Here is a 144179-nt window from a genome sequence, read left to right as displayed (position 1 = left end):
ACGAGTAACAGCTCTGCACCTTCGTCTTCTCACAGATAACATTAGTCCGGTTGAGTTATTCCACAGTTGGCAGACGGGCTCAGCCATGGCAGTGCCACAGAGTGTGCGTGCCTGCGTGCGTGTGTGTGTGTGTGTGTGTGTGTGTGTGTGTGTGTGCGTTTGTGTGTGTGTGTGTGTGTGCGCGTGTGTGCGTGTGATGGGGGGACAATCACAAAGAGAGCATCATTTGCATGAAGTCACTCTCCTTATTAAAGATGCTTCTCTTCCAAGGGAAATGATCTGTCTCAACAGATAAAGGACAATAAGTACATTTCACGTTGTATTGTCACAATTGACCCAAATGAGGAATATTTAAAGCTCATGAGACTAACCTCAGGACTGAGATGTACAAATGTGTCAGGTCCAATTAAGGCCTTCTGCGACTGTGTGTCTGAGAGTGTGAGAAACGTAACAGCGTTAATTTTCATATCTAGTTTTATATTTATTATTCCTGTCATTATATTTATGCATTGTTTGTGTAATGGTATATTAATATATGTGTTTTTGGCTGTGCAAATCAAAAGAAAAACACTGGCAGGTGATGAAAAAAAAAAAAAAAGGAAAGAAAAAGTCTGTGTTTTACCCATCCATGACAGGTACAGTGGCAAAAGTGTACACACTCCTGTTTAAAAAAAAAACATTTTATGAGGCGAAACCTATAATGTGACCCATATCATTTCATCTGAAAAACAAACAAGTCTGTTAGAGCTAATATTTATCAAATAATAAAATTCTCAATAACCTTGTTGCACAAGTTTGCACACCATTAAACTAACGCCTCGTTCAAGCACCTTTCAATTTCATCTCAGTATTTGCTTTTCTTGGGTTCCCAGTAGCTTTTAACCATCACAAAGCTGAGATTAAGCTCAGCTGTCCCGGTGGGGGTGTGCTGGCATTTGCTTATTTGCCTAAAAATGGAACTAAAGCCCTAATCGGCGGTCACAAAAGTTCAAAAGTATCTCAACTTATAAAGGTATCAGTCAGAACAAGAGCACAAACACAATTTTATCGAATTATTTGTATATCATGGTGCAATAAAGAAAGTCATCAACAACTGAAGTGAATATTGTGAAACAGTGTAGAAACTGCTCGGTGGGGCTGCAAAAAAGACCATGGCAGCAGCTGTAAGAGCTGTAGGACTGTCTGTCGAGTTCTACATGTAAACACAATCTCCTCCATGCTTTATTTCAGTGTTAATATTGTGGCAGGAACTCGTTTGTAAAAGTTGTCTTGAAAGATCCTTTTTTTCTGGATAAAAACAAGAAAAAAATCAATATGGAAGAACCAGAACTATGATGAGAAAGACTGAATTTTTCAGCAACAAATAAAAATGTGGAAATATTTAAGGGAAATGAAGTCCAGTCAAATCTAATTTTAGTGCTGTTGGAAGGTGGGACATGGTTGAAAAATGGCCAGCGTGACCTAGTCTTCTTGAACTGAACTGTTTACACTCAGGCGCTTTGCACCCATTCAAAAAGATGCCAACTCGGGAAATTAAGTGAAATAGTCAACAGTAATGATGTTCACACGATGACAAACTGAAGTTGCATTTCGATCAGTGTGCGGAGCAATAATACCTATCAAAACAAAACGTTTTGTGTAAATGAGACGACTGAAAGCAGAGTCGAATTAACGTGACTACAGCTTAGGTCTGCACAGTATATTCTAAACTCATGGCCCATATTATCATCACAAAGAACTGCACGGACTACAATGAATATCAACAAATTTGAATAATTAACATGGCGGTAAACTATTTGGTGTTGCTTGTTGGTTGGTGAGGTCATTAAGAAAATACCATTAAGTTGTTTTGTTGCAAAAGCAGCAAATGTGGACCGACGCAGGTTTTTGTTTGTGGGACAGAAATAATTAATTCATATTTTTTCCAGTGGCTGGATTGTTTATTTAAGTTTTATGCTTGAAAAAACCCAAATCAAAATACACTGATACTGTTTAGTTAAATATTTGCATACCCAGTGCATGTAATTTCATTATGACAACATTCACCAACATTATGAATTATTATTATCATTATGCAGTTGTGATCACAACTACAATAAATTTACAAAAGAGTGAAAGTGCTGTCAAAATTAACGCTGCTCCATTTGTGTAATCTAACTATAGTTGAGCTCACATATATCTGAAAGACATAAGCTTTTTCTTCCAAAAAAAACCCCACACAGGTCGGGTTAATCTCACACAATCATTGTCCTGGTAGAAAGAATAATGATCAATGAATATTGAATTTTTGGTAACAATTTCAACATTTTTGGCATAAAACCAACACTGTGCATCACCAGAAGAATACCATCCCCACAAGCAAACACAGTGGTGGCAGAATTATGCTGTGGGATTGATCAAGAGCGCCAAAGGTTTTGGGTCCATTTTAATGCCAAAGTCTTCAGGTGTAGGAGCAAAAGACAATGATGGGTTTGTGTGTTTCTACATCACAATGAGCTCAGCCACATGTCAAAATTGACAAAAGAAAATCGCCTCACCAGACAAAGTTAATGCTTTGGAATGGCCTACACAAAGTAATGGAACAATAATCTGGGCAAATATTACCAAGGCAATATGTATAATGCTTATCGACTCCCACCAAAGCAGATTGTAAGCTGAAATTGAATAAAAATGGTGCTTCAATAAAGCATTGGTTTAAGAGTGTGCACACTTATGCAAACTTATGCTGCTTTTTACATTTTCATTTACCCCAACTCCCGTACTAATGCATTACCTCGTCTTTATGATCGATTGTACAAAAGAAATGTCACATTAAAGGTGGGAAAGTTTTGATATGCTCTATTATGGTCTAATTATTTACATACTTAACAGTGGGATGCACACATATATGAGCCACTGCACTGAAAGAAAGACATTCCTCAAGCCATGCAATATGCCTGAATGCCCCATATTTCAGCTGATTCCCTTGTGCATTCAAAGGGAGCTGTCTTTCACGTGCCTCCTTTGCTCCATCTCTCCTGTGCTCCTCTGGTTCTCCAGTATCCCTAACAAAAGCATTCTTTCAACCCACACTATTGGGTTACCTGCAACACCTTGAACTCAGGGCGGGAGAGCGCGTGTCCGTCTCTGGAAATGAGCAGCTTGAAATTTTTAGGTTCGACGTGCCAGTGGAGCATAAGTAGCAGGTGTAATGCTCTGTTTGTCTGTGGGTCGAAATAAAACTGGTGAGAATGGTGAGAAGGATTTATGCTCATGCATGCAGGAAAATGAAGGAGAGAGTGGACACAGGCTGCTGAGGTCAATGCAGGTTTGCAGAAAAATCGTTATCATCCACCTTGTTATGGCCTTTCCTCAGTTACTTGTTCATTTAGAGTAGAGAACATCATGTGAATGTGTTAAGCGAGGTAGGCCTGGGATCAGTCCTATACAGACGTGGACACATTTGCTGACAGCCCTGGTAAAGACGTTTAAAGAGACTTCAAATAAATGTCTGCTTCGTTGGAGTTGCTGAATCTCAAACTGAAAGAAAAAAAAAAGAAAAAAATGAACTCGAGGGGCATTCATTGACTGGAGAGAAAAAAACATCTTATAATGGCAGTCTATTGTTGTTGTTGTTGTTGTGGTTAACAAAATTACAGGGAGCACACTAGCTGCTACACCTAACAATCCATTGAAAATGAATGTAAGAGAAGCATTTTTATAACGAGCACTTTTTAACGTGAATCTGAGTCACAAAGTGCTGCTAAGAAGTAATCCAGTGTTTTATGCTTCTTAGCCGTATAAATATGAAATGACAAAGAAATCAATGTCTTTGAGCCTCTGGCTGATATACCGGGCAGGAAAGCATACTTATCTTGCCACCCCTACAGGAAAAGGTGATGGTATAGTAGGTATAAAAAATACGTCCAGAGCTTTCTGATGGAAAGCAGCAAAGAGTGGCCAGTGGACACTATCTATGTGCCCATGGGTTTTTGTAACGAAAAAGCCTGTTCTATCTTATCACTTTTGTAGACACGTAGAGTCTACTCACCTGCATGGACGTTGAATTAGAACCAGATGATTTAGTTGGACGGAGAGGAAGCTTTTCAGCAACAAACGCTCTAAATGGGTTGGTTATGAAACCGAGAATGAGTAAATGAACAGTATGGTAGAAAGTCTCTGATGCTTTGGGCTTTTTTTTTGTTCTCTTACCAAGGACATCTTGTCAGGTTGCATGAGATTCATTTAAAATACCTAGAAATGTTATATTGAAAGCTAGTGGAGTCTAACAGAAAACTGAAAGTGGGATTTTATTGGATTTATTTGGATAACGATCTAAACCACACGACATCAGAAAACCTCCCATGGCCAACTCAGCCGCCAGACAATAATCCTGCTGAAAACCTGCGAACTAAGCTGGAGAGAAGATGAGCGAGAAGACCAGGACTCTGGATCATTCAGAGAGATTGTGCAAAGAGATCCCTCGCTCTAACCTTGTGAAATGTGGCAGGGAAGACTGAGTGCTGTCCTATTACCAAAAGGGAGTTGTACAAAATAGAGCCAGTATGGATGCCAATAACTGTACCGCCTGAGTGAAAAACTATTATTTTCTAACAAATTCCCATTCTCAGAGTGATTTTACTCTGCCTTGACAAAACACTCCATTTTTACCGTTTTCACATCTTTACCAGGGGTGAAAACAAATTTGCCTGTGTCGGCTAGTGCAGTGGAGAAAGAGGTGTGTTGTCGTGAGCGCCTTTATGGTTTTCAGTCATAAATAATCGTTTGATTCCTCCTGCTCGTTATCAGCTATATCAAGCGCTCTCACGGGCCTCCAGTGCTGTAAGTCTAAAGTTTCTGAGTGGTCAAAGGTTGTTCCGATATGGATTTATGATCTCCCACAGTCCACATTAAAACATGACTCAGGCTTTCTTTATGCTCCGAGCAGGCAGAGAGGCATGCAGCCAAAAGAATTTATATCCATAAATTCAGTCTCCAGCTCTTGCATAAATGATGAATTTCTTTCAGGGTCCGCCGGGAAAAACCTTCAGGCCAAACGGGGGGGAAAAATGTAATAAGAGCAGCAAAAATGATTTGTTGATATAATTTTGGCAGATATTGTAATTAATGTTTGATTTGTCATATTGTGACTGATGAAAAGCAATTCCTTGTGTTTTGAAGCCTTTTGGTGTTGTGTCGCTGGGAGAGGAATGCTGATTAGAGAGCTGTAGTTCGCATGCTGCTGATCATTACCGAGGATATTTGTTGGGGATGAAATATTGTGGGAGTGTGCAGTATTGACCGAGCAAAACAATGCACAAATAGAACTCTGCTCCGAGGGCAGAATATAGCAAAAACTCACTCCGAGACATGGGGGAAAATCATTGTATTTGAAGTATATACAATGAGGTATTCTAATCAGAGGAGAGAGGCCAAATGCAGAATCAATGAAACCATGGTAGGAAATATGACAGAAGAACTATGTGTTTCCTGGCGAGCGAGCTCTGTGACCAGATAACTTTATCATTTGCTAAAAAAAAAAAAAATACTGCTGTGGGAAATATACTGGGTCTCTCTCACAGGTAAGCAGGTTTTTGACCAAAGTTGCATTGTTTATTTAAGAAGAGACAGAAATTGTTTCAAAGCAAACGCAGTATCTCATCATTCGAGGCACAGATTCTGTTTGTCTGGCTTTACAATTTCCTATTTTCAAGGTAAAGATCCAAAAAAAAGACCTCGCATTCTGTCAAAAATACAGAGCCATGCAAATACATTCCTACCCCTGGAACGTTACTTTACATGTTGTCACTCTACAACCACAAACCTCAATGGTAGTTTGGTCAGCACTTAGGTCAGCTATGCTGTTTTTTTTAAAGTGCTTATAAATACAGTTGGCTTGGCAATGGTGCAACCACAATCTAAAACCTCTTATTGGGATTTTGAGTGATAGAGCAACACGAACCAGTGAATAATTCTAAACTAAAGCAAAAATGATACAGGTTTTCTTCTTTTTTTTAGATTAGTAGAAACGTGTAGTCGAACATTTGTATTTGGCATCTGCGAGTGAGTACATTGTAGAACCACTTTTCTCTCCAGTTGGTTTTCTGGGCTATCCCTCTACCAGCTTTAACATTTTACTCATTATTCTTTGCAAAAGAAGCCGAGCTCGTTTGGATTAGATGGAGATCATTTGTGAGCATCTGTTTTCAAGCCTTGTCACAGGTTTTGGATTAGATTTAGGTCTGAACTTTGACTAGGCCATTCTAACACACGCCTGTGCTTTGGTCTGAATCATTCTGTTCCAGCTTTGGCTTTTAGATTAGGGTCATTGTCCCACTGGAATCTGAACCTCTGAGCCAATGTCAAGTCCGCCTCTAACAAGGTTTCCCCCATGATTGCTGTGTATTTAGCTCCAACCCTTTCAGATAACCTCTGATCAGCGTCTTTGTCCTTGCTGAAGAAAAGCCTTCTCGTAGTACGACGCTCCCACCCCAATGTGTCCCCAGTTGGATGGTGTATTCTGGGTAATGTGAAGTGTGGATTTAGTAACCATGGCTTATAACAAACTGCAAATGTGACTATGGCATTCTGTAAACAGTGGCTGCTGATTGCCACTTTACAAGAAAAGACATATTTGTGGAGTGCAAAAATAATGGTGGAGAGATCCTCTTATCATAACTGTGGATCCCTGCAGCTACCCCACAGTTACAATGTGCATCCTTCTTCCACAGATTTTCTGCCACTTCAGCTGTTGGATTGAACAGTGCTCTGTGAGATGTTGTTTTACAGCCTAACCCTGCTTTACTTTGCTCCAAAACCTTATATTTGATTAGTCTGCTGTGGTCCCTGGTCTTCATGAAGCTGTTTCGTCACTAAAGCAATTAGTAAATGGACTAAACATATTTATCCTATATCTAGTAAAACCAACCCCTCAAAGCACTTTAATAAAAATTACTCAATTGCACGGCAAACACATAGTCTTACGCCAATCAGATACTACTACTAATGGTTAAACTTGGCATTGAATGCTTTGCCCAAGGACAATGGAAGAAGCTGGAATCAAACCCACAGTCTTCCAATTACAAGACAACCACTCTGCTCAGTGAGCTGCAGCTGCTGCTAGCTAATGCCCTCTGACAAACCTCTGAGGCATTCACTGAACAGCTGTATCTTTACTGAGATTGAGTTAGACAAGAAGACCCTATTTAATAATCAGATGACTTGTGAAGGCAGCTGGTTGCTCTGGATTTTCTTTAGTGCCATCAGAATAAATGGGGTTGATTAAAAATGCACGACTAATAAAGGGGGGGGGGGGGTAATTTATTTCTCCACTTTGCAGTTAATGTACCATATTAACTGCAAATGTGGAGGAACATTTGGGTTTTAATGGAACAAAAAAAGACAAAAAGACTCTCTGCTGCTATATATATATATATATATATATATATATATATATATATATATATATATATATATATATATATATATATATATATATATATATATATATATATAATATATTCTCAAATCATATCTCATAAGTCATAAGACTCATAAGTCATTTATTCACACAAAAAGAAATCAAGGCTGGACTGTTAAGTGGTAAAATGGTTAGCATGTTGTTTATATGGTGAATTTGCATGATCTCATCACTGTTGTATCGGTTCCCTCCAGTTTCCTTTCACAGAACAACAGCATTCATTTTGGGCTAATCGAGAGATTCTAAATTGATCTGCAGGAGTGAGTGTTGACTCTTTATTAAATTGGATGATGAACTGTCCAGCATGCACCAGGCCAGTTGATCACGGGGATGGGCTACAGGTCTCCTGTGAGCCTCAACAAAACCAAGCAGTATTAAAAAATGAGTGAATGTGCTTTAAAAGGAAATAACGAAGCCCTCAGCTATTTGCGTCACAGAGTATTCACAGATGATGAAATTGATTATATGAGCTAGCTGGTGGGACTTGGGCTGAGCCACGAAGGTTTCTCAGCAGCAATATGAATTTTACTCACATTTGGATGAAATAACACTCAGCTGCTCAATAATCCTTATGACTGTAAAGTTCTACAAATTCTCACAGCTCCTGTCCTTGAGCATATTTCCCAATTCTATGGCCTATTGCTCCTGTAGAGGCCTGCCGTCCAATTTCTTCAAGGATGATTGAGCCGTAGAGCCTTACATTGGATAAAATGACCCCCTGGGACAAGAGGAGTTTTCTCCTTTCTCTCTAGATGAATTTAAGGATCTAACATGTATTACCCTTAAGCTGGCACATTGAAGAAATGAGTTCCAGGCTGTTAAATCCAAACGATTAATGAAAATAGAATCAATGAAGAACAAAAGTACTCAAAGGGAAGCTGTCACAGTTTAAGGAAGAAAAGTTCTTCTGTCCTTTGTGCTGCACAACAAGATCTTTTTGTCAGTCTCCCTTTTGTGCAGAGCATGTCACCTGTAAAATTTATTTCAATACGGAGGCGTTAAAGCCTTGGTCGTATATCCCAGAGGGCACTAAAGGAAGGGACAAAAAAAAAACCTTCCTTACTTTTTGGTTCTTGTGAGAGTGGAAGCTGATAAAAGACCAGGATGAGTACATGAAAAAGAAGCTTTTTATATGTAAGAAACTCAACTATTCCCACAAAAGCACCCTAAAAGTGAAATATATAGTTGAAGGTTGGAGGAAAAATAAACTGAAAATCAAAGGGAGAAGCTTTAGCTGAAAAAAAGACAGATTTTCTTTACTGGGTAAAGTGTTATTATCTACTTGGCCACAGTAAATTTTTCATGCACTCATCAGCAGGATGACTTTCAACATTTTTTGGGTGTTTAATTAGTTGGTCTGTTTCCTGGTGCAACCTGATTTTTAAGTGTGTGCCATTAATGTTTAATAGGGCTGAAGTCAAGCTGATTCAAGGAGCCCTTTATTAGCATGCCTTAGCGACTTTAGTTAGCCCTGTTGGGACAGAAAATAGTGCCCGTGTTTCAATCATCTAGCTGTTGATTTATAAGGAAGTTGAGTTTCATTACTCCATCCATTCTTTTGCAGTGCACCAGCACCCTTGATTGGAAATCTTCCCCACAGCATGATGCTGCCACATGAGGGTTGATACAGTCTTTCTTAGTTTAATGGTGTCATGCATGTGCAGATTCCCTGTTATTTGGGTCATGTCAATAGCAAACAGGCTTACATGAGCAGTCGTATGATGTTTCAAGTGAACAAGTAATCAACTCACATCAAACAATATCCTCTACCGATCCAGGAGAGTGACAGGTTGGTCACTGACTCAGAATGCACCCAGGAATTGACAAAGACTCCTGGATTGGTGTTGAAACGTTTTCAGAAAAACTGAGCGAAAACCCAATTTAAAAGTGTCACCCCTTTCAACAAAATAAATAGCTAATTCTTTTGCACCATTCACAAAACAGATAAATCCTAAACTTGCAAAGATGAGTCTCTCTCTGAGCTGCTCTGGTCAATCACGAATCACAAATCAATCAAGAATCAAGCCAGCAATGTGGAACCAATTAAGTCATGGGGTAAAGCTCTGCAGTAGCAGTTCAGAGTGTTACATATAAAACAAGTGACGTAAAACTTGCGAGCTCAGTCAATGATGGCATGTGATACCCTTCAATTTTTGTTCGATTTTCAAACATGAGACACATAAACACTAATAAACAAAAACATGACCGACCAATGTCAAGTAATTTCATCTATCTCAAACTTGAGCCCGACTCGTTCAATGTCAGTGGCGAGAAATTATATGTGTCAATTACAAATCGTTGCGTTTACACCTTAAATCCCTTGGACAGCTAGCTGCCAATTTTGTCATCGCCAAATAACACTTTGATTTAGCATTTATATATTACCATTTACTTTTTACAAGTCAGTTTATATGAGCTGTGACAATGAGTCAGACATGCAACAGCAGTGGGTTGACTTTAGTCCTACCATGGTCCTTTTATCAAACACTTTCTGTTTTGTTGAAGAGTAATTGAAAAGGGTTTTTTGTTATACGCCTGAACAGACAGAGAACCCAAAATTCAGCCTGAAACGTTGTTGCGTTTCAAAAGGTTTATCAAAAAGTAGGCAATAGGCAACTCTGGGCAGTTGCTCTGTCCAGGCTCTCTCTGGCAACTCTGAGCAGGCATTCTGTGTTGGCTCTTGGCAGGATCCATGGCATGGCTGGTGACAGATTCCAAGGGCTTGATCAAATTTGTGGTCGTGAGAGGAGTCCAGATTACGTCCAGAAAACCTGAAGCCAAACTAGGTATCCAACAAGGGCAAGGCAAAAAAAACAAGAATCTGGTCAGAGATCTGGCAAGCTGGTGAAGAAGAACGCTGGACATTTCCTCAGATAGTTTTCAGTAATCTGGCACTGGCTGACCGTGGAATCCCAGTATATATTATCAACCTCCAGGTTGGAAAAATTTAACTGGAACGACCCCGAAATTCGTTATTACAAGTCAGAAAGTCGGTACAACAGGATGGTACGCGACTTCGGCATTCATGATGGTTGCTACTCGCAGCAACATTGAGTGAAACCTCATACTTTGTTTGTAGAAGCTCTCTATTATTTATGAAACATCTAGTCAGTCGTACAGGTACTACCTTTCGGTGTTCATCAGATGGGATGTTTCAGCTCTGTTTAGTTGCACAAAATACAACCGAGAACAGTCATTATAGTTGTTTTAACAACAGTGAGAGCATCCATGTTTTTTCCTACTGCTCCGACAAGATGGAAACAGGAACGTAAAAATGCGGAGATAGCGAAATCTGTGACTCGTTAGCTCCGATCTCCAGAGCAGAAGGAAAGCACCAAAATGTGCAAATAAAAGCCCCAACATTAACATGACATTAGTACTGATAAGTGAATTTGAATTACTGACTACCACTGTAGATTTGCCTTTGATTTCAAGATGATAGCACATATAGCAGTCAAATCTATCATTATACGTTTATAGAAAGAACAGGTAAAAGTATCCTCTAGCATACCTTACATTTTGTGAGTTATTTTCTTATCCATAAAGAGTGATCCCAGAGCTACTTTTGTTTACTTAACATCAGCAAAATCATTTCAAGCAGAAACTCAGTTGACAGCTTGACCTTTCTGGTTGTGTTTCTACTTGCCTTTGAGAAAATGTCTGCCATATAATAGTGCCTAAAGTCCTGTTTATACATTTATACATAAGCCAAATGAAATGATCTTGCATTCAAGACACGTTGTACATGGAGCCTGTGTGACATACCAGTTTTATGTTGCATTTGTAGATTTTCACCTGGTTTATTTCCCCTGATTCTGCACCCGTTCTGCTGCCCACACCTGGGAAATCACCCAAAGCTAACAACAGTTAAACGTATACGATTTACAGCGGCAGGTACAGCCATGCTCTTGCTTCTTTAGTTAGAAAACCTCAGCATACAGGGTCTTGCAAAAGTGTTGCTACCCCAAGAACTTTTATTAACGTTTTTTGCAATGTTGCAACTACAACGTTTGATGTATTTGAATATAAGTTCAAGTGGTAGACCAACACAAAGTAAAACATAGCTATAAAGTGGCAGCAAAATTATACAGAGTTCTGATGTTTTTTACATACAAAAATCTGAAAGGGTTGTGATGCATATGCTTCAGTCACATTCCCCCTGATCCCCCTGAATACAATCAAGCACAACCGACTGGCTTCTGAAGTCACCTAGTAAGTGAACAGCCTGCTTGTGTGTATTTTATTCTCAGTATACATCAAGCTGTTCTGTGAAGGCCTAGCAGTCAGAGAACGTTGTTAGAGAAAGATATGAAAACAGCATTATAAAGACCAAGAAACACAACAGAGAGGTCTGCAATAAAGCTGCGAAAATTGTAATAGTCAGGTTCAGTGAAATCAATGCTTCAAGCTTTAAACATATTATGGAGCTCTGTTGCACACAGAATTGGCAGGGCTTTCACACCTGATGCCCTTCGTGATGCAACTGGGATTCTAACCCAGGTTCTCCATATCAAGGACACTACACCATAGAGAGATATAAGGATTTGAGGCTAGAGGTTAGAGCTAGCTAAATACAGGATAATCCCACCAGAAAAAAACTTACAACAGAGCCTTCAAAAAACTTGAGCCTGGGGGAAGATTCAACTCTCAGCAGAAAGACGTGAAACTTACAGCTAGAAATACAACGGAAACATTTAGATTAAAAGATATTCATACATTATAATGGCCAAGTCATAGTCCAAACCTGAATCCAATGAAAGTCTGAGATAAGACATGGAAGTTCATAGAATTTAACTGAGCTTGAGCTATTTTATTCAAAGAAAGAAAGATAATTGCAATAGGCTCTCAGTTGTAACTGTTTTGTTTTGCAAAACATTGTGTAAACAAAGTTTGATTTTTCACTCCACCTTACTTTTATGCATTAATTTATGGTAATCTATCCCATAAATCCCAATAAAATACTTTGACGTTTGTGATTGTAACAAGTTTTCTATTGTTTTTATTCCTCTGCAGTCAATGGGGATATAGTGCCCCGGTGTTTTGGTTGGATCTGGCCAGGTTGTTGTTAAAAGTAGGAGGGCGAGGTCAAGTACTTTTTGTGTATCACTGCATTGTATCCTGCCCAAGACTCTCATACAATTTCCTCCATTTTAATTGTTTTGGGGGGTGGGGGTGGCAGAAGGAGGGCCTAGGGCAGGGTTTATGCAAGAACCACCTTTGGTTAAAATAACAAAACGTTCAGAAAACTTTGTGGGGTGTGAATACTTTTGCACTGCAAGGACACAGAAGAGCCATTCTAGAGGTACAAAAACATAAAGTAATTCTTGCCAGCTTAATAGATTTTCACGCACACGGAATAAACACAAAGTACACAGAGCAACAAAACTGCAAAAAAACTACAATGCATAAAATGTGTAGAAAGGAGATTTTATCCTGTCTAGATTCCTCCCAGTGGCATAATGACTGCAGTTTAAGTGAGTCCCAGAATTAAATAGAGTTTGACTTATTACAAAGAAGCAGTAAAAAGCATTTACAGTAACTGCACTTATTCTAATTTATAGTGCAAGCAACATCAGATCCCAAGCACCCCCAAATGGAAAGGATTACAACATTTTGCTCTTATATTGTTTCTGATGGCGGGAGTCCTTTCGACTAAAGTACCTGCGGCTCAATGCAATGGTCGTCTCCACCGCTGCATTAATGAAAACAGCATCAGTGCTGCACAAGATAAAAGATAAAAGGTATCAAACCCATCTTAATGAAGATAGAGAAGGCTCCATGGTGAAGGTCGTTAAAGGGCAGAGGAGGGGTGGACCAAGGCTTTACAGGAACGCATGGGCTGTTACATTAATGAGCTTTGACTGCCTTTAGCAACTTGATCCTTATGGCAGCTGAAATTTACCCCATGGGGTTCTATCTGATTCCATGGCAGCTGATTCTCTTTTTTTTTATGGAAGTTTGTTCTCGAAATCTGTGGCATTTATTGACCTCTTCTATGAAATATTGTGCTGTCAGTTCCCATCAGCCTGTCATGTTTGACGCAAGCGTAAAGACTAAAGCCCCGTTACCAGACAAAACTTGTTTGTCGGTCAGAAAAGAAAAGATCTGGGAGCAGACCCGATGATAGACGGAAGAGTTATCACAAACTGCTAAATCATAAATCTACTATGTTGTATTTTGTTGGCTGCAGAATCAGATCCTTTGCTCAATGCTCCATTCTTCACAAATCCGTCAACAATATATTCCTGATTGTGGCCAGAGAGGCAGCAAAAATCGCGCTCGTAGCCTTAAAATTTCAGCTTTCAAGTGTTGCAATTTGGGTTTTTTTCATGTGATTGAAGGCCTTGGACTCCCAATCATTGTTCATCACAACCATTGTTGACACAAACCTTCCACTTCAGAGCTGATTTAAACAGTGTTCGTTTGATGTTTTTACGCTGGGCTTTCTAAAAAAAGGTTGAATTTGGCATGAAAATGCGCAAGGGCAATGGAACACATTGATTTTCAAATGAGTTAACCTTTACACCAGATGTTTTCTGAAAATCAGAATAAGGTTTAACAGGCAAGTTGCTTCAAACAACAAGGAATTGGACTTTGGTTCCACTTTGTTCTCAGTGAAGATATTTGAAGTACAATGAACAAAAAAATTAAAGGGGTCTGTTACGTACGTCCCTTTGTGACAGGCTTCTTAATGTATTCCTACCAAATGAGCTGTAAGGGATTCCTGATTTGGGTCGCCCCCGTGTTTGAAGGAAATGCTATGCTCTATATGTGTGTGGTTGAATTCCAGCAACAAAAAGCAGGGGGTGGTGTTTTTAATAGAACTGTGTGTACTCTTCATATCTGCCCCCATTTAAATAAATTTGCACTTGAGGTATCTTCTGCTGGAGTACCGATATGAAATTAGTGCCCCACATTTCATCTTATTCCTAAGTTTAACTTCAACTAAATGCAAATTTGACCACCCGCTGAGAGGCTGAAATCTTGCTCCTGTACCAAACCAGTTCAAAGCTCTTACACAGCTACTAATTCCCTTTCTGTGTGGGTTTTCCATGTTTTGCCCTTAACTGGCTGGTGACTCCTAATTGCTCCGTGATGCACAGCGTGTATGTCCTATTATTTGTCTAAGCGTTGGCCCTGTGTAAGACTACAAACCTAAATAGGCTGCTATGTTTTTACTCTCAGAAACTTCAATGCAGTCCTGTTTTATTCTTTTGCTTCTTAATAAAATCCAGTTGACCCAGATACCTCCATAGGCCCCCTAATTAGTAAACAAAATCCACACGTGACATTTCATCTTTAACTGTTCTGTGCAGGTTAGCATTGGTTAACAAGCAGATGAATGAAGATCTAGGACCATAGCGCTGTTTGGTCCATTAAATGAAAATGTAAGGAATATGTCCAACCTGCTAAGACATGGACACGGCAGGCCGTGCAAGGAGAGCAGTTATCAGAGAAGCAACTAGGATGTCAATGGTAACTTTGTAAAATATGCAGAGATCGACCACTCAGGTTGTAGAAACTGTTAATGATGTGGTACAATTATTAGTTTGGATTCGGCAGATCGGGTCTTTACTTCAAAAAGCTAAGGCTGTTTCGTTGAAAAAACTGTGTGGCAAAAATACCAAGAAAAATACCTGGATGCTTTTCTTCAGCAAGGACAGGGAATCTGGTCAGATTAGATGGGCAGATGGATGAAGCTGAAAACAGGACAACCCCAAAGAAGAAACCCTGATAAGAGTTGAGATTAAGGCAGAATTTCACTTTTTGACTGCATGATAACCTTAAGCATACACCAAAAGCTAAACTAGAATGGTTAATGTTTCAGAGTTAGGTGCTTCAAACAATGATTTTAGATAATTTTCCAAAATCTACGCATATTCTACTCTAAGAAAATTCAGAAAAGAGAAGGTGTTTGCTGTTTATACATTTTTTATCATTATTAAAAAATGTTTAACTATAGTTAAAGCAGTTGCGTTTTGACCCTAATATTAGTTTTGCTTAAAAGGTTTATTGTAAAAGATGTGAAACTTGACAGCATGATGACTGAAGGGCTCGTGGTAGGCCGAACAGGCTGAAAGGGTCCAGCAGGACAGTCCAAGGGGCTAGACTGTAAAGATGACCGCCCCATGTCGGTGGGCCTCATAGTCCCTGGAGAAGAGGTTTTCTTTTATTTATGACTTATTTAGTAAGAAATTACTCTTGGGGCAGAAATTACTTTAACACATTTAATCTAAATAAACCAGAGAAATGGTAAAGTTTAGTACTGGGCTCTCGTATTGATGCAGGAAAAGGTCATATTAGGAAGAGAGAGTCCCGAATGTCGGTTACATCAGCTTACATCTGGGGTGGAAGAGAGCCTGTTCAAATAAGGATTCAAGTAACAATTAAAATCCCCACCAATAATTAGACAACTTGAATTCCCATCAGGAATTGAAACGATGACATTTCGAAAAAATGCGGGGTCATTTGTTTTCGGCCCGTATAGGTTAACTAATGTAATAGCAATAGGGAAAGTATAGTGTTCTGGCGTAGAGTGTGACAACACATATATATGGTAATCATTCTAAGTAATAACAATAAACTTAATGCCCTAAAGCAGTGGTCCCCAATCCTGGTCCTCGAGGGCCGGTGTCCCTGCAGGTTTCACATGTGTCCCTGATCCAACATCCCTGACTTACTTCCCCAGTTTGCTGTCAAGTTCTCCAGAGTCCTCCTAATGACCTCATTATTTGACTCAGGTGTGTTGAACCAGAGTAACAAATAAAAGTTGCAGGACACCGGCCCTCGAGGACCAGGACTGGGGACCACTGCCCTAAAGGCAACATAGAAAGAGTTAATTTGCCCAGATAATATGATATACCTGCCATTGGAGTCGACATGAGACGGCTCAAACTGAAATAGTATTGATTTATGGAAGAGGATGGCTACCCCCCTTGACATGAGATGTGAAAGAAGCTTGATATACTTGGGAGATCCAGTTAGCCCGAAGCTTTCTCTGCAGTGTGGGTTTGATATGTTTTTCCGATGAGAACATGATATCTGCTTTTAAGGATTTTAGATGAGAAAATACCTTGCCACATTTAACAGGGTTACCCAGGGCCCGAACGTTACAGGAAATCAAAGATACACAATCCACACAATTATTCATTTAGCATAGACTAAATAATAAAATATCCTACCAACCATTAAAAAGTCATACTTCAAGCATCTGTGCAGTGTTCACACATCAACAAAACATATCAAAACACCAAGTACAGGAAATATTTTACAGCTGAACATGCGGAAACCAACCCCCCAGTGAAGCACTGTAACCCTCATTCTTAACTGGGATCGCTGTGGTCGATAAAAGACAAAGGGAAAAAAGATAACTAAACAAGTGCAACTGCCCCTGCACAAATTAGTGATTAAACATATAAAATATTAGAGCATAATATAGTTTCCCTACAACAGCAGGTACACATTAACCTACAATTAAGCCATTATTTTGGGCTTAGCTGGATTGGTGAACATTTTTACTTGTCCCTGACAGTGAAGCTATAACATCGCCGGGAAGGGGAGAGAGTGACAGATTTCTTTTTCTCTTAAAATCTGAAGGACTTCACGGAAGCTCCTATGCTGCTCCATCACCTCAGCTGTGTAATAGATAAAGATCCTCCGACCGCCGTATTCTTGTGGCCGCTGTCTGCCAAGCCAAATCATTTTCTCGCACCTGTGCGAGGTGTCCCTGTGTGATGAGCGGGCGAGGCGGGCTCCTTCAGATGGCATTGCACGTACGGCTTTTCAAAGTAGTCGGCACCCAGCAGTTTGGGATTAAAGGTGGACACGAACTCCATCGGTCGCCCATTTTCTTCATCCTCTGGAATGCCGATGATCTTGATGTTATTGCGTCGAGAGCGACCTTCCAGATCTAGCAGTTTGGATCGTAACACTATTCTCCCGTTGCTACCCTTTCCACCGAGCCGATTTGATTCTCATGGTTAGCAGCCTGTTGTTCGGTTGCAACCAGTTACTCTGTAAGAGCCCGTTACGCTGCAAGCAAGTCCCGTAAACTCTGCTTGAATCTGTTAAATCGATCACTGTCGAGCGATGAGCAAGTTAGGGCTGCAAGAGACCAAGAACGAAAGAGTTCTGCACTATGGTGAGTCAAAAGCTCACGTACCATGTGGAGCACAGGAAATATGCGACTAATTGGCCACCATGTCAGGCCACAACCCCCACACTTGGTGCTTATCGATGCTCTGTGCCAGCTGCCCTTCTCAAAAACTCACCTGTAACTTTAGGATGTCAGATCCGTTACTGAATGGGTTATGTGACTTGAAGCACCACTCCAGGTCACATGACCCATTCTAGCTTACAGCAATCTGGGTAACAACAAAACAAAACAGATATGACACTTACCTGATCAGACATATTTTTGGGTCTCTGATATAGGATGTAATCTAGAAGGGTGAATGTGGTGTTGTCTTCACAAGTAACTCCATCACTTCTCAATCTGGTCCAACGTGGTCTGCCATCAGATTCAAAACCACCGAGGAGGACTGCTTAAATTTGCGACAGTGCAGTGTTGCCAATGACCTTAAGGGGCACTAGACCTGGAAGTAGCCACCCCCCAAGTGGCTATAAGTTACGCAATGCTGCTTTAAGTTGTGAGAACTTGCCATCCTTACATTCTTCAAATCTAACAAAAGTGATGCCAAACATTTATGCTTGTTTGTGCCACTATAGCTTTAAAGAACTGTAGGTCTCATTAAGGATGGCTAGATACAGTATCAAACTAAACCGTGCTTTTCATTGGTGACAAAGTTTGAAAACCATAATTTCATCACCTTTTTCCTCCTCACAATGGTGTGCTTCCCGATGTTCTTCTATCACAAAACATCTTAATTAAATACGTCACGGTTTGTGGTTGTAATATGACAAAATTTGAAAATCTTCAAGCAGAATGAAGACTTTTTTACAGGTACTCTGTGTGTTGTTGACTCCACAAATTGTATACTTTTTTTTATCTAAGTCATAGAAAGGTAACATAGGGCTCTATCCAGCTTTTTGTTGGGCATAAATTAAGTTAATATCCTTAATATTTCTGTTACTAAATGTCAGGTTTAAATGATTTGGAAATTAATGGGTACTGTTTTGATTTCTTATAAAGCCTCCATCTTTGGTCAGGGTATGAATTTGAACTGTCTTTGTCAGAACACAGTGAATCAAACTGCTTCCAATAATTTTAATGGGTACATGGCGAATAGAGGATGTCCTCTGCATTTGGACTGACAGCCTTTGTTTGATAGCCATGCTTTTTTCTCAGCACTACACTGAGCTCAGGTTTCCGGCAAGATATGATGAGCTCCACAATTCAGTGCAATGTTTTCTTTCGTTTTTACAACACACTAATCATTCGAAGGGACCGCTCAGTAACTCATTGCATGCCTGAATAGTGGCATGGCCATAAAGTGCAGTCAGGTTTGCATTCCTCAGGGATTGAAATGAGATTTTCTAGTTCACCATGAGTTCAATGATTACTGAATCTAAAAACACCGAATTACTTCTTTAGCAGCCATATCAGATGAATTACTTTTTATTTGGCCCCAGTGTCTTGGAATTCAGTCTTGGAATAATGTGGTACATTACAGTAGAACCTTGAAAAATGTTTTTATATAATTAGCATATTTTCATATATTACATAATATATAAATGTTTTTATTAGAATATGTAACATTTATAGACTCTGGTCTCAGTGCAGTGAACTTATAATGCCATGATCATACTGTATGTATAGCCATGTACTCTTATGCTCTGTTGAACCACAACCAGATCTTAGCCTTGTAAAAAGATTTTATTCATTAATTTATTGTAATCCATGTAAAGACGCTTGCATGCATGCCAGAATGGCTAGTAAGCTGCTGCCACTCAAGGACAGTAGGGGGTTTATTTGCTCTTTGTTAATGCGAGTGTTTGACATGTCTGTGGGCCCAGCCTTTAAAGGATTATGGAGTCGAGTAGCTGTCAGGAGTTTTAAACATGCCCACATGACATATAGAACATGCATTTGAATTGTAAAGCTTGTACTCCAATAAAAAAAAGTTGACTCAACAAATCCTTACAGAAGTAAAACACTGATTTTACAGAAACTATTTCCTCCGGCTCTTCTTGCCCTCAGTCCAGCTCTTGACAAAACACAGTACATTTTCAAACAACAATTTCACAGAAAAAAAAGACATAAAAGACAAAAAGTTATGTTATCTCAAAAACCTTGAACCCTCTCAAATTGTAACCATATTTTTTTAAAAGGGTGGATTTCCCCTTCTGGGCTGGGGGTCAGTCTCTACCTCAATCTGGGGAGTTTAAGTATTTTGTTCATGAGTCATGGCAGGATGGAGCAAGACATGGACAGACGGATTGGAGCTTCGTCTGCAATAATGCGGGCGCTGCTACGGTTCGTTGTGGTAAAAAGCTTTCCATTTACCGGCCCGTCTACATTCCTGCCTTCACCTAAGGTCATCAGGTATGAATCATGACCCAAAGAAGGAAATCCCTGATACAAGCAGCTGAAATGAGCTTTCCTCTAGTCAGAGAGCATCCAGGCTCAGCCATAGAGATAGGATGAGGAGCTCTGTTAACCAGGAAGAGCTCAAAGTAGAGCCACTGCTTCTCTGCATCCAAAGGAACCAGTTGAGGTGGTTTGGATGCCCCCTAGATGCCTCCATTTGGGGGTTTTCCCAGCGTGTCCCACTAGGAGGAGACCCCGGGGAAGACTAAGGTCTAAAGACTTAAAGGCAACTTGTACCATTATGTCATATCCATGACTTTATGATAAATAGTTGTAAAAGTGATTAGTTTGAGTTAAACTGAACATTCTTTTGTGAAGAATGTTTTGAATGATTGCTGCTCTGATCCACATTATATCCAGTTCATTACCAAAAGCATCTCCTGTTGGTACATATTATCTATTGGCACCAAACCACTTTTTCTTAGTGGAAGAAATAAGTCAATCACATAGTGTCCTCACTCAGGGGTGTGACGACAACAATCTCCATCTCCATGTGACTAAAACAAAGAGATGAATAATAAGTCCCACATTACCTCAGTACTGCACCTTCATCAATAACCAAACGATGGAAATAATTGACCATTTTAATCCCCCTGGGTTAATATTGGACAGCCAACCTACTTTTGTCCAGCACAACAGTGACAAATCCAGAAAAGGAGCCGTCAAACCCTGTCAGCCAAACTGAAACAACACTTGGTAGGCCCCCACCTCCTCCTGTTGCTGCATCAAAGCATGATCGAATCTTCTGTACTGTTCTAGGGGCTAGCTATTAAAAAGAGATGGCAAGCTTGCACAAATAACCACCACAGTCGCCAGGATAATTGGTCTACCTACATCAAACTTAACAGACTTAAACAACAGGGCCATTACCCCACATTGCAACCTCAACAGAAGAAGACATGGATCTATTAAACTCCCTGCTCACTTCGCTCCCCTCAGGACGCAGAAATAGACCACTTAGCTGCAAGACGGCTGGCTTTGGGAAAAGCATGATCCCTGCTGTCGTAGAGGCCCAGAAAAAAACAGCCTAACTGAACAGACCAGAGCATTGACCGTTGCTAAGTGTGAACACTGTTCTGTTTCATATCCTTACAGTGTATTTTGTTTGTTTTCCTTTGTGACGGTGGTTGTCTGTGAAACGAGAATGGTGCTGGGGAACAAAGACTCTAAGAAAATGACTTTAAATCAAAAGCTGTTAAACTGGGTACAAAATGTAAAACCTGAACGGATGCATGGTCTGTATAAAAGAATTACCTGGTGGACAGCTGTTTTCAGTGTACAAAAAGAAAGCTCATTTTTCTTCAACTTTATCTGTAGATTGTGACTTTAAATTACTGGTTGTCAAAAGTGGGCACGAAATGTCCCCAGAACTGGCAGGCGGCGCCTCTCCGTACCACAAAATGTCATTTACAAATAGACCAGAAATATGAAATTTCAGTAAAATAACCACATTTTGCATATGGTAGACTTACCCACACATTATAGAAAATTGTTTTCAATTATTGGTTGTGAAAGTGAGTACAAAAGGTATGTAAAGTTAACACAAATTGAATGGTATGCAAGCGTCCCATCGCCAATAATTCCTGTGCGTACCTGAAAATGTTGGGTACACAAAACAAAACTATAAAAAGGACAAAGTTGGGGTCACATAACCTAGTTCTCTCGCTCAATCCTGCCATCATGTTTCTTTCTTTCATTTTTACGGTACAATATACAAAATGAAACATTCTCAACATTCCTCAGACAGCTTTCTTTCCCCATACCCAATAAATACGAATAAAAAAGACCAAAACCACAAAGCTACAAAATTGAAGTCGAATAAATAAATCTTTCTTACAGTAGACCACTGGATCTGTAGATTGTATGGATGTTCTGTAAATCATAGCTTCTCAAAGTGGAACCCAAACATCCTTGGTGCAGACACAACTTGGCACATGGTTGATACAAAGCATCTCATGGCATTTGGCTCAATCTCCTTTCCAAACAAGTCAGGACTGGAAAAGACCAAATCTGCAAAGGTGCAAATTTGTGAAAAATGTGAAAAATAATATGTATATTATTGAAAAAAAAAAACACTGAATCATTAGTTGGCAAATAAGTTACAAAGTATTGTATAGCATACACCTCCTTTCCATTCCTGAAAAAGTTTAACCAGAAAGGCTAAATGGAGAAGGGGAAAAATTACTAAAACCCATAAGGAGAAGGGTTCAAATAAATTTAGACAATTAACCAATGAATGCTCAATTATTTTGAGTACCACCAAGCCAAGGTAAAAACAAAGTATCAGTTAAACACTCATTTGATGCTGAAGATGATGAATTTTCCAGGTAAATACCAGTATTGTGGAGAACCTGGTGTCCGATTTTTGGCTTTGAACTAAAACCCCACTTCCCCCACATACTTCCTATTTTGGGTTAAAGCTCAAACTAGCTGGGGTTCTAAGGACCTCTGAATCTAATGAGTATATTACCCTGTTTAGAATTCCTGTGAGACCTTTTCAGCTAGATGAGTAGGATACGACTGACCGGCTAACCACCTTCGTCCTAGGGCCACATCCTTCTGCAGTGGACAGGTCAGGCAACCTAGTAGCCCGAGGCCACCTGTAACCTATCCACCGCCCTAGTTAACCGTGGCTACTCCTATAAATCAGCACTTGTTACACGATCAGTATTTTTTAAAGACTCAAAAGTCCCTAAGGGTGTTGTTTTAAAGTTTGGGCTATAGGCAACCTTTTAAGACCTCCAAAATATTTCTAGAACCATGCACCATGACTGTTTTACAATCATAGAAGAACTCGGAAAAATGTTGACTCACAAATTGAATGTCCACAACTTTGAACAAAATTTTATATGCTTCTTTAATTAGTACGCTTTAGCAGGGGATTAGAAACAGCATTAAGCAATTTAACAGATTACAAATGAATATGTAATCAACGTCCTATCTCTTATCTAAGGCTGCTTACTAATATATTTAGGAGAGGATTTTAAATTTGGAGGAGCAAACTGACCCGAACCTCAGATGGAAACTTATAGTGGCTTTGATTGCTGGATAAGGAGTTGTTCAGCCGAACAACGTGCCTTCTCTTGATGGCAAACCCGATGTCCCGTTGATGCCCCACTCACAAAGACTCACGCCTTGAGTCTCTGCCTTGATGTCCGTGCCTGAGGTGCGTCTCCTTGGCTTGAGAGGTTGGTCTAACTTCAGAGCTGACATCTCATGGGTGCAACTCGCATCTTCTGGACATCTAGGATCTTCTCATCAACCAGGTCAAAACCACAGCAGTTCTTCTTGACAGGATTTGCAGATCGTTGGCCCCGAATTGTGGAAAAACACGGAAAATAGATAATCTGGCTCAGTCTCGGCGGTTCTCAGAGACACGGGCGCCGTGTTCTTCCTTAGCCTCCACGATCGTCCTTCCGTCTTGGGTCTTTTCTTTTCTGCTCCGCGCTGCATGTCTTCTGAGGTGAGAATCTGAGCCACGAGTACCCAAATCACCCTTCTTTTATGTGCTGAGAGAGCCGTTGGGAGGTTGCAAACCTCATTCCCCCCCTTTCTCCACCGAACACTTGCACCCAGTACCTTATCACCTCATAAACTTTTCACCCTACGCAGCTCTCTGGCCGAGTCAAAAGTTTTCGCTCCTCTTTCTCCGACCCCAGGCAGCAGGTCATTGAACCAAACCGTCTGGTTCCACTTCCTCTTTTCTCCTCGGCAGATTTCCTGTAGCCAGCAGCTGCAGTCTCCTTCCAAGCGCTACTTCCTTTTTGCACAAATTATTTTTTCCTTAGCCTGTCTGACACTTGGACTGCACTAAAATAATCATCATTTCACTCATTTAATACATGAATGCTTGATCTTTTTAAGAAAGAAAACATCAGTCAAAACGTGCAATTTAATAAAGAGAAAACAATCAATTTAAATACACAATAGAGAGCTCTTTATGTTATCTTTTTTATGTAATACCTTTAATTTCCAAATTATCTCTTAATTTTGAATGATAGAGAATATGGTTGAGCTCACCACACCACCGATTTTAGAGGTGTTTTGACACTGGATTACATCGTTATTCATCTGTTGCCATTAACACATAGTCCAATCCGCTGTTTGCCCTGTTGCTGTTACCAGAACATTTACAGCCAAGGCATTAGCATGTCTAAACGGGTTTAACAACTACCTCATCCAAGGAAAGAAATCTAATAGTTATATATTCCTCCCTGAAGAAGCTACAGCCAGAATTACAATAACAAGTTAATTTGAAATTAAAAGTTAATTAGATATTTAACTTGGATTAATGTTATTTGTCCATTATAACATCCGTTTTATATTAGTGAGAGTCTTCTCTATACATCCAAACTGTTATCAGATCTGCTCAGCTGATTTATGCAGCCAATCATTAAATTCTCATTAAAACATCTTGATGAAGACTGACCTGCCTGACTGCTCCGCTATCAGCAGCCTGCCACGCGCCATCGGTTTGAAAATTGAATTTTGCCTCAACAAAGTTGAAGATATGAAGCCCTGAGAGATGACAGCTTGGTCTGATTGTTTTGTCTCAGGACCAAATCCATGACAGGGATGTTTCCAGTCGTCGCGTGGACAGCTAGCCTTGATGTAGATGAGACACGGAGACCAAAAAAAAGGAAGAAAAACAATTAGATTGATGTAGTGTGGCGTTTATTTTGTGAATGTGTCATGTTTTGCTGCAGAAATGACGGCCTCAATCTATGCGGACATTTACCTCAATACCGCACAAACCCTTTTGATGGCAAAACAAATAGAGTCGTACATTTTTCCGATTAAATAGTGCCAGTTTGTAAGGATTATAAACTTATTCTGTTGTTTCTGGTTCACGAGACTGCACAGAGGAAAGCTGCTCAGACTGGATGGTTCACTTCATGTAATCCTTATTGAACCCGCTGATATTTGCCATCTGTGTGTTTTCAGCTGAGCTAGTCTGGTGTCAAAACTCTTCCTTTTTTCCCTCTCCAGCGAGACTGGGCAGCTCGGTTTAGAGCTGGCTCATCCGCCCACATCACTCATTCATCTGGATAACCTTGTGGGTGTATGTTTTCATCCCAGCAGCAACAGCAGTTTATAAAAGAAGAAAACTCTCAAAACCTTACCAGAGGAAGAACTCCATGTGCCTTGGTGAGTGGCAGTTTCAACCCATATTATGTTTTAATGTTGCAACTATCATGTCATCCATGGGAAGGGAAAAAAAAGAGTAAATCTGGTGACAAGATGTTTAAGCTGTGCCACTGCAGTATCTGCGGTTTAGATCTTGGTCAGGAACTTATGTTGGGTTTTCTCCCTGTCCTTGTTTCTTGCCTTTCTTCAAAGTTTAAGAGAAAATGACACAAATGGGGAACAGGTCAAGCATTTAAACGTGTGCGTTTTCTTTGACAATTCAATGGTCCTACACTGTGAGAAGGTTATTGCTACTGTGGAGGTTTAGTACTCTTTTAGCCAGTGTCACAAATAAAATACTGAAGGTTGATGTGGACCGCTACCTCCACTTCGGCAAAAGCTCCTGTCGACGGTGTGAAGAAATACTTTTGCCAAAAAGGGCAGCTCTCAATTTACTGCTCTGCTCTGTCTTGCACCTATGGTAACAACGTCATGATTTAAAGATCGTGATCCAGGATAAAGGTGACTGTAATAAGCTTCCTCTGCAATGGGGGTTGGGCTCCTCTATGGAGACTGGGTGGAGAGTTTCATCATCTGGGGAAGCTAAAAGCTAAGGTCGAGGTTCAGACCTCCTGGACACCTCCATCTGGATGTTTTCCTTACATAACTTGGATGACACCCCAGGGCAAACCTAGAACTTGTCGTAGAGACTATATATCTATAGCTGATAAAGATACAAAACAGATTCAGGAAAGAATGTGTATAATATAACTACATCAGAGTGACTAGTAAGGAAATGCAAAAAAAAAGGGTAAATAACAGAAATCACAGGAGTTACTCAAAAGTTAAGACGACACAACTCAGCCCAAAGGTGAAAGAACCAAGTGTTGCAAATCGTGACTCCTACATGATGTAACCGTGAGCTCACAGCAGTCAGGTTGGAGGAGGAAAAATTGTTTCATTTTGCTCAGTGTTTCTCCATTTCCTCCTAAAATGGTCACAGAAGAATCTGAGTTTTAATAAAACTAAAGGCAGGTAAGGTTCTTACAGCAGGATGACCTTTAACGGATTCATCAAAACGTTTCCATCAAGATGTCATTGTTATTTTGTCTATGGTCTGTTCCCTTTCCCCGTTGACCCCTTATAACTTCCCAGAATGGCACAAAGCTGTTGGAAACATATTTAGCATGCCTTGCCGTTACCAGCAATCCCCTGAGCTAAATTTGATTGAACGCACGTAGAAAAGAAGACACCCTCCGTTCAGCCAATGCAAAAATTTAAAAAAAAGAATCTGCATAAAGAAAAATACTCGAGAGGAGGTTGGAGTTGATTGAATGGGCTAATTAAGCCCGACCTTCAAAATCTTTATTTGTGCTAAATTCTGACAGGACCTTTGGGCTATACGTTAATAAGAAAAGTTACATTTTCAACATTTTGTCTGGGCTAAATAAAGACAAGGTCTGCCTAACCCTTAAATAGTCACGAAAATATGCCCAAAAATCCCAGCTTTAAGGTGTTAGATATTATATGAGACTACTGTGAGCAGTTACTATGAAAACCACACAGTTGCGGCATACATAAACAAATGGTCAGTTATCTCGGGGCAGCATGTACATGTGGGGTCTATGCTATTATCTATGCTTAGGGTCTATGCTATTTAAAAGTCAGACTGTGAAATAGCATAGACTGTGTCTCCTATAACAACACATGTGAGGGGCGTGTCCTTGCTGACCTATAAGAGGCTGATGTAACCGACGTGTGATGCTCTTTGTTCGTTTCTTTTCCCGCATCGTGATCAATATAAGAGTAGTGAGTAGTACCACTTCACTGGCTTCATTAGGTTAAATGTGTTAAAATATAGTTTCTCTTTCAAGAGCCATTTCCTACTTAAGAAGTCATTAATAAAAGAAGACCACTTCTCCAGGGTAAGAGATCAAAAGGACCGCCGACCGGGGGCGGTAATCTTTAACAATGGTTTCACCTATGATTCGACTGCTGAAGGTGTAGGTGTGTTTTCACTAGGATTTTAGAGCCATGCTGTAGGGTCTTCTTGGCCTTTCGCTGTCCTCAGATCAAACTATTATTTGAGTAAATCAATGGAAATCGCATTGCGCCAGATAATCAGGTTTTAAAACTGCTTGCAATCAGGTGCTAGTATATGACTGTGCATGAACCAGAGGAGGATTGAAAATTAATTTTAAGCACTTTAAACAATGTAGAACAATGGCCTGGATTTACAGTCACAGCTAGTCTGCAGTCAGAACTGAGCTTGCCCACGTTCTCAATAATGAGATCAGACAGTAGCAGTATGCAAATGACAAGAGCGTACGTAACGTCTTCCCAAACCGTGTGACAGAAACACGAGGCATGCGACGGCAGTTTTATTAAGGGCTAACAGACAACAAAGTGATGTTTGCTAATTTGCAGCTCTGACAGAGAACAAATGGCATCAATAGAACGCAAATTAATTTTCACACAAGTGTGTGGATGAAAAATTTGCCATTACTGTACGAATTCTTCTGTCAATTTCAAGTAAGCATGTAGGCGAATCCATTCAGAGCGGCTTCAGCTCTCCAGAAATAATTTCCCTTCCAAATGAATGCCTGCCTCTTATTGACTGATGATACAACGGACAGCGAAGCAGAACATCTTCCGTCCAATCTCATGCTCATCACCAGTTTTTTCTCTCCAGCACAGTTGGTGGGCGAGTCCGCCACTGCTCTCTCTTAATTTGTGTTTTCTGAAGAAGAAGAAAAAAAATAAATGAGCTCGAAATGACATCGTTAAATAATGATTCCCTGATGTTTATGGGAAATAAGAGCTGTCATTACGGTGGAGACGGGGTGAGATTTCACTGGGGTGTTTTTTTTTGTTTTTTTTAAATCACAGAAAGCAGTTTCCATCTGACTCCTACAAGCGAGGCTTAGAGGACCAAACTCTCCACGGTCTCCCTCTGTATGCCAGACTTTACTGGGTTTAGCACAAGAAGCACAACTTATTGGATTATGGAGTCCACCGTCTATTCTCATATCGCTGGAGGCTGTGTGTTTGTGTGTGTGTGTGGGATACGTGGCCAGCTTGAAAACACAGAAAAGCACGCATGGTAAATTCCTCTTTACCTACTTGTTTTAGATGCCTTTTCATGTCCAGAGGTTGGTAGTTTAACGCTTCAAGGCTCATTAGGGCTTCTTGTTTCACATGGATTTAACTGCTGCACTCTAATTTCAGTCCTCGGGAAGCGTTGTGTCTGCACAGACAGGATAGGTTTTTGGCACTCACTCTCTGTTAGTTGAACTCCCTGCTGATGATATAATGCTGCATAATTGAGCACAATGAGACAGATATTTGCAATAGAAGCGATTTCCTGGCGTGTTCTGTATTTGTGGTCTCCGTCTCTTGTTGAAATTATTAACTTTTTACTGATTTGTCTCCAAGTAGAGTGGAAAGTTACATTTTCTTTCCTTCCTAATGCTCTCATCTGACTTTCCTCTAATACCTTTTTTTTAAGATTAATATATGAGTTAAAAACATGATAATTGCTTTTTTTCCGTGTGATTTTTTTTTTTTTTTTTTTTGCAGTGAGTTACTAGTTGAACCAAAGCAACAAAGTTGTAGTGTGTGCATTTCAGGGTATCCAAAAACATGAGGGAGTTCTTCCTAAATTGTCCCAGTTTGTTTATTCTCTGAATAAATATGTGATTTGTGGTGGTATTAATAACTACCAGTAAAAAGGTTTAAATGGAACTTGATGCTCACAATATGTTTACAATGTATTTTAATGCTAATAACAGTAAAATCCTAAAAATAACCTTATTTTATTCTTAATTCTAACCTTGCAGCACATTTAGAAATTATTTTTGTTGATGTGGGACCAAGGCCAGCGGCAAAATGTAATCAGTCTATGCCACATGAGTGATTTAAACAAAATGTGTGTTTTTTTTTTTTTGCTCAGTATATAAAGATGCACCTAGCTGTGATATGTGGCAGATTTCCAATCTGTGGCTTTTAGAAAGCCATGACCTGCCAATACCGATTTTAGTCGAATATTGAATTTAGCACAAAATGTTTCTTATTGCTATCCTGCTGTGAGCTGTTTTCGTTTTTCAAACAAGGAATGACGACGTTGTACCATGTTGTTTATGAGAGCAGCTGCTTTGAAACAGTGTTTTTTTCTCATTTAAAAATAAGGATAGGAAGGTTTGGCACAGAAATAAATTGTCTTTAGCATATTTTATTAACAGTTAGCAGTACTAGCGGTAAGCATCAGTTTCCATGTGTGTATTCTCTGGCAAAATGTCAATCTGGACCATTACTCAGACTTCCGAAAGGTTGGCAACGTTTCTAAATCCACGGGGGTCCAAGACACACAGAGGTTAAAATCTCAAAAGACTAAAAGAGCAAATTTGCTGTAATACGCTCAACACTAAATGAAGTTGGCTCTCAAACAATTTGATCTTCTTCACACAGGTTTCTTGGGAAAACAAATGCCACAGAGCACAGCAGATAAGCTGTCGTGTTCTTTGTTTAGGTTTAACAAAACAAATACAAATCAATAATAATTTCATTGTCAACAGACTACATCTACATTCTTCTAGCTGCTGATTTTTAATGATATAAACGGAAACTATCACTTTTTTGGCTTAAAATCTGTTCTTAAAAGAATGGAATGCAGAGCAAAGTTCTTTCCTTTTGAGGCTTTGTTAAAACCTTTACCAAAATATTTTTGTCTGGACTTCCTGTTGCAGCTTTAATATGGTGCTTTCAATGCTCAGAAAAATATCCAAATTTAGAATTTCCAGCTGTCCTTTAACCAGTCAGGGCCGACTGAAGTAAAAATGATCTGAGTACAACCGCAAGCCAATCCTCTGAAACTTGTTAGATTAACAGATTTAGCTTTAATCTTTACATGAAGCTAACAAAACATTACATCTTAAAGCCAATTTAGAAATGACAAAATATTTTCACATCTTTGTTATTTTGTTTGGTAACCTAGAAATTGAAAAATAAAAAAGAAGATTTTTTTGCCTTTGAACGTCAATCTCAATGTTAAAACAGGCACACATGATGGCACCATCCTTCTTTCTTCTGAAGAAGAACAGCCCAAATATTTCTGGAAGGAATTTGCTCAGCTTTGGTGAGCTCTAATGAGCTTTTTTGCTGAACTCCCTTGTGGAAATCTCCCCTGGTTCTTCAATCTGAGTTTATTCAGACAGCTGTTTGCTAGGGGCAAGACCCAGGCTGCTCTTAAAGGCTAAAAAAAAAAAAGCATTTCAAATTTTCCAAACTGTCCCTTTTGGGAGGCTTTGTGCCTTTTTTGAGGAAAGACCTGGGAATGACGTTTTCTCTAATCCTGCGCACTCATTTAGTTCTGATATATGCTTCCTGCTGCCACTCTCCTTTGAGGTGGGTGTTGTACTCACAGTGGTGCAGGATAAAAAGCTCCTTCTGGATGGTGACTTGATCTAATGATTCAGATTCTCCTCTGTGCAAACGTTTTCATACTCTAACCACTGTCAGACCGCAGAGTATGTACGTAGGGGCAGGACAATTGATTCGCATTGTTGTGCAGACATCAAAAAATGACTGTAAGCAGTAATTGTTAAAGTCAGGGGATTGTGTCTGACTGACTTGACTTATGTTGCTCTTTGAGCGGCTGACTGAATATCCTTCTTCCTGCCAGAGGCGACATCCTCATCGCAGTGACTTTCCACCTTTAGAAGACAAATATATCCGTCTAACAGGCTCTCTGACATTGACACACAGTGAGTCATGATGCTTCGCTGTTTGAGTACGGCTGCTGGCAAGCCCTGATTTTCTCGAGCCTCTCTCCTCCTTGTTTTTGTTATTTGTTTCCACCCCTCCCATGCTGTTCACATGTAATTTGGAGATCTGACAAGGAGGTGTGCTCGCTACCCCGTTGTCTGATTAGACCACCTTTGCCAAATCGGCAAAGACAGAAGCAGGTCTTAGTCATGAAGAATCTGTGAAGAATCTGGCTACTTTTCATCTACCAGGGTAATTAAGAAGACACCAGGTGACAGAAAGGGATTGCTGGTATGCAACAAGTTCAGAGCATTTCATATAGGCTTGTCCGACTTTTTTTTGTGCTCTCCTCTTTCAGTGTAATATGTCTGGTTGATCCAACCTTGCTTTGTCTTAGTCTGAAGAGGCTGAAGAAGCTCTGGGGGACTGCTTCAGCTCCACTGTGTGGGAAGAGCTGTGCGCTCCTCATATGGAGGACATTGACAGCCTGACAGGCTGCATCACAGGTTCGATTAGCTTCTGTGTGGACATAACTGTGTCCCTGATTAAGATGTTTCTCCAACAACAAGCAATTGGTAAACCCTGATATAAAGTCCCTCCTCAATGAGAAGGTGAGAGCCTTTAGCTCAAGAGACAAGAGGGGGCGGAGGACTGTGCAGAAGGAGCTGAAAAGAAAGACAAGGGATGGGGTGTGATTCTTCAATGAGATGGTACTGCAAGTGCTGTAGTTTGTCCTCGCCGAACCAGCGTACACTAATAACCCATAACAAGCTGAAGACCTCTAATCAGGGATGGAAAGAAACATCAACATTAAGAAGATGGAGGACCAGCTGCAGAAGATCATAATTGGGCTTTGGAAGAGCCTTAAAATAATTTCAGGTCATAAACCAAACTCCCAGATAGTATGTGGTTTTAGAATGATCTGAACACTTCTGAGATCCCAGAAGTGTGACGATGTCTCTAGAACTATGTATTTTTCAGCAGCTTCGATCAGACACTGCCCCCTTCTCCCACAATTTTCTCCTGCTGCAATCCCCCTCATCTTTGGCCACTGCTTCCTTTTCCTCCCAGGACCACACTGTCATAATCTGGGTTTTGTTTTGGTTTGTTTATTATTTGATCAGCTGTTCCTCTCTTCCACCTCAGGTTTTGTTTCTGTTCTGTCTTGTTTTGGATTCTTCAGCTTATGTACTGTTTTAGTTTATCTGGTCTTTGTATTAGTTCTGATCTCCCTTCTGTGCTTTGTTAAGTCTTAGTTTTATCTTCTGTCTTAGGTTTGTTCTTCATGGTTATTTATGTTCTAGGGTTGGTTTAGTGTCTGTTCCTTCCCACGTGTTTTCTGTCAGCTTGTTTCCCCCTGCAGCCACTTCCCTCCCTCTGATTACCTCCACCTGTTTCTGTTGGTTATTCGCCCCTAATCTCTCATGCGTCCACGAGAGCATTCCCTCATTTGGTAAGAGTTTCCCAGCACCTTGATTCCGTTTTTAGTAATCTGTTCTGTTCTGCTCGTTTCCCTGTTCAAGTGTTGCCTGGATGTCTGCCTTTCCCGTCATTGGATTTTTGCTCTGTTACCTGCCTGTCTGCCACTCATCAGCTCCTTCAATAAATTTTGAGCATCATATTTTTGTGTTTGGTTGAATACCGGGTTCATCTCATCAGTAACTCATTACAACTGCTTGCTTTTCCTCCCAGGACCTCACACCTCTCAGCTCCTCGCCATTACCCACACCCTCTGTTTCAGATTACTCCACCCTACAGACCCCTCCCCCACCACCATCATGTCCCTTTCAACACTTCAGGTGAGCAACGTGCTGCAAAAGATTCGCGGTATGAAAGGCTGCAGGTCTTGACGGCATCAACTCAAGGCTCCTGAGGGGCTGCTCAGATCAACTGTGTGGTGTCATGAGAAACGTATTCAACATCAGCCTGAAGCTGGGGAAAGTACCACAGCTATGAAGACCCCCTGTGTGATTCCAGTGAAAAAGAGCATACATCAGAAGGACATCAGCAGTTACAGGCCGGTACCTCTGGCATCACATCTGATGAAGATACTCGAGAGGTTGGTCCTCAACGATCTTCGCCCCTGGTGAGGTCTTCATTGGATCAGCAACAGCTTGCCTACCAGCCTGGCTTCAGGTGGACGGTGCCATACTCTACCTTCTGCACCGTGCTCTAACCTACCCAGAGAAGCCTGGTTCTTTAATTTCTCTTCTGAACTTAATACCATCCCACCAGCACTTCTGAGGGACAAGCTGGAGCGGTCACGAGTGGACCACCCCCTGTCCCTGTACTGGACTACCTTACTGTGCACCTACACTATGTGTGGACACAGGGCTACATTATGTGTGTCTGACAGGCTGGTTGGCAGTGTGCTAAACTGCTTCTACTCCCCAGGTTGTCATCTTCAGAAGTTCTCAGATGACCCTGCCATAGTCAGCCTCATCACAGGTAAGGAGAACTCATAGTACAGACAGTGGACACAGGACTTTATGGACTGGTACCAGCGGAACCACCTACTAACCAACGCATGGAAAGCCAAAGAGCTGGTGGTGGATTTCCACTGGTGCAGACCCACCACACCAACACCAGTGAACATCTAGGGAACTGACATTGAGATAGTGGACTCTTACAAGACCACTATATATAAGACCTGGACAATAAACTGGACTGAAGTCTCATCACTTATGCTCTTTACAGAAAGGTTCAGAGTAGACTCTGCTGCTCTACCTGCTACAGAGACATGTCTTTTGGAATGTAGATGGCACTCTTAAAAATCAGTAACACTTAATTGGAGTGTGCACACGACTGACATTACACTGTCATAAACATGACATAACACTTGTCATGAACATGCAGGAGTCTTTATAAATGTCTATGACCGTTGTCAATAATCGGTACATTATGACACCTTTAATGCATAGTTCAAATCGTTTAAAATGTCTTTGTTATGACAACCTGACATTAACCAACAAATCATAAGCCATCATAAATATGTCATAACAGGTGTAATTATAAACCTTTAAAAAGTTATTTAGGTGAAAGTGTTAACACTACATTACACTGTCATACATGATTAGTCTTAACTTTGGCTCCCATGAGACTGTTTTGTGTCATTCATTTCCCTTACCTCAAGTCAAGTTGAACAGGTAGGACTAGTTTTACAGATGTCATTAAGTGTTATTATCCTGTCAAATGTTTTAATAAGAGAGTAATGAAGGTTTAACCTTACTTCAGGGAAAGTTGAACAAGTAGGACTATTGCATAGATGTCATTAAAGCTATGGTCGGCGATTTTTCCGGAAGTCTCCCTAAGTCCCTTTTTGAACAACGACGCATCCGCAAGACCGTCTTACCTGCTCTTCAGGGGGATCACATGAAAAAAAAAAAATCTCCCAAATCCACTCTGGTTTTATTTCTTTCTACTGAGTCCGTCCTCTTCTTCTCTTAAACTTGTACGGGGTTTGCTTCTTGCGACTCTCAGCCATGTTCAAAGTCTATGGTGAGAGCAGCGGAGCTACAAGGTACAGCTAACACCACCAAGCTAACCGGATACATAAACCATGCACAGCCAGCAAGTGGAAACTATGAAGGAACAAGCATGGACACTAGCCTTACATGAGTGCGTCAGAATGATTGCCATGTGAGACAACCATTAGATAACGCGATACCCCTCGAAACTCAAGGGATAGAGGAGAGTGAGTGCAGGAACAAAATTAGGACAAATCCCTGACCTTTGGTGTGAAGAGGAGTGATTGGTTAGAGTTAGAGACCATATTACCTAGTATAATTAAAAAGTGTTTCTGAACATGATTTCCAGCAAGCTTTAAGTGGTATTATACTGACAAATTTTGGTTCTGTTAATACCAAGTTGTCACAACAAAGACATTTTAAACACTATCAACTTTCCATTGAAAGTATCACAATTTACCGAATGACACTTGATGACAACAGTCATAAACATTCATAAAGACTCCTGCATGTTCTTGCCATGTTAGGTTTATGACAGTGTAATAATAGTCTAATGCACACCCCTTCAAACAAAGTGTGCCCCATGTTTTTTGACTCAGCCGTTTTCTATGGTGTAGTTTGTTGGAGCAGCAGCTTATCTGCTGCTGTGAGGAAGAAGTTAGAAAAGCTCATCAGGAAGACCAGCTCTGTCCTAGGAGGGCCCCTCGACCCAGTGCAGGTAGTCAGAGACAGCAGGACTCAGGACAAAACTAACACTCCTGTTGGACAATGTCTCCCTCCTCATGCAGGAAGCTGTTGCAGAGCTGGAGAGCTCCTTCAGTGACATACGGCTGCACCCTGGGTGCATTAAGGAGAGTAATTACAGGTCCTTCCTCAGCTGCACAAACAAGCACGGACATTTTTTTTTACATTGTTTAAATTACCCCACCTAGTTGCACATTTTTAATCTGGGTATTCTATATTTAATAACTATATTTGATGCTGATTCTCATGTTTCAGATGTAACCATACTGTGCCGTCTCTTTTTCTTCTTTTCTGTTTTCCCATTTTTTACCTTTGTGTGAATCTGAATGCTTCTGTTTGCCTTTCACGCTGTGGCTGTCACACGTGGATCTCTCCACTGTGGGACAATAAAGGATAATTCTTTCCCCTTTTCTATTCAATTCTTGTCACACAGCCCGGCTCCACGCTCCGGCGCCAGGAACGCCTTTTACACCAGGAGGAGGAAGTGGGGCAATTAACCCCATCCCACCCCCAGCCTACCCCCCCCACCCCTTGCTAGTCAAGGATGCCATACCTTGCAGTCTCGCACAAACCCTGATATTTGCGGGATCGCTCAGGAACACCTTGTAACACAAACCTGTTGGGGCGTCTCCACACAGAGCAGCAGGTTCACCGCGTGAAAATGCACAGCATGCAGAGAGGGAGGAGGGGAGGATTTAGGAATGTGCGCTCCGATCATGTTTCATACCGAGCGCTACTAATTTGTTCATCTCCTTAATGAGCATTATTGGCAGCGTCACATTAAACCAGCACTCCAGTTTCCTAATGGCCAACGTCACACTCCGTGCTCACATCATATACTGTACACCCTCCTGTAATCGATGCTGAATTATCCCACCAAAGCTTCAAACTCATGCTCACTGGCAGTGGCGGGTGTTTCTGGGCTTCGTGTTCTTCGTTTTTAAAACAAAATTCAAGCCATCTGCGACTCTCGGGATAATCTCCATCATTTAAAAGGGAAAAAAACAAGTTATACTTAGAGCATAAACAGCAGTAGCAGCTGTCACGCTGCAGTTTACAGCTCAGAATTTGCTGCTGTCAGATCCTCACGGCTCCCATTGTCTGCTGTCTGTCAGTCAGTGAGGAACAACAACCGTGACTATGTTTTTTTTTTTTTTTTTTAAAAAAAAAAGAGAGAGAAATGAGGGGAACAACTTGTGGGGGCTGTCAGACACAGTTACTTCTGTTCTGCTGTTTTAAAAAAAAATAATCATAAAGAGAGACAGTCATTATTTTTAGGAAGACTGCTGCCCTTCTGTTAAATCACATTTACGGCGCTTGCACAGAGGAAGTAGAGATATGCATCGTTTCCATGAAACAAATCATAGTAGATGATCAACACCGAAAGGCTGAACGGCGGCATAGTTGTCGAGCTGCTCAAGAGACACAGGGCTAATTTTTAATCTCTGTCATCAGCTGCTTCACACAATCCTGTGCAACGAAAACAGTTTCACTCAGACACGGCCATAGGGCAATTACTGGTGTCAAGGTACACCAACGTCTGACTTAAAAAATGTACGGCATGCCGTTCCCTCAGTCTTCGAGTTGTCTTTGGCTTTATGGAGTACTGAACAGAGTGCTGCCCCTCCCCGTCTATTGCTGCGCACTGCCAGTAAGCTGTTTGAAAGGAGGCTCTAATACTCCCCCCCCACCCAACCCTGGCTTACAAGAAAGACTGCTACCGTAAATGGATCCATGCATGGATATAAAACCAGACGGGCATTAATACAGACAGTTCTGTATGTTACAATTTTTCCAAATAAACAAAACAATAAACAAATCTTTCAATGTCAGATCAGTATAGAATAAGAAGGCCTGACTTGATCAAGTCAAGATCAGATCACATGCTAGAGACTTGGACTAGAGTGATCAAATACCATTCATTGCTGGGGGTGCAATGATATAATTATTTATTTTTTCATCTGACTGTTCATGCCATCCCCTATGCTGTGGCGCCCTGGGTGGAGAGTCATATCACCCAAATGAAAAGCCCGGTAGAAACTGAACCTACCAGTGGCCTTCCTGTTATCATTGCTCATTGTAGGCTCTCCTGGAACAGGTAGCCTGACCAGTTGACCAAGTGACGTCAGCTTGATATTTATGTGTTAATCTGATTAAAATCAATATAACTAAAAATAAATGTTAAACAAATATTACACAACAGTATCATCGCTAAAAAAAAAACAATACATTAAATAATTTTATCAGTGTTAGATTAAAGCAGTTTCAGCAATTAGCATTTATTCCTCTCGATTTCTCCATTTGTATTGTACCTTTAAAACATTGAGGTCAAACAAGAGGAACTTTAAACCAATAAAACAAGTATGAAGGAAGTTTGTCTTGTTTTGCAGCTCTGGGAGGGGCCAGGACGTGCACTATGATCAGTGAAGGTGTGGTCATAGTTACTGCTGCTGGGTTTCACCTGAGCACAGAATAAGCAAGCCTCCCCTGCAGTGACACGGTGACAGGCCTCGAAGGACTCGCGTTTAAATTGGACCTGATCTCTTTAAGGTACATCAGAGCGCCTCGGTTTTTCTCTATCTGTCCCTATTGATCAACAGATCTTGATATTCTCGCTGTGTGTACTGACAGAACCTGTTTGTCAGACTTCTGCTAAATCATGATTTATTCCAGACATGGCTTGTGCATTGAAAGGCTAAAAAAAAAAAAAAAAACACAGCATTTATTGTTCCTTTTCCAGATTCAGGTTGAAGGACAAAGTGTTCAGAGATAACAAGCTGTGACTGAAGGGGGCTCTCAAAATATTTTCTCTGCTTAACGTCATGTTTGCTCTCAGGGTTGAAATGGATCATACGCGCCGGAGTGTGTGGCTGAAGGTGGCTGTGCTGTTTCTAATAGCGACTCAGCTGAGGACAGGTGAGCCTCATTTTCTCATCTCCAGAGAGCGTTTTGGCTTTTTTAGATGAGGCCTACTGATCATGTTTTCATGTTTCCGTCCTGATCTGACAGGTGAATTGCATTTCCAGACACTCAAATACATAAAACGCAGGTGTCTGATGAGCAACTTGAGTAACATTCATCCTCCCCCCCCCCCCACACTTCCTCTGTTGCTAAGGATCACAGAGTCGTGTTCATGTGTGCCCTATAACCCTGAGAGACGGTTTTAATTCCATCTTTTTTTTCCATCCCCGAGAGATAAATTAGTTCGGGGGGCTCCTGGCAAGCTTTCTGTTTCCATTTATAAAGCTCACAGTGACAAGTGAATGCAATCAGATGCATGCAGCAGGTATACAGTGAAACAAAGACTTGCGAACGCAGCCAAATCTTCACATTTCAGCATCAGACCAGTAGCTGATTGAGTGAGGCTCGATTGAATGCGTTCTGATGCTCCCCTGTTATAACACTAAGAAAACACGCTATCAGCAAGAGCGGGGAGGATTTGAATGCTTTCAGCTCATTGTATCAAGCTTAGTGACTGGGCTTGCTGGCAGACCTCCTAAGACAGGGGGAAAAACCACATCTTCCTTACAGCCGCGCTGTGCCCAGGGGTGCAGTTTCCCCGTGTAAACATCTGATTGACTGGTTTCAGCTGCTTTCCTGCCTCCTCTCATCACGTCTGACATTTACATGCTTTCCCAAATACCTGCGACACACTTTGTTTATTTGCCACTGAGATCTGAGGTGTCGTTTTTTTTTTGTTTTTGTTTTTTCATGGCGGGTTTAGGAAGGAGCGGAAGATTTAAATAGTGCTCCGCTTTATATATTTAGTTAAGGTTAAAGATGTAATTGAGAAAAGGCTTCATGTGAGCCTTTTTCTGTTTTTTTTTTGTTTCTCACAGATGAATCTTACTTGGATAAAGAAGCTGGGTGTGCTGCAATTTATTTGTACTCAATTACTTTTGCAAAGGAATTTGAAGGATGTAATGATTAAAGCCTCGTGCTGTAAACAGTGAGTCACTGGGGTGTGTGTCCGAGTTTCTCCGTTGCTGTGTTTTGAATTTTTGGTTTTGTTTGTTGTTTTGTTTTTGCCCATGCACTCAGTTTATCACCATCAGTCACCTATTTTATTTATATATATATATATATATATATATATATATATATATATATATATATATATATATATATATATATATATATATATATATCTATAATATATATATATATATATATATATATATATATATATATTCATTCCTTTCGGTTAATGAACCTACAGAATATTAGGAAGCATTTCATTTCAGCAAGAAAAATTACTCCGACAGTGTTTTTATTTTTGGTGTTCCAGCTCTAAAACTCTCAATCTTCAGTTGACTTAAGAGGCCAATTAGTCTCACATCGGTACTCCTTTCCCACCCGGAGCATGGTTAGGAGCTCTGGCCCAGGGCTTGAATACCATTAAGCTGGAAAAACTGCTTAATGCATTTCTGAGTGAAATTAGTTTGATTTCCCCCCCCACACACACACACACACACACACACACACACCCTCCTCTTGTGTGTATTGGGTTTGGAACTGAAATTTGGAGGGAGGATAAAGTGGATTTGATAAGTTAGTAAGTTTAGATTTCCTTTCCATCACAGAGGCGTTGGTGATAGAAGCGTCGGGGCCACAGACTGTTCAGAAAGCAGAAGGGGAATCCGTCAACCTCGTGTGCAAGTACACTTTAGAGGCAGTAGACACAGGAGAACTGGACATAGAGTGGTCTAACGTCAGTCCGGACCCGACGCAAAAAGACAACCTGGTGAGTTGTTGATGGGGAGGAAAAGTAAAAGTAAAACCTGCTTTTGTGTGTTCAAGGGTTCCTCTTGGGTCCTTTGTCGAAAATAAAAGTTAAACACTGAAACTTTGCATCTCAGATCTTATCTTACACAGTTACCGAGACACACCACTATGACACATCCCTTTCCAAAAGGCTGAAATTTTCGACCGACCCAAGGAATGGAGACGCGTCTATCACCATCTCGGAGTTGAGGGCCTCAGACAGGGGAACCTACCAGTGTAAAGTGAAAAAGGCACCAGGCGCTGACATGAGAAAAGTCACTCTGGATGTACAGAGTAAGGTGGAACTTCTGCTTTTTACCTGTTCTACCTGTTTATTATCTCATAGCTCCTTCTCATCCTCTACTTGTTGCTGTCATTCACATGGAATGTCATCGCGCCCTCTTTTCATGAGCTTTATATAGCTTTAGGTGTGAACCTGTTGAATGAATACGGAGGATTACAGTTAACGCTCTCTCGTCACAGCCACAAACTTCAACACAGCAGGTGATTTTATGTGACAGACTAACACAAAGTAGCTCTAACTGTGAGGTGGGGGAATTTGTTTTTTTTTTCCCGCTTGTTTTTTTTATTTGTTGCTGTTGTTGTTTTATCTCTGTGTTCAGCTGCCTTTAGTCTGCCATCTCTAAATAAAGTCCCGTGGAACCAGTAGCAGTCAGAAAGTAACAGTGTACAGCTGTTAGCATGAATCCAGCCATTGAAGGCTTCAGATGGTCTTTTGGAGAACGTTAGGGACCAGATAGTGTCCCGAAGACCAAGGAACACAGCGGACAGGTCAGGGAAAATGCTTTATAGAGGGTTAAAGCAGCATCTGGGTATAAAACATTATCTCAAGCTTTGAACATCTCACAAAGCACCGTTCAGTGTTTTCAGTCTGAAAACAGAGCATGGCACAGCTGCAATTCTGGTCCAGGCAAAAGGAGCATTGATCAGTGATGCAGCCAAGAGGCCCATGGAGAACCCTGGAAGACCTGCAAAGATATCAGCCCAGGTGGGGGAATCTGTCGATGGGTGTTCTGTTAGTCGTGCACTCCATGAATCTTTGTTGAAGAAGAAAACTGTTGAAAACAGAAAGCCATAAGAAGTCCTGCTTAAAGTTCACCACCAGCCATGGAGGAGACACAGCCAACATGTGGAAGGTGGTTGGGTCGTGAGACCTCAACTCATTGGCATACATGTGAAAGGCTTTGTGGGGGCAGCAGCATGCTGTGGGGATGCGTTTATTCAACCTATCCGGCTGGACCGACTCACGCCGTAAGCACGGCAGATCAGTCTGGAACGCTGCCGGCAGAACCCAGTTTCAAAGGCAGAACTAACAGGGTCAGTGGAAACAGGTCAGAACCAATCAGATAGCTACGGATGTGACGAGAAATCCAAGCAACGCGCTCTGTTTTAGCGCTTAGAGCAGCCAGTTCTTGAGTTTTTAAAGATATAGACCAAAACAGCTCATCCAGGACATAATGAAGGGCATAATGTAAACATCGCTTCACTGCGGCCGCCATCTTGACTGTTATGGTTACAGAAAAGTGCTGCTGCATTGTAAGTAAAGATTGACGCATCATGAACTCCAGCCTCCACCACTGTGACTGGTCTGGTGAGTTTTAGACCGGAGCGTCTGAAACTACCCAGATCAACAAGCTGTGGTTTGAATACACAGCTCGTCGGTCTGGCAGGCCAGCCTAGCGCTTATTATGCAATGCCAGGGAAACTGGCCATAGATGATGGGGATATGGATGGAGCTACAGTAAGGTCAACTCTTCCTTAAGGACCATGACCCCAAACAGCCTGGGCAACAATGGAAAGGTTTAGATCAGTGGTTCCCAACTCTGGTCCTCCAGTACCCCTGACCTGTACGTCTTTGACGTGTCTCTATTCCAGCTCACCTAATTCAAGTGATGCAACCTCCTCTGCAGAGCCCTCTTAATCATCCATCCGTTTAAGCCGGGTGTTTGGCAGCGAGGAGACACCTAAAACATGCAGGACAGGGCTCCCCGAGGAGCTGGATGGGGACCGCCGATTTAGATGGAAGATGGATATGTTCCGTCAGACAGAAACCCAGTAAAAAAGATCTGTGGCAAGACTTTAAAATGAATCACAGAGGCTCTCCATCCCGTCTGACTCTCCGTCCTGTCTGACTGGGCTTGAGCTATTTCACAAAAAGGAATTGACAAAATGTTCAGCGTCAGTATGCACAAAGCCGGTGGAGTGACCCCCCAGGAGACTTTGTCGCAGCAGCTGTAACTGCAGCGAGAGCGTTTTTCAGCAAAGTACCGACTCGGGAGGAGCAGGACTTAAATCCATGTCACACAATTATGCCAGACTTTGGGTTTGTGTGTCACACGAAACCTGAATCGCATACTTTGAGGTTTATGGCTGTAACCGGACAAAGCGTTGCAAACGCTCAAGGGGTGGGAATACGTTGGCGAGGCTCTGAACGCCCCGAATTTGCTCGTCTCCCAACCAGCTCCCCCCTCCTCGCCGAAGTGTTGGGTGGAAGGCGCTGAGGAGAAAGGAGGGTCCGTGTCCCTCCGCTGTAAGTCCTCCAAGGGAAGCATTCCTCTCAGTTACGTGTGGAAGCGAGAGACGGGGGGTGCTATGCCGACCACTGCCACTCAAGGTAATGCGGACCCACACGTGACGAGTGTCTGTGTAGGTGTAGGTGTGTCCTGAAACATCTCACCTTTCATTCAGATGCAGAGACTGGAGAGCTGCTGATAAAGAACCACACAGACAGCTACACCGGAACCTATACGTGCGAGGTGAAAAATAATGTGGGCACGGCACAGTGCAAATATGTCCTGCGTGCATACAACCGTAAGTCCACCTTGTTCTCATGTGGTTTTTAGGCTGAACATGTTTTTTTTTGCTTTTGCATTTATACAAAATAGAAATTCCCAAACAGGCCTTTCATGGGAACTGAGATTAATAGCTGCACAGAGGGGGATCTGCGCTCGTTTGATGTCTTTTCCACTGCGTCCTCTCTTCCAGCTACCAATAAAGTGGGCGTCATAGTCGGCGCGGTGATAGGTGCTCTGCTGCTGCTTCTCCTCCTCCTGTTTCTCATCTGGCTCCTGCTCTGCTGCTGCCACAAGAAGCGCTACCAGAAGGAGGCTGCAAATGAAATTAGGTATTACATCACAGCTGGAGAGTGTTTTCGGGCCCTCGAGGGGGGAAAAATCCCAGATCAGAGCGCCATCTGATCGAGGCTCGCCTCTTACCTTGTCTTCACAGGGAGGACGTCGCCGCTCCCGAGAGCAGACCCCCCAGCAGGCAGTCCAGCCGGCAGTCATCGGCGGTGGGGTACCGCACTCACCACGGGGTGCAGTACACGCCGGTGAGCCGGCAGCAGTCCAGCGTCAATGGATCGCGTTCCATCTACAGAGCTGGCAGCGAGGCGGCGAGCACAGCGGGGAACAGAGTAGCTTCTCTTGAATATGACCATCAATACGGATATGCTGTCTAACCGCAAGCATGTTTTTTTTAAAAAAAAAAAAGCTCAAACTGTGTAAAATGTAAATTATAGCCTTGTGAAGGAAACGCTATGTAAAACATGCAAGTTACTCAAAGTGCAATCCCAGTGGGAGCGCCTCGCTGTGACGCATCACTGCTTTCAGGTTCTCATCGTCTAAATCACAAATTCTGCGGAAACTTTATGTAAAATGTATATAACAAACATTTACATCGTTTATTAAGGTGTTTTTACCTCTAACATAAGGAAGTACTGTATGATTGTAATGCCTTTTTTTAAATATGTACAGAATAAAACATTTGCCTTTGATACGCATTGTTGAGTGTTTACAATGTCTTTTCAAAGTGAGGGCCAGAATGGAGGCTATTGATAATATTAGGGGAAGGGAGAGGGGGGAGGGGGGGGGGGCACACCAAAACCAAAGGCCAGACCAAATTTCAGGTGTTTGCTTGAGGTATCATATCGCATGGTGTTGCGACCTAAGTCCTGGTCTTTGATCATGGTGGCCCAGGTTTGTGTTAGGGAGGGCTTCTGGCACAAAAACTCTGACTGCAAGCTGCAGCGCTGGAAATGGAGACATCCTGTTTGTGGAATGAATCCAAATTGACAGATTTCCACAACTACTACTGAATATTCCACATATGGAACAACAGCAACTCGCCGAGCAGGGTCAGTGGATACTGAGAGTCAGAGGTCGCCAACTTTGTGCTACAGACCTCCAAACTTCTTGAGAGGAGTGCATAGAGATCTTTACTGATTGGGTATCATGGAAAGCCTGACATCACCTGGTGCCACACTAAGCATCACATCTAGTTGTGTAAAGCACACCGGCACTGGACTCTGGAGCACACTTTTCAGCCTGCGACCCCCAAAATAACAGCACCAGAGACAATATCATGAGGATAAAGTTGTAAAAAAAGTCATATTTTTAAAATAATTCTTACAAAAAAGTGCAGGGAAAACTAAATCTTTTTAGCACATAAGCATCAAACCATGTCATGACTCTCACTTTGGGAACCCCGGCCCTAGAGCAATGGAGATGTGTCCTATGCAGTGAAAAATCAATCTGCTCCGTCTGGCCATGCAATGGAAGAGACTGAGTTTGACAACAGCCAGGAGAACGTCACTTTCCTGAGTGAACTGAGTCAAGTTTAAATTTTTGTATGAAGAGGATTATGATAGGGAATTGGGCTCAGCCCCTTAGTTTCACTGAACTAACACTTAAATCCTCAGCATGCCAAGGCATTTTGGATACTCTTATGCTCTCAACTTTGTGGAAACCGTTTGGCTGTGGCACCTGACTGTTCAAACATGACTATGCACCAGTACACAAAGCAAGGTCCATAAAGACGTGGGTGAGTGAGTCTGGTGTGGAAGACCTTTACAGGCCTGCACAGACCCCAGCACCTTTGCTTTAAATTACACCGTAGGCGGGGAGCCAGACCTTCTCATTCAACATCACTGTACAATCTCGCAAATGCACTTCTGAAAAAAACATTTAAAATAGGCACTCCTCTAAGCCTTGCTGAAAGACGTTCTAGGGGGGATGAAGTTCTTACAGCTGCAGTGATAGGTCAGCGTCGATTTACCGGTTTGCCTGTGTTCTGACCCCCGCTTGAGATATGGATGACTGAAACAATGAGGCCCCACATACATGTGGCTGAAATGGCCTGACTCAACCTTAGAGATAGGCGGAGAAGCTCCATCATCTGAGCTGCTGCTCCTCTACATTGAAGGAGTCAATTCAATTTTATTTACATAGCTCCAATTCACAACACATGTCATCTCAAGGCACTTTGCAAAGTCAAATTCAATCAAATCAAGTCAAGTCTTGACATGCAGCATTCACTCCTCCTGAAAGAGCGTAGAGCCACAGTGGACAGTCGTCTGCGTTGCCGATGGCTTTGCAGCAATCCCTCATACTGAGCATGCGTGTCAGTTGAGGAAATTCAGGCATCTGATCAAGACGCCTCCTGGACCCTTTCATTTGCATTTTTTCAGGCATATCCCACTGGGAGGAGTGCAACAATAAGCTCTCTAAGGTCTTGATGTTGCTCTTTGCTGTAACGTGTGAGTTTATGAGAGGCTTCATTTATGATACTTTTGTAACGAGAAACCTTTTTAAAGGCTATCAATTACCCCTAAAACAGCAGTTAGCATTTAGCACTGATGGGCACCTTTCTAAATACTGGAAGATTTCATCGGGTTTCTTGGCTTTTTATGCCTGATGCGGCTTCTTTCCTTCGTGGGTACTTTTCCCTAAATCATTCCACTTTGTTCCACATGATTTGTGGTTATTTGGATTTCTTTTTATGTTTGGATTATTTGGGTTGTTACTTAAATCTGGTGGGAATTTCATGCCATTAATCTGATTGAAAAAAATAAACATACGTGCAACAATTATTTCTACCTCATCGACAGCATTATAGAACTTCTAAAAAATTCTGTGTGTAAGGCTGGGAATGCATAATAGATATTTTAAAGTGACATGCCACAAAAGACACAAAAATAATTAAATAAATGCTGCAAATCACTGATACGTGTACTCTAATTTCCCAGATGTGTATGATTAGAACATATTAACATAAGACTGTCAGAGGGGGTGAGGTAGTTGGGTGGGAAGGGGTCGAGGGGGTGCATATACAGAGGCCATTAGCCCAAATTTGTCTGGGGTTCAACTCTCAACCTTAGGACCTTTACAGCATGTCTCGCCTCCTTCTCTCTATGCCCATTTGCTTACTGGTTACATTTATTATAAGCCACTAGAGCCACAAAACCTTCACAAAAAGGTTTAAGGTTGTCTATCACCCTCCTTGACAAATCCCTGAGAATATTATAATTTTATAATATTCTTTGGAACCCAGAGAAACGACAAGGTTTAAAAATCCTGACCTCTGAGATGAAGCAAGGTTGAAGAAAAAAAGAAATCCATGCTTTTAGACTCCAAGTGAGAACACAGACAGCTCTCAAGTGTTTGTGGATCAATGTGAAATTCAACTTTGAGTTGCCCATGAGTCAGAGCACAAGAAGGAGGAAGGTGTGTGTTGTGCCAACGATCTTCCTCTCTGTGTGTTCCCCCCCCCTGAAATGTTTCTTTTGGCAGAAGAGCTGCAAAATTGCCTCTTTGTGCTGCGTCTTTCCTCCAGCGTTTTTTTTTTTTTTTTTTTTTTCCAAGCAGCCACTAAACTGGTTATTAGTCGACTGCAAACAGCTGAAGCTCCTGCAGCTGACACCTCAGCAGGCAGAGTCAGCAATGTGCCTGCGGTCCAACCTCTTCTAAAACACCCCTTGATGCTCTGATCCCATCTTCAGAAGGTCTGTTGAATTAATAAGGGCACCTAAAACGGAGCTGTAAGCTGGTGGGATGTCAGCAAAAAGCAAAAAAAAAAAGCTTTCCTCCTGATTCTCTCAAGGGTACAGGCCATCCTGTACTAATACGTAGCAGATTTTAGGTTATTTGTCCTCGCACAACCTTAGCTGCACCTCTACTGCGTTTGCCTTTGTCAACTTTTGTGCTTCACGCAAGGCAAGTTTATTTATAAAGCACCTTTCGGTAACGAGATGATTCAAAGTGCTTAAGGACAAATTGACACTTGTTAGGGAAATATTTGCAACCTTTGGCTAAAACTGTAACGTTTTAATAAGAGCATATTCATTGTATGCGCAAGTAAAAATAAATGATTACAAATATGGCACCCTCCTTTGCCCCTCGAGCGAAATACTCTTGCATTTTTTTTTATATTCAAGAAAGCTTTGTCTTCCATGGCTACAAGTAAACAGCTGGAAGGTAATGACGTCCTTGCTTGTTCCACGTTGTGTTGTATCTGGCCGTAGCTCACCGTGCGCCACGCAGCTCTGCCCAGCCAAATAAGCCCAATCCGGCAGTTATTGACAAAAATGCTGAAGAGAAGTTGTTCAAGTTTGAAGTCAGAGGTCCCTTGAATGTTCTGCGGAAGTGCTTCACTAAATGATATTCCAGCTGTGTCAATATTTGCAGATTTGATTTCATTTCTGCTGCAAGTTTCCCAAACCTAATGCCTCCGCTCAGTGGTTTCACACATCGTTGGTTCATCTCAGGGTCAACACACAGCAAGAAACACAAGCATGCATGCTCGCACTCACTGTTGAGGCCAATTTAGTTATTAGTGAGCCTAGCAAGCATGATTTTGGGTTATGTGAGGAAGGCAGACAGCTACAGAAAACCCATGAATGCATGGGCCTGAACCAAAGATAGATAGATAGATAGATAGATAGATAGATAGATAGATAGATAGATAGATTAGATAGATACTTTTGAAAAACATTTTTTATAAAACAGGGACATTAAAACCCAGATAACAGGAAGATACAATTCATAATATATCAGCTATTATTTATAATAGCAAGATGCAGTCCAATGAAATTTGTCCTCTAGAAGCCTTTTAGGGAGCAGTGGGCTGTCACTATGTGGTCCCCAGGGAGCATTCTGGGGCTAAGAGTCTTGCTCAGGGAACCGTGAACACTTGCACCCTACACCCACCACCACTCCCCTCACTGAACCTTTATTTAATAAGAAGTCACAAGAAAACTTTTTGAAAGCAGCGATTCTAATTTCAATTCAGGGTTTTTTTTATGTGTGGTCCTGTGAAGACATTAAGTACAGTCAGTATCTTACCTCCGATAGTCATCTCTCCCAACATCTTTGCTTGATGAGGCGGAATGCTTTTCCTTCTGCCAGCTTTATCCGAGCAGGGCCACGACAACTTTAAATCCAATTTAGCTTTATTCATAAAGCACTTTTCAAACATAAGTGAATCTCAGAGTGCTGAAGAAGCGAAACATACAACATAAAAACAAGTAGGACAAATAGGATGAAAATAGTGTGATTACTTAACCAGGAAATGCATAGCAATAAGACACAAGACAGTTAAAATTAAGAAAAGTAAATAAAAGGCTAAAGTATTGCAGCGATTGACCATGATGCAGAGATCAGCAACGACTTTATTAACAGCAGTAAAAGCACTCGGTACAGGTTGCTGTGGCTGGCACAGTAGAGATAATTCAGTGGAAGATATTTTCTTTGGAGGTCATCAGGGGTGCCCTTCCCTCTGAGACCATTTAGCATCTGGCCAGTCGCCCAACACAACAGCCATAAATTTGGTCACTTCCGGCATCCTGTACTTTAACGGGAAAAGAGTTGTTGCCAGGATTTCAATTAAGAAAAGATAGACTCTTGTTTTTCATGAGCTTCTTATTGTTAGGACATGTATCAGGCAAAGTAACGCTATACAAGACAGCCGTTTAGTTTGGGCGATGCTGTGAAAAGAAGCTTTTCACTTTTCCCATATCTCGCACACTTATCTGAGGATTTTGGAAGTGAGCCGCTTCAGCTTTCTCTCCCGCGCAGGAAAAGTAGGGAAAACACAGAGGAAGACAGAAGCCTGCTGGGAAAAGAGACCAGAGTTGAGAGAGGCCCTCGGAGCAGCGGGCGGGCTCATGCTCTCGGGACATTCATGCACCATTTTGATACATGAGTATTCAGAAGTGTTCATTTGAGATTTCACTGAACAGAATTGAATGTAAACAACTATCAAATTTTAACACTGCTGTGATTTAAAGGTTCATTAAATAGTGTTGGCATGAGCTGCTGTAACATTTTTTTTAATTGAAGATATTTAAACATGGCAGAAGTCCATTTTTTTCTTGGCCTCTGCTCTGGCTTCCCATTAACTCTAAGACCAATCTCTGCGTAATCAATGTAAGAATGACGAGGGTGGTACCTGCTGCAGGAGACGGTTTTACTGCTTCAAAAAATGTGAACAATCACATACAATCACATTGTAAACACCACATCATTGGTGAAGAGGGCACAAAAGCGACCGTACTTTCTGCGGAGGATGAGGAGAGCCCGCCTGCCCCCGCCCATCCTTAAGACCTTCTACAGAAGCACCATAGAGAGCATTCTGACCAGCTGTCTCTCTGTGTGGTGTGGAGGCTGCAGTGCCTCCGACTGGAAGAACGTGAGGAGAGTGGTGAGGACAGCAGAAGGGATCATCGGGGCTCCTCTCCCCTCCATTAAGGACATTTCATCTCAGCGCTGTGTGTCCTGAGCCCGTAACATCATCAGGGACCCCTCACACCCCCACCATGGACTGTTCTCCCTGCTGCCCTCTGGGAAGAGGTTCCACAGCATCCGCTGCAGGAACACCAGGTTCTGCAAAAGCTTTTTCCCTGCTGCCATCAGACTGTTGAACTGCTGAAGTACAAAATGGACTGTGTACCACACTCGCTAATTTGCACATTTGTAATTGTATCCTTATCCAGCATTATAAATGCTGCCCAACTCTTAGTCTCTAATATCACTGCTGCACTTTATCTGGAAATCAATTGGAATTTATCCTGTAAATTACTACAATTTATTACTGCATTTTAATCCTGTACTGTAAATTCACAGCAACGTATCCTGTAGAGTTACTGCAATTTTTCTGAGCTGTATGAAAACGAAATTTCGTTCTGTATGCACTCTGTGCATACAAAATGACAATAAAGAAAGTCTAAGTCTAAGTCATACAGTTGTGTATAACTCTATTGGCACCGCTAGTGGAAATGGGAAAATCTTTCACATAAATTCATCTTTCATTGCTGTAGTACAATCATGCTGGATTCTTTAAAAAAAAACAACAACAACAACACATTACATTGCCATTCTTAGATTACCGCGGTGGCCGAGATGTGCAAAAAGGCCACATTGGCCAAACACGCTGCAACAGAAAAACTCTGCAAGTACCAAAAACAACAGCAAGTTAAAGAAAAGCTGCAAACTCACATTCTGGTTCAGGTTGTTTTTAAACACAAGGCCGTAATACAATATTATGGAACATCAGCTTATTGCCATTGGTAATATTAGCGCGCTCGTCTTTACTGAGTCCCCTTACTCCACCTAGTGGTCTGACACACTTCTGTTTGTTTTTTTTTTTTTGTTTTTTTAAAATGAGTTTGAAGCCTTTTTCTAATTGCTGTTGTTTTTGGTGCTTGCAGCATTTTTATTTTCTGTGATTGTAGTTTTTTTTTGGGGGGGGGGCTGGGGGGTTTGCAGCCTTTTTCTGTTGCAGTGCATTCAGCCATTTGCTGCACATTTGCCACTGCCAACCACCATAGTTACCACCCACTGAAGAAAATACCAGCTTTCTATAAGAGAAACCTGATAGAAATGGGAACTTCTAAAAAAAAATACAAAAAAGTAACCAAATTTGAATAAACCCTAATCCCAGGAAAACCCCAGAGCATGATGCTGCCACCAACATGTTTCACGGTGGGCATGTTCTACACCAGGTGCAAAATGCTGTTTTGTTGCCGTAAACATCTTTTGAAAATGGGACCCTAAATTTCCTTCAAATCGTAACACATCCTCACACAAGGTTTTGGGAGATTTCAGCCTTGCATGGAAAAGGAAGAAAAGGGTTCTGTCTTGCAACCTTGTCCATCAGTCCAGACCTTGTGAGAACACGGCAGATTGTCGTCACATGCAGAACACAACCAGTACTTGTTGGAAATTCCTGCTGCTCCTACTGTGTTGCTGTCAGCCTCTTGGCAGACTCCCTGACCAGTTTCTGCATTGTACTTTCAGGAATTTTGGGAAGTGAAAGACATCCAGTCCTTGACACTATGTTCCTATAAATCTATACTGGCCATAGTACATGTTGCATTCATTGTACCGTGGTGTGTGTGTGTGGAGCCCAGCCCAAAATTGTTCATACATGTTATCTTCTTATTGAAAGTAACATCAATGCCCCAGCCAGAGATTCTATGGAGGGCGCTACACATTTGGGGGGTGGCGAGGGTGTCTTCTAGTCTCAAAAACTTGGATCTCATCACCTGTAAATCATCAAAATGCCTGCGGGAACATGCAAAAAGCTGGTGAGTAGTTAAAAGAAGATGATGTTAATTCTAAATCTGCCATGGGTAGGAATAATTAATGAGTAACACATTTGTACAAGAAGATCATTTAGAAAGCACTCCTAACTATGCCTTTAGCTAAAGGATGCAAGTCAGAAACTACTGCAGGGAAATCCCAGTAAAACAGACAAACACGGCGCCCGTCTGTGTTTGGAAAGCGAGAAGTTTCTCATTCCTGGAACACAAACAGTTTTAGTAAATGGGATGGTGGAGTGGATGGATGTCTCATCTCTTATTACAAGTAAACAAAACAAAGTTCTGGTACGTTTAAGGCTCAGACGTGAGAGTCTCCCTGAACCTAACCTCCTCCACTGCACAGCGTACGGTGATAAGGCATAAGGCATATGGGAGCGTCCCAAAGGTGATTTTGTGGTGATTCGCTTTCATTACCAGGTAAACAGGCCTCCAGCTGGTCCAGTGTTTGTAAATGTGCGGCGCCTCTGCAGGAAAAGCCATTTGCATGTGGTATGTGGCAGACTGTGGTCTGACAGGGCTGACTGAGCTGCCACGCAACGCTGACAGACGTACAGTAAAGAAGTCCCACAACAAGAAAATATCCTGCCCAGCCAGTATCAATGCAAATTCTGCCTCACCACTACCTGTGGTCAGAGGGGATGCAAATCCGATGCTTACATATATCCCTGCGAGGGAACTCTTGGATCAAAAGGCTTTGCATCAGACAGGTTCTGATTAATTAGAAAGAAAGAATAATAAAAAATAAAAAAAAATTAGAAGTTGAGACTGTAAGAAGTTGGAAACATTTCATCTGACCTCATCTGGAGCCTCAGTTCAGGTAAAAACTACAAAACGTTTCTTGCCTTCATCCCTCTAACCTTTGTATTTCAGCTTGATTTGTATGTGACCGATTAAATTGTAATGGAGGACTTTTAACCGAAGCCTGTTTGGGTCTGTTTTCTGTATTCCAAAAGCCAAACGTGAACGTGAATTTTATTCTGTCCCACCAGTGATGAATCAGTCTGGTTTGAAGCGTGCGAGTCTTAATCTTTTGCCTCCTTGTCATCTCTTTGAACAGAGCAAAACCCAGCCACTGCAGGGGACCCACAGAGACGGCAGAGATTGACACGGCATTATTGAAGTATTCTCAGAAGTTCACGGCTTGGATGCGACTGAGGGGGAGCACTCCTGATATGTTCGGCTTGAGTAAATTCACCTTCTGGGTCCTGACGAGCCTGGTGGCTGTCACCACGGTCTTCTTTAATGTCTACATCTTTTTCATGACTCTGTGCAACAAGACGGGGAAGAAGGAGAGGAGTCCCAGCGAAAGCATCATCATGGCTCTGGCGGCGGCCGACGTGATGTACCAGCTGATCTGCTACGTCTGGATGACCATGAATGAGGTGGACAGCGGCTGTCACGTTCTTGAGGTGTTCTACACTGCCATGCTGGGAATCATGTCCAGCCTCAAGTTCATTATCATTTGGGACACTAGCTTTCTCACTTTCTACTACAGCACCAAGCTGGTCAGCACTCCCAACCACTGTTACACCCAGATCCAAGGTGCCATCCTTAAGCACGTGACCCTCGTACTTTTCCTCATCCACCTATTTGGCGTTGCCACCTGCATGCCGATCCTCGTGGTGTTTCACTACGACAATCACACCACTGAGGTCAACGCGGGTATGGACTGTGGGGTTTTTGTGTCAAGCTCCATCGCTCTCAGGGTCTATGATGTCCTCTTCCTGCTCCTCTCGGATGTGGTGCCTGGGATGGTCATGTTGAAGTGCTGCATCTCTATCTCTGTCCACCTGGGCATCCACCTGCGCCACATAAAAGCCAGCACCAACGGCGCCCACCTCCCGAAGCTCGGCTCCGAGATGAGGGTGGTCCAGATGTCGTTGTCCCTGGTGGCCAACTTTCTGGTCTTCCTCATGGTCGACCTGTACGTCAACTACCAGCTTGTGGTGAGTCACAAGCACTCTGTGGCGGCCACGGTCTTCATCACATCCGTCTACGCCAGCGTCGCCGCCATACTCCTCATCTACGGCAAGAAGACTCTGTGGAAGACCATGATGCACGACATTAACACCTGTCTGGATGCATATCCATGTTTGTCCTGCCTGAAACTGCCTGAGCATAGGGCTCCACCCAGCACACCTCCAAAGGAAGACAAATGAAAATACAGATTTCCACCTACCAGAACTTTATGTTCCATTTTTGCCACCTTACAAAGTAGCATAACTGCAAAGTAGAAGGAAAATTGTGGTTTTCAAAACTGTAAAGCGAGGTATGTATTTGTATTCCGATCTTTTTAATTTAATAGACCCTAAATAAAATCCTGTTCAACCAAATGTCTTCAGAACATAATTTGTAATTAGAGCCCACCTCCACAGATACGGTGTGAAGGCCTCGTTTATTAGAGAACATTAGTGAATAAACAGCATAGTGAAAATCAAGAAAAATAGCAGACAGGTCTTTGCATATCTGGTAAGCACTGTTCAATCCTGAGAATGTAAAAGTATGCTTTAAACCTACCAAGCTATGGGCATCCAACTAAACTTCCTGACTATTAATCAGCCAAAAGCCCTGGAGGACCTGCAGAGATCCACAGCTCAGGTAGAAGAACCTTTCAACGGGAGAAGAATCAACCTCCACTGGCCATTTCTGAAAGATAGCCGCGGGAAGTCTTGTTCGTATTTCCCCACAGTCCACGTTGGGGGCACTGCATGTGGAAGAAGGCGTGACTTTTACATCAGACCAATTTTTACATTTTTGGCCAACATAGAAGGCAGAAAACTGACACTGCAATTCCCCCTGAACGCACCGTCTCCACAGGGAAACATGGTGGTGGCAGCCTGATGCTGCGGGATATTGTGATGGTCAGAGTTGATGGAAAGATGAATGGAGGTAAAGACAAAGCAACAAGGGGGGGGCAGCCTGTTAGAGGCTGCAAAAAGATTTACCACTGGTGTGGAGACAACTCTAAACATCGAGCCAGAGCTACGATTACACGATTTAGAATGAACAACCATGTAAAAACTTTGATAACTATGCATCATTTTAAGTCCAAATCACAAAGACGCCCTACTTTTTGTTGGTCTATCACATGAAATCCCAATGAAACACATTAAAGTTTGACGTTGTAACGTGACAAAGTGTGAAGCCTTACCAAAGGCAGCGTAGCTTTCTGCTGTAGGTCTTTTCTTTTAATGGCTTCAGTAATGACTGGAGGTCCTGCTGCGTTGCAGGTTCCCGTGTCAGCGAGAGCTCATTTTAGTTTGTTTGCTCGTTAAGGGAAGAAAACGTGACGCTGTTTGAGCGACGCACGCTGCCAGCAGGTAACCACCACCCCGGGCAAATCACAACCTTATCGGGCAGCATGATCAATATTAATATTTCAGTGGGACAAATAATAGGCAGGCCGGGGGAAGTCTATCTGCGAGCATGGTTGGCTGGACGTGATGCAAGTCTGTGCCCATCTAAAATGTTAAAAAATAAATGCGACTGCGGTGAGAGCACAGAGCATATTAATAAAACAAGACCATACGCACAACCTGATTTTTTTTTTCTTTTTCTTTTTCTTTTTCCAGGACAGACTGTTTTCCTCAGCCAGGTCCTTCCACCTCAGTGGGACCTCAGCCGCACGCTTGTAGCTGGCAATATTCCAGGCTGAACACCCTCCGAGTGAGAAAACACAAATATGATAAGGAAAAGAGCTCCTCCTCCCTTCTATGTTTATTGGCCTTCCTCAAGACTGCATGTGACTGCACTTGACAGCTTGTAGGCGTGACGCTTTAAACATACGTGTGTGAGTGCGGGGTGAGGAAGCTGAGTGCTAAAGTGCACTCGTGCCCATTTAAAAAAAAAAAAAAAAAAAAAAAGAAAAAAAAAAAAAGAAAAACTTCCTTGACCAAACACAAGTTTCGTCAAGAAAAGAAGAAGAAAAACGAAATGCGTCAGACTTGTTTGCGATGCTACATTAGTTCACAGCCTCTGGCACCATCTAGTGAGGTTCAAAGCCTGGAGACAATGATGTAGTTAATCCTACTACACACAAAGGCCCCGGGTGCCTCCAGCATCCGAGTGGACAGTAAGAAAGGCCATATTTCCCTTTGATGCAGAGGGATTAAGTTGTGCCAAGGCCTCTGCTTTCATCGCTACTGTCTGTGTAGACGCGGAGAAAGGAGCTGGGCTCGACGTGACAGAGGCGAGAGCCGGTCAAAAGGGAATAAAACACTGACCGACATGGCTGCAGTGCGAGCAAGTCATATTCAGATGTTTAGCAAACAAAAGTTAGCAGAAGAATTTGAATGCAAAGTGACAACATCCACACATTAGGCTATAGCGCTACTAAACAGCTTGATAAGATCAATTCAGTAAATCTGTATCTCTTCTTTTTTTTTTCTTCTTTAAACCTACATCATAGAAAAATCCAAAATACTGCAGTTATGTACTAATTATTCACAGATGAATTATTCATCCATATCCATTTTACAGAAGGCATGACAGATTGATCATTTGAGCATAAATCATTCAGCTATGTCAGGTCTTCCAAAAAGGACACTTTTAAATGTTGAATGTTGTAGAAATTTTCTAACGGAGCCAGAAGTGTACTTAGTCGTCGCCCTCTGATCGAGTCTGCACAGCTCGCTTGGATCCTAGTCTAACAAGGAACGCACGGAGGAGCTGAAATTTTTAAATATGAGATTGTTTTGCTCTAAGAACCTGAAAAATAATTGGTTAAAATGTATAGATATCTAAAAAATATCCCACCGATTTCCATGCTGTCCTTTAAATAGTTTACTTTAAATAAATGTTTTATTTTGCGTGCAAGTGTAATGCAACACCAAAAACTGTTCAATAGAAGGAAATATTTTATATAAATGACTAGATAAGAAAAAATCTCACTTTTAATGATTGTAAACGGACTTATTAAAAACATACTTTTCATTAAGCCCCCATTTCTGCATGAAAAAGCTCACTTTTTTTAACGGTCTGGTGCAATATTATAATCTTAAGGCTGTGTTTTTATTAGCAGGAGGTGGGAAAAATGAAGAAATAAAGGGTTTAAAACATCTTCAGCCTGTGTTAATCCACATGTGTTTCCCTTAGCGAATTAGGTTACTTAAATAAATTAACTTTTCAATAATATTCTAATCTATTGAATATTAAGGTATATAAAGTGGAACTCTAATGTTTTGGTATGAATTCCTCATTAATTTATCCCCACTTTCTCCCTTTTTACCCCTGTCCTGAGGTGCGTCTGAGAGCAACTCCTTTTGGTACCGTCTCTTTAAATTTAAGGGAGGCACTTCATACCCCGCCCCTCTCCAAATCCATTCCATTCCACCCTGTTCCGCCATTTTTGTAGTATGCTGGGGGACGGTGTAAAGAATAACCAATCACTTTTCCACTTGTAGCTTCGCATCTTTGAGCTCGGACTCCACAATCGCTCTGAGAAATAAAAATGTCAGATTTACGAAAATGGTAACTTCATGACCTTGTTTAGCGGTTCTGTTCTAATTGTTCAAGAAACACGATAGAAAACAGAAAGAAGTAAACAGATGGAAAAATATGACCCAAAAAGAATATAAAGAGACCCACGCAGCTCCTGGACAGACTACATTAAAATTGTCTGACTGCAAGGAGAGACTAAGTACATAACAAAATGTAATTTAAGTGCTAAAAAGTGGCTCTTGTATATCTCCCCTTTAAACCTTTTAAAAAATCCACTAATATAGTTTTAATATTCTGTATAATTAAACTTGCCTTACCTAATTATTCATGAAGACACAAAGGGCTGCACAGAGGCACAGTCCTGAGTCCAAATGAAGGGCCGGGCTCTTTCTGCATGGACTTTGCATGTTCTTCCCATGCAGGTGTGGGTTTCCTTTGGGTATCTGGCTTCCTCCCACAGAATATGCACATTAAGTTCAGTGGTCACTACATAGCCATTGTGTGTGCGTGTGTGTGTGTCTCTGTGTTACCCTGTAACAGGCTGGCATCCTGTCCATTATGTACCCTGCCTCCAGCCCATTGACTGCTGGGGATTGGCATTAGCCTCCTGCGCCCCTGCCAGTATTAGCGGGTATAGAAAATAATAGATGGGTTTACACAGGAAGACATGAACAAACAAACACAGATTTAAAACTGCTGAAAGAAAGGTTCAGGAGGGAACCGAGGATGATGACAGCTTTATTAAAGGTCTAACTTCATCAAGATTTCAATCAATGCATCTCTGTCTGAAACTCAAACACAAGGTTTTGTACATTTCCAAGTCTGGACAGAATCTTCGCTGAGTTAGCGTTAGGCAGCTTCTGGGAGGGGCAACTTTTTAAATCATCAGGCACCGATCGCCATGTCACATTAGATAAAAATGAATGAAAAATAGCTTCAATTACTACAACCTTTCCGTTTTTAGAAGAAAATTACTGTAGATGAAACATCTTTCTGGCTAGAAGCTGTTGGTGCTCAAGGTCACCAATATGTATTATGCTAAGGAGAGAGAAAAAGACTGCATTCAAACTATATAATCCATATAAAGAAAGGACTAACCACTCATAAATAAGCCAGGAGTCCTTTCAAAAGTTTAGAAAGTTCTAAACCAGCAGAATCAAATCATTTAATTCAAGAATTACCTTTAACTATATTGGCATGAATCTAACTAAAGTTTTTTGAGAGCTTCAGGGTCATAAACATTGCACAGAAATTCTCCTTCTCAGAAAAATGTTTAGAGGAGAAAAAAAGTATTATTTCAGCAACAGCACCATGAAGGCCTTCTGCAAAAGTCCTACCTGGCGGTGAAAAATGTGCAGATGTGGGCAAAAATGTACTTTTTCCAAGGTTCATAGTCACTACTACTCAAATGTAGAAATACAATGCTACAGGGTGACTAAAGGATTTCAGTCATTAAGTCCAATTGTTTGGGCATAAAATACACAAATTAATAGATCCGAGAGTAAACAAACAAAATGGAATGCTTCTGGATTTTAGAAAATGAATTTTATATTATGAACTTTGTAATGTGACAACCTCACATGTTTTCTCTATCTCTCTCTCTTTCTCTCTAAATAACCTTCCTGTGTGCTTTTCCCTAGAACACAACACAGCAGCATGCTTCTCCATGCAACACACGAAGCCACATTGCTTTAAAAAAAAAAAAAAGAGGGAAAAAACATCCTGCTTCAGGGAGACGGCTCTGTGTGTCCCTTGGACAGACACAGCGCCAAGCTGTGTCTACAGTGTATGAGTAAACACACACACGCACACACACACATGCACGCACACACGGGAAACAGAGCAGAAACAGAACTGGGAGGCTGTAGTTGAAACTATTACCTTGGCCTGGAAGAATTTCACAAAGATGATATTCCTGTTCTGTCTAAGGGTGCACACAGGTAAATGCTCCTTAACACAAATCCTTGCAGAGTGCAGACCTACGGTGATGGTGATGATGATGAAGATCGGGCTATAAGGGTTTCCAACCTGAATTACCCAGAGGCAGACTCCAAGGTTCTTAGATGTTTTTGTCCCATTTTGTAACAGTAACGATAATTTTAATCCCGTTTGAATGCATTATGACAAAAATCTGATTACGTCAAACACTGATCTATGTAATATGAAGCCATGCAGTACCTGGCGAAATGAGTTGTACACTTTGCTGTTTTTGGCCCCACATCACTTTTCAAACTTCAGTGTATTTATATCTTAAAAAAAAAAAAAAGAGCTGAAAGGTGGAATGTGCATCTGTATTCTGGTCTGAGTCAATACCTTGCAGAACCACTTTCTGCTGCAATTAGAGCTGCAAGTCTTTCTGAGGTATGTTTCTACCAGCCTTGCACATCTAGAGACTGAAGGTTTTGGCCATTTTTCCATTTTCTTCAAAGATTGTTCAGTATTTACTAAAAAAAAACCTCACTAAATGTGATGAAAGCCCTGTGCTGTTGCATTTGTTGCAGTTAGAATTAGGGGAACACGCCATGGCTCAGTTAGATCAATAGAAAGACATAAGGAGCTCTATTGCTAAAACTATTCACTTAGTTGCACGCACCAGCATGCATTAAATGACAACCTACTCTGACACCAGCCCAAACAACTGCCCCTGAAGCAGCTCCCACTTGTCTGGGAAGGCTTTCATAAAGGTTCAGGACTGTGTTTACGGCACCATTCTATCAGAAGCACATTTGTGAGGCCAGTCATTAATGTTGGAAGAGAAAGCCTGTCTCCACTTTATTGATCCTAAAGGTGTTATATCAGGTTCAGGTCAGATAGGTCAATCGAGATTTTCCCCACCAAACTCCTCCACGTCCTACGGGAGCGTGCTTTGTGCAGCGGTGCGCAGTCATGTCGGAAGAGACCATCTCCAAGACGGTCCAACAAAGGAGCACGAAAATGTCCAAAATGTGGAACACTGCAGCTCTAGAAGTTCGTTTCAGTGGAACTTAGGGATACAGCCCAACCTTTGAAACAGTGAAATGCATTAGTGGGGTGTACTAAAAGTACAACTTTCTTTTTTTCTACATTTCATAAAAGCCTTCAGATCTAGATGAGCAGTTTGGAAGAATGTTTTTCAAAATATCCTGCTTGAAGGAGCTAGCTCTGCGTGTTCCTTGGACAGACACAGCCCCAAGCTCTGCCTACAGTTTGTGAGTAAACACACATATGCACGCAAAACACACACACAAACACACACACACACACAGAGCGGAAACAGAGCAGAAACAGAACTGAAATTATAGCTGAAACCCTTACCTGGGCCTGAAGAATTTCACAAAGATGATTTTCCTGTTCTGACAAAGGGTGAACACAGCTTACAAGATGTCACTTTACACAAACCCCGTCAGAATGCATTAATGCAACAGAACACACAACACATACAAAGCACAGTTCAACTCTGCTTCCAATGTACAGCTGCCCTCAGACGGTGAAAGAACTCAAGAGATGCACAGACGGGCCATTGGCCCGAAGTCAACAGAAAGGAAGCTGGAAAGACACGAAAAGGAATAAAAGGAACGATACGGTTACAAATAACATTCTTTTTTATCAATTTAGCATGAAGTAAGCATGTTGCATTATGCATTATTCCACAGAGGAGTTCCTGAGCATCTAGTTAAAGCTGGCAGCTACAACGCTATTCTGTTTGCATGAGCGAACATCAGTACAAGTGTTCATTGCTCCTGAGATTTCCTTGCAGAGTTATCTCCCTTACCTCACAATCTGACAGGAGGGTACAGGCCATTAAAAATCCTGATTAGCCAGACCCGAGCCCCAACACACACACACCCACCATAAACATCTTGTAAACCCCACCGCTGCCAATAACGACCCCTTGTGAATCACCGTGAGCTACAGCGGCATCATTTACCTTCACCTGACCCGTGGTATTTGAAACGCATAAATCACCCGTTTCGTGCCAGCTTGTTGGACGTGTTGAGACCGAATGTGTAATTTGTTGCACCATCGGGATTCAAACCGCCGTCTAAGTGCCGCGTGCCCACAGAGAATAACCTGCGCTCTCTGCGATTACGCAGCTGCACTTAAGCAATGGAGAAAACACCTTTAAACAAGACACATCTTCACCTTTTGTTTTGTTTTTTTTGTAAATGTCTTTATTTTCTGTTCAGTCAAGAGCTTGTTCATTAAAAAAATATCACTATATGTCTGTTGAATCATTGGTCATAAACATTTCTGCTCTTTAAAAGAAATAGCCACTATACAATGACATTAAGCCCTTGTGCAACAATTATCAGTCTTAATAAAGGAAGCATCATAACGACAACATAATTAGCAAATCAATTTGAGCTCTATCAACACATCATGCACTCACATATTTAGCATTCCGAAGGCATCTCATTTGAATTGCTTCTTAAAAAAAAAAAAAAAAAAAAAAAAAAAAAGATTTACAGTGTTCAGTATCAACTAAAAGGACTGCAGCGGGGCTAATGGCGCCTCTGTACACACCAGCTGTGCAAGTCTCTGAAAGGTTTTACAGAAACAACACCTGAAATCTCAAGCTAAAGTGACCTCCAGAGACGTTTTGCATTGATGGCTCTGTAAAGTCCCGGCAAAACACATTCAGAAACTTTGCTCATTTACTTTGCTGTGTTTTATGCCTCTGCAATAAATATTTACCAGGAGCCCGAAGCAGACATGCTCGGCACGGCGATGGAAGACCCAAACCCTCATAAATGAGCTCATTAACAAGATCTAATTTGTGTTTTATATCATTTTTCAAGGCCATGCTTCTCAAACTCAGGTACATGGGTTGCCTTCAGCGTGTCTCAGAATAGTTTGGTATTAATTAATGTATTTGCACAGAATATATATAAGAAAAAAATTAAGCATCGTAGAGGTAAGAGGCATCTACATTAAAAAAAGGTGAGTTATTTAGGCCCACTTTGTTCTAAACAGAAACATCTTAAAAGAGAAGCACAGTGGAGAAAGTTCCCACACGAACTGATGCAGGCAACTGTGAATCAGGAACAGGTTCTGGTGGCCAGTATTTATTTGTCTTTCATGTCCCACCTTGGATCTAACCCAACTCTACTGTTCTCCCGCTCCAAGCTGGAACACCGACAGAATGTGCTAATCAACGAGTCCAGTGGCCAGGCTAACTACAGTTAGCAATGAAGTCCAAAAACAATCTATTTATTTGAATTTTGCACATTGAAACACTTGCGATTAGGGTTGGTGAGAAATTTCCACTCAGAAATTCACCATCTAGGGATATTTCATTCTTTAAACCCTAAACTTTGACTTCTGAGGAGGAAACGGTTTGCATACTAAAATCGCATCCTTAACCCAATCAAGCAGGACCAATTATGTTTTTGGTTGCATTCAGTAGAAATGGAAAGACAAAGAAAAAAACACTCAACTGGTGACCAGAATCTGAAAGCTTCTTAACATGATCAGTTAAAAAAAAATGTTTTTTTGTCTGATTAGTGAATGTACTAAACACTCCCAGTGGTAACAATACAGTGTAGAAGCTAATACTGAGGGGAAAAACACTCAGTTATCAATTTTCTGTATAAGTATGATTAAAATGACCGGAAAAGGATATGTAGCATGATATAACATTACATTAGAAGTACGTTTCCGTCTCTGTCGGTTTGGCATTTTCATGGGTTATTGAGACGCATTTTAATGAAAGAAAACTGCTAACTTGAAACCACATTTGTGCACTCGTTCTGACTAAAAAAAATGTTTCATCCCTACATGATTGTGAGTAGAAAGGACCGGGACCCAGCAAGAAGGTTAGAAATGTATTTTCCTTTTCAGTTACAATGCAACCCTGTTTAAGAGAAATCAAATTTAGGTGGGAGAAAACCTGAGATCGTACATCTCTAGTTTGCATGATATTACCCAACAAATGGTAAAAGTCCAAGTCTTGTTGAGAAAATGTTGTAAATGTTTGTCAAGATGGAAAAACTGGGTATTTAGCGAGGAGGTAGACGTTATAAAAAGTTGGATAACCATTGCTTTTAGGGGTATTTAAGAGGTTTCCCTGCAACCATTCATAATACTTAAAGAACGATCACATTAGGTTTAAGCAAACTAACTACCAAACACTTGAGGGGAATGGATTTCAGTCGCAACAGAAAGTTTAGTTGTTTTGTTTGTTTGTTTTTGGCTCTGGCTATATATTTAATGCAGATTTGACAGCGCTATCAAATATGGCAACACGTCCCACCAAACGCCACCACCAGTGCAGTGTAGTGTAGTCCTGGAAGCAGGTAAAGCACTGGGTTCATTATGAGCAACAACGACAACAAATGCAGCATCCGCAGCACATTCAATAATGCCATCCAGTGTCTCTGAAAACATGACGGGTTGGGAAAAAAAGGTTGTGCTTATACAAAATGAACGAAACACAATCAACAGACACAACGCAACTACAAATCAACCCAACAGTTACCTTCTGTACACGGTAATCCCTGCGTCTTGATCAAGTCTGTCATTTATCCGGCGCAGCTTTTGTCTCCGACTGTATAGGGAATGCTGTCAAACAGCTGGAGGCAAAGTGAGTCATCCAGTGTCGTTCCATACACGAAAATAAAATAAAAGCACGACGTCGTACCACTGCTCGCTTCTTTTGTTTGCGACTGATTAAAAATAAAATGCACTGCAGTGACCCATCTCTAAAGGATGAGTCTTCATTACCTCAATAAGTCCACAGAATCTTAAGACTGTACCTTAAATATGTCCCAAATCCTGCATCCAGCTCTGCTATTTGATGCCATGCCCTTCCTATCCGCTTATCGCTACAGTAATCGTCCAAATTTAAGAACAGAGGACAACTTGGAAACAAAAAAAAAGACCTGAAAGAAACAAATTACTGTTGCAGGAAGTGGAAAGAAGAAAGCCCTGCTACCCCCCCCCCCCCCCCCCCCCCCCATCCCTGCTCTCTGTACCCCACTGTGGCGTTTCCATGACGCCTAAAACCAGACTTTGCTTTCATCACGGTCAAATCAGAGGATTGGTGAAACTCTGACGCAGGTGCGGAGGGTCTGCCTTTTGGGGGGGGGGGGGGGGGTGCTGCTCTCCTATGAGGGGAACATTGATTTTCGAGTCTTCGGAGGAGGTGGGGGGGGCTTGTTCTCAATTTTCGCGGGTAACGGGGGGCCGAACTGCGGGGAAACACAGAAGACGGTTCGTGTTAAGACTTTAAATAAAAATACAAAAACAGAATATTTCCACATTTATTCGCCATTAAATATGCATTAGGGAGGGGCCGTCGTTTCCTCTGAGCAGATGTACCTCTGAAGAGATGGCATGGTTGTCAATCTCGTGCGGATGTTTCTTCGGAGGCATGGGTGGGGGAGTCCCTGGGGTGTCGATAGTATTGACATCATTGTCGCTGAGGAGTGATGAATAACCTAGTGCGGGAGGGAAGAAATAAAAGCTCCTTAGACCACATCCATCTGTGCATATGTGTGACCTGATTAGCTCGGCAGACCAGAATGTGCTTACACGCGGAAAAGTCTGCCGCGTTCCCTCTTTATTGTGTGAAAAGCACAACTTTAAGAGGAAAAAATAAAGATGCTGGCGTGCAGCGCCATGCTTCTCAGAAGAGGAGCTCTTTGCTACGTACTGGAGCTGCGCGGAGTGTTTGGAGTGTGCGGGGAGGCGGGAAGCGGGCTGAGTTGGTTAGACAGGCTGAGCTGGGATGAAACGCCCTGGAATAGGGAGAGGGTGAGCCGTCTGTCACCTAGTTGTAAACTTTTGGGTCTCTGCTGCTTGTCAGGGGAAACCTAAGAAAAAAAAGATATACAGGAAAAGCACAGAAGACCATAAGGAATGCTCTGTACTCACTATTATACTTAAAATAACTTTATTTCAGTTCAATAACAATACAGTCACTTGCAAAAAGTATTCATATATTGATCTTTATCACATTTACAACAGCAAACTTCAGGGTATTTTATTGGGATTTTATGCGACAAAGTATGACGTGGAAGGCAAATAGTACAGTTATTATATACCACACAAGTGTGTCATTCATTTGTGTTTAGCTTGCTTTACGTACTGCTGTACGTCTAAATAGAACCCACTGCTACCATCTACCTTCAGCAGTCAGCAGGACAATGACCCTAAACATACAACCAGAGCTACAATGGAAGGATTTACATTAGAGCTGGGTGACGTGGCTAAAAACAGGCTTTTCTCCTTGTAATAAACCATTCTAATAATAAAATTAGAAGTGTAGCATCTTTCTAAATACAAACTAAAAGAGCTATTTAAAACAAAGATTATTAACAACTAATTAAGAAAATTGACAAACTCAACACGCAATTGCATTTAGCACTATGGAACATTATGCGAGTAAAAAAACGAGTAAAAAATTACACTTTTTTACAACTATAAATAAATGCATGTATAAATCCTCTTTCTAGCAGGGTTTACCGACGCAGATATGTTTCAGTACAAGCATAAAACAAAGACAAACAAGCCCAAAGGTGGTAATCTCCTCTCTGTCTTAACTGTAATGTAACGCCTACCTTTATTATTATTGTCATGTTCTGTTCCTCAGTATAATATTCTAATAGTTTATTTTCCGGCAAATCAAAAGGATCTTAATGTGTTTAAATGCCCCGGTCAAAGTGCAGGTCTAAATCCAGCTGAAAATCTGTGGCAGGACTTGAAAATTGCCCTTTAGAGGCCCTCTCTGTTTAATCTGACTGAGACTGAGCAGTTTTGCTGAAAGAAAAGGCAAAATATATCTCACTAGATATGCAAACCAGAACAGACATACCCCAAAAAATGTGCAGCCATAATTAAAATGAGTGGTTCTACATTTTTTTTTGAAAACTAAGAAAAGCCTCTTCTTCCACTATTTAGTTATGCACTAGTTTATGATGGCCCTTCACATAACATATACAAACATAAGGAGTTATAACGTCACAAAGGTGAAAAATGCCTGGCAGTATGAAAACTTCAGTATGGCGCTGTAACGTAGCACAAAGTGTATAGGCACAGTTTAGGCCTCACCTCATCGCTGTCTGACTGCTTCTCCAGCAGGACCTGGGATTTGCTCACGCTCCACTCCTTCCTGTTCTTCCGAGCGATCCTGTTGTCTTCCTCGGAGCGGGACAGAACAGAGACCCTGCGGTCGCCGCGACAAAGCGACAGAGAACCGTTAGGGAATGACCCGAGGCGGAGAGACAGGAGCAGCAAAATGCGTACCCAAAGTGACAAATGACATCGTTTTTATACAGGAAAGAAAAAAAAAAATCCATGTCTGAATATTAGTCGGGGTATTGTGTTGATGCAGCGGCACTAACTCATGGGAGGGGTGCCCGTCCGAGGACGCAGACCAGCTGGAGAGACCCGAGGAGGTGCTGGACAAGGTGGACGCGGTGGACATGCGGCGCAGGGTGGAAGACATGATGTAGGGCATGACGACGGAGCCCACGCGACTCTTCTTCTTCTCGGTCAGGGAGCAGGGCTGGGACACACAAATGGGATTAAGCGTCACTGGGGTGCAGGGGGAATCTTGGCAGGAAGATGCGGAGTGACAGGCGAAGCGCTGGTTGCAATCCCCGGCTAAAGGAAGATTTATGGTCCTGTGCTAATATAATGTACACTATCCTTTGAATGAGAAGCATTTGATAAGGCCAGTAGCTAAAGTTGGCACCCCGGCGCATGAAATTGAGTTTGCAATTGGCAACGCACCAAGGTTATGACGCCATAAAGCTTCTCCACTTTCTCCCGAAGATCTTGGAAGCAAGTGACTATACGGTTGTGTAAGGGCTTGAGCTGCTCCGACGTCTTCTCCCCGTGGATGCGTATCCCATCCTCCAGGAGAGGGATCTGGGGGTGGAGGTGAGGTAGGACAGAAGTAGAGCACATGCACGTGTCTGGCAGAGGAAGAATAAAAAAAAAAAAAATGGGATCTTGCCAAAGATGGTGGAAAGATGTACCTGCAGGGCGATGAGCTGTTTAAGGACCTCGATGCGTTCGTGGTCACCCGGGTGCTGTTGGATGTAGGCGTCGGTGAAGAAGGCCTGCAGAGGAAGGAAACTAGGTGACAACTTGGCAACGCGTTAAGCACGCTCATTTAAAAATATGGCTGCAAGCAGCAGTGAGCAGGCTGCCACCATGTTATGAAGAGGCTCCCGTGTGAATAGGACGCTATAAACCCTTAACAGAAAACAAGCCAGACACAAATAATGTCAGAGAAAAGTCTAGAGTTACATGACCTTACTGTAGCCTGGCCAACGTTTGACCGCATTTATGTGCTCAACAATATCCTGCATTTAAACAGAGAATGAGTGCAAAGTCACTTCCATTTTAATAAGATTTAAAACCCTCTTTCTAAAGTTTTACAAAAACTATTAAAACTAGATATTTAGATACAATGTGTAAACAGACACTGCCCTTTTTTCTCTCTGTCCAACATTTAATCAAACAAACCCTTTCCTGCTTGAAATCAGTTAGAATGACCAAAATTAATAAAGTTTGCCTAATGTCCAGGTAGTAACACAAATAGCATTTTTTTTATATATATTTCTTTCTATATTCTCAATTTCTGATGTTTAGAAACATCTGCCTGGTATTTGATTGACATGTCTTTTAAACACTATGACCTGGATTAATACATTTAGCTACCCCTCCAGAAGGTTCTCACTATAGTTTACTGAAGTTTTGGGCCATTCCTCCTAAAAGAACTGGAGGAAGTGAATCAGGTCTGTAAGCTTGCCTTGCACCTTTTCAGGTTTCACCATAATTCCTTCTGTAGGATTCAGATCAGGACTTGTTGTGGCCACTTAAATCACTTGAGTGTGTATGCATACGGTACATTGTACATTTAGAAGATGCCCCCCTTCTAACAATAGGGGAGGTCACGTTACATGGGAGAATGGCATGTACCTACAGCTTAAAAGAAGTTCTCCCTCTCTGGCTTTGAATTAAGAGAGCTCTCTAGATCAAGACTTGCTGGAGTTAGTTCCACATTTCCTGATGTCACAATAGGCACACCTCAGGGCTCAGTCTTGGAACCTACTGTTCACAATCTACGTAATAAATCTGTGCACAAACCTTTTGAATCTCTCCTACCATCTTTATGCGGATGATACTGTTGTATAATTCTGTTCAAAACTCAGACATTTGAATTTCTGCAGTCTGCCTTTGACGCAGTGCAGATCTATCTGGAGCAATAGAAATTGCTTATGCTGAAAAATATAAAGCAATGCTTTTTTTTTTAATCCATCAGTTTCTTCTGAGAACAAATCCTTAATTAAAAGCTAATTTTTAAGCTAGTCATCAGTTAAAAGCACCTGGGATCAATTATTGATGCAGCGCTTTCTTAAACATTTGATCTCCAAATTAAGGGTGAAGCTCGGTTTTTATTATCCATTATTAATCATTTGAATGCTATAATGAGAAGAAAAAAAACACTGTAACCCTTGTTTATTGCCTGTTTATTTTTTATGTGTTCTCTTCGCTGGAGTGGCCAAAAATAAATTTCACCACAGTAACACGCAGTGACAAAGAATCTTTGAATCTTTATTACAGAAAGAGCCCTCAGAGCACTGAAGCCTCTGATAACAGCAACATTTCTGCCTTTAGTTGATTATGGTGATGTTGTGTATGAGTGGTTCAACCATTTGCCTACAATCGTTGACTCTGGTGTACCACTGTGCTCGCAGATTAACCACCGGTTGTAGTCGCCTCACCCACCACTGTGAACTGTATGCCGATGATGTCTTCCTTGGGTTAAGGTGCTATGCACACTGGAGGGCACTAGTTTATAAGGCTTTTATTAGCTTGGTTCCTACTTATTTATGTATTTTTCCTCGGATGAAAGTGCTATGACTTATGGTCAAATGACATTTCTCCGCTCCTTGTGTTTGAACTGAAATGGGGAGGAAAGCTTTCCATTGTGTGGAGTGCCCTCCAGTCTGAACTGAAACTGTCAGTCCTGGTTTCACTGAAAGCCTTCCCCTCTGTCTTAAGAAACTGACAACGGAAATCCTTCAAACACTGCCTATATTTTAAATCATCATGCTTGCTGTTAATTTTATATTGTCACTGTAATAATAACGCCTGCATTTTATTCGTCAAATTGCTCCCAGTGTATATATTTTATTTTAATAGTTTTGTTAATGCCCTCTGTCTTGTCCACTATGAAGCCTCAATCTCAACAGGTCTTTTATCTGGATAAATAAAGGTTTAATTTTAAAAAGATGACCATATGGTCCATACTTGTATCTGACTGTTTAAACAGATGTGCCATCTTTAGGCATCTAGAAATTGTACCCAAGGATAAACTTGATTTATATAGGTCCACAATGCACTTCCTGTTATCTTGGCTTATTAATTTAGATTTTTAATGGCATCACATAAAAAAGCCATGTTTAGAGTGTTGCTTTAAAATAAACCCACTGCTTCCACTTAAATCAAATGTGAAATTATTCATCAGAACCTTAGAAAACCACAACATCACTATTTTGGGCATTTCACAGACAGTTTCTAGGCAAAGCAATGACACTGTATGTAAACTTCTGACTTTGAAGAAAGCAGTGAAAAAAAAAAAAAAAACGTAAAAAATATGTGGTCATTAGTCCGGCATTTAGCTAATAAACATAATCCGTAATCCTGCCTGACCTCAAAAAGAAAAGGTTCTGTCTGACGTATTATCAGATGGCGAGCACAAAGTTAAACTTTTTTTATGTGTATGTAAACTTCTGGTTTCAACTGCATGTTTAGTCAAAAAGAAAATAATTATAGGTCTCAGTATTTCTTTTCTTCTAACAAAAGTATTCTGCTTCGCCTGTTTTGTAACAGAGTGAAAGCAGCGTTATGCATACATTTTGGGCGCCCCAGCAGAGTCAGAGGAAGAAAGCGTACACTTGGTGAAAGGTTTTGGCAATGAGTGGTAGTTTGATATTGTTGTGGCCATAAACACCCTGTTGAGCCTGCCCCAGTTCAAGGCCAAAGACCTAAGGCTAAAGACCTATTTGTTCAGTACGGCCTTTGATATATGAGAGTTTTGCCCCCCTTTAAAATGTGAACTTAATTATAGTTACATTTACAGTTGATGTATTATCATTATCCTCATCCTCATCATTATTATTATTATTAATTCTGTACAGCACGTTGATCAATCTGTGGTTGTACAGCGCTTTAGAAATAAAATGATTGATGATCGATTATAAGGAAAAAAGGAGGATATGAAGCTGTAGGAGCTGAAGAAGACATTGTCTGTTACTGTAGCAACAGAGGGATGAAACATCGAATTCAATTCTGGGAAATGGGTTTCTCTCAGTAGTTGCTTTTTTAACCGGAGACAAAACAGACTAGAAAATGTCATTTATTTTGAAGCAAATCTTTACAAAAATCAAAAAGGCTCTTCAGCTATTCAGTACTGAGGATCCTAGTTTACTCATGGCAGATAAACAGAAGAAAGCGAACGACAACCCTCTTTGGTGTCAAGGTTGTTACTGAAGGAAGACTTGAAGTTAACTATTCAGTGAATTCTTTAAAATTGAAGTCAGATGAATTAAAAAAAAAAGGTGGAAAAGGCTCCTAAAAATGTAACAGTAATCTTTGTGGCGAACCTATCTGCTGTAGATCTAGGCAATGACAATAGAGAGTGAGATTGAACACATCACAGCAAAGCTGCTCTGCCGGATAATAAGAAGTAATTTTATCCACTTAAGGTGCTTCTACCTCTCATGGAGTACACCAGGTTTGAAATTGCTGGCACCCTCTTAAAATCTCAGAACAAAAATCTAAATTATCTAGAGAATAAACACAGATTTGTAGATTTATATACAGTTGAAACCACAGGGTTATATACACTACATAAAAAGATACAGATGCTTCTCACTGTCTGACATGAAATCTGAATAATCTTTATATATTTTAGGTCTGTTAGAATTAACATGTTTTTCCATGTTTTCAGCTTAAAATCCTTTGTGTGGCTGCGCACACACTTTTGTTAATGTGTGTCTGCCAATAGGTGCCGTGCTTCAAGAGAGCAGATGGCTACTTATGCAGCTACTTAACTCTGTTTGAAAGAGAAACTGAGTTTCTGTGACTTGTGAAGGAGATGGACCGAGCTCAACGAATCTCCAAGAGCGAAACTGCGGCTTGCTCAGCGCTCCACATGTGACCAGGATGCAGACCCAGGAATCATTTCATATTCTGTATCAGGAGAGCTGAAATGGAACAACCTGATGAAGTGACTGCATAACTTTGGTGAATATTCATAGTTTCCAGCTGCCGTTAAGCAAAGACGAGGAAGAAAGCTTTGGACTAACGGCAGAGGAGCGAGTTACCCAAAAATGAGGAAGACGAAGAACACTTTGTGTCTCAAGTGCTCAGATGCACCATAGTCCAGTCTTAAAGCGCAAACTCTCTCCTGAGGATGGATGGATGGATTATTTAGACACAGAAAGAGAGCAGCAGAACATGGGACACATCGGACACGGAGTGAGTTTGAAAAGTTAAAAAAAAACCTGATACATCATACTGAAATTTAAGCCGTGTATCATTTAACCTTCCATTTTTAGTATCCAAACATGATTGTGGCAGATAATTCATACCTGCATAATCAAACTCTGGTCTTTGAGCTAGAAATGCACAATCTCTTCTTTTATATGGTTGATTGCTGCTATACCTGGAAGATTTCTCCATGAGATTATTTTTATGATAAGGTAATGAGAAATGTTATCTTAACAGGTGCCCATAAAAATCTTTTTAAAAATTTCATTTAAAAAAAAAAAAAAAACAGAACAAGCAATTAAAAAGCAGAAATACCATTGTGCATGATGCAACTTGCAGACACAGAAACATGAAGGGATGGAAAACTTAACATTTACCAGTTTTGTAAATGATAACTGTTTAAGGTAACTAAGTTTTTGTTTGTATGAGTGTGTGTCTTTGTGTTACCATTAAATTTGGTGTTGTCATTTTTTAACTACTAGAACTGAAGTCTGGTTGTTCTTGTTTTTTAATCCTTTTTTTTTTGGATTTGCCATGTCTTGGATGACTCCACCAGCATAACACAAAAGGTACTTATTTTAGATAGATAAGAAATTATCTAACTTGCATTAAAACCAAAATATTTCTCAGCTAAGTTAAGCCTGTACTGGCCTAAGATACAATATTGAGTTTAAATGGGGTTACACGATGACTCAGTTAAATTATGCATTTGATTTGATGCTGTTCAAATTAAAATTACCACCTTGCGGCTGTATGCCTCTCCAGTTCACACCCAGTGCCACTCAGTCTGACCTTTTGATTGCTAAATGTCACCACATTATGATTCTACCCAAGCAGACATTTGCGAGAGATCGTGTCCTTACTACCTTATGACTACTTAAGTCTTAACCAAAAACATGCTTGGAAAGGGCAAAGTGGCAGCGACCTTTGGCCACCCGAGCCAAATGTGGAGAGGCTAAAAAAAAGTCACTAATGTTTGTTCTTTAGATACTGAATATAAAAAAAAGGATATGCACATAGACGACATTAAATATTTAAGAGTCCAGTCACTGGAGGCAGAAAAAGTGCCCTCTGCAGCAAAACTGTCATATTAAATTACAAAGCCAGACCTTCTCGTAGTTGGAGAAGCCGCCCATGACGGCCGGGTCAACAATGCCGCTCAGCATCATGGACAGCGGGTTGACGGACAGCGACCGGTCGCAGGCCTGCTGCTGCACCAGGTTGCTCAGCTTCTCATTGGCCATCTCCATTGTTTCTATGGCATTCATCAATGGACTGATCTCCTCCTGACCCACAGATAAGAATCCTTCATTAATTAAGATTTAACAATACAGCAAGCAGCTTTAGAAATAAGGGCCGCTTCTCACCACTGAGACGGATTTAACTTCAAACCACTTGAGAATCCCAGGGAAGCGGTAGGCAGAGATGTAAGTGGTTCTCTCAATCCACATGGTCTGCAGGGCAGAATATTAATGTCATACTCAGGTGGGGACATTTTCATGTCTTTATTAATCTTCAGAGAATACCGTGTGCTTACACGAAACATTTTTTCCTGCTACAAGGTTGTGCTTTCACATCATTTGACATCTTCAAAACAAATGTAAAAAGGTGCTCACAGCAAACTCGTTGTCCGGATCCTTTTCGCCTTTCCTAAAGGGCCTGGAGTACTGGAACTTGTCCACTTCATTGTATCTATAATAGCTGCAGGGAAACAAGAAAGGACAGCGATAACTTAACACTCTGCCTAGAGAACTGTGCACCCTCCCCCATTCAATAGAAAATACATCAGTCTTTAAATGTGTTGTCACACACTTTAATATCTGCTCTGGAACCCCTTTGTCTTTAAACCGCTGTGGCACTGTGAGAACTGGCTTCACAGTGAAGGACTGGATGTCTGTCCAGTTCAGCTAAGGATAAAAACCAGAAACTGGAAAGAAGAGACAAGACAAATTGGTCTGAATCATTCCTTTTTTTCCCCCTTTTTCATTTGTAGCTGTGAGGCTGCAATTAGATAGAGTGGTACTTGAAGTTGAATGGCTACTAAAGTAAAACCTAACATCACATACTGTAGAAAGCTGATAGTTTACTCTGTGCACAATGCCAAGCAAATAACCTGTCAAATCCCCTGTTGAATATTTTCAAATTTTGTCATGTTCACTTCAATATATTTTATTTGGATATGCTTTAGCTTTCCTTCTCCTAGAGACTAGACTTTTCTGCAGATTCATTTTTAAAACATCGGCCCAAACTCAGTCAGATCAGACCAAAAGGCTTTGTGGAGAGAAATTTAATAGATTGGTCACAAATTATCATTTGGATTTGGTTCTGGACTTTGACTAGGCCATTCTATCACCTGAATATGCTTTGACCTAAACCCTTCCACTGCAGCTCTAACTGGCTGTTGTCCCTCTGGAAGGTAAGCATCTGCCCTATAGTTAGGTCTCCAGCAGCTTCAAACAGGGTTTCTTCATGGATCGCCGTATATTCAGCTCCTTCCAGCTTCCCTGTCCTTGCTGAACAAAAGCATCCTCTCAGCACGATGCTGCCATCACCATGTTGGCCAAAAAGAAATAAATCTGGGTTGGTCTCATCTACCCAGTGCATCTCCTAACCACCTTTCTGTGACCCTTCATGGCTTGTGCCATCTTTTGGCTTTCTTTCAGTAATGGCTTGATGCCACTCTTCCACAAAGGCCAGATCTACTTGTCCTGTCAACAGATTCTCCCATCTGAGCTGCAGACCTCTGCAGCTCCAACAGAGTTACCAGGAGACCCTTTGCTGCTTGTTTTGACCTGACAGTCAGGTTAGGTTTAATTAAAAACCATGTATAATTTATAATTTCATTGCATAAATTATATTTGTTCCTCTTCACAATAATGCACTATATAATCACAATGAAATACACTGAAAAATACAGCGATTATTAAGGTGAAAGGGGGCGGAAAAGCTAATAAAAGCTTCTAATCGGCAACGGCGTTTCTGTGGTCACTCAAGGATACGCTGCCCAGGTGAGTTACAGATGTCGTCTCCAGGGGGCGCTGTGCTCGTCATCCGGGCTGCATTTGGGAACTGAGAGAGCAGCTTTAAACTGAAATCTTCCAGCCACTCATACTCTTTGCCTCGATAGATGAACATTTTGTTCTGCAAGATAAAAAAAATGAAAAAATATCATTGTGCAACCCATCAAATCAAAGCCTATAAATAGAAAGATCTGTCATCAAGGTTAATTTACATACTTGATGGGGTAGGGTGGGAGAATGATTAAAGCTTCAACATGACTGCATTCATTCTGATATTCTCTTGTGGCATCAAAAAGCCAATAACCTTTATTGGAATTATTGCACATTGCCCCAATAAATATTTCAAAATGCCAGCTCATTGCATAAGCACAGCAATATGAGGTTGTCTCTGAGTCTCCATTTATTGAAACAGGTAATCATTTTCTTACCCTGAGGAAAGAAGGGAATCCAAGGCCGTAATAACCGACAGCAAAGTACTCCGGCTGTGGCCGCATTGCGTGCATTATTTTCTCATAGAACTTGGCTTGCTCATTCTGTGACAACAAAAAGCAGTGAGAAAGCATGATGTAATAAAACTATGTTGCAAATATGGCAGTGCTTACAAATTGGGGGTGGCATCCACAATGCAGCTTAAAGAAGAAAGATTTTTGTCTTTGTAGGTGGTTGAAAAATGTACTTTTAGAGTACTAAATCTTCCACATCACAAGTTTTATTTCTTATAGCCCATTGCAGCACCAACACTCCCAGCAGACTTGTTCGCACGCTTTAAGAGCGATGATGTTTGAATGACCCCTTGCTCTTACCAGCAGCCCGCTCAGCTCCATGAAGTCGAACATTTGGCTCTCGTGCATCTTGGCCAGCTGCTTGCCCAGCTCAATGGCCTTCTCCCACATCTGACAACAGAGGGGATGTGCGCATTTAAGTGTTGCGGGATCATAAAACATCAACTTAGAAACAGGAGCAAAACCCAGACTGCCATCTGGCTCCCACCGCTCTGTTTAACAAATGGCTGGCCATTACAACACGACGACCTGTGGCTGGTATCTGGGCTGTAGCAACATCCTAATGGGTTTCTACACGCAACTACAAAGTAGAAAAAAAAAACTAAGCAGTTACCTTGCCCTTGTCCAAGTAGCATATAATCTCCTGGAAGAGCCTCTCTTTTAGCTCCTGTTGGGTCCACACGGGCTCTCCGTCTCGAGGTATCAGATGAGGTGCGCAAGGTTTCTCTGACCACTGCCGAAGCCGGACAAAAAGTACAGAGAAATTGGCAAAGGCTGAACTAGAAATTAATGAGAAGAAAATCGAAACCGGAATTTCTCGGAGTCCTTGGAGCAAGGCTTGCACGGGGAATAGACCTCTAATAATTCAGCATGTAGCAGCAGAGTGTATGCAGCCTCCGTGTAGTTTTCGCAGTCCAGATGCAAATCTCGCAGCTTGTACAGATAGCTGGTTACGAGAACAGAGACGTTAGATACAGTTAAAGGCCAAACCTTAACAGCCTCACGGATTCCTCCTGACTCACCGGATATAAATGTCCTCTCTCTTCTTTTCTTTGTAGAAATTCTACAGGAAAAATAACAATTTTACAGGTTTTTAAAGGAGTCATGACAACAAATCAAATTTTTCTGAGGTTTTGGGGGTGTAATATGATCTGCTGTGCAGTGATGAGGCCGTGTGAATGTCAGAAGTGAGTAACAAAGGACCTGCTCAGGGGCAGTCAGCTTTGATGCTTCGCTCAAAAATTTTCAGATCAGAAAAAGGGTCGTCTTTCTACATAATTCGTATTTTCCAATCAGAGCACCCAATCAAGCAAAAAAAAATTTTTCGTTGCCGAGGAGAGCAGCTCTCTGCCACAGTCACGGCGGTGAAGAGCTGGCTCTCCTCTGCATATTCCTGTGTCGCAGCAGTGCTACCACAGCGAGCTCCCCGCCACGCCGCGGTCTATATTTCAGTCCCACCGTGTTGAATCACAGCGGCAGGTTAAAGCCTTTGGTCAGCTTGGCCACGCCTGTCTGACTTCTTGCAACACAAACACTTCCACTAACCATAAAACCATAACAATGGAGTGTTGTTCCAAGAAGGACGGTGTGGATGGAGGAGGAAAATGTTGTGGGGGGACCGCGTTTGAACGGTTTTCCAAATATGGTTGCAGCCAATCAGAGTGCAGTCAACTAGATAGAGCCGTATATCATTACCACAAAACAACATGCTCACATTATGCTCAAGTCCAAAAGTGGACTTCTACAGTTTTAAAACAGCTTCATTCTTGTCAGTTACACAAAAAGCAGTTTATTAATTACTTGGGAAGTTGAGGTAAAATCAATCCCTTTCAGGACATAAAGGGACAGGTTTTCTATTATGATAAATGTTTAATAATCTTTTAAATTACCACCTAATTCTAACCTGTCAGTTTTAAATATTGCTAAAATTGTGTTCACTTATTAAGACAAGAGTTGATTTAAAACAGTGGAAGTCCGCTTTGGCTCCTCTCTGACCAGCTGTTAGCATGAGCCTCTGAGACACTCTAATCTGGATTTTTAATTAAAGAAGCTGCCTAGAGAGTTAACTACCTGAGCTAAGACAGCTGCTTATAACCTTCAAACAGAACCTGACTGTAACCATCCCTTTTACTGTCTTCCACTGAGTGCAGACTACAGGCTTAAAGCTTACCAGCACATTGACAGTGCAACTCATGCGGTGCTCGGGACTTTCATCATGTGTGATGGTGCGGTACGCCAGGAGATTCTCCAGCAGGCTGCTCAGCAGCAGAGCCAGCTCTTCTCCGGACTGGGACAGGTATCTGTGGCGTCTGCAGTGCTCCAACAAGCTGCACAAGCAAACATGAGTCCATCATGAAATTCAACCCAGAGAGGTTATGTGTCGAGGAGCTGTTTGGCAACTGATTAAAATCATAAATCATGTTTTTTTTATTGGAATCTTCTTAATATGCCTTTGCAGTGCAGTGTGCTTTTAAACTAATTAAAGTATTTTAGCTTTGCATGACGCTCTATGCTTCAAAAACAACCAACTAAATCAGGGCAAATAATTTCTGTTTGATCTGCTACTTTGCCTTACATTTTCTCCAAAAGGACTTTGTACTGTTCATCTCCACGGCCTCCTTCTACTTCTTGATCCAGTTTTGTTATGAGTTCATTCTCAAACTGCGGAGATAAGAGGGAAATCAGAGGGGAGCAGACATACAAATTAAATGGTGGGTTGTATTTGTCCTAAAAAGTGAAATTCATGCAAGGAGGACCCACAGGGCTGAACTCCTGAGGCAGCATTTTACCTTTTCGAAAGAACGCGCTGAGCTGAAGTTGTGCTCACACTGCATCATATCGAAGAAGATAGGAATGGTATCCTTCCTGAGCTCTGGCTCTGGCACCAGCGTGACCTCCAGAATGGGGCCGACCATGGAGGGGATAAACTTCATTTTGTGGGGGCCTGAGGGACGGCAAATATTATCACGCAGAAATATTACAGCATGACTTGAGAAGGCAATATGCTGCCTCTTCAGGTCTCAACAAACAGAGGAGGAATCTAATAATGTGCCTCAGAAACCACCAACAACAGCACACTTTGAAACTGGACAATAAAAAAATATTGTCTAGTTATTCCCCCTCGCATCGCAGGCAGCCACCGAATAAACAGTTGCAGTAAGTCTACGACGACTGCAATGCTATCAGAACACAATGCTCACCGAGGTTGTACCACATGTCTCGGATTCTGAATCCCATGGTCTTCCTCATGTCTCCATATCTGAAACACAGTCAAATCAAGCAGTTTGAGAAATTTCTTTCTCTCCAAGTTCAATTCAAAACTGATTATTGATAACCCCGGTAAAGATGTGTGCATATTCTTAAAATAATATCCTTTGATAGCATAATCTCCCACAGGAAAATGTCTTTGGTGAACCACTTCTGTGTAGATTTAGACATCGGTTTTGGAGCTCTCTGGACCTCTCCTGGACTGAAAAACACCTATCTGGCAAAGAAGGCCAAACAATGGCTCTTCTTTCTCAGGAAACTGAAACAGACTGAAACTCTCTACCCAGTTGCTAATAACCTTTTATAGAGCTACAATTGAAAGCATCCAGTGTCTCGTCATTACAGTGTGCTAAGGGGGCTGCACGGCACAGGTGAGGAAGGATTTAGCATGGGTGGTGAGAACAGCGCAGGGGATTGTGGGATGCCTTAAGCAGGATCCGGACACGGTTTCTGCAGCACGAGTCCAGAAAAGGACCAGATGTACAGCCACAGATCCCACCCAACCTGACAATGCACCGTTTGTCCCATTTCATCAGGTTAACAATTCAGGAACATTAAATGAAAAACTAATAGACTTAAAAACAACTTCTTTCCCAAAGGTCACCTATATAGCTCCCATTCAGCCGTGCTGCATGGCGTCGCAACGTCAACTTCTCAACCAAAACTTACTGATGTGCTCAGAAGGCAAGGATGTGATGACAGAAAAGCGGAGGGCATTACGCAAAAAAAATGTAACATGGTAGAATAAGGCATGATGCCTGTAGCCCAGTTAATGGTGAGAGCTTTCATGAAAATTATAAACATTTCACTTATGCTATTCATCATATTTGTTTCTACTCAGTAACTTAAAGTTACATTTTATCAATAAGTCTAAGTTCAATAATGTGAGAGAAAACAATAATTATTTATTTATTCTGTCAGGTGGCTCAGTAAATTAATATTTAATGATGTGCATCTTTTTAAACTCAGCATATTGTTAAAAAAGGGCCCTTCATTTTATAAAAAGGACCCTCTTGATACAAAAGAAAACTCTGATTTTAAAGAAAATTGCCGCTTATGAATGAAATGGCCGCCCGTGAAGTCCATCGATAAGATTAATCAACCTTAGATTATCTCAATAATCAATGACTTGCATCCCTAATTTGCACACATTTAGCTTCTCAAAGGGTGTTTTGACATCCATGGAAATTACACAGTTCTTTAACTTGAAGATTTCAATTTTTGCTAATGACCATCAGCACACTTTTTAACTTCTCAGGAAGAGTTTATCTGGTACATCCAGGCAATGGCACAGTGTTTTACATTGTCCTGGAAACTGACTGCTCTACCTGTCCTTTTCACTTGAACATCAATTAACTTGAACATTTCTACTATGGATGCTTTTAGCAACTCAGGAGGCGCAACTTTAACATTATGTCTTAATTTGTGGCTGTGTGTGAATTCTAAACCGGTGTCTGAACAAACACTCATGGTTACATAATCACAATAAAGACTTGATTGTTGCTACACCATGGTTCAAGTACAGGGCCTTGTTTATGGGTAGAAGGAGAAGTAGGAAAGATGAAAGGCAATACTCAAGGTATAAAATGAGGGGTTCAAATTGGTGAAGAAGTGAATTGATCCAGAGCTGTGTAATCTTATTGTTACAATGGAGACTTGGTGACTCCAATATGACACTTTTTGCTGCAGTTCACAAAGAGTGAGCTTTTGAGACTTTTTTTACACACCCTTATAATCGTGCATATGCGGAGGCAAGATAAATGTGTCTTTTTTCTAGCTGTTTGTCACAGCTTTAGGTTTTTATAACTTTGCTTTTATGGTTCTGAATTTAGATATATAAGCAAGTCTAAGCTTGAGTCTGTCATGTTGTCTCTATTTAACAAAATATGGAGATCAGCTAAGATCTATGGATAGGAGATTAATTCCAAATAAAATTTAATATCATTAAGAACTTACTAATAAAGATTCCATAAAATAAATTATAGACAAATAAATATGTATTAAATCAAGGAATACTGAATTAAGTAAAAATAAATAAATCTTGAAATAAAAAAATAAGTGAATTAATAAATCTTGAATTAAATAAATGACAAAAATGTAATAGATATTTTGTATTATTTCATGGGGGCATTTATTTATTTGATGGAATATTTATTTAGATTATTTATTAATTCATTAATTTTTGCTTTAATTGAATGCCATGTTCTCTTGTAGTTCCCATTTTGTTGAATGGCATAAAGGAAAAGAGCCTCTGGTTCCGATTACTAATTAAAACTTTCTGCATGCTATAAAGAAGTAAAGGGGGGTGCGAGTCAGCAGAAAACAGCTATTATTTAACAGATTTACTTATCCCCTACTAAATCAATGCACTCAAATTAAAGGTTTGATTTTTCTAAAACTTTCAGAGGAAGATTATGCTAATGCAATTAAAAAATCTATTTTAAGGTTGTTTCCACATCTCTACCAAGGGTGGCAAGAATAAACTGTTATAGATTATATATAAAAGAATCTCACTTGTTCAGGATCTTATTTCGTTTTTCCTGGGAGAAAGATTCCAGCTGCAGCGTCTTGTGAGTGAGGAATGCCACGGTCAAATGAAAGTAATTATTCCACAGCTGCAATGAAAACAGGCTTTTAAAACATTAATACTACAAGCATCCAAGCCTGATGTGGGTTTAATAAATGGTTGTTGCTGCTCAGGTGGGGGGGGGGAGAAAACCACACAGACCTGCAGTTCAAAGTGTGCCTGGTCCAGGAAAAACTTGTTGAGTACGTCCGAATACTGGTTGATGGCCCTCAGGAAGACCTGCATCTGCACCAGGTTCATCACCATCCAGTCAGCAGGGAAGACATTTCCCATGAGGTCCTTAAACATAATGAATGTCTCCATCAGGAAGTCCTAAAGACAGAGGAGAGAAATAAAATCTTTAATGCAAATGCATCAGTTCTGTCTCATAAAGGAAATGCACTGAGTAACAGCGGTAGAGATCAAAAACCACACACACACACACACACTACAGGTAAATCAGCTGCACCGCTCCAGCATGTCAATCACACACAGTGCCCCTCCCCCCCAACCCCCCTTAGTTTAATAGAGGTCCAGGAACATCCTGATCCTGTCAGTTTAATCAAGAGCATGAAATGCCTGTGATCAATATTCCCTTAAGGAGCAGTAAGTGGCCGGGGTGGTTTATTGCCTGTTATTGATGAGATGCTTCGGGACACGATGTAGCCAACAGTGGAGGAACCGAGACACTTACAATGATATCCTGTCTCGTTTTGAAGGTGCTGATGTAGTGGGTGTAATGCATGTCATCCATTTGCTTCAGGATGGCCGTCATGCAGGCAAGATAGTGGCCCTGCCAAAGAAGCGACAGCTATTACTCAACAGATTTTGCAGAAAATCCCTTCCTCGAAAGACCGCATTTGCATAATAAAAGGGCACGTCGCACTAATTCGGCTGTTGTTAGCGCTGTTTGTTGGGAAGCGTCGGAGACGGAGAATCGGGGGCCTTACAATGAGGGGGGAGGACCTGTCCATGCAGATGACGGTCCGGTTAACCCTGCGAAGGAGTCGCTCCATTATCAGCTGGATGTGGGCTCTGGTCGGACCCTGCATGGAGAAGACAGTTATCAGCTGAACACGCACCAGTGTTAAAAGAACCGATGCTTTTATTATTTACAATGTGCCTCCTACATCCACAGCTGTGATGGTTGGACTTTTGGAGGTAAACATACTTATCAAAAAAAATTTGTCTTTTGACACAAAAATATAAATCTTCTCAAATAGTTTGGTAATGATTAAGGGATTTTTATTTTATTTATTTAAATCATATAAAAAGTACTAGTTAAACTGTATCTGTAAATTTGTAAATCTTCCACACTTTCTCATACTATGACCACAAACATCAATTTATTTTATTGTGATCATTATGTAATAAACTGATATAAAGTAGATCAGAGTTGTGAAGTAGAAGGAAAAGAATTTAAAATGTAAAATAATTAAAAAAGTGTGGTGGGCATTTAAATCCAGCCTCCCCGTGTCAACATACAAGACAGAGGCACAGAGGAAGGCATATTTCCACATTAGTTTCAAGTCTAAACACGTTGCTCTGCATTTAGTTCCACTCATCTTTCCAATAACTCAGACCAGCTTTCCTGTCCCTGCTGAAGAAAAGCATACCCACAGAATGATGCTGCCATCACCATGTTGCGCCATGGAGTGGATGGCCCTGCCATGGTAATTCACAGTTGCGCCATATTTATTCTAATTTTAGATCATGGATCGATCCTGGGAGGTCAAGAGGTTGCTTTATAACCCGTCCCTGCTTCAGACGTCTCCTCAACGTCCTGCCTGACCTGTCTGCTGTGCTCCTTGGACCTTATGATGCTGCCTGTACACTAATGTTCTCTAACAAACCTCCGAGGCCTTCACGTAACAGATCCATTCATACTGAGAATAAATTACCCAGATAGACTCCATTTGCCAGTTGGGTGACTTCTGAAGGCGACTGCTGCACCTGATTCTATTCAGGAGAATCGGAGTAAAGTGGGCGGAAAATAAATGCATGCCACGTTTTTCAGATTTTAATTTCTGAATCAGTTCGCTCACCATGTCTTGTTTCACCTCCACTTTCCAATCAACACAACTTTGTGTGCAAAAAAAAAAAGAAAAAAAAGTAATTTAATCTCTTGACTGAGATTTTATCTTTCAGGATGAGTGACAAAACAATCACATGCCTTTTACGAAAACCTCATAGGGGCACCAATTAAACAAAGTCATTCGTTTTATAATAAAACCTAGAAGGTAATCTCCCATGTCAGCAGCCTGCAGTACCACGTTCAGCAGGTATAACTGGATCTAGATCTTAAAGTTCTCTGAATGTATCAGTTTTCTCCATTCTTGTGAAGAAATTTGGCCCCCACCATATTATATATATATATATATATATATATATATATATATATATATTATACAACATTACTTTGCGTGTTTGAACTGAAGTGCGCTGGCATTTCTCATGCGTATTCACTTTATACAGCAGTTCAATCAGGTCCTAGTCTGGACTTTGACTGAGCTTACAGCAGCAGTGGGATTCTTTCATAGCCATTATTTTATAGATTTACTGCGGCACTTGGGATCAGCTGACCCAGTTTCAGAAAAGCTTCCGCTGTAGCACAGATGGCCTCACATTTCGCTCCAGAAAACTTTGCTCCACAGGACTGTCTCTTTGTCTGCAAGGTGTCCGGGTCATGTGGCAGTAAAATCAGTCCAAATCATTAGCTGTGGAGGAGTTTAATGCTGCTATGCTGTAGATGGGTATTGCGCTCATTTTGTACTTATTTATACAAAAAACATTTTTTTTTTTTCCTGGAAGTGTTGTGATTGAATCAGATTTGACTTCACAAACATGCACTTTCAATTTTCTTTACTGACAAAAGAGGGTTTCTTTTAGCAGCTCTACCAGTCGACCTATACTTGTTCTGTCTTCTTCCATGTTAACATGCTGAGTCTTGCAGGGATTAATTTGCAGCTTTCTGGCTTTTTCCTGGGAATTTTAAACAATCTGATCTCGGGGTAAAATTGCTGAGCTCCTGACTGAAGAAAAGATTGAAAGCTGTCCAAAATGCTTTCACTTTCACTTCTTTTGGATGGACCGTCATATTGATTGACAGTCCTTTTATTTCCCAGACAGGCGGGTGGCCACAACTGCCTCTCATAAGTCTTTCTCCTTAAGTCTTGGGTCACCGTACACCTAAATGTTGTGTACCAGGAAAGTAGCCATCTCTTTAAAAAGTCCATTTCGTCAGCATCCTCTGCTCTGAATGCAAAAACCTACTTAACAAGGCAAATCATCCTTGGCATTTTAAGTAGTATTGTATATTTTTGACTAATTTAACAGATATTTCAACAGAATTTTTCACTTTTTGATCTCAGTCTTAGTGCGGTTGCGTGTAATGACCTGTATGTTGTCTTGTGTCCTTGTGCATTGTTTTCATGTTCTTCCAACCCCTGCAGTAAACCAAACTTAGTTCTCAACTACACTGGCAGCTGCCGATCCTTTTCATTTCTTTAAAAGTTAGAAGGTTGGACTTAGTTTTTCCAAAACACATTTGTTAAAAACAATTTTAATTTAAATTAAACAGTATAATATGTTGTGTTTTTTTAAAACAGATGACCATCTCTTATTGAAATTCTAAGAGCATTTTCTACTGCCATTGCACCCCACTTTAAATATATCTGAAATCTCCTATATATATATATATATATATATATATATATATATATATATATATATATATATATATATATATATATATATATATATATATATATATATCAAATCCCCTATATATTTTTATATATATATATATATATATCAAATCCCCTATATATTTTTATATATATATATATATATATATATTTTTTTATATATATATATATATATATATATATATATATATATATATAGATAGATAGATAGATAGATAGATAGATAGATAGATAGATAGATAGATAGATAGATAGATAGATAGATAGATAGATAGATAGATAGATAGATAGATAAACATCTCTTAAGTGTAATGTTCAAAATGTTTCGCATTGAATACTGCTGCCTAAATGAATAATGGCTCTGCATCATCAGCTTTTCCTTTCAATAAAGCATGCTTCAGCTAGTGCTATATACAGAATCGAAAAGAAGGAATCGAATGAATGTTCCTTTGCATTTAAAGGATTCAAGAGCCTCTTACTGTGTTTGTCTCTTTGATACTTCTGGTTCATTTAACTCTGCAGCAAAAATTACTATTCAGCTGCAACTCCGGATCCTTGCCGGCCAGCTGGGATATGTAATCCCTTCCAGCATGCTCGGGGTTTGCCTACAGGCCTCCTTCCCAGTGGAACCTTTCCTGGATAACCTCTGAAGAGCAGATGAATCACCTCCACGGGATCCACAGAATAACTTTTTTTTTTTTCTCAGGTCCCAATGGATGTCTGAGTGCTTTGGCCGGGCTCACACAGCACGCTCAGTCACGATGAGGATTAAACCCATTTTGGCCGCTAATATCCAACACAACAACCTGACTACCTGCAGTGCCAGCCAGATTTATTTGTACCCAGATGTGTAAGGAGCCTTAAAATAAATTCTATTTTTGTTGCAGTACCATAAAGTCACAATGAAAAAAAAAAAAAAAAAAAAAATCAAACCATTAATGGAAGTGCACTTATTTTGTGGCGGAAAAGCCATGTTAAGAAGTATTTTTAACTAAATCAAAGGGGGCACAATTATTAGCACTACAGATGTCAAAACTAGAACCCTGTTTTCCAACTAGGATGACATTTAAGTTTTTACCTAGAATATTTCACAACATTGCAGTACACAGGGGCCTTTATCCATTCTGCTGGACAAGCAGCCTGGGCCTTCTCTTTTGCTCACCCAATAGGGTCTGTACACGATTTAGGTGTGCGGACTGAGGCTATGTTCACACTGCAGGTCTTAATGCTCAATTCCGATTTTTTGGTGAAATCGGATTTTTATGCGTGGTCGTTCACATTTCTAAATATATGCAACTTGTATGTGATCTCCTTTGTGAACTGAATGCGTTCAACCGAAGTGTCCTGCATGTGCACTCGAGGACGCAATGACATCACACGTAGCAAGCGTCCTCAGTGTTTGCGGAAGTAGACATGGATTAAAATGCTGGCGCGCATTTTGCGGTCATTAATTTATTTTCTAACCGGAGCTTTTCGTCCATTGACTGCTCTTCTCATTGTAGTCCGCTATGGGTGTCTTTCTTCCCGCTTCTGCATAGCAGGACGCAGAATAGTGATGTTTGTCGAGTATCGGTGATGTACAGGTCGGATAAATGCGACCCGGCCGTACAGACGCAGATCGCATTTGAAAATATCAGATACGTATCGGATTCAGGACCACATATCCAAGTGGCCTGGGTCGCATTTGAAAAAATCCGATCTGTGTTGTTCAGACTGTCATAAAAAGATCAGATACAGGTCGCATATGGGCAAAAAAAAAAATCTGAATTGGGTCACTTCAGGCTGCAGTGTGAACGTAGCCTGAGATGGTTCATGGAAGAAAGTATATTTTAGACCATGAATTTATCTGGCCATGTGCTATTTGTTAATATACTACAGACTGCCCCAGTGACTACCCTTTTAAGATGTCTGACAGAGTCCACCAGATTTCTATTTAAATGACCTGGAGCACATGATGCCGACTACGTTGCCGGGCCCTTTGAGCCCACAGCATCACAGACTCTCCACCATACCCAACAGTGGGCATAAGATCCTTATCCACATAGGTGGCTTTTTAGCTCCTTACCACATCTTTTCGGTCCAGGGTGTCCAACACGGTGCTGAGCAGTTGGACACAGGCCTCATAGTCCGGTTTACTCGAGTGGTCGTCCAGCTGCCCGCTTAACTGGTCATTGACAAGAGGCAGGAGCACATCTCGACATTCTGGAGCCAGACAGAAAAGGTAACTGCGTTTTTTAATGTTAACTCAACACATAAACTTATTTGCAAGCTATTTAAGAAGTTATTCTGTTCTCTTCTATTGTATTTGAAATGTCCATATGTGATCTTAGGGCTCCTAAAAAAAAAACATACCTGGTTGCGTGAAAAGGTCACTCTCAATAATTTTACACATGCAGCCCAGTTTCTGACGCACGAACTGAAGGTCAGGGATGCTCTCAATGAACTTTGCAAGGAGAACGCTGCAATGAAAATGTGAGAAATAAAGCTGCTGTGACAATCATAATGCAATTTCCTTTCACAACTCGTGATTATAGTCACCGAGAGCTAATGAGCAGCGCACAGGAGAGGCTGATTTTACGGCGCCGAGGATTCAAATAACACCTTTACTCTGAAGTAAGTATAATCACTTGCACTGAGACAGGCAATTACCATTTTCCTGTCTTGCAAACCCTCTGGAGAGTTACCTGAGCTCCACGGGATCAAACACAGTCTGGATGTCATTAATGATGCTGGGGAGGTATTTCAATATTGCCCCCTGAAAAAAAAAAAGCAAAAGGATCGGTTTTCATCAGACTGCTTGGGGATGGGGTTTTTATTTTTTTTTTATTCTCCAGTAAAACAAACAGAGCTTTCCCTCGATTTACTGAAAGTGCCAACAGGGAGCTGTCTTTGCTTTGCTGTCAATTGCACAACCTTTCAAGAACAACCATGATAGTGTAAGATGTTTTCAGCTGGATTGCTGAATCTTTGAGCAAAAGTCAAAAACAGAGAAAGAAAATGTTCCTTTCCTTGAAGATAGAGAAACCAAAAAAACAAGCAAAGAAACCATGAACTGCAGCCCATACCTTTATCTTCACTCCTTCATCCAGAGGTCTGTCCATAAGCGTGTTGAAAGACAGAAAAAGCGCACGTATGGAGTTGAAGAAAGCATCTGGATCTTCACCATTCCCAGGAAATCTGGGGGGGGGGGGGGGGGGGGGGGGGGAGAAGTCAGGGACTACATTCCTACAAGTCCTCCTTAAACAAATATTTCAGTGTAAATGTGCTCCACATACCTGAAAGAGAGGACTCTGGACTGTACAATAAACCTAAAGAGGTACTTGAGAGCTTTGAGTGCTGCGTAGAGCCGTTCTGTCAGGGTGGGCTCCTCCGGATGGCCCACATAGTTGTTGAGCACTTTGGTTAGCTTCCTGCAAAAAGGAATAAGTGTTTTTAGGAGCTTCTGGTAATTTGAAGGTGGTAAGAGGAGGAGAGCAACAACAAAAAGAAAAAGAGACATGCTGTAAAAGCTTGAGGAGTTCCTCAAGCTTTTACAGCGTACTCAGATGTAGACTGTACTCACATGTAAGCCAAAGTGGCACTGAAATGCTTGCTGATGTACGTTTCCAGGACGGGATTAAAATGCTGGAATTTGATGTCGCCAATTAGTGTGATTATGAATACCTGGTCATAAACAGAGGGAGGAAAAACATCAGTGTTTTATATACACCCACTCCACATTTATGTCCACCTCATGTAAAAATGTCTAATGAGCCTTAAATCAAATTAATCTTTTGTTGCTATAGCTCAGTTTTACACTGGAAATATACTGCAGTTCCTTAAAAGGGGGTTAAGCACCAACCTAAAAGATTTAAAAGATTACCCGTTTTAAGTTTTCTGCCAAGGTTCACAACATTTTTTTTATTAAAACAGCATAAATAACACAGGGCTTGGTGTGCTTGTGCAAACATCCACCCTTTTTTTTTTCAACGCTAAACCCACATGGAGCACACAGTTGCAATTAAAGTCCAAGTAGCATTAAGCAAACTGCATGTTTACATTTTTGTTGGTAGGACATAAAAGGCTTTTCTCATGGCGCCGCTGCCCAACAACCTGTCGCATGCAGACCGGTCTGGAGGCTGTCATGGAGACCCCAAGATATGCTGAGAGAGAAATCTTTGCTGCAGTTCTCTCTCAGCGCACTTTGGAGATTTTTTTTTTGTTCATAAACTGTGAGTGGGTCCAAGAATGGGTGTAGGGATTTTATCCCAGTATGTAATGGCAGTCAGGGGGCTGTTGTTGATACTGTACTGTTCAGTGCATCCCCTCCATGGATATGCCTCCCCAAACCAGCACTGATCTACCCATAGTGATCATGCTGAACAATGTTGCAGGCTGCATAATGTTCACCTGAGTTTCTCCAGACCCTTTCACAACTGTCACGTGAGCTCAGAGTGAACTGGCTGTCATATTTGAAAAGAACCTATCAAGTATTCTCTGGCAAATGAGAGTTCAGCTCCACGGTGCCAGGCAGTGAGCTCAGCGCCTACTAGAGGACGTTGGGTCCTTTGGCCACCCCCATGAAGTCTGTTTTGTCTGAGAGTTTTGGCTTGTGGGTTTCATCGTGGCCATTACAAATCATCAAACAGTTTGTGTTTAAAAAGCGTCCTTGCCCATGTAGGCTACCGTGGGAGTCAGTGAGGTTGTGCCAGAAACCTTTTAATCTATCTGGGGTCCAAGCATTGCCTAATGCTACCAGTAGGGACAATGACCCTGGTCAAATACAAAAACTACTGAAAACTACTGCAGTTTTATAAAAAAATGAAGAGGAAAAAAGTATGACTATAGGATCCACCTGCAAAACCATTCTTATTTTTGGGTTCATCTTACTGTTGCTCCTTTAGTTCCCCTATTGCTAATTTCATTAACACCAGAACCGCAAACGTTGTCTAACAACCCCATCTACCACTGAACAGACCAGACCAATAGTCCAGAAGTTGAAGTGCCTTGATATCATCCTTTTAAAAGTGTTCCTTCAATTTTATTTTTTTTGAGCAGTGTATTTTACCATTGTTGAGCCTCAATTAATGGAGCATTTATATTTAAAAATGTCACTAAATGCAAATGTGTTGGACTGTTTAGCACAACAGTAGCAATATTTTTACTCTAACGGTGTAGCAAAGTAGTAGAAGGTGAGTGCTTTAAGATTTACAACCTGTGTCTATGTTTGAGACGTTCATTTTGAAGTAAGAAAGGAAGTGGGTGTTGTGTTGCCCTGTTGTTTAGACAGTGAATGAAGAATGCTAGTTGGGCTAGCTAAAAACACTTTGGTACAGTCAGAAGCAATGAAGAGGCCTCCACAATTTCTAAACTGTTTGCGTGGCACTATTTTGAGAAAAACAATGAAAGTATAATGGACAAGATACAAATTATTTGTAAGCACAGCAAGAAAAGTCCAACTGGCTAATCATTAGCCTCTAATTATGCTAAAGTTAGCTTTGGATATTCCCCAACAGCGATAAACTAAAGGGCCTTTTCACAATATTTTTATTCAAAACTTACAGCACTTGATCATTCCTAAGAATATAAAATACTCAAACTGATCAAACTTGATGCAACGAAGAAGACACCGTTACTTGTTCTGATCACAGCTTTTGCTTTTGGAAATATTGCATAGATTTTGGCCACATACAAAACACTCTACTAAATTGCACTTTAAAAGACAATGCACATGGGTAATGGCACTTTGCATTTTATTAGTGATTTTTGCACAAAGCAGTCATTTTCATATATCAGTAGTAGGATTTATCAGTTTATTTAATACTAATTGTTGGGTGGTTGACGGCGGCTGTTTCTTGTGGGTGACACTGAAACGTACGGCACCACCTGAAAAGAGAGCAGAGAGTCAGTCTCCAACAGCAATGGCAGTAAACACAGTGGAGTAATTGATAAGACAGAAACGTACAGCATCAAACATCTACGTGCTATTGTACATAGACGACCTGGTGCATTCTAGCGCTAGGTCACAAAGTAAACTCACCTGTCCAATTCTGTGTCTGGTTCCAGGTGTGCAGTCAAAATATTCCCCGGGGAAACAAACACGGTTATAAGCGTTCCGGGAGGGGCCGAGCAGTTGGACATGAGAAGGGGTTTTATCAACAGTGAATTGTAGTTGTGGATGATTTAAATGCTTCTGTGGGTTTACTGAGATGGTAATTGGTATGCAGTATTTTAATGTGAATATAATGTCCATAAAAAAAAACATGTGCCTGTAGTAATAAAGTTTCTTTTATGGAACAGCAGAAATGACAAGATCTGCTGGAGGCACAGGTGACCCTCTCATGTCGTGGCAGCCACACGATTCTTCGCCTAGTCCTCTTCATTTACTGCATCATCCAGCCGCTAAAAGGTCATTCTAACAGGAGAAGTGGATAATTCTGCACTGAACAGCGATTTCTCAAACGTCAGGTGGCACAGGTAATTAAGTTAAGAAGATTCTACTGTGTCAATTTTCACACTGAATAAATGTGTGCGCATTAAAGGTTGGATTTTCTAACTTTTTCAGTGTGAGATCATGTTACGGCAATAACAGACGAAACTTATTATAATACTTCTTACATATCCTAACTAGGAGTAGCGATGGGTGGAGAGGTCTACTGTAGGTTTACTGTTCCCTCTATTGATTCTTTATCTGAAGGGCAGCACTAATGAAAGCAGTATCTTGCAGCTGCTTCACATTGTGGGTGGGGTTTGGCAAAAAGAAGTCCCAGTGAATGTGATGAAGCGAACGGGCTCTCTGGTTTTTGTGGAGTTGCCAGATTTGCAGCTGCAGCCAAAAGGCAGTGTGCAAGGTGAGAGGACATGTTATCATTTAAATATGGATCTCACAACAACCATTTTTCAGTGTTTTCTTCTTAAAGTTTTCAAGTGTTCACATTAAGCATGCAATAAAATTGTTATGAAAGATTTAAGGGGAAAAGGCCAAAAGAGAAGTTTAAACCCAGATCACCTTGTATAAACAAAACAGCTGCTTTCAGAGGTCATGGAAATTATATGTTTTTGATGTCTTACACTGTGGCCTTAAATCTATGGAGGAGTGGAAGGAAAACAACTAAGAGCAAATCTCTAGAGCTTATTTGACTGCTACCAGTTTTCTTCCACTAATCCTGCATTTTCAATAAGGACTAACCAGGGCATCAAACACCAAGGTGTCATAGGTATCCTTTTCTGAAGTCTCCATCATGATGTTGAACAGAGCATCAAGAGTGTCCTGGAGAAACTGTGGAAACAACAAAATCATGTCACTCAAATGCCTTTCAACAGAACATCATGCAACATATAACTACTTTTTTTTATCTTAGCATGTGTAAGAAATTACTTTGACAATCTCTCCTCCTTCCACTTCCATGAGCCTTTGCAGAATTTGGTCAAGATCCTTGGGACTAGACCTCCAGTTTAACAGGCCGAGCAGATCCACTAAAGCAAAAACAAAACACAATCACTGCTGAGCAGAGGTATTGTTAGGATCTTAAAATATTATAAACAGTTGAGTTTTTATACAACAGTGGCATCATTTTTAATTAATTTAATATTTTAAACAAAGGGAGATGTGGTTCCAGCTGTCTTCATACAACTACGGGTTAGGACAAATGTTAAATACATCTTTTATTTATTTTTTGGCACAAATAATAAAGAAAAATATGGCGGTGTGGATAATGTAAAAAGTCACTTTGCCAAATTTGCTAGAATCTGGCAAAATCTGATAAAAGGACATTTATAAACAGGGGGAAACTACAGATTGAGTCCACCTCAGTGATTTTATATATATATATATATATATATATATATATATATATATATATATATATATATGTGTGTGTGTGTGTGTGTGTGTGTGTGTATGTGTGTGTATACACACACATACACACACCATAAAGCCATGAAACAAAAAGCATCTGTAACAGAAATGGTAGACTATGATCCCCTCCTCAATTTCATAAATGAGCTTTGAGTTGAACTCAGTTTCAATGTTAGGAATCTCTCAAAATGTTTTATCGCTGATAATTGCTAGTTGGCTCAACTTCTGCTGCTACACCTTGTGTAGCTCAAAATATATGCTGCTATGCAGAGGCTTTGTCAAACCACCCTGACTGTCATTGTAATTACTGCTTTATGAATCATGCTTTACTGTGATCATAAAGTAAAAGTTTTGTTCTATATTTTATCCATTCCATCATTTCTATTCACTTCATTTGCTTATCCAGCCACCTAATTCTATCCATACAAGACGTATAGACTGACTGAAGTATGATTCTTTCCTCAGGATATTTTTCCTTGTTACAGTTTTGGCTTTTAAAACTTGTCACTTCTTCTTTTGTGCTCCAACTGTATGGAGCTGTCCCGGGTTCAGATCCACGGTACGAGTCCCAGCCTGTGGACTTTTGCCACATGTCTTCCCCTACTCTCTCAACTCCATTTCCTGTCATCTTACTGTCAAAGGCCGCTAGTGCCAAAATCACAACAAAGTCTAATCAAGGGTTTTTTATTATTATAACTTCTTTATATTTTTCACTCCGTTTTCTGTTGAGCCTTTATGTTTTTTCAAATTGTTACTCATCTGCTCTGGTAGTTAAGTTCGTTTGATGATCTGAAATATATCTGTTAGGAAATCTGTTAGGGGGCAAATACTATTTCACAGCACTGTATATTTTTTAAATTTCTCTCCGTTCCGGCTCAAAAAGCATTTGGAGCTTCAACCACGGGTCTAATGGCTCCAATCCGCATGAAAACACGTGTAACAGAAGGTCACCTGTTACAAACAGCTAATTCTCTTAAAAATCAGAAATTTAAATACAAACTTAATTAAAGGTGCAGCAGGCAGCATCCTCACGTCAGCATATTATTTGCAACACATTGTTTTAATCACATTTTAATGGGATCTGTATGGCAGTCACATACAGATGTCACAGTGATGTTGCTGTTTTGCTGTCCTTCACAGACTGTCTAAGGTCACTCGTCACTCAGCATGAGCTGTTTACCGGTGCCCTGAAGTATATCAGGTTTAAGAGTCCAAACCACTCAAACTTCAAGATATACTGTTCTTTTTGTTTCACTTTTAATGAGATACCAGAGAAAGTGCAGAGGGGACTCTAGGGGTACTTTCTCCAACGGTACAGAGCACGGAGCCATGAAACGCTGCTGCTACCTCACATGTTGCTGCGCACTGCTGGTCAGCTGGCTACTAAGCGTTTCCGTGCTTGCAAGAAAAAATATGCTCTTTGGATGGACAGCGTTGATGTTAAAACTAAAGTCACACCATTCATGAGCATTAATGGTCCTCCATTTCAGCAGAAAATGGCAAATAGAATGATCTACAGTCATCTTTGTTTGTTTTCTACTTCCCCTCCACCGACAGCATGTCTTCATATAGAAGACAGAGAAAACGCGTATGGCTGACAATGTTGTTCCCTTTCGGCTTCTGAAATCAGAAATAGCGACGCAGCATGGCGCCTCCCAGTGTGTGCACTGACACTTATGTATTTAGAAACTACTAATTCTAAGTTATGAGAACACTTTTATTTTTGATGTGGTGTTTTTAGGCCAGAATATGCATCTATAAAACACTTTATTTTTACTACTCAAAAGCCAAATTAACTTCACACTTTCCCTGTAAGGTTTAAAATTGATAGTATTAAATGTAGGTCTTTTTCCAACTTTACCAAGTTATCGCACCATGAAAATCCTATGGCCCATGGCTACTTCCGACTGGAAATCCTTACATTATCACTGAACTTCTTAAATACGGGAAGACAGGTGAAATTAGAAAATGACCGGGTTGTACCGTTCTGAGTGAGCTTAGTGGAGCAAGTGAGCGTTGCGAGCTGGAAACTGTCTTTAGTCACTGGAATAGCCCCTGAATGGTGAAACTGCTTCCCGGTTTGCTTCTCCGTTTGCTCCACTTCAGTCCAGGTAGCCGGCAGATTGAGATAAACCTTTGCATCCTCTGCCTTTTTCACATCAACCTAAAAAATTCATAACAGACAGAATGAATAATAAACCACATTGATCGATGGAGATGTAATCTCGTATTTATTGACTTAAGAGAGGCCGTGCATAATCCACCCGCCAACAGTCAGCTATTCATGACACCCCTTTGCATAATTAGGATAATCACGGTTATCTTTACGCTCAGTGAATTTATGATACAAATACTCCAGCGTTATCCTGGAACACTACCTTATAGACGATAAGCTCATGCCTGCCATCTCTCAGCGTGGTCCCGTCTCCTCTCATTAGCTTGACGTACGCCATGCCAAAGGGCTTCTCTGATTTGTCCCTGGCTGAAGGATATGCAGGAGCATAAGACAGGAAAGAGCTGATCCACCTTCAGCTGCACTTAACGTGGTGTCTGGCTCTGCCCATAAAAAAAACAAGAGTAACTCACAGTCCTGGGAGGATCTGTGTCGGAACATCACCCTCAGGTGGCAGCGGCACACATCCTCAATGGGAATTGTCACCTTGAAACAACGTGAGGAAAGATAATAGGCAAAAAGGTGTCAGATTAGTAAGAGAGGTGCAATAAACACGTTACCTCTTACGAATTATTTGTTCACACAGAGTAGGCCGTGGGCCAGAATCTGTACGGTGACTTTTCGTATGAACTGTCAGGGGGCAACTTTCTTGCACCGGGATAAGTTGCTACACATAGCAGTGATCTCAAAACACCAATGTTCCCACGTTTTCACTTGCACATTAAGAAGTTATAGCCGATAAAAAATCTAAACTGTGGCGCTCCAGTCCAATAAGTCACGTGATTCGATTTTTGCTGCTCAGCCAATCCGATCGCTGTATTGTCAGCTGAGCGAGTTTACCACGTCATCATGGCTGCGCCCGTAAGATGGTTGTTTCTGTTGTGTCTGTTTCCAGACGAAGAAAGCCCAATAATAGCATTTTGTGGCGCCACCTGGCAGAGATCTTGATGGCAAGAAAAAAATAAATAGCCCAGACCATCCATCCATTCATCCATCCATCCATCCATTCATCCATCCATCCATCCATTCATTTTCTAACACGCTTATCCCTGCGTTCGCGAGGTGCCGGTCCCTATCTCCAGCTGTCAATGGGCGAGAGGCGTTGTATAAACTGGACAGGTCACCAGTCCATCGCAGGGCAGAAATAGTCCAGACTTTTGCCCAATTTACTGTGATATCACCAAGACCTGCTGCGCTAGGATAGCACAGGTGTCGTTGTGCCAAACGACTTATCCCCGCCAGAATTTGTATTCCCTGCGCCAAGAGCGCATTCAGCTGGAAGAATGAATCTAGTCAACTCCGCCTCATTTCCAACCTATTAGGCGTGGAAATGAGGATGTTTTTACTTTTCTTAACGAAATATAGCAATGGTGTCGTTACATTATCGTTCATCCATCCATCCAGTATAATACGTTATGAGAAAGAAAACGGTCATTTCCAGATGTGTCACGAAAATATTAGCTTTATGTTATTAGATTGTCGAATGTCTGTCTGCTGAAACCAAAATCCACCTTCCTAAGTCCATCACAGCTGTCTGCTGGTTCTCTTTTTTTCTTTTTTGGTAGCTAAACCCGCATGAATAGATTATATAAAGCGGATTTCACGTGTGATCAAATGAACACTGAATAAAGGCACAGCCAAAATTATCAGATTTAATAAGATTTTAATTCAACCAAGAACCTTATCGAGATATTAACCGTATTAAGAAAACGAGATATGTCTCTTTTAAAAATAGAACAACGTATTAGGAGTTTAAAAAAAATAAATTTCATTTTACTAGAATGTGATGTTTAAAATATTTAGACTTCACAAAGCTGGAGGTTAAAACTTTTATTGATTTCAAAAATACAATACAAAATTCTACAAATTCCGAAGGGGATAACTCGTTTGGCACAACGAGTTTATACAACGCGTCTCACCCATTGACAGCTGGAGCTCGGCACCAGCACCTCGCAAACCCAGCGGGGATAAGCCTGTTAGAAAATGGATGGATGGATGGATGGATGGATGGACAGATGGTCTGGGCTATTTATTTTTTTCTTGCCATCAAGATCTCTGCCAGCTGGCGCCACAAAATGCTATTATTGGGCTTTCTTCATCTGGAAACAAATGCATACAAACATCTTACGAGCGCAGCCATGATGAACTGATGAACGCGCACAGCTGACAATACAACGATCTGATTGGCTGAGCAGCAAAAATCGAATCACGTGACCTCTTGGACCGGAGCGCCACAGTTTAGATTTTTTATCGGCTATAACTTATTAATGTGCAAGCGAAAACGTGGGAACATTGGTGTTTTGAGATCACTGCTATGTGTAGCAACTTATCCTGGTGGAAGAAAGTTGCCCCCTGACAGTTCATACGAAACTTCTTAAGGAAGCGTCCTACAGATTCTGGCCCACGGCCTAGAGCTACACAAAAAAATTAACAAAAGCCAATAAAAAGATTAGGGAACATGAAGTACAGTAACAGCCATATCTATTGGCACCTGTGCTAAAAATGTGGAAAAAGCTGTTATAAAGCTGTATAGCTGTTCCCAAAGGCTACATGAAAGAAATCAGCTTATTTTTGTCCAATATCTACTGCAGGATTTAATTTAATTTAATTTTTGACTTAAAGAGCCACAATATAATTGTGTTGTTAGGGCATTACAATAAAAAAAACTCATCAAATTTTTACTTAAAGGGAATTGATTTATTTTCTTTATTCAAACATTCTACTTCTACAGAGGCCAATGTCAAAAATTTATAGTTTGTAACAAAAAGACAAAAGAATTACTTAATAAACAAATGAATTACACTAAGTTACATTCTTCTTCTGGAAACACTTTGCATATATTGCATGAAAAGGCCTCGGAAAAACTGCTGAACGTAGCAATTCCTTTTCATTTTGAAACATCGCTCAACTCATTTGCATTTTTGGCTTAAGTTATTCAGAGCCACAGTGGGGGGTCTAAAGTGCCACAGGCTGTGGACCCACGGCATAAGAGATGATCCAAGACTGGATGATTGTGTACACAGAAGGGTCGCATATCCCTCTCCGTATGCTTCAATCTTGTAAGATGTCATAAGAGAGACTAAGTGCTCTCCTACTGGCCAAAGAATGTTTCACAATGTATTGACAGCAGCACTACCACTAGCTGTGCCATCTAATTCCCATGTTACTTCTTCAGATTTGATTAAATGTACTCAAATTGAGGGTTGCCATTTTTTCCAAAATTTGATGTTTGGGATTATGCTTTTGCGATAAAAGGAGAATTTATTTCAAGGCTTTTTAAACGTCTTTAAAAACATCTTTGTAAGATGAGTGTAGCGCTGTGCTTGAAAAATGAGCTTACCTTTACCGTTTCATTCCAACAAGGCTGTTTCACCTGATAGTAAATGACAGACTTGTACTCCGTTATGCCGTCATAGCCGGCCCCAGGAAATATCGCTTTCTGCGGGACATTGAAGGAACGAGATGGGTTTACATGACGGGAACACCATCAGCTTTCCTCTGTGCTGTGTTTTAAATCTGCTTTAACAAAAAGAATATTTATGGGAGAAATATATGCATATGCTCCATCTAAAAAAAAAACTGGAATCAAAGCCAGGGACATAAACCCGCTGGTGGAAAAAAATAAATATTAGCACAGACAAAAAGCCATGCCAGCAGTTCATTTAAGCAGTACTAAAATATCAGGTGATTTATTTCACTTTTCACCTTCCAGTAAAACAAAAACATGCTGTCACTAAAGTGAGTGAGGATATCTGAGGTGGATGCCCGAGTCATTCATTTTGCAGCTATATGGTCATGAAAATAAAACGAATGAAGTTCCTCAAATTATGATGCATCCATACAAACCACAAACCGCCAGACATACGAAACATAAACCAAATATTACAGGAACTCTTACGCAGTCATGGTAAAGTGCCACAAATGTAGGGAAGCAACATTAAAGATATAATGGACTCAAATTTATTTTGCCGTGTAAAACACTGAAACAATGCCTTGCAAAAGTATTCTAAGCCTTTGAACATTTACTTATGTTAAAACCACAAAGTCCAGTGTATTTTATTTTGATTTATGTGATAGACAAAGTGGTGCATAAAGTGGAAGCAAAAGAGACGCGGTTCCCTTTCAGTCAATTCCCTCGGTGCAGCACAAAGTATGGCATATAATGCACCCGCATGGCCTGACCTCTCCTAACCCGCTTTTAGGCAAATGACGTATGATGACAGGTGGATGTCCCCGCCTGCACTTAAATACACCTATCCTCAAAGTCATTATTTAGTTCTTATGCTCATCGCCGGAGCTGGGAGCCACCTTTCCATAAGTTGGACTAACGCGGCTGTTTTTTTTTTAGGTTTTACCAAACTAGCTTAGCCGCTCTTGTTGGAGTTAGCCATCATTGCCAGCTTGATTTTTGTTTTTTTTGCATCTATTAAAGATGAGTCAAGAAGTTTATTGTAACCATGTGTCAGCCCTTCACCCTTGGTCCACTGTGCTTCTGTGCGCACTTCCCGCAGTCAATATGATTATGCCAGTGCTGGAAAGGGTAGGCAGATCGATCCTGTCCTTGATTTTGGTGGCCCCTCCCAGGCTGAGTCATGGTATGCAGAAATAATCAAATTTGCTAATAACAGATCCATGGAAGCTCCCTGCATGCTGGGATCTCCTCCAGGCAGGGGGGGGAGAAATGTTACATCCACACCCAGAACTGTGGATGCTGCATGCATTGTTAGCTAGAGGCCTCTCCTTGGCTGGGGTTGCAACCATTCAGAGTCCCAGAACATTCTCCACTAGGGGACTATATGCCAATAAATGGCAGGCTTTTGAGCTGTGGTGTCTCGTCAAAAACAAACCATTTTCCGTCCTCCATTGTGAATGTTTTAATGTTCTTACAGGAGTTGCTGGTTAAAGTCTGTCTTTCACACAGCTACTTGTGACTGTGACTTGCGTCACTTTACATGACGGCAGTTCTTTACATGACTGCCATCTCTGCTTGCTATGGCGACTGTGACGGAGCGACACCCCGTACTCATCCCCAGGCGGTGCGTTTTTAAAAGAGGTTCTCGGCGGCAACCAGGTGTTCTGTTGTTTGCCTTAGCAGCTACAAGGTTTGTTGGGGACCTGCATACACTTTCAGTGCACCCCTATTGTGTTTAGTTTTCAGCTGATGGTTTAAAGGCCACTATGCGGCCAAACGCTGAATATCTCCCTAAAGTGATCCCATCAGGCTACAGATCTATGACTATTGAACTTTCTAGCTTATATCCACCTCCTTTTGCTCCTGAAGGGCAAAGAAGGCTGCATTTTCTGTGACCATCAGGGGAAGTACGAACCTATATTGACGGCACTCGTGGGTTTGCGATTGTGTGATCAGCTGTTTGTGTGTTTTGCCAGTCCAGCTTGGCTTTTTCCAAACAGGGGCTCTTTCATTGGGTTGTGAAAGCTATCGCTGTACAACAACACCTGGGGACTTCCTTCACCTCACGCTGCGAGAGTACATTCAACCAGGGGTATGGCGGCACCCTGGGATTCAGAGGAATCCCAGTGAGTGACATCTACACTACAGCCAGTCGGCCTTCACCGCACACGTTTGTGCAGTTTGATGGTTTGGATGTGACAGCCCCGTCTGTGGTTCGCTCTGTTCTTTCTGCTGGATGATAGGAATCACAGTAACTCGCCGCATTTGTCCCAGGCTTGATGGCTGCTCTGCCGAGCGTGTATACATTTCCCATACCTTGTGTTGTACCAAGTGAATCGACTGAAAGCGAACATTGTGTTATGCATGTAAGCACTGTTCCCTAAACGAGAGGAACGAGGTACACCACCTTCTCCTGCCCTGCTGTTCAGCCTGGCTCGGTGAGGAGCGCCCATCAAACTGAATCATGACTGTGATGATACGTGTATTTAAGTGCAGGCCGGTGCCATCCACTTGCAATCCCACGTTATTTGCATAAATTAGAGGAGTCTTCAGTTTGGCCAAACGGGGACGTGAAATCCCATATTTTGTGTGCTGTACCTCGTTCTTCTCCTTGAGCGAACAGCAGATATATGCATAACACAACATTTCTTTTTTTACAAATAAAAAAATCTGAGAAGTGTGGTATTTGTATCTAGACCTCCTGAGTTATTACAAGGTACAATCATCTTTTGCTGAAATCATTGCAAATTAAAAAACAGAAGCTTTTGCTCATTCTAATTTGCTAAATACTTCAGAAATCTGTCAGACTGAATGGAACCCCCTTTTTCAAGTTATGCCATTTATGCTCAATTAAATTTATGCTTGGACCTCGCTTAGGCCTTTCTAACACATGAACATGCTGAATCTCTAGTTCCTGTATTTTACTCCCTCTAACAGGATTGTCCCCACAATTATCCAGTATTTAGCGCCACTTTCCCCATCTTTGCTGAAGAAAGCATCACCGGAGCATGTTGTGTCCACCACAGTTTCACCACAAAGATAGTGCTTTCAGGATGATATGCAGTGATAGTTTTTCTGCAACAAATATCAAGTTGCATACCTGGTTGCACATCATTTTGGCCTGTACACATAGTTTCTACATCAGGTACTCTCCAATACAAATGCACAGCCCATTTTTTTTTTGAGTAAAGTTTTAGAAAACCATATATATTTTCTTTTGAAAATTATACACCAATTTAGGTTGGTCTATAAGAAAAAATATCAAATAAAATAGTTTCTGGCTATAAGCTGAAGAAATGTGACAAGGATAACTGGAATTTAAGTATTTTTGCAAGGCATCATAAAATGTCACTGTTGCTAAAGTTCATTCTGCTAGCTTAGAATCACAGAATGGACTCAGTTTTTTTAACCACTTCTGTGTTTCTGCTTTGACTTTGTTAAATAATACATTAATCCAGTCAAAGTGATGGAGGATTTGTTACTTCTTAACCATGCCGCTGAGATAATACTTCCTCTTTGATTACAAAATGCTTCATTACAAATAAAAGCTGAGGAGTACTTGTGTCGACGCAGCTGTTTTACCTCCATCGGATTGCCTTCATCATCATGCACGCTCAGGATAACCTCTACGTTTTTCGGGGTCTTCTTTTTACCTCGGTCAAACTCTCCCTGAAGCAAGGTTACGTAAATATCATTCCTAACATTTCCTGGAAAAAAGCACAAGAGATCATTAGGTGGACGGGCCGAGCATTCACAGCACGCGGAGACCTCTGTGCCAGATTTAAATGAACACGATCAGAGCGAACATAGAGCAAAGCCAAGCAACAAAGGCTTTAATCCACCTGGGAGGATGATTTCTGGGAAGCCCATTTTCCTGACAATCGCCGTGCCGCGGTCTACAAAGTGGGGGAAGTCCTTTCTGACTTGAGCAAGGTCTCCCGGGAGGAGCTTCAGGGTCACAAACAGCCCTGGCAGCAGACATGTAAAGAAATTCAATGAGGCAGACACTAAAAGGGAGCGTTTTGCACATCCCTCACACACATTTCAACTTTACTCCAAAACAAAACAGTTCATTTAGAGTGACCCTCAAAAAATCACAAGGGAGAGCGCTTGTCTGAGAGCGCTCCGCCTCACCCTGGCCTTTATGATTGACCTCCCGCGTGGCAATGACTTTGTTAAAGACAGCCGTGAGCGGCTCATTCTCTCCTATGACTCGGGAAGGGATGAGTGGAGACATGATGAGCTGCCTCTGGCGGATGTAGGTTTCCATGGCTATCCTGGGGGAGACATTTTGGAATAAGAAAGAAAAAAATGAGCTGCCACCATCTCCGACAGGTGACAAAGACATGGACAGCAGAGCTGCACAGACAACTAGATGATCTCTTTTTTACTGACAAGGTCAACCATTATCCTTCCAGACATGGCATTTACCTCAACTGAATACAAGAGAGAAATACTAAAAAAAAAAAAAAAACATTGCTGAGCTGCGAAATGTAGTTATGAATGCAATTAATCTAATTCTAATTAAATTGCCTTCATGATTACCACAAATGTTGTAATCTGCAAAATCTGAACACAAACATTTGAAGGTGATCCATTGCCAAACCAGCTAATCTTACGTCCATTTGGATTTACCTGTTTGTATAATTAGCTAAGGACTAAAGTGTCATTCTGGGTGAGAAGCCTAAAGGGTTATGGGTGAGGTTTGGTTAGAGTTGACAAGCAGCTAATATTTTATTTGTCCAGACAAATCTTTTGATTGTTTATTTTGAACATCATTGGAAAATAAAAAGTAAAAAGAACAAATACAAACATGTATAGTCAATTGAAATGACATAACATTCACACCATAATGGCTTAATATTGCATAAATCTAGACTCCTGTGAAGCTGAAGCTAACGGCTAATCCAAGCAGGACCGAGTCCAACACAGACTTTCTAAATAATCTCCAGTGGTATAAACGTCAAAATGGTTTACGCTGTGGTGCAGCAGGTAGTGCGACCCACGTACGGACGCCTTAGTACTCGACGCGGTCGACCCGGGTTTGACTCCGACCCACGGTCCTTTGCTGCATGTCTCTCCCCCTCTTCCACCCCCCTTCCTGTCAGCCTACTGTGTTAAAAAGTGAGCCACTAGAGTCGCGAAAAATCAAGGGAAAAAAAATGGTTTACTCTAATGCTATTTTATGAACCTTTAGACTGTTGTCACATATGTCAACACACAGAGCAGATTTCTTAGGTTTCCACTGCTAAATTTTCGCCTGAAAATTTTAAACTTTTATGTCACAGAGGGCATAATATATCCAACTTTTTTTCACAGCTTTTGACTCCTCTCCATAATTTGGGTGGGTCATGAAAGACATGCAGGACCCATCCATCAATTCTGAGGAAAAGACGGCTGCATTTAAATGAGCCTTCCAATTCGGACACCCTTCGTCGCATTGCTGTGACGTAATCGGCCTTCAAAACATAGCTCACCACCGTCAGTGAGCGAATGTGTGCGGGAACAAGCCATTTACCATTCAAAATGAGACTGCAGCCACTACAAAAGGGTTAGTAAAAACGCTAAGTTATTAATTATGACTGCTGTTCATCTAAATGTACTTGACAAAATTCACCAGATGTAAACTGTGTTCATTAAAAATGCCGTGATTTCCCCTAATCTGTATTCAAATGCAAAATCTGAGCACAAAGACCTGAGTTTAATCCCAAATCATATCAAATAATCCTAGTTATCAACTTGGATTTGTCCATTTGTCTAATTAGCAGTGTAACCATTGCCATTTTGAATGAGAAGCTTAAGTGTAAATCATGTAATGCTGAATATTTGGCTAGCACCAGTTATTCAAATTAACAGTTTCATGAACTATGAAATGAAGAGGCCACACACTTGCTCATCGTCATCACTGCCCGTGACGAAGATCAAAGATTCATCCGATGATATATTCATTGCTCGCTTTAACATGGTTCACTGGACGATGTGTCAGTTGTTTCAGTGTATCGAGTCTTTCATACATTTCAGTTTGCATGTAAAACAAATTAATGAAATTCACCCAATTTTAAACTATGCTGACTTTGTTCCTGATTATGACCCAGCCAAACAGAAAAAAGCAGTTTTCATACACGGGGGAAAAAGGCAAAAGCACTGTAGCGAATTAGTGTAATGAACACAGGAAAGCAAAAATGTGTAAGCCAAGGCTTTACGTGCTAAGAGGTTTTTGTGTACTGCAAGAGCTGTCAGACTCAAGTTAGATATAATCCAGTGATATTACAGATCTTTCCTTATTGCTGCACAAACTTCCATAACAATTCATTTTTTTGCATTGTGTGCATAAATATTCAGGAGTTGAGTATTTTAACCTCTTCATTATGTCTAAGCTAATTTTACAGGCTACACTGAATCCAACACTTGCTGTACTTAACTGTCGTAAGGTGACGTGTATTAGTGTAATGAAGAATGTGCAGCCTAGAATAAGCAATCTTTTATATAAAGGTGCGTACCATTTTTGTACAATATCTTTCTGTAAAAATAAATGGGCCAAAAAAATTTGATTTAGCAAACACAGCAAGCTGAAAAAGCATACAAAAATGTCTGGAGAAGAAACACGACTGCAAAAGAGTTTAGAAGAATTGAACATGAAGCTAGAACAAGAAACACAACTTCTAAAATAGGCAAAGAGATACCACATCTGAAAATAATTTTTCTTCAAAGGTTTTCTGGGCATACCAAACTAGTTTCGACGGACCAGACGGATGGGATGGTGGTTGAGTCACAAATGAACAAAGGGCACCACTAAAGGCCAAAACACACCGGACGCGACCGACTGCTCACGCTCCTATACTATTTCTTCAAAACACACCGGCTTGGAGTACAAGTTCCCTCTATGGACCACCGGACTTGCAATATCAATCAGCCAAAGCTGCTGCCGCAAATTCCAACAGCATAAACAAGAGCTGATATGGCAGTAATCACAAAGCTATAGGTGTGGCCCGAACAAGCTCAAAGAAGATTGGAGTTTTGCTTTTTTCAGTACTTTTATACTATGGGTGAGTACGCAGATTCTTTAAACGCTTTATCATTTGTGTTGCATGTTGAATATTTGACCTTTTTTCCCCAAAGCAGATGTGTATTACTTTGCCACTGTGTCTGACTTCCTGTCTGACTAATGACTTTCCCATCAATTTGATGCGTAGGCCTGAAAAAAACAGCCCACTGGTCCATCTTGACAGTCGAAGTAGCTGTTGGGGGGGGGGGGGATCTCCACCGCTCTGTGCAGACCCATTCCCTTCAACATATCCTCGTCACTACGGACATTGTCCAACCCAATATTATGTCAGATCGAATGCCAAATGGGATCCGTTGTGTTTTAGCCTTAACAATTAGAATGCCGGGAGGTGGACGATGAGCTAGTTGGGCAAATTTAGGTTAATGATCAATTGTTGAACATCCTGCCTGTTTCCAAAAAAACATACTTTCTTTAGGTAGTACTACAGAAAAAAGGTAGACAGCAATCTGTAAGGCCACATTTTTTAAAGAAAGACAATCTACTATCACTTTACAAAGACTTCCTACATCTGCTAGATATAGAGAGAGAGCTCAGAGGCAGAGAGAGCTGACACAGAGAGATGGATGAGAGAGATAGAGAGAGAGAGAGAGAGAGAGAAGAGAGAAGAGAGAGAGAGAGAGAGAGAGAGAGAAGAGAGATAGAGAGAGAGAGAGAGAGAGAGAGAGAGAGAGAGAGAGAGAGAGAGAGAGAGAGAGAGAGACACACAGAGAGAGAGAGAGAGGAGAGAGAGAGAGAGAGAGAGACACAGAGAGAGAGAGAGAGAGAGACAGAGAGAGAGAGACACAGAGACAGAGAGAAGATAGACAGAGAGAGAGTAGAGAGAGAGACAGATACAGAGAGATAGAGAGATAGAGAGAGATATAGAGAGAGAGATGATATAGATATAGAGAGAGAGAGATATACATATATATATACATATACATATATATATATATATATATATATATATATATATATATATATATATATATATATATATATATATATATATATTTATTAGGGCTGGGCAAGTTAACGCGTTAATTTCGCGTTAATTCATTAGACTATTAACGGCGATATTTATTTTATCGCGCATTAACGCATGTTGCTCACATGCTTTCAGTCAGTGTCAGTCAGCAGGCGCGCTGACTGCAGCAGCACTCTCCCGCTCCCCCTCCCCTCTCGTACATGGCTCAGCGGCGCCAGCCAATCAGCACGCAGGCTCAGCCTGGCCCGCCCACTCAGCTCTCACACAAACTTAGCAAAGAAACAGCTGAGAGAGACCTCAGCAGCGAAAAAACATGAACAGAGGAAGTAGCACCGTTTGGCTTTATTTTAATACCGTAAATGAAATCAAGCTGTATGTTTTGTAAAAAGCCGGTTCATTTCAGTGGAAACACAACAAATTTATCTAAGCACGTGAAAAAACATGAAAACGTCGAGCCCCAGAAACGGAGAGAGGAGACGAAACTTCTCTCACTGCCCCGACAGACCCACAGACGTCTCTGACTGAGGCGTTTCAGTCCTCCAGGGAACATCCAGGTAGATCAGTGGATGGATGGATGGATGGATGGATGTTACTGGAGCCCACACATAACATGTAATTAAGACCTTGAAAGAACCCAGTACATATATTAAAAAGTGTTATTTAAGATAAGATAACATTAGCTAATCCTTTTTTTATCCCACGACGGGGAAATTTATAGGATTAAAGCAACAGGCAGGTGCACACAACACAGACAAAATTACATAAGGATTGAAATATATAAGAGGTGGATTAGCGAAAAAACACTGAACATAACATTATTATTATTATTATTATTTAATTGTAATAATAAAATAAAAACCACAAAACCCAAAAGGTCAACAGTTTCATGATACATCAAGCTTAGGGACTGGCTAATATACAGCAGGTCAAAAAAGGCCATATTTTGGCTGCAGTGCTTGCTGTTCTCTTATGAAGAAAAGATCAACTAGTGCACTAAATTCAATAGATGGGTTGAAAATATCCAGTATAAAATAAGTGCTACAAATGTTACAACACTTTTGTTCATATGGCAGCAGAACATTAAAATAAAAGTGCTCTTTACACTACTTTTGAATTCATTATTGGAGTTTGTAAATACAATGCGATTAATCGCGATTAATCAGGGCGATTAATCGCGATTAAATATTTTAATCGTTGCCCAGCCCTAATATATATATATATATATATATATATATATATATATATATATATATATATATATATATATATAAATAAATTGGCTTACTCGGGCTGAAAGCCTGATCACAGTTATTGAAAACGAAGAGTGGCTAAATTGGATATTTAACATTTTAGAAACATCTAAAGTGTTCATTGCTTAACACTTGGGTGGTAATTTGTTAGATTTTTCTCTAATTACATAAGATAGAATTTTCTGTATTTAGTTGTAAGAAATGATGCATCATGAAAGTTTTCTGATAATTCTACACTTACATAGGATCCCCCTGAATGTTAAGTTACATTTCCCTTGCTAAACATTAAGTCTTTAAGTGTAATAACACATAGCACTGAAATAATACTTCCCTAATGACTGCACTCACTGGATATAATTACCAGTGAGTACCACTATAAATGGATTCTAACAAACGTTAGAATCCATTTATAGTGCCTTGTAAAGGTATTCATGTAGAGTACACTGAATTTATTTACATTTTATCACCTTAGAACCACAAACTCCTAATGTATTGTGATTTTATGTTATAGACCAACGTAAAGTAGTGCATAATCGTGACCTGGATAGAATACAACAGCAAAGGTTTTGTTAGCAAATAAAAGTCTGTACTCCCCAAGGGTCAGTACTTCATAGAACCTCCTTTCTTTACAGCTGCAAGTCCTTTGGGGTATATCGCTACCAAATTTGTTAATCTAAAAACTGAAAAGTTTGCCCATTGGTCTTTGTCAGATTGTCACAATGAATGGAGAGCTTTCAAAGATTCATAACTGTGTCTTGGCCTGAACTTGACCCATAAATATGCTTTGATGCAAAACCAATCCACTGTAGCTCTGCATAGATGTCTAGGGTTGTTGTTGCATCCCGGACTCTGGTCAGCTTTCTTCAAAGCACCCCTACAGCACGATGCTGTCACCACTATGTGCTACACAGGGTATGTTGTTTTCACAACACTTTTGTCGTGGGCTTCTTGTGCATGCAAAAGTTACATGTCTCTTCTTAGGGGAGTTCCTTCTTCCACAAGTATATCTCTGCGGTAAACTCTTGTAGCAAACTTTAAATAGCGCTTGTCATAGATTTTATTAAATAACAACTCCCTTCTTGCCGCACTTCTATGAAGGCCAGACTGGTGGAGTGCACACGTAAAATATGATATAAAATGTCTATCCCATCTGTCCTCTGGATCTCTTTAGCTCCTCTGGAGCAACCAATCGGTGTCATGGCTGCTTCTCTGATTAATGCTCCTCTTGGACGGCCTGTAAGTTTAGGTTTTCAGTGGTTCTGTACTCACTAGATTTTCCCATGATTGATTGAACAGTGCTCTGTGAGACTTTCAAACCTTGGGATATCATTGTATTCCCTATCCTTGCCTAAACCTCATCAGAACTTTATCCCTGCCGTGTTCCTTGGTGTTCATGATGCTGTTTGATCACTGCCGTTCTCTAACAAACCTCTGGGGCCTTTGAGCAGGATTTATACTGAAAATAAATTCCATACATTTAGACTCTACTGAAATATTAGCTAAATGCTAAAAGCAGCTGATTACGCTGGTTTTTATTTAATGGTAGCAGAGCAGAGCATGCTAGTCTTCTGCTACACAATAATTGCACTACTTTGTGTTGAGCTACCACAAAAAATGGGAATCAAACGCTTTTGTTTGTTTAATGCTACAAATGTTAAAAAGTTCAAAGGCTATGAATAGTTTTTCAAGCCCCTGTAGACATGAAACACATTTTCTTTTACAGCTACTCTTCTGTTTGGCTGCACAGGTGATAATGAGGAAACATGAAAGCAGAGTTACCTCCATGTGGTCCGAGTCAGGAAGTGCGAGCGCGCACGTAACATAGAGAAGAGGCATAACACAAGATAGATCTCAACGCTGTGGTTTTTTTTTGTCACGCGTTTTCTCAGGAAACCGGGAGCACAAATGAACCTGCAGCAAAGCTCTGTTTTTGACTCCTCAGTAACAACAGCACTGGTTATGGCGATGTTTCCCCAACCACAGTGTTTCATACAGCCTTAAACAACTCAATTAGGTGGATATCAGCGCTTCTTGTTATCCTAATCTTTTGCTCTTTTAAAATTTCCTTTAGCCTGACCTTTTCTTACACGTTTTCTAACTATCCAATTTGCTGTTAGGAGAGCAAAATAAGTCGCTGGGTGTTAATGAAAGTGAAATTCATTTGTCACAGCAGGAGAAGATTAACAAAAGGATTCGGCGGCTTTAATTCGTCCTCTGTGAGAGACAGAACACAGATAAAATATACCTTATTTGCATACGTCCCTCCAAAGACCGCTTTGGTTCGGCGGCGGAAAGGATACGCACATGTAATATTTAAAACAATTACCCAAACATGTGAGAGATCCTGATTTATATTCTGCCCTGATAAAACATGTTTGTTTATCTGTAGGTTCTCAGGAGAGCGCGGGCCATTTATGAAGCAGCGAAGAGAAACAAACTGCGGTTTAAATACAGGCAAAATTTGGTTTACATAACAAGAATCAGCCAGGCTCTTCCATCTGAGATCTCTGTGAAAACACCACCCTGATCCCCCCTGCTGTGCAACAGCCATAAAAGCCGGGTCTAGAAGGCTGCCTTTGACGACGGCTAACACTCAGGAAGCTTTTTGTATGTCCTTCAAATGCAGAAAAGGAAAAGGGAAACAGCATGATTGGAAAAGAAAAAGATAAGAACCCAGCAAGGACTGAGCATAGCTCCAGTTCTCCTCCAACTTTTGTATACAAATTCATCTTACTGGGGTGGCATCACACAGATGAGGCATGACAACATGAGAGGACTCACTGCTGAAATGGAATGAAATGCTGTTTGTCTTCATCGTCTACTTTGCCATGGGCGATATCTGTTATGTCCATCACTGCAATGATAAATACATTGGAAGGATCACAGCAGGGTTTAGACACTTTCCTAGTAAAAACAATAGCAAAACTGTATTTTCCTACTTCTGAATAGCTCTAAAGTTACAGTTTTTCCGCGAAAACTCTGGGAACACTTCTCGGCACTTTTACAAGAGGAACGCTGCCATCATACTGTGCCAGCCACGTCTGCTGGCAGCCACGCTAGACGTGTGTAAAAAAGCTTTAAAACAAATGTATCTTTATTGCACCAGTAGAATCTCACACTGAAAAAAGTTAAAGAATGTCAAACTTCAATAAAACATTTCACAAGGGAAAAAACGTCCCGTGTAAAGAAAAAAACTATTTAACAAAAAAAAATTGTGTTACGACATACACAGTCCCTGTGAACTAAATGTACCTGAAGCATCATTAATAGATACTTGACTTTCCTAAGTTGGTCAGAGTGTCTAGAAACTTCATTTTCCATGACTTTCCATTAACCTGAGGTATAATATGTGACTGTGCTCCTACAAAAGGAGGAAAACAAGAGGATGCACCATTTATTTGAGGCAGATGTGTGTTGATCTTCGTAAGTAAGGTAATGGCCACAACTAGAAAATAACCTCACACATATTTACCAGAGCAATAAGGTTAAAAGGATGTATAATGGGAACTGTGAGAAACGTGGCAGGATAAGGAACTTCCCAAATGTCTTTGCAAAAACATTTAACTTGGGACTTTTTCCTCCTCATTCCACACAAACTCAAATTAAAGGTGTGATTTTTCAGTACTAGACTATGTTATTGCAAAAGGTGAATGCCGTTGAGTTACTTGGCACCGCAGCTATACAGACTGACGGGTTCTCGATCTCTTGAGCTGATAAATTCCACCAAGTTCCAGCTGGTTCCGTTGCAAGTGTGGGTGCATTTTTTTTTTGTTTTCCTGGCCAAGATTAACACAACTCTCGTTTTTATTCCATTTGCTTAAGAGCTAGAGGAAACCATTTCGCATTTAAGTCACTAACCATCTGGACAAAACCTAAAAAAAAACAACCTGTTTCCACCAAGTCTCTCTCCAAGAGAGAGCAGAAGCATTTTCTGGGTCAGGAAACAGGTGTTCTAGTTTTGTTCCTTCGTTCATTTCTACATCTCACCAGTCACTGCTGGGCAGAAGTATGACAACAAAAAAGGCTTTTTGTAACTGATAATTCTTAAAAAAAAAAGTTAGGGAAATGTTTAAAAGCTGCTCACCAGCCACACCGAACGGCCTCCTCAAGCCACACGTTTGCTTTTTGCCCTCTTTGAGCTCCATGCAGCCCACTCTGATGATCTGACATACCAGGAAGACACGCTGCCTCATCAGATCACTGCTGCTCAGGTCCTGGACACGCCAAAGACAAACAAAGATGATTTGCGATGACATGTGAGGTACATTAGATACAAAAGGCAGTGACCTTCTCCTATCATCGGCTATTTATTATGAGCAATCACATGGTCAGAGATACCGACCGGTAAAGGTTACAGGACAAAACCTATGGTAAATGTTAAAAAACAAAATAGCGTTAAAAGTATCCTTGTGTTTCTTGACCTGTGCACTTTATATAGGTGCTTCTCAATAAATTGGAATGTCATTGAAAACATGTTTTTTTTCAGAAATCTATTCAAAAAAATGAAACATATCAGATGTATTACACAGAGTGATTAAGCCAAGCATTTATTTCAGTTTATTTAGACGATTATGGCTTGCAGCTAATGAACACCAAAAATCCTAATGGTTAGATAATTATATTAAAGAAGACCAATAAAAACTGGATTTTAACTAAATAAATGAGAGTAGAGTATTTTATCCCTTTAGAAGTGAAATGTCCATGAACTGGCAGCAAGTCACTGGTGAATAAAAAGGAACTTCTTAGAAAAAAAGAACTTGCCAACACACAGCCACTGACATCCTGCTCAAGGACAAACCAAAAGGTACCACTGCCTGCTTTGAAAACCATAGTTTCACGGTTCTTGATTGTCCACCAAACTTACTTGACCTAAACCTCACAGAGAATTGATGTTTTATTGTAAAGAGGACGATAAGAGACAGCAGACCCAGCAAGGGAAATGACCTGAAGGCTGCTATCAAAGCAGCCATGACAACCACAGGCTGATCGCCTCAATGCCACGCCACAGTGATGCACTAATTCATGCAAAAGTTGCCCCCACCGAGCATTGAGTGGATATCCTGTATGCCACATGTACATACAGTAGGCAGGCATTTCATTAATGTTATTGTTATGCAACTTTGTAATGATCTCAAAAACATTTTAGGCCTTCATTAGCTGTAAGCTATAATCATTAACAAACAGAAATAAATCCTGAAAACATATCACTGTGTGTCTTTAACAGTTTCACCTTTTAAAACTGAATTGGACAATAAATTAAATGCTATATTGCCTTCATTACTAGGATGTGACCGTGCTTCCAAACGCTGCTTTCTGATAACTGCATCACTTGTTTTCACTGAACTGCTGACTTCCTGTTAATGGAATTATTAAATACAGCAGCAGTTCAATTCGTCGACCCGACCAATGATCCACCGTAAGAAGTAAGTAATGCACAGAGACGTCCATTAAATCAGGAGCCATCCAGAAACAAATCATCTTTCTCTCACAGATTTCAGGTGCTGTTCAGATGTTTTGAAACTTAAAAACCCAGGGAATACAGTCAGCATATTGAGACTCAGTTACCGTGAATAAGGCTGGCAGGTTGTTGAGTTTTTCAATTTCCTTAGGCATTCCCATACTGTCCCAGCGCACCAGGAAGTTCTCGCTGCATGAATTTAAAGAGGAATCACAGTTAGACATCACATTATCTGAGCCATCGCAAGAAATAGAAAAATGCGGGCAGCCCATGCAGCAATTCTTCATAATTGCAGCTGATTCGAAAAAATGTGTCACATAAATCTTAAACTACTTGGACTGTTTGATTAGTAACCATGTCATCTCGCAGATCCCAGCAGAGCTTTCTGAAAATCTTGACTCTTAAAAATACATGACTTGAGCTTATTGTCTTAATTGCCCTCTAATGCTCCAGCTGACAAGCAATGTTCATACTCCTGCTTTTATTTTTAATTTTACTATATTAAAATTCATAAAAATCCATGCTGTTTATAATCAGAGCTGTCACTTCCTGAGAACAGGCACGGCAGCAGCTTAGCAGCAAAACAAAGCCACCCTCTAAAACACACATAATATGCTCCTTGAGTTCTCAGTGACATATATGCGACGAACAGGGCCGGATTAAGGAGAACGTGGACCACTGAGCTAGATCCAGTCTTGGTGCCCCACACAGTCAATTTACGATAGATCCGTAGTTGGGTACAAACAGCTGAAACCAGATTTTTACATACACTGTCGGAAAAGAAAAGTTTTTTTTTTTTTTTTAATCAGATCAAATGTTTCCTGCTATATTACCCCAATTGTTTAGATTTGCCAAATGCCACAATGAGGATTTTTAAATTAATTTCTTCTGAATCAGATGTTACACTGAGATATTTAGAAAAACTCACAACAATACGATGGCTTTGTAAACTTCTGATAAGTTAATTCAGGCGCTTGTGGATGCATTTCAAGGCACACATCCAACACACATAGGAAAACCAACCGAATCAGCCAACATTTCATCAGAGGATTTGTGGACCTCCACAGGTCTGGCAGCTGCCATCTTGGTGGTTCCCACTGGAGTCACGTTCAAAAAGATCAGATTCAGGACCACATAGGACATTGAAAAGATCAGATTTGGACCAGATCTGAGCGACCCCCACTGGTTCGCAACCGTCTGACCTGGTCTCTTGACCCAAAAAAAAAAACAAAGAAAAAAAAACAAAACACATTTAGGCCACATTTGCCTGCAGTGGGAACGGGGCTTAAAGGAGCAATACGCAAAATTTCAATATTTTAGATAGAAAGAACTAAAAATAATGAGGTGAAGAACTACAGGTAATATTTCAGATGGATTATGGTATGACGTCACACCGCAGCTCTCTGTGTTGTTCTCCATTCCCTTGTTTACATACCCGGGCCGGACCGTGCGCGTACATGCGGGCGTGTGTGTGTGTACGTGCATGTGAACAGCTGCCACTCAGGGTTTAGCCCCTCCTTGCCCTAAAAGGCCACCGTACGAGCAGTGCAGCGTTGGAGCAACATGGCGGAGAGCACCCAGATGAAATGTTCTCTTGCTCAATGCATCAGAAAGTTAAGAGTTACTTACTTCTTCACTAAAAATGTTCCTCTGAAAGGTGAGGCTGTTTTGCTGTGTCTTTATCCTTTACAAATATGTGCATAGGAGGTGATGCTTGAGAAGGGAAAGGAGGGGCTGGGTGTTGTTTTGGTCTACAGATAATGCTCAAGCACCACCTAGTGGTAAAATATTGCTTATTGCTCCTTTAAATCAATGTGTTGGACTTAGCATTACAAAAGTCTGATCACCGACTTTGGCTGAAGTTATTCAGTTGTTACATTCTTAAGTTCAGCAGACAGAAATAACTTTGGTGACCTTACCTGATCTAAAGAGGAAAGGTTTAGTTGGATTTAATGTCAGAGAGGGAAAGTAAGGCTTTGAGCTTGTTGAAACTTCAACTTAAAACTTTTGTTTTTTGTACTCACAAAAGGATTTTATTAAAAAAAAATAACAATAATAATAAATCTCTGCACTTTTTTAATGCTAAACACTGCTTCATTTCAGAAAATGTCTTCATTCACAGAAAAAAATAAGCGACCCAAAATGTTGAGCTAACTTTTGCAGGTCTGTATGCTGCCACTGTAGCACATCAAAAATAAAGGATGTGCGTATGATTAAAGCTTCCTGTTGTTACATCCAACATGTTTGAGGTGAAGAGTTGGGTTTTGTGCTCATGATGTCATTGTTTCAAGATCATTTTATGTTGTAGATCTGCAAGAAAAAATCCAAAAATTAAAAGCCTCATGAGCTATTTTTCTATCCAATTGTCATGAGGAAAACTTTTAATTTGTCTATTTGACTATTTACTGGTGAAAACGGAACAGTCTGGCAGTACTGTTCATTTAGACAACAATGCCAAATGTTTTGTCTTACAACGGCACAGTTTGTCAAACGTTCTGGTTTCTGTTGTCGTATAAACACAAAAAGACGTAACTTTATCTCTAGCTCAAGCGCAGTATGACAGAGATCAGTAGAAATTAATGTACAGGCACAACATTATGGCTGCCTGGAATTTTAAAAACCCCAGAAGAAGAAAAGACATGCTGGATAGCAAAGTACTGTCTTCTATCCTAGTTGCTGATTCTTCTAAACGTAACCACGGCTGGGCATGGATATCATTAAAATTTACCTTAAGCAACAGTTGAACCTTATCGTCCATTCTACAGGAAAACTATATTCTTTCTCATATAGAGAAACTGCCCTCAAGTCTCACGCAATGACTGAGACACGCATGTTCCTGACTTCACACGCCACACCTGACGCTGACAACAAAGCCCGTACTGAATGGGCTGAGTGATCCGTTCAGCCCCGTCGTCTCCTGAGCTGTTTCAGCCTTTTACACAGCTTGGTGGGCGTCTGTAGCTCCCGCTGCTAATGACGTCAGCAGAGAAGCAGAAGAGCCACACTGTGACCTCTAAGGCCTGGCCTACTTACACCTTTGGTAGCATTTACATCATGAAAGCAAACAGGAGGCAGGGTTGATCCAAACATAATATGCATCTTAAAGAGAAAGTTCCCCCCCTCTGAGCTGAACCTATTTTACTACGCAAATCTGCTAAATCAATTATATATCAAATTGAGGCCCAAAAAGTAGACCCCGTAGTGTTTCTTTTTTTACTTTTGCTTTTTCTCAAGAGTCCGTGTTGTAATTTCAGGAAGACCATTTCAAGCCCCTAAACAATACATTTCCTTAGATTATTCCACCCTACGCATATTTATTTTATGCACTGCTGAACTTGCTACATCAAGTACAGAGCTGGATGACAGTAATGAACATCCTTTACAGGTTTTTATTATTCATAGCTGAAAGAATTTCTGAATTTATCATGATGTAACTTTTGCGGAGAAGTGACAGAGCAGGAGAAGTAGTATTATTGTGTGGCTTTAAAAATACAAAAGACCATTTTACACTGGATTAACACCCAATAACAGGTAAATTATCGACTCTGAGCAATACTCGTGCTCACGAACCTGATAAATTCTGACTGGTCGGGATCGTAGAGCGACATCAGCAGCTCAGCATCTTCCCCGATGTTGCACACAAAGTTTTTCAGGTTCATGAGAAGGCTGTAGGTATGCACCGAGCCGAACAGGGTCTGCCGCCTCATTTCCATGTTTTGCTGTCTCGTCTGCATGGAAACGAGTCAGTGATCGAGAGTGAAACCTTAACTGAAGCTGCCAGCAGCAACTGAATAAAGTGACTGTGACTCAAAAAGAGACGGGAGGCATGCCTTCTCTTCCCGTATTCTGTCGTCCACGCTGCGGGATGCCGTCTCGTGGGCCTGAAACAGGCTGAGGGTGCTGGTCCGGCCCGGATCCAGCATGTTTCCCGCTTCATCTCGAACCACCAGGTCCAACCCCAGAATCCTGTTCAGCACAGAGGATCCATCAGCATTAGTGGAGTTCAATGAGAGTTGTGACTTCAGCGTATACAGTATTGAAAGCCTTTACTGACACCCCTGGTACAAATGGGTAAAAAGTCTTAGAATAAATACAGCTTTTATTGCAATGGATTTAGCTCTGGGCCCTGAGCTAGTCTTTGCAGGATGGTTGGCTTTGTGTGCGGTGTCTGTTTGTAGATTTTCCAATATGTTTTAAAAGACCCAGGGGCAACTACATTTAAACTTTGATTGGGCTATTAAAACGCATAATTATAGGCTTTGATCCGAGTTATTCCATTGTTGCTCTGGCTGAGCAACCCGGATCAGCTTCTATGCTGAAGAAATGCAGCATGATGCTGCCACCACTACGTGGATGGTGTTTTTTTTTTAGGTTGATGTGTAGCTCTAGTTTTCCACCACACAAAGTATTTTGCTTTTGTGATCTGATTAGAGAGAATCTTCTTCCACAATTGCTTTGTCCCCTGCATGGTTTGAGGCAAGCTGATAACAGCACTACTTCTTATGACGTTCTCTCAGTAATAGCTTTCTTGGAACCATTACTCCATGGAGGGCTTGATTTGTGGTGTGCATAGCGAACAGTTGTCCTGTCAGTTTCTACCTGAGCAGTGGATCACTGCAGTTCCTCCTGAGTCCTGCTTTTTTTTTTTTTTTTAAGTTTCTCCCTGACCTGTCTCCTGTGTTCCTTTATCCTCATGGTGCCCCTGATGTTCCCTTTTAAAAACTCTGTAGCTTAGTACAGCCATAATTAGGCTGAGATTAAATCACTGGTGGCTAGACTGTGTTTACTAATTAGATGATCTCTGAAATCAGTTGCAGAATTTTATTTAGGGGCAGCAGAGTAAAGGCGTGTGAATAGAAAAGCATTTCATACTTTTTAGTTTCTTATTTGGATAAAGAATTGGGAAAACTGTGTATCCTTTTTCCTTTTACTTTATGAGCTACTACTAAATCATACACTACTTTTTGTTGGTCTATAAAAAACATATATATACCATTTCAATACACTGAAGGCTGTTTCTTAGGATGTCAAAAAAGTAGAAAGTATCAACACTTGCAAGAAACTGCAAATGAACTCAAATTAAAGACTAGATTTTTCAAATATCTTCAGTGTGAGATTATGGTAATGCATTAAAGGATTTGTTTATTTTAACAGCTTTTTACCCAACTTTAACTGAGTGCCAAAAAAAATGTGCCCAGCACTGAATAACTTTGCCATTCTTCCAGGAGGAGTCGTTTCTTTTCAGCCCATTGAAAGAGCAGCAGCCGTACCGGTTTCCATAATCAATCTTTGCTGTGACTTTCTTCCTGAGCTCCACAAGGTCATCCTTGGGCAGCGTTCCTGATACTATCTGAGATCGATATTCCATGAGGCTGTAGGCCATCTGCTGCACACCCCTGAACAGGGTTGTCTTGTTTGCCTGTCAGAAAAACATGTATACACTTTGTTGTAAATAAGATGTTCTTCAGAGGAAAGAACAGCAGTAACACTTTTCTCCACAAAAAAAAGGAAATCTTAAAAGTGAGAGAACTGTGTACTAGTAACAGAGAGATCCACACGTACCACATAGAGTTTTTGCCATATCTGCACCCATTCCCTGAGGGTAGCCCCTATCTCCTGCACCAAGGGTAAATCTGCTGGAATAATCATTTCCTGTTGGCTTTAAGCCACAAGAAAAAAAAAATGTAGTAAGATATTAGGAGAGTAGCTCATTGCTAACAGATCATGCCTTATAATCGTGACTGACTCGTGCATTTTTTTACATTGTAAACAGTTGGACAGCACAGCCAAGAGAAGCATTACTGAATTCTTACTTATGATAATTACAAGTGTAGTGCTCGTGCTAGTGGCAGACAAAAAGACAACAAGGCAAACTAAAGGCAAAGTAGATTATCATCAAAATGGAGTGCTTGCTGATTTGTGATCTCACCCTATTCCCTCGACGGTGGCCTCTTTTAAGTGGATGTAGGAAGCCGGGAAAATGCCCTGAGGAAACAATCAGGAAGTATCAGTATATACATCCACATCACAGTCTTGGTTATAGCCCAATATAGCTCTAGTGATGGCCGTACCTTCTGTGTTTTCTTTCTAAGAGTGTAGCCCCTATACCAGCCTGGAGATTGAAATTGACGAGGGGGACGAAAAGAAATCGGACAAGACAAGAATGAGGGCAACATGGAGTGGAGGCACAGCAGACTGCAGACAACTTTTTCCTAAGATCGTGTGTTTGCATGTTTCAGAGTAGTGAACTGGGATATGTTATGGCCTGCCACTCACCTTCCAACTTTTCAAGTATGTGCACCGTGTCCCCCACCTGCAGACGCAGCTCCTGCTCGCCTTTGGGATCATAATTGTAGATTGCTAAGGGATAAAGAATAACTGTTTTATTATTGTGAAAATTAAAAAAAAATAATAATTTTGCTCACAGATTATTTTTTTTCTGATGGCAGATTTTTTTTTCCTTCTCAAAAACTTTTGGATTAAAGAAAAATCCCCCCTCAATCAATTCCAGCACAGTGAAGCAAAAAAAGGTTGTGCCTGAGTGGTCCGCAGTTTCTCACCAGCAAATCAAGGCAATTCACCCTTGTTGTTGCACTACAGAGGATCTTAAGCTTTGATTTATTCCTCGTCTGGTTTTTGGAACAGCAAGCAAGCTTGAGTGACTCAGGCGTCTGAGGCCTTTTGACTATTTTCAATTGAAGCTTTTCATTGGGCAGAAATACAGCAGGGTGCTACACTGTGAAGCTGGGAATAGGCATAAGGCAGCAATGTGTGATAACTTTCAAAAAAAAGAAAAATCAGTTTCATGCTATTTTGACAAAAATTTTATCCATAACAAAAAAGTTGTTAATAACTACTGCTACTAAAACAATGTAACATGTTGAGTATTGCATTTATCATTAATTTAATTGTTATACAGAGACGCAAGCAAAAATATTAAAATAATTACAAAATACAGTGAGTACTTTGGTAAAAATGTTTGTCAGAGTAAAGTCTGTTTCATAAAAACTTAAACTAAAGACATTTTAGTTTAAGATATCATTATTGGCCCAGGATGGAGAGGGGAGTGTGTTAAGCTTGACAATCTCTACATGAGACTCTTATTTTGAAGTAAAAAAGGAAATAGCTCTTGAGTTGTTGTTTGCACCATTGAATAAAAGCTACTTTTGGTCTGGCTGAGTAAGCCACTGTGTAAGTAGCGCTTTCAAGTCTCCATGTGGCACCATTTTTGGTACTTGGTAGAAAAAAGATCAATCATTGAATAGACAAGATACCAATGTTCTGTAAGGAATATGAGAACATTGAGTCTGCTAACTGTTTGCCGCTAATGATGCTAAAGTTAGCATCTGACAAACTGATCCAAACAAATTGAATCATTTCATACTGAACAGAGATTTTTTAAGATCTTGAGATTCAAGAACTCTGTACAACTATTCTAACATTAAAAAGAGAAAAAAGCCTTTTAATGTATTTTTTTGCATTGTCACCCCCTTATGCTGCGTTCAGACCAAACATGATTTGAGCAATGGCAGCAGGTGTACAATGGCAGATGCTACTGAGAGAGCGTCTTGGCTTTATTTGCTGAACAAAGCAAAAGAACATCGCCACCGGGCGCCTCTGTGCCGTGTCTGGATTCAGCAGATAAACCGTGACAATAAGTTTGACCTCCATTGTCTTCACTTTGTGGGATTTCCCGGGTTCTTCTTCCTGGTAGTTTCCATCCCACAATAAAATACAAAAGTTCAGATTTCCCAACTCCTGTGTCTGCTGCTTCTGACGTGCATTGACGTTTGAAATCTCAAAACACGCTGCGCAAAATATGCCGTGCCAGGCGCATGAGACGTGCCTCAGAACCTCTCGACGCCCCATGACCGTGTGCCCACCTTGAGAGCCAGACGCCCCTGAAGCTCAAATGGCGTTCTATCTGAACGCAACATTACAATGAGAACATCTTAAAAAATAAAACAACAGGCTGGTCAAACCTAGCATACAATATTCTACTCTGATAACAGATTCTTTAAAACAGTTTTTAAATCTCTAAAGTCTAGAAATCTATTGGTGAATAAATGTATAAATTATTTAATTTTCCCAAAAAAACTGTTGCAATCTCATCTATTTTTGTGACCCTAATAATGTGCATCTTGTCTCCTAAGCAACTTGTATTGTTACATCACAACTAAATGGCAAATTTGTGGCTTTCAAATAAACATATTACTTATGTTAGAGAACATTCTTAGTGTTTTACCCTTTTGTCTTTTATACCAAAGTGATACTAGCTGGTTAATTAGACTATTTGCTCCAACAAAGCCAGCAGTGGCTGCTTAAGAGACTAGTCACTCATAGTTTTCCAGCTAATGTTTTACTGTGATGGTCAGTGGCTTTTGCCACAGGGAATACTCCCAAACAACAGAACTTCACGTTAATGTACTACATAATCTGTTTTTATTCAAAGCAGCTTGCCAAGCGGCTCAAAACTTGCCAACTGTAGTTTTAAAACTGAGAGTGGCCTTTCCTGAGAGACTCAGAGTGACCCTCCTTTAGTTTCAACATCATTCCTGCAAAGCGAGGGGTAAAGTGATGAAGCCTAATTTCAATCAGCTGAGCAGCAGTGTGCAGAAACAGGTGGGGAGGGGCGAAACAGTTTCACTCGACGATCCAGAAAAATCACTCCCAACTACTATGGTGCTTTCTTTTGGGTATTTCCTTTAAACAGTAGGAAGTGTTGCAGTTTTGCAGTAGCTTTGTTATCGATAACTGTCTTGTGCCTGCTGGTGATGCACAGCAACAGGTGGGGCCAGTACTGTGGCACTATACGTCGGGCATGGCTTCCTGTCACTTAGTCCATTTCTCTGGCCTCTCAATAACAGAATTTTAAACCGTAGGACAAAAAATCTTTAGCAGTTTTTAAACTATAAGTTTTTAAAACCTTGGTATGGCCTGATTCCGGTAAGCAGCCTATGAGCTGATAGTGTTTGATCATCCGTCTTCACACAGGCGTGGCCTTTGTTAAATCGTTCTACTGATTTCAAGATTTCACTTTTGCCAAACGACACGCCTCCAAACGCTGTCCTGGTGCCCAGTCCCGCTTTCACCTACTAACGTTGCTGAAGGCAACACCTTTCTCCCTATTTTTACTCCTACCTCTACATTGCACATTTATGGCAGGGATCACTCACACAAACCTGCACATGCAAACCAAACCAAACATTGCGAAAGAGAACCCCTCTTAAAAACAATACCGCAACTCGGTGCCTGTGTCTTGACTTGAAGAGGCCACGGCCGCGCAGTCAGCCACTTAATCTCGCAGAGCGGCACAGAAACTATGAGCAGAGCCATGCCCTGACTTGCATGGTGATAATGCTTGTTACTGGAGGCCAAATTTCTCAGCACGCTTCAACTGGCTCAGCTCATCACACCTCAGCTTGAATGCATACATTTGACAGATCAGTGAACTTGTCTATGCGTCCTCTCCATGACTTCCTTCTCAGAGTAAGATCTGCACTAGTTTGCCTTGAAACGCACATTCACCGACAACTGTCCCTATATCCCAATTCAAACTCAGCTTTTAGATTCACTTTAAGAATAAGTTTGGTTTACTTTCCCATAATGTGAAACATCTTTGGTTTGGACCGTTCCCATTTGTGCTGTTGTGGTGGATGTTGCGTTACTATGACCTAATTACATTAATGTGCGACGCAGGCAGTCTTCTGCATGCATGTCCGCAAGTGAGCATAATCAGGAAGTAATTGCGAGATCCCTCATTGAGTCATCAAGTGATAGGGTGAACTAACATAAAATCTTGCGCATCAAATTAAACAAATAACCTTTTCTAAATTTTCATTCATAATTTAAAGAGATGAACGTCGGAAATGATTCCCTCACAATGCAGACAATCGCATGAATCACCGGGAAATTATAGTGGAGCAAAGACATCTGCCTCCAGCCATGCCAGGAGTGACAATGGTCCATTCACCAACTTGACACGGCGTCTGGGCCCTGGTAACGGCGTGGCAGCGAGCCCGTGGTGGCAGCCCAGCGGAGCACGATGGGCTGCCACGCTGTTTAAACCGAAGGCGTCGCAGCTCATCTGTGCAGCTCTTGGAGAGAGAGAGAGAGACGGTCTTCCGTTCAAACTTCAAATGCACAGCCCGTAGCCCCTCCTGTACACTCCAATAAAGCATTACTGGCACAGGTTCAGCTTTATGTGCATACTGATGTTACATCAAAGTCAGCCTGATTCACTCTAAATCATTTAGCATCGAAGCAGATTAGACAACAATTAAGGAACACCATGGCTGAGCGGTTTGAGCGGCAGCTGGCAGTAAATCAGCGTTAACACAATATGACCAGAATCTAATGTTCTTATTGCCAGCTCAGGGGGAAAGTAAAACATGTAATTGGCATTCCATGATAGGAACTTATAAAACTTAATCTGAAATGGTGGACACTACTATAAGCTAGAAAAAAAAATATGTGTGCTTTACCAGACTGGAAATACAAGAGCAGCTTTTAGCACACGACTTGGAAAAAAAAGAATAAAGCTACTAATGAGGGAAGCATGTGCTGCTTGTAACAAAAATAACAACCACCATTTTTCATCTGTATGTGCGTAGATTACGTCTCTACAGAGCCAAATGTTCAGACTTATCTATAAAACAGTTCAATTTATTCCAGGATGTTGAAAATAGGCAAGATAATTCTTCAAACTATGCGGAGTGTTTGGCCAAAAGAAAAAAAGGAAAACCTAGTCTTATCCGGGGATGTGTCAAACACAGCAAACCAAATGTGTGCACTTGTAAGAAGTAGGAATGAGAAGAAATATTGAGATGGAAGAACCGATTCCTTGTTGGTGCAAAACACTGCAACATCTGGAGCTGCACCGATCAGGATTCTATCGGCTCATAACAACCGCTTAGCCTCGTGAGACCATCCTGATCTCACAAGCTTTCAAGGTTTCACTCGCAGATCAGTCTGGCTACTTTCCGTTAAAGAAAATTTGGAGCAGTTCACCAAACAAACGTCCAATCAGCGTTGGCTTTGAGGCGGGTTGAGGTGTGACGCAACGAGAAGCGCGACAGTTCAGTCTAAAGACCATGGCGGCTTCAGCCGATGAAACTAGCGTTATCGTGGCTATCGAGCAAGTTTTATCGGAATTACAGAGTATTTCTTCACTGAAAGAAGAGAACCGCTCTGGAGGCTTTTCTCAGAGGAAAAGATGTTTTTGCTCGTCTCCCGACTGGTTTCGGCAAGAGCTTGTGGTTGTGTTTTCGTCGTCGCTGTTAGTACGTCATATGCTTTGTTAACCAGTATTTTTGCCCCTTCCCAAAATTACTTCAACGGAAGGTTTCCAGATGGATATGCGGAGCAAATCCATCTGGCGGAGTCAGGTTAACAACTGCTGCCTGTTTCGATTTCGGTCACTTTTCTTTATAATCTCCACATCACATACAGAATAATAGTTTGTGTAATCTTTACTTATACTCCGTAATTAAATGGTATAAATATCGACCATAAAGGAAAAAAGACAAGCCGCACGTCCTTTGATTGAATTTTGTGGCTGACTTCCCATCTCCGGTTACATAGATGCTACCGGCAACACTAGTCCCCCTCCAGTACCTGACCAGGCAGAGAGAAGCTGTTAGCCCTATTTATGAGTTCAGGCTGATGTATGGTCCCCATATGTATCCCGGTGGATTATTTTTTACTTAAAAATGATTCAAGACATTGTTGCATATTCAATACTACAAACAATACTTGTGTTTTTTGCTTTATTGATGTTTTTTATTTATGACTTAATTACGTTTTCATGCCACCCATTTCACACAGATTTCTTTACAGTATTAATGTCACAGATAATCAATAGCAGCCAGGTCCCAGAACACCGGCAGTGTGAGAGGCATTCACCAGCCTTCGGACCCTACCAGGTCTGTGGGAAACCAACAGGAATACAGTGGAGCGGAGCTCGGGTGGGGCGAGAAGTGTCATGCGGTGGAGACAATGGCAATGGAAAAGGGGCATGTGTTACCTGCCATACCAGAGACAATGAAACACTGGGCTTATTGTATGCCAACATCAAGGAGGCATGTAACTCACCACTTCCCTACCCTGGGGAGGCTCACACCACAACCTGGTTCATCTCCAGCCTGTGTTTAAAAACCTCTTGCACACAGAGAACTAGCTGTGACACACTCACACAGTGAAGGGTTGGTCTGAGAATACTGAAGAAGCTCTGAGGGACTGTTTCAGCTTCCGCTGTGTGGGATGAGCTTGGTGCTTCTCATGCTGGGGACGATTACGGCACCACAGACTGTGTCACAGACTACGTTGCCTTCTGGTAAGACAACGCTGTGCACGTCATGAAGCTACGATGTTTATCCAATAACAATCTGGATTGTACCTGAAACAAAGTGTCTCCTCAAGGAGAAGAAGAGGGGCTTCAGATCCAGAAACAAAGAGGAGCAGAGAGCTGGGAAGAAGGAACTAAAAAGGAAGACCAGGCATTGAAAAACCATCTACAGGAAATAGATGGAGGACCAGCTTCCCTTGAGAGGACTCCATCCCACAGACCCCTTCCCCCACCACACTCCCGTCTATTTCAACTCTTCAGGTCGAAAAGCATTGACCTCCTGATACAGGTTGTAGACCGAAACTGATTTGTTGATTGAAGGCTAAAATATTAAGATATAACAATAGCACCAAAAAATAGTTCTCCTTACATTCCTGCCATGAGCAGTCATTCATGTTTTGAAAACTAACGTGTGGGAAAGCAAAGACAGATTGGATATGAACAGTCTTTAACATATTAGCAGTTAGAACACAGGTAGCATTAACAAAACGGCAAATTATGCCTTTATTTATAGATCATTTACATCTTTACCTTTACCTTAAGATTTTCAAAAGGCTGTCAATATTTCAAAATCAATTCGATAACAAAAAAGTTGAAAGAACAGAGAGCTGAACGAAGCAACGGTACAGAACCCTGTTCAGCCTTCCTGTTACCCATTAAAACTATTACTCTCTCTGGCTCTCTCGTTGCCTGAATAAACTGCAGACCGGTCTCGACATCCTCTTTAATACCTTCTTACATCTTTATGCTTCATCTAAATTCATTTTTAAACACCTCCCTGAGACTCGAATTCGGCAACCTCGATTGTTCTTGCTTCACCAACATCTTCCACACCAAAGACTTACTGCGTGGCCTTCCAACCTCTTAATCACAAACAGAAACGACAAATAAAATGAAAAGAAAATACATCCAGCCTTTTTCAGTATCCAACCTGCCAATCCATGGTGCTGAGCACTGACATTAATCAATCCTAACCAATTGTCGCAATCAAACACTTATATTTTTAAAAAGGGAATTATGGCACTTAAACCATTTCCTTTGTTCTCTATGGCATTATCAGAGGACTTCATGCTAGAGCACTTTTCATACAGGAAATTAATCAGCTAAGGAAGAGACCGTTTATTCTAACAGTGGGATAATGGCAGATGGCTGTGAGAGAGAAAAAAAATACGACCATAATATAACTAGATTGCTCTAATCACATTTATGGCCCATCTAAACTTTTTATTGCTCAGCAGGTGATCTAAATAAGCCCAATTTAGGCTTCGCTGGGACCCGGAAAACCAAGCAGATAAAAAAAAAAAGATTATACTCTAGTCTGCTAAGGTGCCAAAGAACTGGCACTAAGCTGAGCTAGGAGCATATATTCCCTGTGGATGTTTTATTTCTGAAATTGCAAAGCTCAATTTTAGCTTTTCTTATATGCATTCAAAAATTATGTTAGGAACCACTGGAGGCACCACAGCCTGCTTTAGTGGACACATACTATAACATTTCTACAAAGCTATGCTTGCTAGTCATGTTACTATTCACTCATTTTTATTCTTTACCAAAGGCCACTTAAACAGGTGATTAGATACCAGCTGACTACCAAGGTATTCCAAGTTTTTAACCAGTTATGCTTTCAAACCAGCTAAAAATCTTATGTCATCCCATTGCAACATTTTAAAGTCCTTTTCTCGGGCTGTAAGTAACCGTGTGTTGTCCCTTACCCACCCGTCGCTATCCACTGCTAGTCAGTTAGCTAAACGAAGGAAATTACCCCTTACTCTTGTTTACAAGTAAGACAAACTTGGCTTTTTGGAAGTATTTCTGGACAGTCAGGGTGTGAAAACAAAAGGGAGCACTCCTCTCCCCATCTCTCTAATTAAGATAATGCTGTTTAAAACTCCAGTTGCCATACTAAGAGCACCTGAGTGAAGGTTGGATATCTGAGCAGATAGCCTGACTAATTAACCAGCTAATCTCAGTTTGTTAAACTGTTAATGTTAATCTAACACAGCAGAACAGCAAAAGGTGTAATATTATTTGCAATGAGCACATTTAATAAACTAATTTATTATCTGATGGGCTTGTTTTGTTGGTTGGTTTTGTAACAAAGACATATAGAAAACATTAAGGATATTATTTGCACAAATGCCTCTTACCATAGACCTGAAACCATTTAAGATAAATTAGTTTTTTTAACATCACTACATTTATTATAAGCACATTTAAGTTTTCATCACACAACATAATAGTTGAAAATTCACAATATTAAGACGATTATTATACATAATCTGCCATAAAAACTTTGATTTAGCATCTGTTCCTCTCATCACCATTCTCTGATATAGACAGACATTACAATTCGTCACTGGGTTTAAGTTAATCACTTATCACATATTTACTGCGCTGTAATATTATCAACATCATAGTCACGCACTGCACATTTGGCAATATTTAGAGGTATTCTGTTCTTGCATCCCCAAGGCAAGAGCAGTGATATTAGCAGCTAGCAAAGCAGGCAGAGGTACAATTTCCCCACTAGATAAACATTAGTTTGTACTTGAGCAAATTCTGCTTAGGCAGGATGCCTCAAAAAAAATAAAGGGCTCAGTTGAAGCATCTTGTGCCTCACACTTACTGTCTAGACAGCCAAAGATGATCTGTGGCTCCTAAAACTGTTCTTTAGCTAATAAGCCTTATAGGGATACCCATATATCAGGGAGTTAACTCTAAAGTTCAGAGCTAATAGTGCAAAAAGGAACAAAATTAGATCAGTGTGAAGCTTCATCTCTTAATTCTGCCTTAAAAAAAACCTTCTGCAACTTTTAGTCAAGGGAGGATTATATAAGGCTCTTTTAAATAGAGGGGATGGGGGGGTTAAGACACTTTAGTGTAGTTTGCTGAATATCAAAATATAATATAATTTTAGGCTTTAATCATCATGACTGGCTTTCCATCTTTGTTAGCCTATTAAAGCTGGGCACAAGGTCAGCAGTTATCTCTGAGTTGCAACCTGCAATCAGGTCTGACACTGCAAGGTGAGCCTTCAGATTTAATCACTGTGATTCATGGATGACATGGACATCTGAAACACATCACATTCATTTTCCTACGCAAAAGAAGGAAATACCATGTGAATTTTTTATTTTCTTTTACATACTTTGCATGTTTTTAATATGTTCAAGTCACAGTGTGGCTGAAAATACTCAGCGGATCTCAGTGAGTAGAACCATGGTGCACTCATTGCGATGCTAATGACTGTTCCGGGCAGAAATCTCAGCACAGCAACAAAACACAGGCAGATCTGCATATATGGAGGTGTAAGGTATCCTTATCATGTTGCATTCACCACCAAACAATAGGCTGTGCACACTGCAGGAGTCATTGATGCATGTCCTAATCCCAATTTGCTCTCCGATTATTTTTACTTGAAGAGGCCCTTTATTGGGGCCTGTCTGGTGATATGTCCACAGTCCACTCTTATTGAGATAGGCCTTATCACTTCCTGTTTACCTGAACAGTGTAAAGAGGGCTACTGAAAAGGAATTTATTGACTTTTTGGTCGCTTTCCTTGGTTATATTCATTTTGTGGGACAACGATTCGCCGAAGAGTTAATTAGGGCTAATCTTGAACTTGAGTTTGGGTACAAATGGATTGTTCTAGTTTAAAAAGCCAAATTGGATTTGTCAAAAAGAAAATAAGCTACTTTCTTCTCAGACATCATTATTGTTTAAAGTAAAAATCATGTTGGACGCACATTATCTTATTTTAAAAGGTTAATCCGGCAAAAGCATTTTCTAAGAAAATCTAGGGCTGGACGATATAGGAAAAAAAACATATCAATAAAATAGAAATCAAATTGATCTATATCTATAATTCTCAATAATTATAATAATTCAAAACATATATTTGGGTGCAGCTTTGGCCATTTTATGCTGTTGCTTAGCAACCTATTTTTATATACAGAACACAGACACTGAATTCAAACTCAACCCTTCATTCAACCCACTTTTTACCAAAACTTGAAATTTAAAAAAAAAAAAAAAACGTGTGCTCTCTGAACTCTGAAGGGGGCGGAGCTTGGTTCCTGGGTCTGCGTTGTGATTGGCTGGAAGGATGTAATGACTAATATTAACCTACATGACTAGAATGCAAAAGGAAGGAAAACTGTTATTCTATTGAACTTATTATTGATCCTTTTTTCTATCATTGATATACGATTATCAATCGATATATATTGTTACTGAATTATCGCACGCCCTAAGAAAATCCTTGCTTAACAGTTGCTGTTTGCAACAACAGGAGAAGGTGGTTGGTGGATCCCTGACTCCAACCAATCAGACATCATGAGCTCTGACACAGAGTTTGAATTTATTCCTATAAAAGATATCTAGCTACAGTTGAAAACAGGCATCAACTCACCAGGAAGCAAAAACACAACTTTCTCTATCAACATCTGACATAGAAATTAGACTAAACTTTACCAATCTTAGACCCGTTAGGATTACCAAATTATTTCTATGCATTAAATTCCACAATAAGGAAGAAGAGATGTTCTTCAACCACTTTCTTCAAAGTCAGACTGTTATCAGGGTTCTTACAGGTCTCATTAAGTTGAATTTAAGACCTTTTTAAGGCTTTTTAAGACCAGCATTAATGAAATTTAGATCAACTTGACATTGCCAGAAAACTTCAAACAATACGATACATTTTAACAAGGGTCACTTTTATTGTTATCAATTTATTTATCAAAGACGATTCAGTTTTCGTTAAACTACCCGTGATAACAGATAATCTGCCACGTACACTTGACCAAACTAAATTTAAAACCTTGGATTAAAATCTGGTCATTTTTAAGTCTTTATGCTTGGAGCAATTCTTGATTCTAGTCTTAATCTTGAGAAACAGATTGGTTCTGGTGTAAAAATATTCTTTTTTAAACAGACTTTTACCCTAAGTGAAATCATTTTGAACTTTTAATGATTTTGAACGGGTGATTCATGCTTTTATTAGCTCCCAACTCGATTATTATCTCTATATGTTGGTGTAAGCCAGGCCAGCCTGGCCATTATTTATACAGTGTTTGTACTGAATTATCATTGATGGTTTTTCTTTTTGTGTGCAGCATTTTGCCCAACAGCAGTCGTTTGTACATAAATAAATTTGGTTTGATTTTTAAGGCCTTTAACTTAAAAAGTTCCCTTATCTTAGACTTTGTAAGTCCCGGGACAAACCCTGAGTTTACATACACCAAGATGACTATGGCTTTAAACAATTTGAGAAATTGTTTGATGTCATGACATTGTAGGTCAATTCCCAACATCTGACTTAAATGGAGTCACAACTGTTTGTGCATTTTAAAGGCTACACCTCAAACACACAGCATCCTAGTGTGACATCATGACAAAATTAATCAGCCAACATATCAGGAAAACGCCTGAAGGTGCAAAGTTTGTTTTCAAATAATTATATGCAAGTACGAACAGCACCGTTACATTTGGAGTAAGAAGAGGAAACCCTTAAAGCCTGAGTATGGTGGCCAGCAGGGGCAAATACCTTTTCCTTCTTCCCTTCAACATTCTTCTGCGAATCACATTGCAGTTTTTATTGAAGTCTAGCTCCTATTTGACTCGGTGGTTGACTCCCCATGGTGGTCTGGCAGTTTTTCTTTTTGTTTTTTTTGTTGTTGTTGTTTTTTTTGGGGGGGAGGGGGGGTTGATATTGTAGCTTTTTTATGTGCTGTTGTGTTTGGTATTTGCATTTTTTTTTTTGTTTTTTGTATGTTTTGGAGTTTTCATCATTTTATTTTCTGGGATTCAAAAGCACTTATGTTTTGCAGTGAGTGGGGCTGTCAGTCGCTTGCTGCACATTTGCCCCTGTGGGCCACCGTACCTGACAATACCATCCAACAGTGAGGTACGGTGGTGGCAGCATCATGTTTAGATTTGTTGTTTGGTTTCTTTGCTGCAGAAGAGACAGCTGCACTTTACAAAATAAAAGGAACAGTGTTCTGAAAATGCTGAAGCTACATCTCAAGCCGTCAGCCACTGTTGGGATGGTGTTCTCAGGTACGGTGGCCAAGTGTCAAATCCGCAGCAAACCAATGAACGTGCCATGACACGCTGCAATACAAAAGTGCTGTAATCACAGAAAATGAAAAAAATTAAACTCCAAACTTGTATTCAATGGGTCTTCCAAATGGACAATAACCCTTAGCATACCGCCAAACGGTGTCATGTGTAACGCGTTAAAAAGTAACGCATAACACGTTTTCGTGTTAAAAGTACTGTAACGCCTTACCACTGAAAATTTGGTAACCTAACATAGTTTATTTTTTTCAATTTGGCACAACGCTACTTTTTAAAGTCCGATGAATTGGTGAGGCGGAGCAGAGAGAAGCGGCGGCTGCACTTCTCATGGCGGCGTGTCGCACTCTACCCCAATGATGCAGAGCCAGCAGAGAAAGCAGGAGAAAGGCACAATGTTACTTGGCGCAGACTCAGAGGTACTAGACTATTTGAGATCGGATTTCCGAGTTGGAAGTTCTTAATCGTTTCCCCCGAGTGAAAGCTGCATTCAGTAAATACAACACTGCCACACCATCTATCGGAAAGGCTGTTCAGCCTAGGAGGGCTGGTGCTTAGCCCCAGGAGAGAGACTTGCAGATGGCCGTTTTGAAAGACTGCTCCTGATGAGGTATTATCACACGTTCTTTGCTGATGTGGTACAGGTTTCCTGCTGCCCGTGCCTTACAGATGTTTCACCAGTCACGACTATTCCTAAAACTCTGCTTTCCCTCTGCTATTATGCACTGGGACTAAGGCCGCCACATTCAGTTAACAAAGCCTTTTCAATTCTGTGTTTAGTAATGTTTTAAGTTGTACTTGATTTAATTTTGGCTAAAATGTATCTGCCCCCAAGCTGTACTATGCTATTTTATTTATTGATTATGAAGGGCCAGTTGAATGCAGGATATGTTTATGTTATTTATGTTAGATTTCCTGTTGGATTCGATTGAGGCATGATTTATTTGGACATATAAGCCATTTTGAAATGTTCATGACGTTGTGCAAGGACAAACGATTTCTTGTCAAGTACTCTGTTTGGAGTTTGTTTATAATACAGAGTACAAAAGAAATCCTTGTTGTGTCCTCCACAGCACAACTTTTTGTAGGCCAACATGTTGAGAAGCAGATGTGTTTCTGCACAAAGTCAAGTAACAGAAAAGTAACAACAAGTAAGATCAAATTTACTTTACATAAATGGTAACTAAGTATAGTAACCGATTACTTTTATAAGAAGTAAAGAGTAATGGGCAAAAGTTACTTTTTAAAAGCAACTTCCCCAGCGATGCCACCAAATTGGTTAGTGGCTTAAGGACAACAAAGCCAGTGGTTTGAAGAGACAATCACAATTTCCTGATCTCAATCCCACAGAAAATTTCTGGCAGACCTGAGTGGGTGTCTGTGAGCAAGGAGCCTTACAAACCTTGCTCAGTAACACCAGTCAGGAGGAATGGGCCGCAAATCCAGCAAACTACAGTTAGAAGCTTGCAGAAGGAATAGCCAAAGACGTACAGTTTAAAACACAATATTACCAGATAGTAAAAAAAAGGGGCAAACTTCTTAATTTCAAGAAACATTTCTAAAAGATCCCCTAAAACTTCTCACTTCCTATTCTGGCATTCAGCAAACTGAAATAATTTTAGTAGACCTAACTGATCTCACGTTACGTCTCACATCACGGACAATCTCAGCTGGTCTGAGAACACCACATCACTGGTGAAGAGGGCACAGAAACGCTTGTACTTCCTGCGGAGGATGAGGAGAGCCCACCTGCCACCACCCATCCTCACAACCTTCTACAGAAGCACCATAGAGAGCATTCTGACCAGCTGTCTCTCTGTGTGATGTGGAGGCTGCAGTGCCTCCGGCTGGAAGAACGTGAGGAGAGTGGTGAGGACAGCAGAAGGGATCATCGGGGCTCCTCTCCCTTCCATTAAGGACATTTAATCCCAGCGCTGTGTGTCCTGATCCCGTAACATCATCAGGGACCCCTCACATCCCCACCATGGACTGTTCTCCCTGCTGCCCTCTGGGAAGAGGTTCTGCACCATCCGCTGCAGGACCACCAGGTTCTGCAAAAGCTTTTTCCCTGCTGCCATCAGACTGTTGAACTGCTGTTGAACGGCTGAACTACAACCCATAAACTCTGCACAACATTTGCATATTTGCACACTTTGCTTCATTGCATCTCCATCTAGCATTATAAATGCTACCGAACTCTTAGTCCTTAAAAGCATCCTTGCACAAATGCCCTTGCACAACCCAATTCTGCACCTTCTCCTGCATTGTTTACATTTCAATTGTTTTTATAGTGTATTTTAAATATATGTTTACTTTTAAAACTGCTGCACCTAAAACTGTAATCTAACTTTTACTGCAATTTACAAAGCTGTATGCAACGAAATTTCATTCTGTACGCACTCTGTGTATACAAAATGACAAATAAAGTTGCCTAAGTCTAAGTCTAAGTGATCTGAAAATGGAAAAGCTGGGACGGATTTAATGTGAAACACTATGACAAAAAAACGTTCATATCTCTGTTAATACCGTGTGTGTCAATATCTGGTAAATATTGGCATGTGTGAGCATATTGAAGACAAGCAGAGCTACTTTATGCCGGATGCACCAATCGCTTTGACTGGTGACCAGAATCATTCAATTTTCAGCTTGACCTGTTTTTATGGATGACCAGCAGATCATTAGGCTCAAAGAAATCTAATTCGGTGATCAGTACAGAACGCACATCCTTCTCACAGTGACACAAAAAGCCACACTTGCATGCAGGCATGTCTACGGTGACTCGCTTTTCTGCAGAATCAGGAAGGCATTAGTTAAACCAAACAAAAAAAGAAAGTACAATGTGTGCGGTAAGCCAGGAGCAAGCTCAGGTATTTTTTTTGCAGATAATATCCATAAACCTTTAGTACCTCTCACTATTTTAACACTGGAGAATGGAAGTAGTTTGTGAAACACCGGCAATTCTGACCTTATTTTTTTTGCGATGATAGAAACATTACCCGAGTCTGAAAAATAAAATGCGGAGGAGTTAGAACTTGAACACTTCCAGTACTAAATTTATATGACCTTATTTCACGCCACACTTGGAACCGGTTGAAAGTTGTAGCAGAGAAGCTGCACAGAGTGTCACACTTTCCAGTTTTTTGCTCTTGAGCTGGATAGTAATTTAACCAGCACCCCTCATCCAGTCACCTGGAGCACTCCGTTTATAGATTTCAAGATTAGAAAGCCAAGTTACTCAGCGAGTTTGGAAGGCATCCGGAAAAGTTACAGTCAACGTCTGATAGAGGTTTTGACGCGAAATACGAACGGATCTGGCAAGTTCCTGTGTGTGGAAGGCTGAGAGCTGAAGCATCTTCAGCCACGCGGTTAGGGACTCCAGTTATTTTCACACCGAGCGGCAAGATCCAGAGACTTTAGGCTACTGTTTGGCTGATGTAGTTGTCAATTTAGGAGCCATGACTGGATATAATAAGAAGGTAAGAAGGTTAAGATGAAGAGAAATAACTCAAAATAGACAAACATCTTTTTCCATAAAGTTAAAATAATATTGATCATTTTTTACATGACTATATGCCCACTGATCAAACAGAAAATTAGGACGTCAAGTGTCTCAATGACATGAACCCATCATCTCCTCTTCCAAACATTGCCAAAGGAATACCTTATTATTACATAATTCTGAGAGTTACTGCATTAAATGATTGCAGCTTTGGCTGGATTTGGTACAACCTGGTATTTGTAAACATCTAGAACAATGGGTTCTGGCGCTGTGGCATAAAGCCGCCATACTGGGGTTGATCATCACCGGCGCTCTGAAGATGTCGCATCAGCTGCAACGCTAAATGCAGACCAACTAGCTGTGATGTCGCGCCAATAAGCACAGCCCGAGAGAGCAGCTGTTGAAGCGCATCACACACTTCTCAAAAGACAAGTGCAGTGGAGAAAATGTTAAGAACCCCCAGGAGGAACTCAAGTGGACCACGGCGCACCGGGAACAAGTGCTGCTTATGCCGTCAGATGTGGGAAAGACACCGGACACAACTTAAACGGACGGTCTGCTGTTTATGGAAGAGCGGTTCTCTGAAGTGAGCAAAAATATTTAACATATAACTGAAGGACAATCTTAAAAAAAAAAAAAAACATTTATAGCAAACATATAGTTGCTTTTTTCATTTTTAAAACGTACATAAAACAACAAATTGAGGCAGTTAAAGTCCTGTTTTCTGCTGTCAGTAGAGCGACGCTTGACAAAGCTCTCATAAAGTGGTAATTGTTACAACGATGAAGGAGACCCAGCCAGAATCAACGCTCTCTCTCATGACTCATGGGTGCTTAGTCATGTCAACGTGCAATCTCTCTGGACCCTACAATGCAAAACTGTGTAACGTAACAGGGTAGGCTGTAATTCTGAAGTCTGGAAAACTCGGCTGCATGGTGACGACGTGTTTGCATAACTGGGCGTGTCACGCTTGTGATGGTTAACGTAGTGACAAATGCCTAGCTTCAGGCAAATATCAGCAACAACAACAATAGAGGTCTGTTATGAAAAAAAAAAATCACTTCCTTTGTTTGCCACGGCGACAGATTCAGTTGTTTTTTTCAAAGCAAGTCAGCTAAAATGGCATCAAGTGAGGAGATTCATCCCGAGCCCCTTCTGGAGCCGCATATGCACCGTCTCGTTCCAAGGCCCGACGGTTTCAGCACTTCGTCCGGGTCTCCAGAGCTGTGCTCCCCCCCCCCCCGGATGGAAAATTAGGCAGCCATCCCATTTTTGGCTTCTTCACAGATTCCCCGTAAAAGATTAGCCGCCCATTATCAACATTTCCCTGTTAGAAATCTTGATCTGAACGATAGCGTCGGATAACATAAGGGGGAAAAGAAAAAACCCTCTTCCTCCACCCAAAGATGCTGCTGCCTGTGTTCCGAGTGCAGTCGAGGTTCAATAATAGGATTAAAAATGTAAGCCCCCGTGCAGGGTCCGATGGCATTTTGAAGATTAAGAACAATGTCGCTGACTCCTGCCCCGTTTCTGGGGGGGAGAGGAGTTTTGTGGCGGCACGACCAGCAGCTTCTCAACACCTACGGGCCCGTCATGAAAGATTTCCTGAACATCCGCCGTTTACGCAAGGTCACATAACAACCAGGAGGTAGGGCTGTTATCACGGCCTGAAATACTTTCAGTGGCAACAGCAGCTTACAGAGACTTTGCTCAAAACGCTTTATGCCGTCGAGAGGAGAGGTTAGTCGGGTCAGAGTACACATTCATACCTGCTGATAAGATCCTCTAGACCGGGATGTTTTCACTGCTGTCACCTTTACACTTTTTATTCCCCCAGGAGAAGGATAAATCTTTCTAAACCCGGGAAGGTTAATAAAAAAAAAAAAAAAGAGGAAGGCTAAAAGTCTGTGCAACTTAAGGCGAAGCTTTATTGATTCACAACCCAACAAAGCCAACAGCCAGCCTACATGTGCTGGCCATAAAACAATACCAGTTAACATGATAGAGGGCCTTTCTGCAGCTCCTCCCACAACACAACTACAGACAAACTTACGCAACCGCACACCGCTTCGCACCAGCATTCACACCCTCGCTAATGTTTCACACAACATCAAACTTCGATGCAGTTTTGTCAGGATTTGTCCGTGATTAGACCGGCCCCCGAAGCAGCGCTTTGAAAAGGGAGGAAAACGTGGTTTTCAGAATCCTTGCAAATAAAGGTCTGAAAAGTGTGGCGGGCATTTGTATCCACCCTCGTTTGCTCGGATTACTCAAAGAGAACAGCAGACAGCTCAGACATAAAGCTGTAGAGAGGTTTAAAACTGTATTAAAACAATATCCGAAGCTTCCCATAGAGCTCTATGTGATCCATTATACCGAAAGGGAAATAATATGGCACAAACGGCACAACCTAACACGGAATGGTCCCACCGTCTAAACTGACAATTCTGCCGAGAAGAGCTAATGTTCTCCTTTGTATTAGCAGCCCAGGGTAACTCTGGAGGAGCTGCAGGGATACACAGTTCAGGTGGGAAAAATGTACTGATAAGTACTGGTGATGCATCCCACAAATCTGGGCTGTATGAAGAAGTGGTCAGTCAGGTAAATACCAAACGTTTTCCTAAACAGTGAGTATGGCAGAACACTAACGCCGCTCAAAGACCCGTAACACGTTCCTCCAGTGAGACTTAGTGGTGGCAGCGTTATGCTGTGGGATTGCTTTTCTGGAGAAAGGACACAGAAGTCGGTTTGAGTTGCTGGTAAAATAAAGGGAGCTAAACACAAGGGCCCCCTGGAAGAAAAGATTAGAGAGGTTATAAAAGATTTGAAACTGGGCGCAGGACGACCTTCCAGCAGGACACCAACCCTCAGCAAAGTCCTGATCTGAGCCACGTTGATTTAGATTTTTTTTAAGTTGTTTGCAGATGTTTTACATCCTTGGGTCTTTTGTTGTGAAGAACAGCCAGACATTTCAAACTCTAGCTCGAAGCCCTTTCAAGCTCGGTCTCTGGTTTTATTTCATGCCTAAACCCGCCGAATGAAGTCTAGCGCCCCCCTCTGGTAGAGCGAATCTTTACCCACACCGCAAGGCAACCAGACCCACCTTACTGACTGGCCCGGTGCAGGACGCAGAAAAGCAGGCAGGGATTGCTCATAGAGGGAGCTGAGCAGATTTTCACCTTGTGGGCATGAATAGACAAACTATCAGACACAATTGCAGGTGAAAGAGCCGCACCTTGTTGCAAAACACTGGAAACTTTTTTTTTTTTTTTTTTTAGAAAGTAGCAAGAAACCTGCTGCAGTGCAGGGTTGGCTGTAATGTTACAAGTCCCTGTGTAAATGTAGCGAATACTTGAGTACCCTACCTACAAGGATAAATCATAAGGCGCTCCCCATGTGGACTTATAGGAGACCCTAGAGGGGTGGGGGCAATAAAATATCATTTCTCTTCCTAGTTACTAGGACCGCTTCTCTTCAGTGAGATTAGGCTCAGGAATGACTGGTATGCTCTCTGAACTCTTGGCTCTTTTCCATGTTTCCACAACACCTATTGCGGATCCCTGTGCAGCCTTGGCATTTTCCCTAAAAAAAAAAAAAAAAAAAAAACAGCCACAAACAAGCAGGAAGGGGGGGCTCCGTTGCATGTGTGGGGAGAAAAAAAAAGAAGCTGAACTTCAGTTTTAATGCCTAATACGCGAAGGGCAAAATAAGTGAAAACAGTTTCCTAACTTTTCCCCGACTCTCGTTTGTTTTGAAGTTGGAGGAGCCGCCGCTGCTGCTGCCGAGAGTCCAGTCGGCTGAGCCCAAAACAAGTTGAAGGCGAGCACTTACCGACGCCGTACTTCTCCTTCTTAGTGGGGATCCAGCGGGTCATGGCGGGAGTGGGGGGGTGGAGTGTAAAAAATTTGCCCGAATAAATAAATTACTATGTACACTTGCTCAACGAGGACGGGCGGCGCACTCCAGCTCGTCCCGAAGCCTTACAGTTCCGCCATCATGACTCGTAAACGGGGGAGGGAAGAGGAGGGCACACCGGCCCGGCGGGGAGGGGGGGTGTGAAGGGGGGGATACAGGCGGGAGTACCACACGCTGACGCCCGCTCCGGCAGCACGGCTTGGGTCTCATTCAGCTCCACACATCACTCAGCGTGGAAGGAACTCGAGCTTGCCGCTCGTAAATCCCCAGATGAGCTCAAACTGAATTAGTCATGTTAAATTCAGACAGCGGCGCCTTGTTTTCGCTTCAAGGGGCCGTTTCCCTTAGCGTCGGTGCTTTTTGTTTTAAACTGGATTTGATTTCATGTGGTTATCCCTATCAGTAGCGCTCATCCTGACGTCCCCTTGTCGCTTAATTAAGGTAGTGGTTAAAATATCCCGCTGAGAAATGCTCCACTCCTTAAAGGAGCAGACGCTATAATCACTCTCCCTGATTGCTACAAGTCCTCCATGCTTGCAAGGGGTTGCCAGATCTGACTGACAGTTTCCAGCCCAAAACACACAGTAAAACCCGCCCACATCAATGCAGACCTCAACCTCTTGTGAAACTCGTGTTGAAAGCCTAAAACTATTGCACGTATAATCAAGAACACACCACGCACCCAACGGCACTAAAGCAAAGAAAAAGATTACTCAGTCAGGCTCCCCACAAAGTACGCCGCCAAATAACCAACACAGAGATCCTTTTCCCCAATCATGGCGTAATAACGACTGGAAAAAGGTTATCAATATGAATTATAAAACCAACTTATCTGGGCTCTTAAACTTTCTCACTCTCTCTCTTTCACATTGTTTTAAATACTTTGGCTACTGAAGACCCTGACTTCCATTTACTTTTATTCATTTTTATTTCTTTTTATGATCTGACCCTATTATCAGTACATACCTAACCCTAACCTTAACCTCACTGGCACCATAGTCCTAAACCTAACTCCTAGCCCCCTAAAAATGTGAGGATGACCACAAAGGGTCCTCACTTTACATCGAAGTCCTCACTAAAATATAAAAAATATGTTCTCACTCAGCAGTAAATACAAGTGTACACACACACACACACACACACACACTTTATATCAATCTAACATTTCTTTTGCACCGATACAGCCATGAAACAGTCTAAAATTGTTTAAAATCTATCAGCATAGAACGAACCTGCAACAACAATGAAGGGCAGTCACGCACATTGCATGAAAACAATAAAGGGATCTTACCTTTGTGTTGTATATCAACTGCCTTCTCTTAAATGTTGTGGCGCCCAGTTCTTTCAAATCATCATGATGTTGCGGCGATTGGTTTCCTGCCTTATAATGCTTTTTGTATTTTCCACACCTCCACTTCCTTTCTCATCTCCCAGTCAAAACCGAAGAGTAAAGCCCTTCAGGCCAACGAGATTCAAAGTAGCTTAAACTTCCATTTGGGGCGTTTGCAATTAACATGGACCAAAAACATTTCACTTTGAACCTTTACTAACCAATGACTATCACTGAGTGATCATCTCGAGCTAGAAAGCTTATCTACATTTCAATATAATTGAACTACTGATTTGAGTGCAGGAATAAAACGTCATATTCAAATATTTAAGTTTTTCCTTTTTTTCTGCCACAGAATGACAACTACTTTGACAGCTGAATACTTTCTAAAAACTCACCAAATTTCAGCAAACCGCCTAAAGTTATTTTCTCTGGCTAAGTTGAAAAGAAGCCCAATGGGGCGGAAACCCATCCAATTTGGCAACAGTGCTTGTGTGCTATGCCGATATGGCTCACTGCCCAGGGCGGTACAACCTTGGGGTGACCCAGATCAAGTTTTCTTTGTGCTTATTTGCATATCCCTGTAATGGGAGTGGACAACCCTCCGTGTTGGGCAGTGATTAATGGCTGTAAGAACCTATGATTGGACACTGCTCCTGGCTACAGTTAATCACCTTCATCACTCCAGTTTGGCTTAAAATCTAAAAGGCTTGGACCGGTCAATAATGAACTGGATTATTCTGCATTACCAACGGATTCTTTAAAATACAGTTCGAGATTTATGACGCCTTTATTCTATTTGTGAAAACGCAAAATAAGCATTTTGGGTATTTTCTCAATTTTTTGTCAACCTAGATCAGACCTTTTTTGGTTGATACCTGTTTTCATTTTTTTTCTCTTAGTCAGATCTCCTTATTCTAAATTTGACCGGTTCTGTTTCTGTTATGTTAATTTAAAGGGCCGTATCAAATAGAAGAGAAATTGTGTGCTGCATGTTCTTCTATAGAGGTCACAGTATCCAATCCAACAGAAATTGTAATGCACATGATACAACTGTGACAGTTTTTAAGCTAACAAAAAAAATAAATGCAAATTTTATTAACTGATGCATTTATAGGCTGAAAATGGTAATAGTTTTTAGTTATGATGCATGTAGCAAATCGGAAAAGCAGCTCTGTTTTGGTCTCTTTAATATTTTCAATTGATTTGAATATTTAAGTTTTTTTTATTTCACCATTTGACAAGATTTGACCACCAATAAGAGTTGATCATAAGAACAGCGACTGCTTCCGATATGTCGGCAGCTGATACGTTTATCTCTACCTTGTTCTCTACTTTAGATTGTCGCTGGGCCACAGAGGAACGGGCTCGCCCCGGGCTCCATTCAAGCAAAAAAGCTGTCTAAGCCCGTGTCATGTAAACAATTAGTCCTGTTGTATATCATGTGTTTAGCTTGTTAGAGAAAAACAGAAGAAATAGAAGCCATTTAAAACAAAGGCATTGCTATGCATCAAACTATACATTAAAATGTTGTTGTGATAGTAAATTGAGAACCTTTTGACCCTAACCTTTTAAAAAATATTTTGAGCTTAATTAAAAAAGAATTAACTATGATGCCAAACAAAATGAGTCAATCATTCAAAGTTTATTTATAGAGCAATTTTAATACAGTCAATGAACACATATACAATGAAATGAAAGATTAAAAAAAAAAAAAAGGTAATTGCTGGTAATAAAGCTATGAGGAATTGAAGAGTGAGAGGACTGAATCAATTATAGAGAATGAAGAACTGTGAAAATATGTTGTGATATCTCACTTTAGATTAGACATCACTCTGGTTACATGAGATTGAGAATATATTACCTGAAAAGGTATTTACGCTTTTAAATATATTTGCAAGCGCTGCTCCTAACCCCTTGTTTCCAAGTTGGTCTCTGAGGCCCTGTACACACGGTGACGAGATTACGTGTATACGCAAAAGTTGCTGTGTTTTACTTCACATGAGTTGTTTGCGCATGCCCGGTGTTTTTCGTATGTTTCTGTGGCAGTGTCACAGCGCCACCAAGGGGCCCGGCATACCTACTACAGGGTTTTCAGTGGTCCCGCGTCCTCTCGTGTGCACACACATTTTTTGTTAATCGTTTATGAAAATTGACTGCGTTAAAAACGCCCGTTTTTAAGGGCAAAAGAGCCTTTGCCAAACCAGCACAACAACTGAGACCCTTCACCGATTTGGAATGGTGGGGTAGAAAGGAGTGAAGGTTGATGGGTAATATAGTATTCTGCCTGGGGAGGCTTTTTTCCACTGGTAAATTCGGTGTGATATTTATCTATTTATTTATTTTTTATTTTATTTTATTTTTATTCGTATGTCCCTGGTCCCTGAAGTCAGGGCATGCTGATGACGCCTCATTTACTACATTCGGTTTTAACCTCTGTAAAAGGAGACAGAGGCTTTTGTTCACTGGACTCAGTGGTCTTGGAATTACTGGTTTCAGTAGTTTCTCTTTTAAAAGACAGTTAAAAACATAAATGTTTAAATCTGGTGGTTTGGGCTATTTTGCCTGTTTATTGGGCGGCACCTTTTGATTTTTGCATCTTGAAAACGGCTATGTTAATAACGTTTTACATATTACTTTACTTGTTAAAAATTATTGAAATAAAATCCCCTGACAATGAAATTCTGGCAGTCAGCAAATAAGTCTCTTTCTACCTCTTGTCAAAATGTACCTGATGTACCCGCAGGAGACATCTCTACGGTGATGCATTGAAATATTTGCTAATGTCAAACTTTAAAACAGGTTTATACCCTTTAAATGCTAAATTTAATTTGGTAATTTAGGCATAAGGGTAATGTAGGCATTTAAAAGAAACACTCTACATATTTTTTTTATCTTGTTTGATGCATGGTTTTAAGCCTTACAAATTTTATAACCCTATATTAAAATCCACCTGAAGCAAATGTCACTTCTCTGAATTCAGGGGTCAACGTCATGTTCAGTAGTGACCTCAGCCCCCTTTCTGTTCACCTCAATTTTGCCATATAGCTTTAGTGATATGCTTCCTTCTTTATATAATTTTTAAAGATAGGGGGAAATGCTTTTTACTTATCCTATCTCAAATCGCTCTCCCTGAATTCACCCCAACAGTTTCTCATTAGTTCCCAAATTAGCTTTATTTGAACCAGCCACGTCAGATTGAGACAACTGTCTCTTGTCTCGCTTGAAGGAACCTCTCTAGTTAGTTTCTTAGTGTGAAACTGCGCGCAACTTGACATTCAGAGGGGTGGCGGGATAATTAATCGAAACTGAGATATAAATCACTGATGCATCATAAATAAATGATTGCCTGGTTATTGTTTTTAATTAAAGCTGGATGAATGGCAATGCAGCAACTCGCACAGTCTGCTCCCAACGAGCACCTTCTGTGTACCCTTGGTGAGCGTAAGTGGACTAGACATTCTCACGCAGCCTTCATTTGATTTAACTGCACGGAATATTTCATACAAGCCCCACAATTAATTGATGCATCTGGTGGCTTGTCCATCAACGAGATGAGACTTCCCGGCCCAGGGAAGTAATTTACAGCTGTTGGCTCAGAGATTTGGTAGCCCGCTCAGCCTTTTGTTTGCCCGTCATGTGCGTTTATATTTGTGCATCCACCGGTCAACCAAATGGTGCTGTCTGTAGTGCTTAGCTGTCGTAGGCTTTTGTCTTTCAGAGAGGCTGCCAATCATGTATCCCTCGCCATCTATTGTGGAAAACGGCTGCTTTAAAACAGCTCTCGGTGATTTACGACTGACACAATCTGATTGGAAGCTTTCATTGAATGTTTTAGTTTCACAAATATAGAGCAGGGCTGTAATAAATGTACTGTATTATCAGCTCTCCTATATAGGCTTTCTATGGGTGGCTGCTTACTCAGAGCCGGCCCTCTGCTGGCCTAGGAGCCCAGAGAGAACATAAAACACCACAGGACAGATTCACATATGTGCTACCTTTAAAAACACAAAGAAAAAAGTTCAAAAAGAACACATTGTAAAAACAGAGCCTAAACATTGGTATAGTTTAATAGGATACTTCATCTGGCCAGTGGCAGTACTTGCATGATACCCTGCGGGAGCCCTCAAGACCTCACATCCCGTAGATTGATGGATGAATGGATGGAGACACGGATAGATAAATAAGTAATAAGGTCTGTCTATAATGGACAGACAGGTCTTTCTATAACAGTTTTTACAGTTGTCTGAATCAAAATCGGTCCTAATATTTGAAACAGTCTTGAAAAATATTTTTTTATGTTTCAATCAATAAAACAAAGTTGTTGTTTTTTTTTAATAAATCACACACTTTGGTTCAAACGGTCTGCTTTCCATGCGGAATATCATGTTCAGTTTTGATTGCTCGAAGTATTTTGAACTCGAGATGGTCTGATGCAAGCCCGATTCTATCAAAGCAACCGCTAAGCAGCTCTTTAATCTGGCACCTCGGATCTGATACTAACTTCAGCTTTATTTACCAGTGCTGACACCGTCCACAACATGTCCTCTCTGACTGGAATTCACATGAGCGTTAGGAAAAAAAACA

At 41.0% G+C, this 144179-nt stretch overlaps 4 protein-coding genes across 6 annotated transcripts in view; 3 read left to right on the top strand and 1 right to left on the bottom strand.

Moving 5' to 3' along the window:
* The window catches only part of lrrtm4l2 (leucine rich repeat transmembrane neuronal 4 like 2), a 5684-nt gene extending 2852 nt beyond the window's left edge, over window positions 1-2832 (top strand). For both annotated transcript variants that reach the window (XM_036144569.1, XM_012849471.3), the window contains exon 2: window positions 1-2832. This exon is cut by the window's left edge. The gene's annotated coding sequence lies outside the window, so the exon portion shown is untranslated.
* Window positions 2833-25061: 22229 nt separating this feature from the next.
* On the top strand, window positions 25062-43672 carry vsig8b (V-set and immunoglobulin domain containing 8b). 2 transcript variants are annotated; one of them, XM_036144570.1, is made up of 9 exons: window positions 25062-25157; window positions 37501-37660; window positions 37947-38026; window positions 39694-39854; window positions 39970-40168; window positions 42357-42509; window positions 42584-42706; window positions 42881-43019; window positions 43124-43672. In XM_036144570.1, the coding sequence occupies exons 3-9, from the start codon at window positions 37954-37956 to the stop codon at window positions 43353-43355; spliced, it is 1080 nt and encodes a 359-aa protein (XP_036000463.1). In that variant the 5' UTR covers window positions 25062-25157; window positions 37501-37660; window positions 37947-37953; the 3' UTR covers window positions 43356-43672. The 2 variants fall into 2 exon arrangements, with proteins under 2 accessions (XP_036000463.1, XP_036000464.1); XM_036144571.1 differs by lacking the exon at window positions 25062-25157 and having other exon boundaries at window positions 37429-37660.
* A 7412-nt stretch (window positions 43673-51084) lies between these two features.
* Window positions 51085-53571, top strand: LOC105915370. Its single transcript, XM_012849450.3, has one exon. It carries the CDS (start codon window positions 52418-52420, stop codon window positions 53429-53431), a length of 1014 nt encoding a protein of 337 aa, XP_012704904.2. The 5' UTR covers window positions 51085-52417; the 3' UTR covers window positions 53432-53571.
* Window positions 53572-62876: 9305 nt separating this feature from the next.
* dock5 (dedicator of cytokinesis 5) lies at window positions 62877-138740 on the bottom strand. Its single transcript, XM_036144568.1, has 51 exons — window positions 138179-138740; window positions 118704-118787; window positions 118499-118539; window positions 118357-118412; window positions 117990-118086; window positions 117698-117846; window positions 116258-116393; window positions 115998-116155; window positions 112535-112616; window positions 111054-111183; window positions 109751-109823; window positions 101821-101963; window positions 101529-101654; window positions 101269-101393; window positions 97615-97713; window positions 94688-94760; window positions 94480-94583; window positions 94085-94265; window positions 91622-91719; window positions 91433-91522; window positions 87827-87927; window positions 87540-87674; window positions 87330-87441; window positions 86949-87019; window positions 86617-86723; window positions 86330-86466; window positions 81508-81603; window positions 81252-81350; window positions 80720-80890; window positions 80506-80606; window positions 77925-77983; window positions 77514-77668; window positions 77300-77385; window positions 76895-77051; window positions 75747-75787; window positions 75580-75670; window positions 75338-75457; window positions 75025-75114; window positions 74650-74754; window positions 74201-74342; window positions 73014-73095; window positions 72818-72902; window positions 72569-72655; window positions 72311-72487; window positions 66674-66757; window positions 66426-66563; window positions 66035-66198; window positions 65742-65856; window positions 64345-64504; window positions 64011-64129; window positions 62877-63880 (listed from the first exon to the last, which is right to left on the bottom strand). Exons 1-51 carry the CDS (start codon window positions 138219-138221, stop codon window positions 63797-63799), a joined length of 5559 nt encoding a protein of 1852 aa, XP_036000461.1. The 5' UTR covers window positions 138222-138740; the 3' UTR covers window positions 62877-63796.
* Between the last annotated feature and the right edge of the window lie 5439 nt (window positions 138741-144179).

This window comes from Fundulus heteroclitus, chromosome 12, assembly GCF_011125445.2.
Source record: "Fundulus heteroclitus isolate FHET01 chromosome 12, MU-UCD_Fhet_4.1, whole genome shotgun sequence".
NCBI lineage: Eukaryota > Metazoa > Chordata > Actinopteri > Cyprinodontiformes > Fundulidae > Fundulus > Fundulus heteroclitus.
This window is presented reverse-complemented; position numbering and strand designations above follow the sequence as displayed.

Excerpts from the sequence above, each read along its gene's own strand:
- vsig8b (XM_036144570.1), top strand. The coding sequence starts at position 37,954 with ATGGATCATACGCGCCGGAGTGTGTGGCTGAAGGTGGCTGTGCTGTTT. Across the intron at positions 40,169-42,356 it reads AGTCACTCTGGATGTACAGA|CTCCCCCCTCCTCGCCGAAG; the intron begins GTAAGGTGGAAC and ends TCTCCCAACCAG. Across the intron at positions 42,707-42,880 it reads TGTCCTGCGTGCATACAACC|CTACCAATAAAGTGGGCGTC; the intron begins GTAAGTCCACCT and ends CCTCTCTTCCAG.
- LOC105915370 (XM_012849450.3), top strand. The coding sequence starts at position 52,418 with ATGCGACTGAGGGGGAGCACTCCTGATATGTTCGGCTTGAGTAAATTC.
- dock5 (XM_036144568.1), bottom strand. The coding sequence starts at position 138,221 with ATGACCCGCTGGATCCCCACTAAGAAGGAGAAGTACGGCGTCG. Across the intron at positions 86,724-86,948 it reads TTTGATCCCGTGGAGCTCAG|CGTTCTCCTTGCAAAGTTCA; the intron begins GTAACTCTCCAG and ends TTTTCATTGCAG. Across the intron at positions 74,343-74,649 it reads GATTCCCTTCTTTCCTCAGG|AACAAAATGTTCATCTATCG; the intron begins GTAAGAAAATGA and ends TTTATCTTGCAG.